At 43.6% G+C, this 144,179-nt stretch overlaps 1 protein-coding gene and 1 long non-coding RNA gene across 3 annotated transcripts; both read right to left on the reverse strand.

Annotated features, from left to right (window-relative positions):
- Nucleotides 1-3,848: 3,848 nt before the first annotated feature.
- On the reverse strand, nucleotides 3,849-66,893 carry RELL1 (RELT like 1). Its single transcript, XM_027599816.2, has 7 exons — nucleotides 66,647-66,893; nucleotides 35,093-35,317; nucleotides 32,905-32,976; nucleotides 26,269-26,326; nucleotides 23,682-23,918; nucleotides 20,830-20,968; nucleotides 3,849-5,900 (listed from the first exon to the last, which is right to left on the reverse strand). The coding sequence occupies exons 1-6, from the start codon at nucleotides 66,732-66,734 to the stop codon at nucleotides 20,833-20,835; spliced, it is 816 nt and encodes a 271-aa protein (XP_027455617.1). The 5' UTR covers nucleotides 66,735-66,893; the 3' UTR covers nucleotides 3,849-5,900; nucleotides 20,830-20,832.
- Nucleotides 66,894-70,875: 3,982 nt separating this feature from the next.
- LOC113924070 lies at nucleotides 70,876-76,032 on the reverse strand. 2 transcript variants are annotated; one of them, XR_003520524.1, is made up of 3 exons: nucleotides 75,961-76,032; nucleotides 71,712-71,806; nucleotides 70,876-71,145 (listed from the first exon to the last, which is right to left on the reverse strand). It is a non-coding gene; the product is annotated as an uncharacterized LOC113924070 (long non-coding RNA). The 2 variants fall into 2 exon arrangements; XR_003520523.1 differs by lacking the exon at nucleotides 75,961-76,032 and adding an exon at nucleotides 75,456-75,534.
- Between the last annotated feature and the right edge of the window lie 68,147 nt (nucleotides 76,033-144,179).

Consider the following 144,179-nt stretch of genomic DNA (forward strand, 5'->3'; position numbering starts at 1 on the left):
GGCGCCCTCGGTCGGGGCCGGACGTGCAGACGGCGGCAGGCACCACGACCCTGCGTGCTTTTTTACCCTTTGAATAGCCCTGTGAGAGGTCCTTTTATAGATGAGGACCTTGCGGCTCAGAAAGGTTAGGTCATTTTCCGAGTGGCGGAGCCGGGATTCAAACTCAAGAGCAAAGTCACACCACTTCCGTGACAGCACTCGGGGCATGGAACTCAGTCACTCCCACCAGCACGCAAGCTAACACGTGCGGGGACACGAGCTCCCGGGTACGACACTGGTTTCTGATGAGAAAGAAAATAAAAAATTGGCAGAGCCAGGAAATGGGGGAGGAAAAACCCAAACTTGCATTTTTATGCCCGTGAAAGAGCTAATGATAGTCTTTCGCTTCTAAAGGTAGACTTTTGTTTATTCATTCGTTCAGCAGGTAATCCTGAATGCCTTCTGCCCGCCAGGTCCTGAAAAAAGACCGACAAACGACCCTAGAAGCCACGCTCCCTGCAGTTCTCCCATTCGGCCAGCAGAGGGGGCGAGTGCCAGCTCTGTGCAAGGCAGAAAACCCAGCAGGTCCGGACACCTGCTGATCTGGGTGGCCCAGCTGGGCTGGCCCAGAATGCCGGCGACAGAGCAATCCCAGGCGTCCTTTCAGGTCTTTGGAGTGACAGGGGACCCCGGGAAGATCTAAGACCAGTCCTGAAAAACGGGTCTGGGAAGATGAGGAATGTGCAAAGGAAGCCCTGGGTAGAAACAACCTATTCCACCGACAAAAAAAAAGGGTCAGAGGATCCAGAAACTGGCAAGGACCTCAGATGCAAAACAGTCCCCTTTGACCACAGCCAAGCCCTTGCTGACCAGGACTGAATCGTGGGACCCCACGTCCTAGCCTCTAACATTCTGCTGTGCTCAGTGGGGGAGAAGGAAGCGTTCTTCACCTTTTTGTTATACCACTTTAGGGTGGAAGATGCCTAAGATACCAAGAGTGAGTTGAGAAGGAAGTGCAGGAGCATACAAGGCCATGGACAGTTGGCAAATTCACTCGGGACCTGTCGGGACCGGGAGAGTGCTGAGCTAATTATTCAAGCTGACATTGCAAGGGTGGTGCTCTGCCTCCCCGTACAACAGAATGGCTGTGGGCACAACTCGTCCACTGCTCACTGCTCCCCTAAAAGCTGAGAGAGACATGAAAGCCAAGTGACTCGGCCCCACCCACTCTGCAGGGCACTTGTGCTAGAGGATCAAAAGCCTGCTCAATTAGGGGTGCGTGGGTGGCTCAATCAGTTAAGGCTGTGACTCGATTTCCGCTTGGGTCATGGTCTCAGGCTTGTGGATTTGAGTCCTCCGTCAGACTCCGTGCTCAGCACAGAATCTGCTTCAGTTTCTCTCTCTCCTTCTGCCTCTCCCCTCACCACGCTCTCTCTCTCAAATAAATTAAAAAAAAAAAAAAAAGACTGACCAATTAAGAATAAACCCCATCACACCAAGTGACCCCTTCTGACTATAAAATGAGGAATTTGGGGGGGAATTTCTAACATTCTCCCCGGTGCATACATTCCGGATTTCCTGGTTTTCACGAACTGAAATGATAAAATCAGCTTTTCCACTTCCTTAACATAAGCCCTCATTGATCATCTTATTTTCAAGGCAACAACAAAATCCCAGGAAAATTTAAAACCCAAATCCAAGGAGGCACCAGAGTGAACTTTGCTGTGTATAAATTTTGAAAATTCTAACCGGAACATAAAGGAAAGATGGCATGCAGACAATGACAAATGACGCCGCGTTAAAACTGAAATCACATCACCACGCTGAGGGGTGGGGAACAAAGGAGCTGACCTAAGCCCCAGGCACCCAGGGTTTTTGCTGGCTACTGTAAGGTGAAACAACTAGATGAACTGTACCCGCACACACCGTAGATGAACTGTACGCGCACACACCGTGCTCTAGCTGATACATTTGTTTCTCCCAGGGCTCTGTATTCAAACGACTTTATATGTATGCTAGGATTGAACTACATAAAAATATTTTAGACGGTAAGAGCAAGGTTTTCTCCCTGTAGAAGACCAAAGTTATAAACAAGGAACGCAGGAAGTTTGGAATGAGCTCTGTGGAGCTAGACTCCAGTCAGAGTACCAGTCCCAGCTCAGGTTTGTTCTAAAGACAGAGAAAGGAACCGAAGTGTGTGTACACAGGGGCTGTGTGTGTGTGTGTATGTGTGTGTGTGTATGCATAGAAGCCTAGAAGCAGTGACTTCCCTGCTTCCATGAGCACACCTACTATCCTGAACTTGGTTTCTAAACCCAATTCTACAGTAAAAAGGAACTAAGGCTCCTTGGTTAGTGGCCAGTTCTAGGGCTGAGGCAAGAAAAATGCAAGATGACAAGATGAGCCTGGAGCATCTTGAGTTCCACGAAGTGAGAATGAGCCAAAGGGTAAAAGAAAAAGGAAGAGATGAAGAGAGGAAGGGAGGGAGGGAGGGAGGAAGGAAGGAAGGAAGGGAGAATAAAGAGCATGGAGCCCTATCAAAAGGACACAGACACTAACCTGAAAGAGGCCCCACCACCACCACCACAGTCATAACTGTTGCAGGCAAGATCCACCAGTGGATGATGTCGTGGGTTCAACTGTGTCCCCTAAAAAGAGGTATTGAAGTCCCGACTCCTGGTTCCTGTGAATGGAATCTTATTTGAAATTGGGCTCTGTGCAAATGTAATGAAGTTAAAATAAAGCAGCCTCAGGGGAAGAGCAGACAAAGGCACACACAGGAAAGACAGCCATGGAAAGACAGGCAGAGATGGGAGTGAAGCGGCCACGAAGCCAGGGACGCCAAGGACGCCAAGGACGGCCAGCAGCGGCCAGGAGCTCAGAGAGAGGCATGGAACACATTCTCCCTCAGGGGCTTCAGAAGGAATCAACCCTGAAGACACCTCAATCGCAGCCTTCTGGCCTCCTAAACCGTGGAAGAGTACACTTATGTGGTTGGGGGCCAACCAGTTGGTGATTTGTTACATAAGCCCTAAGAAACTAATACAGATGGTAAAATTAGTAAGTGAAACCTTAAGCGGAAACAGGATATTGGCCTAATCTCAAAGGATCTCCTCTCAAATGTTCACTGCAAAGGGAAAGACCAAAGTGAAAGCTGGCGGGCCACGGCCTCGACCAAACGATCAAGGCTAACATCGCTGGTGACAGGCATGGACATCACGTTCCCGTTACGGGAAGGGCACATCGCCTCGGCGGATCCTTTCCATAGCACAAATCCCCCATCGAATCAGGAGAAATAGCCGGCAGACTGAAGCTGACGGGCATTCTACAAAATTACAGAAGGCTACACTGTAAATCATGGGATCATGAACCCCAAGAAAAAGAGGAGGGACCATCACAGCTCAGAGACCAGACAACTAACTGCTATAGGCGATCCTAGGTCATGATCGGCACAACGGGTGGGATCTGAACAAAGAGGCAGCGTAACTGGTAGTATGGTACCGGGGCTTCATTTCTTAGTTTCAATCGTTGGTCGGCAGTGATGCGAGATGTTAACACAGAGGGAACTGAGGTGAAGGGCACACAAAAACTCTTCGTACGAATTCCGTAACTCTTCTGCACATTCAAAGTGATCTCCAGATTCTAAAAATAATTATCAGGGGGTGGGGAGTGGTGTTACTGGCGGGGGTGGGGGGTGGAGGGAAGCGGGGATTGACATCCGGTGGGGAGAGTCAGCCAAATCATCACTGGTCAATTCAGACCTAAGAGATGAGGCACGGTAACATGAGGCTCAATATGAATCGTGCCACCACAATCACATTTTCAGTCGACAAGGCACCAACAGGGTGAATTGTTCAAAAAACAGCACAACGTGTTTAACATTTTTATTTTTAACTCTGCTTTGGTAGTACAAAAGTCGTAAAAGTACAAACCAGACAGTTAAAAATACTATTGACACTCAAAATGGTGAAAAATTTCCTTTACAAATTTTTACATCAAGGTGGCAGCCAACTCACTCATTCTACCAGAAGACAGCCCATCATTAGTGTTTTGTATAGCAAGTTGGTTGTGGACCCCCAGTCCTTCCACAGAAGGAAGAAAAACACAAGCCTGTAAACATCAGCTGCTTTGGGAACACTTAAGAATTCTTATTAGTAAAAAGCTTATGTGTTAAAACACTGAATGCTTAACTTTTGGCATGTTTGGAAGCCAGCCAGACAAAAACTGCTCAAGTATTAGAAAATATTTAAAACGTACTCTTGGTATAAACACAATTTTAAATATTTTTGAGTATTCTCTTGCCTGTTGTATTGCTATAAAAAAGTGCTCTGACCTGAATAAAATTAAAAAATAATTAAAGCTGAAGGAATATCTTACATTTTGTCCCTCACCATTTGAGGGCATTATACTTTTCAAGCCAAAAATGATGCCTTTTTTTTTTTAAACTAAAACTATTGGTCTAGACTGCACATATAGTATTTACACTAATACACACCCCCAAAATTCTTCTATTGCTCCTTTCTGGACTTCAGCAGAATTTCTCTCCATACCGACTTCTCCCAGTCCTCTGTGTAGATGTATGGACACACGTACAGCTCTTAATCAGTTGTCAGAAAAAATCCATGTGAAATTGAACCTACCATTCATTTCAAAGGTTGGAAATTTGTAGTTTGATGTGAGGAACAGAACGGAATGAGTAAATTGACAGTAAATACTTGAAACGACATTTTTATGGAAATCCTCTTGGGGGTGAAATGAGAAAGATGCTCTTTCTCTCTGAGATAACATCAGTGCCCCCAGGCCCACACCAACACTGACACGGGGGCACCTGTAACTGGATGCTCCCAGGCCCCGGCCCCCGCCGGTCAGAAATGCGCCACTATCTCTGCCTCTGGTTTTCGTGGGGTTTTCGTACACTGCATAGCTAAACAAATAAATACATAAAAGTGGGGTTTTCCAGGCTTCCAGGGGAAATGCGACCCTCCAGAATCTTTTCAAAAACAAGCCTCGGTTATAGGATATGAAATAGGAAGTGCCCTCGGAAAACACGCCAGAGGAAGGTACAGGCCCATTTTATGTCGGAAGTTGGGCATATTTGTTTTGTTTTGGCCTTGGGTTGTCAAAACAGGCATTCTGTTGTTTTGTTGTTTTGATTTTAGTCATTTTAAACTACTGTCCCCCTTTATTCAATGGACAAAGTAAGAACTGCTTAGCGCAAGTTTAAAAAAAAACATACTCTCAATATTTTTATCAGTGACCGAGGAGTGGCATGGTGGTGGCGAGTTAATGTTGACTTCTTGGCCCAAGATTCAAAAGTCTGGCATCTGGTTCCATCTGACTCCATGACCAATTATTCAGGGCTAGACCAGACTATCTGCAAGGACCTTTCACCCCCACTGAAGCTTCATCTTTATCTTCTGTTAACAGTTAAACTGCAAGAGGATCTTCTTGCAACCAGTTGCAAAATGAGACCTACGGGTTGGGAGAAGAGAGGCACGTGCGCACAGATGTGGATGCGTGCACGTGCGCACGCGCGCGCACTCACAGTCACTCGCACAACAACACCCCCGAGCATCAGCTCAGAGTGTACACGAATAGTTCCATTGCACAGAGGGATCGTGCTGGAAAAACTGCAAGGTGTATCAAGGCCAAGGAATGGGGATTGGGAGGTACGGTGGTTGGGGAAAACTGAAAAAATGAGCTCTTTTCTTCACTGGAAATGTAATAAACTTTCCATCAGACTTTTTAACCCAAAACCTGTTTCCAAGCAAACTGAATTCTGTATCCAGCATATAAAGGCTTTTATCCCCATGTCTGCAGACTCTGCAATAGAAACTGTATAAAAATTTTTAAAAATCCCCCAGGCAACTCCTTATCTTGTAAGTCTTCAGTGTCTTAGAACTCTTCAAATCAAGTCACCCCTGCAAGAGAAAACACAAAGGTAAAGCTTTCCAGAAGGTAAACATCATATCACATATTCACCTGCGTGGATATTTAAAAACACAGGGGAATGGTAGTCCTTCCTCACCCCATCTCACCCCACCCCACTGTTTTCCTTCCCCATCCCCCATTTCTTCTAGAATTCAGTCTAAAGAAATGCAAGTACCACAATTTCAAAAGGACCTCATTGTCAAGGTTTTATAAACCAAGAAAGAAGAGAATTCGAGAGCCACAGTGGACTAAGGGTATCAGTCCGTTTCAACAGGAGTTTCTAAAGTGACCGGCTAGTTGAGCGCTCTGCCCTGAGGCATGTATCCCCTTCTTCCCAGGAATGTGTTCTTTAACTCCTCGGCCACATTCCGCCAAGTAAGGAGCAGCAGGGTGAACGTGCTGAGGCATGACGAAAGCGCTATGCGTCAGATGAGGCATCTTTCCCCAGCCACACCAGACGGAGTTAAGTCTGGGTCTCTACAGCCTCTTGGCTGGGGCCTCAGGGGCCAATAGCAGGAGCAGTGACGAGATGCCCGTTCTTAGGTGTTCCTTGTTTAACTCGAGGCCGGTGTTGTGGTTTTCAGTTCTAACAGCCAGCCCCTGTCACTGTCTATATTCTCCTTACAAATGAAGGCCCAGGGTAAACTTGGAAAACAGTTTATTTTCCAAAGCTGTTTTCTTTTTTAGATTTTTTTTATTTATTTGAGAGAGAGAGAGAGAGAGAGTGAGAGAGAGCACAAGTGGGGAGGAGAGGGAGACGCAGGCTTCCCACGGAGCAGGGAGCGCGATGCGGGGCTCCATCCCAGGACCCCGGGATCACGACCTGGGCGGAAGGCAGCCACTTAACCGACTGAGCCACCCAGGCGCCCTCCAAAGCCGTTTTCAATTGTTGTTGTTTCTACAAATGTCTCATCTAAGGGACAGACGGCTGTGTGCCCGTTTACGGTCCTGTCTGGAAGCCGGGGATCACTCAGGACAGACTGAGATTCTAGCGCTGCCTCTGTGTGTCGAAGCGGGCACACCACGCAGGCCACCCCGCACCAGTTAAGGAACTTAGTCGTTTCCCGTCTGCTGACAAACGCGAAACAAACCCGCAAGAGGCCAACTTGCAGGAACACAAGAGCAAAAGGTCAACAGAGACACCCTGATTTACATGTTACACTGTATTTATTTTACAGCTCCTTCCTCAGGATCTACAGTGTGATATTATCCTTTTCTGTCATTCTGTCATTTAGAATATTGATCATAGTTATGAGAGAGAGACAGAGAGGAAGAGAAAGAAAGAGAGAGAGAGAAAGAGTGAGAGAGAGAGAGATTACCTAAACTAGAAGGTTTGGGTAAAGGATCCTTAACCCCTTCGCTAAAAAGGAAATAAAACACTGTCCCCTAAAAGAGCGAGCATGCAGTTTTTAATATGAATGGAGACAATAATTCTCTGCCCTGCCTTGCTACAGCCTAGCGCCGCCAAAGCTCAGAGCCGAGCACAAGCCAGTCTGGGAATAGTTTCATTTGAGAGTTGATGAGTATGAAAGATGCTAGCGGGGGGAAAGGGAGGAAAGCCAGAGGTGGAGAAATAGAAAAATGGTCCTGAAAGACAAAACAGTAAAAAAAAAAAAAAAAAAAAAAGAAGAGCGAATTTTCAAAGCCAAACTTCAAACTAGGCCATTATCTGTAAAATAGGTGTTCAACTATTTTTATATCTCCTCCTTTTATCATCTGCTCCCTTAGACCTAGATTTTTTTGCATCAAGGAAAACAGGAAGGTCAAGGGCGAGGAATGTCAGGCCTAGAATGTAATGTTCCATCACAGTCAGAGTTTTTGATCCAACGGAGGAGAACCTCCCATTTAGAGTTCTTTGCACAGATTTAACCGACTTTAAAGAGCGGGCAAGACAGAGGCCTGGGCTGGGAAAGAAGCTGGAGCAAGAGCCTGGATTCTAATCCAGACCCCATGACCCGCTGCTGAACCTTGGCCCGCTCTGGAGCATTTCCTCAAAGGGTAGTTTTACAAAAGATGATCTATGTACCATGGTTAACACGGGGCTAGCAGTCAATACGCCCCCAAAGCTGAGTCATTATGATCCTTCCCCTCATCCAAACTGCCCTAAACCATCATGTTGGCTCCAACAGCTGCCTTCCGAGGCTGATTAAAACTGCACTGTGCGCAGTTTGAGAGAGGAAGCGAGAAATACAAATTTACAGAATTAAGTTAACCTTTCTAAAAACCCTATTAAAGTCACCCAGCACCAAGGTGCAGTTCTGGGCTCTCCTTCTTCAAAAACACGTGCTTATCCAAAGGCAGCACTTTACCAGCATAGCTGCTATCCATTTCCAGGTAAATACCTCTCTTATCAGACTGACGATCCAGGGGAAAGAAGACACCACATACTCTGTGGCTTGTAAATTTCCAGCTGTGACCTTAAGGCCGGGGCTGGGTTCACAGGTGCATTTCCACATTGTTAAATTTCTCCTCATTGCGTCCGACAGTTGTGAACATACCCAGACTGATAAACAAAACACAGACTTTTAAACGGTATTTAACACACCACATTAATATTAAAAGGTGCCTTTCTTAAGGCCTTAGAGCAGTCAGAAACCATGTGTGGGCTAGCATAAATGCCAGGGCAGGCCAGCAGCAGTGGCTGGACTGGGAGAAAATCCTCCATCCACCCCTCGTTCTCAGTTCCCATCACCATGGGATCCACCATATCGAACAAATCGAAACTCTCTCTGGGGAAATTTGGTGATTACAGTCTTACACGTGAATGTTCAAGCTGAAAGAAGTTAAGCAAAACTTCCTTACATTTAAAAGATGATTCAGGGGGCGCCTGGGTGGCTCAGTCAGTTAAGTGTCTGCCTTCAGCTCAGATCATGATCCCAGGGTCCTGGGATCAAGCCCCGCATCGGGATCCCCACTTGGTGGCAAGCCTGCTTCTCCCTCTCCCACTCCCCCTGCTTGTGTTCCTTCTCTCACTGTGTCTGTCAAATAAATAAAGTCTTAAAAAAAAAAAGATGATTCAGAAATCCCCAGTGTGACCATTTCCCTCCTAAAACAAGGCTGATGCAGAGCAATTAAGAGCTTCAGAAAAGGTTTATCTGGAAAGAAGGAAGAGGTCATTCTAATGATAAAGATAAAACCATAATGCCATGATTAGATTATGGTTCCACAGAAGCCAGAATTCAGTGTAACTTTGCTGAGGACACTTAATGTGCCTTGTTAGAAAGAATTCTCTAGAAAAACTATCTGGTCCCTTTAAAAAGTAGAAACATGTTTCCAAAAACTAGAAGCCTGAGCAGATTAATAGACACTGAACACTAAGACTACCCCAAGGACAGGGTGTCAATCAAGGAGGGAAAACACTCTCTGATTAATAATAACAGTAGCTGACATTTACAGCGTGTTTCTATGTGCCAGGCACTGCCACACTTAGCACCCCAGATTCATGAACTCAAGCTTTCCAATGACTCCATGAGTCAAGGACAATTCCCATTTTTGTAGGAAGAAACTGAGGCTTCCAGGTTCAATCACTTGCCCAAGGCCACACACTTAGTAACGGCAAAGCAGCAAGTCCACAGCCTGCAGTCTGACCCAGAAGCCCACCCACTCATCCCCAAACTGCACCGGCGCACCAGTCACCACAGAGACGTCCACAGCATCACTGAGATCTTCTGGTTCCTTCACTTCCCTGTCCCCCACCTGTGTGGGGGCAACAGAAGAGAAATGCAGAAATAGAGACCCTGGCAGGACCACTCTCTAGGGAAGTGGTCCTTGTGGCTACACAGGAGCAGAGAAACATGCTGAAAACCCATAACCTACAAGGGGCTCAGGCCCTGAGAAGATCCAAAGTGCACCTTGAATGACATGGCATGACACGGAATAGATACAAGGCTACAGAATCACAGAGCTGGATTAAGAATTTTCTAGAACACATTTAAAGGAAATAGATGGGGAAAGTTGTTTACAGAAACAGAATTAAGATTAGGACAGTAATATTCCTATTCAAAGGCCTAGAGCAACACATATGTGATCTTTCACCAGTAATCCGTGATCCTTTGAGACTCGAATGTTTGTTTGTTTTTAAGATTTCATTTATTTATTTGTCAGAGGGAGAGAGCACGAGCACAAGCAGGGGGAGCAGCAGGCAGAGGGAGAGGGAGAGGCAGGCTCCCCTCTGAACTGGAAGCCCGATGTGGGGCTCGATCCCAGGACCCTGGGATCATGACCTGAGCCGAAGGCAGACGCTTAACCGACTAAGCCACCCAGGCGTCCGAGACTTGAACTTCTTAGAGGATTATCTCCTACCAGGCTCTAACTGAATGCTCTGTGGTCATGTGCTCGCAGGTTCTAGCTGCTGAAAATGTGGGGACAGTACTGCCTGCGTAGGGTGGCATCTTGGCAGGTATAGATTAATGGGAAGATACCAGAATGTACTTGGTGTTTTGTAGTCCTTCAAATTTTGCTCTGGTCTAAATCGAGCATTAAGTTTTATAAACTAATATTAATGCCTTCCTATTTTAATAAAAACTCCATGTTTATTAAAAAGCTAATCTAGGCTGATTGATAGACTCATGCTAATCTAGCTAATCAGTGAGGTCTCTTTAAGTCAGTGTTTCTCAGGATGATGGGTAGCACCTTCTGGGAAGCAACTCAAATGTTATTAAAAACTGCCAATTCCCTGGACTGCACCCATAACCTACTAAATCCAAACTGATGGGATTAGAGCTCAGGACTCTGCTTTCTTACAAGATGCCTTTATGCATATATAAGGGTTTAAGCCATGAGATAAAACTCAGTACTGTTTGTCAACTGATAATAACATAAGAATTAAATTCACCTCCAAAGGGCAAAACACAACGCTACAAAGTCAGCTGAGGTCAAAAACCAAATGAAAGAAACAGAGGAGGAAAGGGACATGACAGAAACATTTAAAGTCAAATACTAATAAAAATCTCAGCAACTCAATCAGAACTGCAAAATTGTGTAGTTCAGCAATATGAGACTGCAATATTAATTTGAAAAATCTTAAGTAACCTGAACTACAAAATTTCTGGATTACAGAATCCTTTCCTAACTTCCTTCATAATAGTTTGGAACTAGAGTTCATCTCCTCTGCAGAGGTCTACTTTTAAGGACCAGATGAGTGAGCTATCATCACACCTGTTAAGGACTCACTGAGGCCAACTATGTACAAACCGACACCTGAAGGCATGACAAGGTGAGAAGACATAGTCTAAAATCTCAAAGACCGTGGAGCTTACAGAGGAAAGTTTAAGTGATCGACTTCAATCCAAAATGAAATGAGATGTGTTGTGTATCATTTCTTCAATGAAACTGGAATATGTTACAACTTGCTTTTTCATCTAATGATACAGAGTAGAAGCTCTGCGCCTGTATACCAAAGTAGTGTCCCTCCTGGGGTGTGTGACAACGCCCATCTCCCTCCACCCTCTTTGACACTGAGTACCAACCAGGGAGACCATGTGAACCAGCTGGCCTGGGGAGGTCTCGGTTTATACATGTTTATTCTATGAATAAATATGAATAATTATTTACAGTGTCCCATTTACTCTCAGGAGAGTCTCATTTTGAATATAAGTTATATCGTACTGCTAGTGTTAACATTCATCTTTGCCGACAGAAAAGCAAAAAGTGATCTCATTATTTTAGTTTATACAGAAAAGCAAAAAGTGATCCCATTATTTTAGTTTATATTTATGTGATTATTAGGAAGTTTGGGCATTTTCCATGTTTCTTGACCACCGCATCTTTCATGCACTGTAAGGGTTCTGCACCCAGTTCCAGTGTATGTGTGGGGGGGGCAAGGTTTCTCCTACACCACCAACTAATGCTCGGACAACTGATGGGTGTCCTACAATTCAACTCAACTCTAACTCTATCTACCTAATGATAGCATCAGATCCCACAAGTGGACTGCCTTCCACTTCACATGCTGATCACAAGTCCAGATTGTTACCTGTATTTCTGACCAACTGGCTATAAGTCAGAGGTTCCCATGACCCCCTCTGCGGATTCAAGATTGGCTCACAGGGTTCAGAAAACCAGTTCATTCACTAGATCATCAATTTATTGTAAAGGATATTAAAGGATATACATCAACAGCCAGATGAAGAGATACATAGGGCAAGGTCCCAAACAAAGGAGCTTCCGTGGAGTTTGGGTCCTGGACATGCACGGGAGCCCAGCAGGATGGCATGGGGAAGCGTTCTGCTTCGCAAACCTGGAAGTCCTCTCCTTTTGAGTTTTTACGGAAATTTCATTACATAAGCACAATGCATTAAATCACGGGCCACTCACTGGTGGCTGAACTCAATCTCCAATGCCTCTCCCCTCTCTGGAGGTGGGGTAAGAGTTCCAAACCTCTAAACACACGGCTGGCTCCCTGGCGAACCACCCCATCCTTCAGTTACCTAGGAGCTTTCCAAAGGTCACTTCATTAACATAAAACAAAAGACTTTTATGGTTCTCATCCCTTAAGAGATTTCAATAGTTTTATTAGCTCTGTACAAGAAATGGGGACCAACTATGTATTTCTTATTATAAATCACAGTATCACACATTACCATATTATAGCCCCTAGTTTGGGAGGGGGTTTAAATAATCAAAATTTTAGCTTTTTATTATCAATAGTGAACAACTTTCTAATGTATATAGGTCAATGCAGGAAAAATAAAAATATCTGTAGGTATTTTCCATTCAAAATGAAAAGAGCTTTCTTAAGTAGCATAAAGAGAAAATATATATTCCTACAAACTATATTATCTTCTTCATTGAATAAAGCCAATAAGAAATTCTGCACTCCTTATAGCCTTGAAACTTCTGACATTAGATCTGGAGGTTGCTCTTTACTAAGTTATTACACTCATAGCAATTTAAATGTGTTCGTATATTTAGCAACAATGGGTTTCCCAAGTGACAATAACTGAAGACTTGTGATTTACCAGCCCTTGGGATGGTGAGATGCAGAGCACTTTATTCCAAGTAAAATGTACTTGACATCAAAAGTTACTCTGTATCTGGAAAAACCAGGGGTCCCCTGGGAATTATTTAAATGCAATTTGGCAGTTCCCTATTAGTTTCAATACAGGTATGATTCTACGTCTACACTAAGCTACAGGTAAAAGATCTTAGGACTTTGACTAGTATCACCTCTTTCTAGTAAGGAAAGCCAAACGAATTAGACATTACCTCTACTGGCTTGTGAGCTAGAGGTTCAGCTACCTGGCTGTCGGTAAGCCTCTACCTGAGAATCAAATGAATAATACCACAACACCTATGTCTAACCTGGCCTCACAGCGCTGCAGGAAAATTAAGAAATTTCAAAAGCATTTCAAAAACACTTTATTTGCTAAGTAGGGTTTGCCTGATATATAACTAATATCCAGCATTTGCCTATTTAGCACTTACAAAGTGCCAAGGAATATCCCTATGAGGCAGCTGATATTAGGTGCTATTATTACCATTATCCCCACTTTACAGACGGAGAAGCTGAGGCATCAGAGGCTACGAGGTCCAAGGTGACACAGCTAACAAGTGACAGACCAGGACTTGAGCACAAGGAGCCTGATTCCAGAACCTACACTGTGGAGTTACCTCAGCATCCTGTGTCCTGTTCTTATAGAAAACAGGCACTGTGCTTACTGAGGTGTTCAATGTTAACAGATTCAAAGCCTCAAGTTATGAATTAAGAAAAATTAAAATCCTGGCTATAACTATTGATTCCCTTTTCTTTCTAGTTCTAGGCAAATGTGTCTCTAAAAGCCTTTCATTTTCTGCCTCTGCCAAGGTCCTCCAGAGCCTCCAGAGCCTCCAGTGCTACAGAAAGGACAGAGGTCACAGCCCCTGCTTCTTAAGTCCTGTCAAAGGGCTGACAGGCTCCCGAGGAAGAAGAGCTGAGTTAACAAGGGGTCAGTGGGTCAACTTCTGGTCAAAAATAAGAGGGGCCTTGGAACCAGCGCTGCCCAGGGAGATGTGTGCAGCAGAAGACGGACTGCTTCGGGGGCAACTGACACCAAACCGACACCAAAACCTCCGGGCCCCCACTCTGTCTGAGCCCCGAGAAGACTGACAAGTGTGTGTGTCTGGTCTGTACCCACGGCAGGGCTGTGGGCGAAGAACTCTGAAAGAACATCACAGCTGATGAGAGCGAAGTAGGTTTCTAGGCCCACCAACACCTCTCGGATGATCTCCATCCATGTTTTGGAGCTATTCCCAATGACAAACAGGGCACATAACTTTTTTTTAAAAATGTGTCCAGCATTTTCACCCCTCATGGCTCAACTGGCGGGGGATAGTAAAAACTCGAGAGTCCACAGAAGCTATTAGTCATTAACGTCAACAAAAAGCAAGGTGTAGACAAGCATCCATGCTCTCATTGGAGGAAGAGCAAACGAAGGAGCTGTACATACATACATGTGTTGCATAAGCATGTATACGCACAGAATAATCCAGAAAGGATACAGAGGATGCCAGTGACCATGGCTCCCTCCTGGGAGGGAGATTTTGAGATTGTGGTGAGGGAGAAGGGCTGTAGATAGGGTGAAGACTTCTCTTATTCTTCACCCTGTTGGCTTTATGCTGCTTGAGTATTTTATTGTGCGCATGTCTTTCTTTTTCAAATCTTAAAAAAAAAGTAATTCAAGTTCAAACACTTGTAATAACCAGTTCACCAGAGACAGTGAGGGGAATGAACCGTCAGGAAGTCCAAGCTCTGGAACCCACCAGCGGCATGACCTTAAACAACATACATAACTTCCAAGGGCCTCCTTACTCCGGAAGAAGGGGGTGAGGAGGCCCGGGGAGCAAAGTCTACGTAAAAATTAGAACCGAAGCTCCGAGAAAGGACAGCCCTTGTGCGTCCATCTTCCATGCTTCTGTGTCCCTCAGGCCTGGCACCGCACCTCGCGTATCGTAAATACTTTTAAAAGATTTTAACTGCATCCGAATTGACCTGAATTAGCAATCACAGCTCCTCTGAGAGCTCAAAGTCTATGATCTTAATCTACCTGTAAGAAAACAGAATTGCTTACAGAACTGAACTGAGGCAGGCACAGCTCTAAAAGCCCAATGACATCAGAGGGTCCCCGTAGGAGGCCAAAGGAGGCCATGCCTGGTGAAGGCCGATCATGCTGTCACGAGAGCTACTTTGAGTCTCTGGGCTAAGAGATCGAATGAGGACTTTTTTTTACTCAGAGAAAGCAAAGCTCCCTCAAACTCCACAGCCACTGAGCATGTTCGCTCCCAGTGTGGATTTCTGCCCACCCGACCCGCGTCAACGGCCTGGGCCTCGGAGCTGGGAAAAAGTCATCCCTCTGAGCCTCGTTCTTCATCTGTCATGGGAAGAGTGGAGAGATTATTACCCATAAGGTTGCACTGACATGTCGGCCCCTCACTCAGCTTTTCTCCTTATCTGGCCAGGTTCGGGGCAGGTGTTGGCTCCTCTCCACTTCCATACTGAAGGGGGACTCAGCGGGAGTGATCTTCCATGTAAGAACAGAGGCATCAAGACAAGGACCGCTTTTCCCCTGCAGAAATATGCTCAGCAACTGCAAATCAAGGCCGATGTTCCTCTCTCTGCCTATTCAAAGCACAGTTTCTTATCAATTTCTCTGCCATTGCTCGCTAAGGCCAGTGAATCAAATTAAGGGGCTTTCATCAACCTAAGGTAACTTGCTTTCTAAAAACTGTACATTTTGCCCTGAAAAAAATACACGCTATAGAGAAAAATATTAGCTAACGGGCAGTGCCGTAAGTTTCTCACCATCCTCTCCTCCCCTGGAGAGTTAACAAAAGAACCACAAGGCAAAGTCGTGCAAATAATGCAGCCCAACCTCAGGGGAGCCCCCACAGGGACCCTCCACTACACCCCAGTCACCGGAGTTCAAAAAGGAAGAGGAAAGGAAGGTGCCAAAGGTCAGGGAAGCTGACCTTGTGACTGGTGATGATGCTCAGGAGGGAGGGAGCAGGATCCATGAAAGAGTCTTGGCAAAAAGAAGGCTCTGATGCCAGGACAGACTCCAGCACAGCAATTTAGCGCAGAAAACCCGGGCCACACTACCTCTTAGTTTAACCGGCCCTCTGATCTGTACAGTACAAAGAACTTGAGCCGGCAAACTTTCCAACGGACTTGTTACTATTTCTAATTCCATGGGTGTACGGAAGGGGTATGGATGGCGGGGGCCTCTTGGCACAGGCAAGAGAATGGTCCAAATTCCTAAGGGACCTGCCAAATATCGATTGTCAAAATGTCCTAAGAATCCAAAGCTCTAATATTCTTAAGAAATAAAAGGGGACTCCCAGAACCTCAAGTCAATGTTTGATGAATGGGCTAATATGTAACTAAGACTACTGAGGATGGGATGAAAATTATTGATAATCGTGCGCATTTAGTAAATATTAACTCTGTACCAAGGACAGACTGAAGAACGAAGTATCTATGCTACATCCCTGAAGTCCACCAGCAACCCCATTGTAAAGATGAAGACCCTCAGTCGCGGAGGGGAGAGGCAAATTGCCTAAAATCACTGGTCATGAGTGATACAGTTACAATGAAACCTAAACAGTTTAAAACTCGGCTTTTAATCACTATAATAAATTGCTAAAATAAGAATAACAGAATCGGGACACCTGGGTGGCTCAGTTGGTTAAGCATCTGCCTTCGGTTCAGGTCACAAACCCAGGGTCCTGGAATCAAGTCCCACATCGCACTCCTTGCTCAGGAGGGAGCCTGCTTCTCCCTCTGCCTGCCGCTCTCCCTGCTTGGGCTGTCTCTCTCTCTCTCTGACAAATAAATAAATAAAATCTTAAAAAAAAAAAAAACAATAGAATCACTTCTGTAATAAAACAGTATAAAATAAAAAGCCACATCTAATATTATGAACATTTGTTTTGATGTAAAAAATACTGTTACGTACACTTCCCAAATCAATGTTTCAGTGAGATCCTATCAGAAGATGCAAAAAAGGAGCGCATACTTCAGAACCGTGTGATATCAAATGCTTACCACAGCTTCATTTTGAAAAAGTGAAAGACCAGTGATCATGAAGACAAGGCAGTGGCATTTGGAGGCTGAAAGCAATTCGATTTATTTAACTTCAAAGAACAAAAGCTTATTCTTCTAAGAAGAAATCAAAACACATTTTCTGTGAAAAAAAGAGACCATTTTAACTGCACTGCCAAAATAAATCAGGCAGAGAGCAAGTTAGATCTAACTACAAAGAAGAACACAGGCCAACAAAACAGGGGGAAAAGAATAAGGGGAAGAAGAAATGCCAAACAACAGATTTTGTTTTTTAAAAAGAGAAGGAAAGAGAGAGAAAGAGAAATCCTAAGACTAGTTTCCAGCATCAATCTCTAATTTAAAAAAAAGAAAGAAACCAAGCCAATGAGTAGCTATGATTTGCATGTGACTAGTTAAATCAATTCTACACTAAAAATCCAAATTTAAAAGCGCTTTTCACGAAAAAATAAAACTCTAAGAACTATCTTAGACTGTATGAAAGCTGCATAACACTCCTGTCTTACTTTATTAGCTATATTCTAGGGCAAATCTTCCGATTCGGTCTAGAACCAGAGATTTGGGGCCCAGATGGAAAAATATCAGGATTTCTCTAGCTGGAAAAATCAAGTCATGTTAAATACCCCAAACACACTCTTCTGGGGCGATAAAAAATGTTAAGACACCTAGCAAGAAAAATTTTGATTAATAGTTTTTTAAATGCCCATGAATATTTCTTTCCCTTCTTTTTCAGAGTCTGTTCTCTGTTGGGGTCATCAGGCATGGCCACTGAGCAGGTCTCAACCCCAGCAGGCTCTGGACCATGGGATCTGCTTTCCCCAAACCCAGATAAGTGGTCAAGCCTGTGACTCTAGAAGCCAGGCTGCCTGGGGTGGACTCTAAACTCAATCCCTCCTCTTGCCTCTTGCCACTCTGAACACCCACATTACTTACACTCTCTGTGCTTAACACCTCCGCTTGCAAAATGGGGTACTAACTAGTACCTACCCAATGCTGTTGTAAGAATTAAATCAATACATGGAATGTGCCTTTCAAAGCATGCCGGGTATAGAGTAAACACTCAATACACAGCAGGTATTATAATTCAGTTACTCTATGCCCATGAGCATTCACGATATCATTCTCTCCACTTTTGAGTTTGTTTGAAAATTTCCATAAAAAAATTTTTAACTTCAAAATTAATTACTCAGAGAGTATGAGTACTCTCATTAAGTACTCAGAGAGTATGAGTACTCTCATTAAGTACTCAGAGAGATGAGTTCTCTCATCTGTAAATCGAAGGCTCAGAAGACACTCCCCTCTCTAAGGCCATTCATGAGCTCCTTGTTGATTTTGGAGGGCACAGCACAATACGGTCACCCTCTTCTGAGAGCCAACTACATGCCACACACTCAGCTGGCACTTGCCTTAAACCAGTAAGTTTAATAACCTTATGTCACATTCAAGGAAACCAGGTGTTAAGTGGGCTGAACCGGGTAAAGTACAATTTCCAAGTGCTGAAGCCAGCACGTGAGACCACGTCTTCTGATCAAATGCGATATTCTCTTACAAAATCCTGGTGGATGATTGCGCGCTTTGCAGAGAATATCAAATTGTAAATCAGCTGTGGCCAGGATTTCAGAGATTGAATCCAATTCTTAGTGTCCGATACAGAAGAATTTGGATGAAGAAAACCAGCTGAGCAATCCTACTTCCTCTAACCTTCTCAAATCTCAAGTGCTTCTCTCTCTGAGCAGTAGAGGCTCACACCTGGTGGGCTGAGCCTAACAGAGGATCGCCCTGCACGTCCTTCCTGAGGGACAGCAGTGTCTTCTTACCCGTGGTTTGCTCCAACTCGGTGACACACGGCCAGGCTGCTGACTCAGAGGCAGACTGTCATCACAACCCATAACTTTCTCGGCAGCTGAGCGGGCTGGGCCTTTCCCTGTATACTTGGAGAGCCAGATGTTTCTCTTCTCAGGATTAAAGCCCTCATGACTTTAATCAGATTGCTCCTCTTATTTACCAAAGTCACTCAGGAGTCAAATTGGAATCCGTAACTTCTACTAATCCCGAACATCTCCTCGGTTCGATAAAACTTTCTGCAATGACGGAAATGTTCTGAATCTGCACCGTCCAATATAGCGGACCCCAGCCAACTCTGGCTGCTGAACACGCGAAATGGGACTAGTGCAACTGCAGAACTAAATTTTTAATGTTAATTAATTTAGATTTAAGGAGCCACAGGTGACTAGTGGCTACCATATTAGACCACAAGGTTCCAGATCACTGATGGAAATGCCCTCCATTCATGGGTCTAGAGCTGCCTCTTAATGAGCATCCTAGGATGGTAGAAGAGTATATACCTGGTCTTGTAGTCAGAGACCTAGGTTCAAATCAGCTCCTCTTTTCAGCTAAGTGACCCTTAGCACGTAACTTACCCTTCCCATTCATTTGTTCTCTCATCTGTAAAACTGGGATAATAGTATCCATCTCATCAGGAGATGCTGATAATGGTGACAGGCGAGATTTATAGCAGTACCATGCCCAGAAGACTAGAATACTGAATTGACGTCAGTTACTTTTACAACTGCCTTCATTCTCCTCTTCCTTTTCCTGAATCTCCCTTCATTCCCTCCCCAAGGCACCAGTAACTGGCTCAGAAGCCAAAGAAAGACTTTTCTGTTCTGTTTCTCTTTTATAAAGAAAGCCCCTAGTTGGCTCCTCATCTCAGGGGAGGGAGCCAGATCTTCCCAGATGCAAGACTGAAAGAACTAACACGGGAAGCTATCAGAACCCCTTTGTCTTACAGAATTCGGGAGCACCAACTCTGCCAGATCATCCTCAACCCCTCTGAGCCTGGGCAGATCATCCCTTGAAAGCCACTCCTCTCGGACTCCTCCGCACCGGCCACACCCTACTTGACTCCAGGGCTCAGCTTCAACCTTGCCTCTTGCAGGAACCTTCGAGGACCCAGCCAGTCCACCTCCCCAGGCCCCACCCTTCCCCCCTTTTGCAAGCGTGACCTCTTCTGCCTTCCTGTTCGGGCTCTGACAGTTCTGCTGGAGCTTTCTGAGCATAATCACTCCTGAGGCCCCACCCTTGCCCTCTCATACATAATAAGAAACATGAAAGGGGGGAATGTTCCTCAAGCCAGAACAGAAAAAAAGAGCAAGATAAAAGCTAAGCCAATATCAAATTATCACAAGCCTTTTTTCTTTTGCAAGCTCTATCTTCCAAAATGAAAACTGCCCCACCAAGAAGCATTCGCTTTTGCTTTTTAAATCACTTCAAAATATTTGGTTGGAAGAGTAATATTCCTAGCAGGGCTATTCTAGAACTGTGGCACATCAAAGAAAACTGGTTTCCAGCTCAATTAAAGGAAAAAAGCATTGGTTTGCATGCTCCAGCCTTTTTCAAATCACAGTTTTCCCAGAAATGACAAGATTGTATTTCATTTGGCCGGCACGGTTTCGTAAAGCACATTTCATAAGCTGCCAACATTTAAAAACCTGTGGCGATTTCGCATTTCCAAAGTTCAGATTTCCGCCTTTTTTTGCACAAGAACTAGCAACACTTAAGGGCCTTCTGCCTTGTGGTAACGCAAGCCCGATGGGTGGGTTGGGGGATCCTAGTTTGCCAAAATCCCCACCATTCCGCCTTGTGTCTTAAGCAACCCTCTCTCCTCCATCATCATGCAGGCCAGGCCCCTGGAGGCACCCAAGTTTGTGGCCTCTTTACCAGAAGCTCCAGACGAGTAATCACATTCAGTCCCCTACAGCCCTACCAGTTCTCGCTTCCCTGCCCCGTCATTCCTACACTCCCATCCACACCCAAGGAGGCTCTCAGCACCTTCTCCCCACCGTGTCCCACCCCACCCCCATGTCACCCAAACTGCAACTCACCTGCTACTCTGTGTCACTTCGGTCTCTCTTCACAGGTGTCACAGGCACCTCTCCATTGACACTGTCGGTCCCACTAACTGACATCAAACTTCTCCGCTCCTTCTGATTTGACTTGTGTTCCACTTTAGTCACTCTAAACCTGAGGGGTTAAAGAGCAGATGTGATGGGTTTTGCTTTTCCAGGAAACAAGAATCAAGAGTGAGTCAAAAGTCTAGAGGATCCCAAACGAACTCAGCCAAATGTTGGGACATCAATGAAAAACGCCCTATTCATAAGGGGCAGGGGGGCATTCCCACCCACAAATACCCCTGTCCCCTGCCAAACTTTCCAGCTGACTTTCCCTCAACACATTACACACTATGTTGGATACTTTATAGAGCATGAAAAATGAATTAGAAAGCAAAGGGACTCAAATTTTAAACAGCCTCAGGGTTGTGGTTTCCAACAAGGACATGGGTTGACCATTGGTTGTTTTAACCACAGAAGGCGGGCTAAAGGCACAACTAGTCTGCAGTTAGACTGATGCAACCAGAAGGTTCACTCGAGAGCTGCCTCATTCAAGTGCACCCCTCAGACAGTCTTATCTCTGTACACACATGGCCAGAGGAGCCCCAGCTGTGTCTTTTATCAGCATCAGTTGGCGGTAGGGTTTCTGTGCGTGTTCGGTTTTTGACTATTTTTTAAGCAAATGTGGGTTAATTTTCATTAAGGATTTAGGAAAACGTTAAGGGAGTTAAGGAAGAGATTTTCATTAAGAATTCAAAGAGCAGTTAAGGAAATTTATTCAGTTTGACTGAAGTCTTCCATAGTAGCTTCTCTCTAGTTCTGGTCTAAAATTCCCTTAAAACTATCTAAAAGAAAATACACTCTCCTTCTTTGCCCAAATGAGCTCACCACAAGGAGGAGGGAGCCTCTAAGGAAGTAAAAGAAGAATCAGGGAAAAGTTGTAACCACAGATCCACTAGGTCAAAATGTAAGTCAAAATGTAAGTCTCCCTTTAAGCAACGCAAGAAGCCTGTTACAATTAAACGCTCACAGTTTCTACGTCCAGGAAAGAGAACTGCATCTGGGGCATTTACAAGGGCCATGCTGAATCTCAGTTGAAAATTTCAGCAGATTTTTTTTTTTAAAGCAAACAAAATACGCTTTGTCTAAACAAGCCGCAGGTTCTCATTACATTCCACATTCACAAATTCCCATGACTCTGCTTCTTAATAAAACAGTGTGGTCATGAGTTGTAGTCTTTTGCTGTAAGTGGGAAATAGCCCTGCAGTCTTCTCGTTGCTTGTGCAACACAGGATAAAACTCAACCAGATCAAAATCACAATAATAAGTAGCCACCAGCTGAGTGCATAGTAAGTGCCAAAAACTGGCCTCAGACCTTTCTGTGAGTCAACTGATGTAATCTTCCCAAAAACCCAGTGAGGTGAATGTTTACTGTCCTCCTCATGTTAGAGAGGGGGAAACTGATGCACAGAGAAACATGAGTGAATTTGGAAGCAGTCGTGCCAGCACGCAAACAAGGGAGATGGCAATGAGTTCAGGCCACTCTCCCGAGTCTGTCCATAGAGAAAAGGATCTTGTTTGCAGTACTGTTAACTTCTGCCTTTCCAAACGTAGCCTTCGCCAGGCAGTTCCCGCCTGGGACCCAGGATGGATGCAGCGGACACGGCAGAAGCATCCCCTGCACAAATATTCTCCACGCCGTCAAACGGATTCATCCCAGGAAGGGCGAGCGCTCCACATCACTGAGGGGCCCTGAGGCAATGGTACCGGACACAGGTAACGTGATCGAAAAGAAAGCAGCCGCAGGAATCCACATGCGCATCACGTGGTAGCCACCGCGGAGCAGTGGACCAGCTCCACCTCCTCTCTTCTGTTCTCTTCTCCCTGCAAACCAGCAGTGAGGGATGGCTGGGGAACTGAGGTCTAGACAGCAGCCTGGGAGTGAAGATGAAATGTACCCCTTCCAGGCCTATCTCATCAAGCCTCGTATGAACAGTCCTCCTTGTCTCTTCTTCTACTTGTGGCAGAGCCACAAGATGGAGAGCACCTGGGCCTCTGGATGGCTACTTGAAGAGCCGCCCACTGATCTTCCGGGCCGCACGAGTGAAATACAAACTTGTGCTCTGTGCAGAGCTGAGATTTGGCCTTTATCTATTAGAAGCAGGGTGCTGGCAAATGCTGCATGTCAACGTGACTGGACGAACAGATGCCCAGAGCACAGGGACCACGTTATTTCTGGGTGCGTCTGTGAGGGTGTTTCCAGGGGAGATTCATTAGCTCCTGAGTCCGTAGATTGAGTAAAGAAGATAGCCCTCACCAAGGATGGTGGGTGTCATCAAATCCCTTAAGAGGCTGAATAGACAAAAAGGTCCAGGACGGAAGAATTTGGTTTTTTCTGTACCTGCTCTCGAACATCAGCCTCCTGGTTCTCAGGCCTTCAGAATGGGGCTGAATTAAACCATCAGTGCTCCTGGTCTCCGGCTTGCAGAGGGCAGTTTGCGGGACCTCTTGGCCTCCATAATCAGGCAAGCCAATTCCTATAATAAATCGTGTGTGTGTGCGTGTGTGTGTGTGTATCCTATAAGCTCTGTTTCTCCAGAGAACCCTAATACAGCAAGTAATTGATTTTTTTTTTTACCTTAATTAATACACCTGAACCTGATCTAGCATAGCCACCTCTTAGGAGGTGGAAAAATGTAGGACCCAGAGCAGAAGACATCTAAAAAGCCCAGAGATTAACCCGAGCCAGGCTCAGGACATCGTACTCTATATTTATCAGGGACACACAAATCCACACAGCACAGCAAACATGTCACACAAACCCAAAGCATCCACAGGGATCTTACCTGCCAACAGAGAGGACAGTGACCTCTCCTTGACGCCTCGGATGGCCCTGCTTGGACTTGTTGGTGGGTCTGATGAAGTGCCACCGTTTGTGCCGACACCGATGACACACATCCCTCTCAACAGCACCGCCCACTGTGTGGAGATGGTGGCCACAGATGTGCTTCCCCGGGGTGCCTCCTGGTGACAAGGGCCCCGGGCTCACAGGGGGGCTCCCGGGAGTGCTGGGGGTCACCGGGCTAAGGGTGGTGGGGGAAGAAACGGTAGAACTGGTTACTTACAAAAAGTACTAACTGAGGCAAGCTCTCCCCTGCAAGGCAAGCAGCAGCTTTAAATCACAGCCCAGCGTCTACCTAGGTCTCTAAACAAAGAGATCCCCTGAACATATGTGCCCTGAAGAACTCAGATGATCAAATGACTTAAAATAGAAGATTTGATCCAGACTGACCTACTGCATCAAAGGAAGAAAGCTTTTAGGTCAAGATCCCAAAATTGATGCTCAAGAGATGTTGATGGTGTTGGTAACAGTAACAAAAATAGCTAACACTTCGTATTCTAAGCATTTGATATGTGTTAATTCCGTTAATCTTTTCAAAACCCTATGAAGTTGGTATTATGAATTTCCTCATTTTAAAAATGAGAAGTTAATGTAACTTGCCCAAGGTCACACAGCTAATAAGTGATGGATCTGAGATCCAAATCTGGAAAGCCTAATTCTAGAAACCATGATCTTAACCACCGTGCTATAGTGCCTCAGAAAACAAGAGAGACTGCATTCTTTGATAGCCTGAGAAAAAATCTAGCCAAACCATCCAAAATATAAAAAGCAGACGTATATAGGTCAGATGTTGGCCACCTTCAAAAGGCATACCAAGACTCCGGTCCCCTAGAGAAGGAGGCCTTAACAACAGGACAGGGCTGGCCTGACCAGGAATCAGCCCTCTGACGTGGTACAGGTGGGTGGAGGGAGGGCGGCATGTCACCGCGGAGACTGAGCCCTGAGCCCTGAGCCCTGAGCCCGGGCCAACAGCCCCAGAGGCACATGGAAGTCTTATGACAGCATCAACCAGCCTTTCTGCTCCCAGAAACCGGCCCACTTGCACTTTTAAAAAGAACTGTGCATGGTTGAGGAGAGAGTCTCAAACATCACAGACAGCCAGAAGCTTTCCAGTGTTCTTTAGGGAGGCTCTTTAGATCGTTAAAATAAAGACACACAGCAGAGGCTTTCTGAGACCAAAAAAAAAAAGTGAAATTAACACCACATCGTAGGAAGTTGAATTCACAAGTTTAACAACATTCATTCGACAAACGTTTCTCAAGTCCATAAAACCCAATGACAGGCACTGTTCACTGCCCCACAATAACTGAGGTCAACACACCAGGAGACAACATGGTCCAAACACCAGGGAGGTGTCTGTGGTCAGGGCTGGAACGTGGGAGAAATCCCAGCTCGCGAGTCTCTCTGAACCACACCACACCTGGAGCTTCCTAGGTTGACCTGCCTGCCCTCTGAGTGACCTCGACAAAGGGCAGATCTCACACGCCAGTTTGACAAACACACTATAGATTATCTAAGATGTGCCGTGTACTCCACCCACAGAGTAAACAGGAAAAGGTCCAAACTCCTTGCCCTGTCCCTTGGAACAATTTGCCTTCTTGGCCCTTCTTGCTACTGTCCACCGCACATTCTCTAGCTGCCCCACGCCAAACTCTCTCAGGTATGCCCCACACTTATGCTCCAGTGTTTCCTAGGCCTGCTCTGCCTCCAAGCAGTCTCGGCTGTCACGTGCCCAGCTCAGACAGCACTTCTGCGAACCTTCGCTGACTTCCCTCTGGCCCCATGGAGCCCCCAGAGCATCCAGTGTTTGTTGCTCCCACAGCATGGCTGTGCTCCCCATCACAAGGCCTCATGCCCAAGGCTCCATTCCCCACTAGACTGAGCCCTCTGGGCCAAGCATCTGCGAAAGCCCACCTCCAGCACTGTGCCCAGCACTGAGCAGGCATTCAATAAATGTTCCTTGCTGAAGAAATAAAAAACTCTAGAGAAATACTATAATGTCATCAACTCAACCAGCCTAATTTTTGCTTCATCGTCATTATTCATGGAGGTCTTTCAATGCCCCAGGCCCTTTGTCTTCCTTCTAATAACCCAAGGAAGTGGGTACATGGTTATCTCCATTTATAAATGATGGAACTTGAGCTCAGAGGGGTGAGTTAACTTGCCCACAAAGAGGTGGTCAATACGTGGCAGAGGTGAGACTCCACCCAGGTGCCCAACTCCCAGGCTGTTACTTTTTTATCCTATCTCCAAAACCACAATAGTCAGCCAGGGCTGAATTCGCCCCAGGGGACACTGACAATGTGTGGGAACATTCTGGGTTGTCACACAGATTGGGGAAAGAGGACACCAGCATTAGTGAGCAGAGCCCAGGAACACTGATAAATATCCCACAATGTACAGGACAGTTGCCCACAGCAAAAAATTACCTGGCCCAAATGTCAACCATGCCAAAGCTGGGAAACCTGCTCCAGCAGATAACCGCAGGAAAAAAAAAAAAGTTCCACTAAATGGGGGGGAGTCGTGCTCACCTTTCAGGGTCCCCCAGGCTGTTATCTGCTACCATTGCCTTTAAAACATCAACGTTTGCTAAGGAAAAAAAAGAAAGTAAAGAATTAAAATGGAATGAATCACATGAGCAATCACAGAATTATCACAATAGAAAAGCTGTTGGAAGGAAAATAAAGAGAAGAAAAGCTGTTGGAAAAAGATCTGAGGTCCTTCAGTTCACAGGGCCCTGAGGTCCCAGAGAAGGGAGGGTGTTTCCCTAAGGTAACCCCTCGAAATGGCACCATCTGCAGATAACTTTCACCATGCAGGAATTCAGTATGAGTGACAGAGAATCTACACAAAGGACAGTGGATCTACCATAGAGCCCAGCTACCTACACATCATTTCAATAGGACAGAGAAAACTACTTTTCTTATCCCTCCCAAACGAAAAGGAGACTTACATGCTGCTATTCCCCTGCATTCACCTCACTTGGCTAAATAAATAGTGAGACATAGGTCTTAAGAGACCTGTATTCTAATAACTTGCACGTACCCAAACGATTAGCCTTAACCTCTGGATACCCACGTATTGTCAAGTCTATCCCACATATAATCAGGGATGTGAGAGGGTTCACTTTCCAGGTGGGCCATTTGGCTTAGCTCAGCTTCAGGACCGTACAAGACCTTAACTCTGGCCAGTTACCTTAAATTTCCAAGAGTTGGTCACACATAGAGGTTACCTAATATGGACTGAATTAAATTAGAATTCTAATGTTAATTTAAAAAAAAAATCCAAATTTTTAGGTTGGGGGTAGGCTGTCAACCAAAGCAAACTGAATCTAAGCTTCTTGCGTCCCCACTCCCCTCTCTGCCCCCAAAGACACACATGTTCTTTCTGCCTCTTACAGAGTGGCCAAACTCTCAAGGATGAAAGACTGAGTGAGTGTTCAAGTTTCTCTTGGATATTTAATCGGCAAGGCCAAATGTTATTACTGACTCCTAACCTTTTCATTGATTTTTTTAAAGTGCTGTTCTCATGAGGAACCACAAATTCTCCAGAGATGGAAGAATAAAAAATCACTATTTGCCATGTAAGCCAACAGCAACATTTCACATTTAACAGCTCAAACATCCCTAGAGGAGGAAAATTAACTCTAGTTTCAACACTACTGCTTTCAGGTTATTAACAGTTACAGGTTTATATGGTGCTTCTCAACCTTTCAAAAATTAAATTTAAGGCTTTTTTTTTTTTTAAGATTTATTTATTTATTTATTTATTTATTTGAGAGAGAGGGAGAAGCAGACTCCCTGCTCAGCAGGGAGCCCGACGCAGGGCTTGATCCTAGGACCGAGATCGTGACCTGAGCCAAAGGCAGATGCTTAACTGACTGAGCCACCCAGGTGCCCCAAAATTTAAGTTTTTTAATTTAAATAATTATTGCTCCACCCAGGAGCCTTTTGCAACATCTTTTTCCTAATCACCCTCTTGCGAAATTATAATAATGCAGATAGATATCTGTTTATGTACTATACGTATATCTGTGTTTTATATACAAAATAATAAGGGTTTTTTTGCCCCCATGATCCATTTCCCCCCTTCACAACCCTTGCAAATGCACAGGGTTTTTTTTAAAAGAAATATTAACACAGCATATCATCTTTTCTAAAAGAAATATTCTTTTTGCCCTCTTCAAGACTACCTGTGATGAAGTCCCAACGCATTCCCTAACACAAGTTTTGACCTAAATAAGACTCCTGTGATTACTGAAAAAGTACTGAAATCGATTGGCAGTATCTTCTCCCATACAACAAAGGCATGCTACCCTCTATAAGACAAACTTAAATATAATCTAGTGATGTCAGTCAATTTCTCTTTTAATTAATAATAAGGATTCAGAAAATAAATTTTTGTTTAGACAAAAGGTTTGGGGAAGACACAAAATAATTTGCCAGTTGACACTTATTCTCTGCCATCATTTACTAAACTTCAAGACCACAGACATTAAAAAGGGAAAACAACAAGAGATATGAAAATAAAGATAGCGCCAATAGCACTCACTTATAAGAATGTGCTTTTTAAAAACGAAAGCTTAAATAGTTGCCAGAGAAAATTAATCACCTATAAAATGATGACCTCCCTTAGAAACATGGGATCAGAAAATGATCAAAGAAGATGATTAAAATATATTAAAATCATCCCTAAAACCGTTTTTTTAATAGATTTATGTTGTTTCTTCTATATTCATGTATTCCTGGACCTCACCCTATCTCCTAGAAAATTTAAACATGTTTGCTATGAGTGAATTCTTTAAGAGTGGGCTCAAGTTTCTATGTAAACAACATTCACACCCTGTCTGAGGAGGTTCAGTATGTGGAGTCATGTGGATTCCTGGGTTAAGAAAACTTTCTAACGTAACCCCACCATGTGGACTTAAACACATGCTTTAATTTGGTTGTAAAATTACTACGAAAGAGCAGTCGTCTGATTAAGTTCTATTGAATACGTATCTCCTCATTACTCATAATTACAATAAGCAATAAAAGATGGTGTTCCCCTGCACTTGTCAACACTCTGTCAACTAGACTTCCCGTCCTGGGTTTCCAGAGAATGGGAGGAGTCAGTTACAGGGCAAGGAAAACCTGTCAAGAACAGGAGAAATTTTCTAGAGGGTAATAATTTCATAAAATGCTTCCGCTCTTCTGTCCTGAATTTCTGCCTGATCCTAGGTATAAAGCCGTCAAAATCACGCAAGAAGAATGCCCTGCTTTCTCTCCCACCACGCTTCTCTTCAAAGATTCCTTTGTGAGGCGCTTAGGTGGCTCAGTCCATTAAGTGTCTGACTCTTGATTTCAGCTCCGGTCATGATCTCGGGGTCCTGGGATGGAGTCCAGAGTCCCGGCTTCCCCCTCAGAAGGGAGCCTGCTTATCTCTCTCACCCTCTGCCCCTCCCCCGCTTATACGCACTCTCTCTCAAATAAATTTTAAAAATAAAATTATTAAAAAAAAAAAAAGATTCCCTTGCTATCAAGGCAAATCTCCCAGGCAGGAACTATGGCCACCCCCAAAATTAGTGCCGCTGTGTGCTAGCCACTGGCCAAAAGCTTTACAGACCTTATCATGTTTGACTCTCCTGACAACTCCAAGAGTAGACAGAGTCATCATGCCCATTTTATAAATATAGAGACTGAGGCCCTAAAGATCGTAACTGACTGGCCAGAGTCACATAGCCAGCATGAGAGACCTGGCCACAAACCCTGGCCCATCTGACTCTAGGGTGGATGCTTTTGACCCTGATGTTCTTACTTCTTCAATGTCCAAGTCTCTACCCAAATGATTAATAGTTTAAAATGTTTCAAGGACATTTGCATAATCATTATAGCAAGTTTCAGAGACATACTCAGCAATGACAATTTGTAAGGGAATCCTTGCCATAACATAAATTGAACCCCCAGGTAAGAATTTCACAAAAGGATCCCTCTGCCTCGTGTGAATAATCAGGGGCACTTGGAGAATAATCACAGCACTCTGCATTGTTACCAGATGGGACAGTTTAAGGGCCTGGCAGAGAGGCTGAGCTATGGACTTGCAGGTATTTTCCAAATGCCCACAGAACTCAAGAAAACCCTGATCACCACCCACACACTTTTCAATTCCATCTACTTAGAAAGAAAAATTAAGGGTAGCACTGTGATTAATCCAAGCCTTGAGATTAGCAAGAAAGTAATCAGTATGCGGGTCAGCTGATAAATTTATCCCTCAAGAGATTCATATAAACTAACCTGATTTGCAACATTTGAGACATGATATATTTAAGCCATAAACAATGTCACCATGAGTATAGGTGAAATATTACCCCATTAGCCAAATTAAAAATGCAAAGCAGAAGACTATTCATAAATCATGATTCCAGATGCTTTTAAATATGTAAACACAGGCAAAGAAAACCTAAATAAACATGGCAAATGGTAATGGATGGGCTGTACTTCATATTTTATTCCTTTTTCTTTTCAATTTTAAAAGAAAAGTTATGTTAGGGTGTGCATAAAATTTAAAAAATGGAAAATTAAATTAACATCGACAGATCTAAATTGATACTAAGTTCAGAGACTGATAATGACATAGACAAAAGATTAAAAACATATTTGTTCTATAGAGGACTGAAGCCTCAAGGCAAACTAAAAAGCTAGCTTATAAACTGGGAAGAGACCCAAGTAGGGATCTAATTCCCCAGCTGTGGTTTGGACACCAGCCATGTCTGGAAAAGGGTTCCGGTGAGGTCAGATGTCTCCTGGGGGCCAAGGAGAGCCAAGGGCCACACAAAAGATCAGAGCCACCCCCCATCCTCACGGGTCCCTGGACAAATCACAGGTAGACAACTGAAAGCATGGACAGGGGAAGAGAGGGGAACAGAACTGGGGATTAGAGGAGGCAGAAGGAAAACAGTGCTTTAGATGTCATCCAATGGACCTACCGGTTATCAATGCAGAGGAAACAAAGAGGCTACTTCCCAAAAGTAAAAGTTCAGCATTAAAATAGATAATAAAATAGAAAAGGACAGGGGCACCTGGCTGGCTCAGTTGGTTAAGCGGCTGCCTTCAGCTCAGGTTATGTATGATCCCCAGGTCCTGGGATTGAGCCCCGCGTCGGGCTCCCTGCTCAGCGGGGAGTCTGCTTCTCCCTCTGCCCCTCCCCAACTCCCCCACCAACTCGTGTACGCTCGCGCTCTCTCTCTCTCTCTCTCTCTCAAATAAATAAAATCCTTGGATAAAAAAACAAACAAAACAAAACAACTTCAATCCCTGCAACGCTTCCAGGGTTTACTTATTTCTGATTCAACAGTCAGTAACCCACCTCACCCCACACTCACTAATTTAGCAGCTACTCCTGCTCTTAGAAACTCAGGTCCCAAAGGCCCAAGATCCCCAAAGCCATGTGGGGCAGTGTCCGATGCACAAGGCACCCCATGCCTCACTCATGTACCTCTGCAATGGCTGGCGTTTCCATGCCGAGAACATTTTCGTGTATTGCTTGTGCAAATTAAAAACCATTTTTTATGTAGAAGAAATGCACACCATTGAGTATTGAAGAGCATCACCAAATATCGTTCCCTGAAGGAAGGTCTCTGGAAGACAGAGATCCAAAGCCAAGTGTTCTGGTCATTTTTGTTCTTATTTTAAATACCCTTCTATTAAAGTTGATGATCTGGTTTTATATCTGGCAGAAACTGAAACCCACCAATTATGAGAGGAGAGGTCATGTTGTGTAGTTGAAAGAGACCCAGAGAGCACTAGGCTGTTCACTAACCATGTGAACTCAACTACTTGGAGCCTTCATTTCTGCACCTGGAAAATGGGTATAACAATACAAACTTGAGCGGGATATTTTGAGGATTAAATGAGATGACTCATTTAATAAATGAGTTATTATCAACAAATAAATAAAGCACACTGTAAAGAACAAGGAAAATTCTGCTGAACCATCTGAAATTGATGTTTCTCTAAGTCAAAAACACTGCCCCACAGCCTGGGCCAGGCAGGTGCTCTCACTGACAGTGAGGGTACCGGGGTGGGGTCCCCCAAGGAAGGGCTGGGGGCAGAGCAGGTATTTACTGAGCACTACAGAGGTATTTCACGTTTTGGACAAATGGCTCAGCCACATCAGTGCACCCGGTAGCCCTCAGCTTTGACAAGGGCCAAGCCAGAGCGCAAGGAAAATGTTTCTTTTGATTCTCAGGAGAACTCAAAGTATGGTGATCCGCAGCTACTGGGGATGTGGGCAAGGAGTTCTGCACACTCCAAAAGTTACTGAGGGCCTCACCCTGTGCACCTCTGTTAACGGTATCCTACACGGCTAATCGCCAGTGTGCAGAACGAGGACCCTCATTTATCTAATCAAGATTCAGAGTTCATCCCCCGTTTCAGAAGACAGGAGTTTAGAGTACATTTCAAAGGGAAAAAATGCTTCTGTCCACAAAGGTTAAACTTTTTAAAAGTCTGAAAACTTCAGAATAGATCACAGAACAGGCAAATCCAGAGAGACAGAAACAGAGCAGGTCGCCAGAGGATGGCTGCAGGAGGACGGTGGAGTGGGCGACTGTGTCATGGGTACGGAGTTTCAGTTTGGCACGATGAAAACGTTCTGGAATTAGGCCGTGCTGATGGCTGTGCATCATTGCGAAGGTACTTAAATGTCGCTGAACTGTGCATTTAACGGTAACTTTTTTAGGCTTGGTGTATTTTACCATGATTTTTTTTAAAAGTACAAAAAAAGGAATACACAACATTCGAGTGCCTATTGTACTAAGCACTTTATGTGCAGGATGTCACAACAATGCAACAAGGTAAATGTTATTACCCTCCTTTTACAGAGGAGGAAACGGAGACTCCATGAGGTAAAGTGACTTTCCCCAAATCAAGGTGAGGCCAGGATTTGAAGGTGAGCCTCCAGGGCTGGCTTTCTGCCAACACTCACACCCACTGACTCTTCGAAAACACACTTAGGTGACATTCTCATGGTGGGATCATCTGGAAGCTGACGTATTCATGAGCTTAGGTAAAAGGTGCTGCCAATGACTAGAAAGATCAACAGGACAGTTCACACAAACTGACTCTTCAAGGCAGCTTTTTAATAAAACATGAATATTGAATTGTTCTGGAACACTAAAACATCCATACCTTCATTTTTCATGATGTAGTGGACAATCTGCCCAACGGTGTCACTATTTTCATTTACACTGTCATTCAACTCTGAAAGAGAAGGGGGAGGGGAGAACGGGTTAGAATCAGTCACCTCTGTCGAGGCAGTGAGACCTCACTCAACGGTCTCCAGAAAGCTCAGCTGTGGTGCCAAGGGTCAAGCGGTCAAGGCTTTCTTCCTTCAGCCCCAAACTGCCTGATGCACAGCCCAGAGTGACTTCCTTGGCATGACAGACATAACAAGTACCAGAATTAGCCATCAACCTCTTCTCAAGTCCAAACACCCACTCACTTTCCTGCGTGTGTATCAGTCCTTACTGCTGCACTTCTCTCTCATTATTTCCTTAAACCCTTTGGGGAAATGGGCAGAAAATAGTTCATCAAAAGATACAATTCTCCTTGGATTTTGTTTTAATTGCAGACATACTATATAAATTTAGAGTATGGATTTCTTTTTTCCATGGGGTAACTATTCATCCATGTTTAGAAGACTCTCCTTTCATTTAAATACACTTCCAAATAACCTAAACTTTGGCTGTGGTTATTTGCCCACACACTCCGTTTACCTTGGGCAACTGTATTATGGGACAGTCTTTGAAGAAAAATCAAACCTCCCTCCGGAAACTGTAATTTCAGGGAGGAAGGAAAAGGGAGGGATCCCAGTTCACAGAGAATGAACCGAAGCGTGCAATGTCCTACTCGTGTCCCTGGAAAAGCGTCTTCTCCAACCCCAGTCGGCTTCCTCCTCCGCGAAAACGCGCACTTGGCTGGACGGCGTAAACCCTAAGCCAGCCTACCGAGCGTCTGTGACGGACGGGAGCAGGGAGGCTCATTTTCTGTTGACAAACACTCAGCTTTGGTTTGCTCATAAGCTACCCATGACTCATCCTGCAGCCGGGTTCTCTCTGCCTCAAAGGTCAGTGGGGGTGGGAAAAACCAACAGGACAGCCGGCTGGCAAGGAAGGAAGAGACAGCCGGCTAGCAAGGAAGGAAGACGCTCTCCCCACTCTACCCGTTGGCTCTCTTGAAAGGTGACCAACTCCAAATGTCCTCTTCTGCAAAAACTGCCCTTAGGACCTGAAAGGGATATGGAAGGTTAGCTACTCCTCCCCCAAATCCAAGTCAGGAAACGTCCCTAAAGGACGGTTGGAAAGAACATCTATGGAGAAAACAGGATTTTATTTCTTGGGTTTTTCCAAATACTACCTAACAACTCGATGTTTAAGAGGAAAAGATAAGACACCCTCAAATTAATACTAAGGCACCATTTCTTACCACACTTTTACTGCGCTGTTGACATATTTACTTAATAAATATAAATTCCAATCACATAGATTGCATATAGAACTCCCCCAGCAAAAGTAATACCACAAAAGTGGTGAGAGCTATTTAAATTCCCCATTGTTCTTATGAGAAGCTCTCTCAATAATAATAGTAAGGATTAATATTTACTGAGTGGCCATATGTGCCAAACACCAAATGCATCTTCTACATTCCACAATAATCCTACAAGATGGAGATTACTGTCCTCATTTAAATTAAATTAAAATCTTAATTAAATTGGCATTAAATTAACTAAGCTTAAAATTCCAGTTAAATTACACAGAGCAGAAGTTTGGAGCACATGTAACTTGCCCAAAGCCACAAGGAATGAGCTGGTAGGTGTTTAATAAGTGAAAGCCAGGTTTCAAGCTCCAGGTGTGGTTACTACGAAATCTATACTGACACGCCACCATACCACCTACTGTTAAAATGGATCATTTTGGGGGCACCTGGGTGGCTCAGTCAGTTAAGCATCTGATTTCGGCTCAGGTCGTGAGATGGAGCCCCTCAAAAGCCTCCATGCTGGGTGTGGAGCTTGATTAAGATTCTCTCTCTCCCTCTGCCCCTTTACCCCCCCTTAAAAAAAAAAAAAAAAGATGGATCATTTTGCTTCGTAGAGATGAAAGTATCTATGACTGATTCCTCATTTAAAAATTGCCCTCACTTGGGGCACCTGGCGGGCTCTGTCAGTAGAACACGTGACTCTCCATCTCCGGGTTGTGAGTTCGAGCCCCACATTGGGTGTAGCGATTACTTAGAAATAAAATCTTTAAAAAAAAAAAGAAAAGAAAAGAAAAGAAAATCGTCCCCACCCACCTCTCCGTGAAAGGATGCAGATACTTACCTATCTTTTCAACCTTTTCCTCTTCCACCTCTTGCTCGGCTTCTGTGGTACAACGATAGCCCTTCTTCTTAAGCAGGTGGCAGATGAGGACGCCAAACAGACCCATGATGAAGAACACGGGGACCAGCGCGTATGCGATATATTCTGGGTGTCCGTTGCCCACATTGTTGGTGGGCGCCGGGGTCGTCTCTGTTCTGGACTGCAACGTGCGGCTGCCACCATTGTCTACAGAAAGACATACACGCGGCTGCATCACACGTCTGCCAGGAGGGACAAGACCAACCTGACGACCCCAGGGAATGTTCACATGGAATCTGAGTCGTCTCCCAAAACCACAGGCCATGCAGAGACTGGTGGGTCAGGCAGTACAGAACACAGGCTAAGGGCCAGGCTTGGCTTAACGTCCGACTTCCCATCCTGTCCCTGCTACTCACAAACTAGGTCCCAACCTGCGTCATTTCTTTAAAACCTCTCAAGTCAGCCTCTACTTCTTCGCCTGCAGCAGGACTTACACAGTGCGGAAAGCATGTCTAGGTGGAGTGTCAAGCACAAAGGAAACACAGAGTTGTTTGGTGGCATTATAACAGGGCGCTGAGTGGTTAAGAGGATGGACCCAGGAGCCTTGGATTCAAGTTCTGACTCTACCACTCAGTAGCTGTGCAATAACTTAGCACCTCCATGACTCAGTTTCTTGTGAAAGGCACATACTCATCAGAACCTACCCACCCTTCCTGGGTGTCATGAAGATGAAATAAATACTTGTAAAACATTTACAACCATTTTTACAACATAATAAATGCTCAACTACGCGGCAGGTACCATTCTAGGCACTTGTGATATATCACTGAGTAAGACAGACAAAGAGGCTTGTCCTCATGGAGCTTATGTTTTAGAAGGACTTAGTAAACTGACAGATCTAGAATATGGAAAAGAGAGAAAAATCCAGGACGGCATCAAGATTTTGGCCCAGGGGGACAAACATAAAAATGGAAGACTGTGCATTTTTTATTCATGCACTTATCCAAATTAAAATTCACTGTCTGCCCATCATGTGAAAAGCACAAGGCTGGGAACTGGATATAGTGATAAACAACATGACTTGGCCAAGAACATCTTAGAACGTGTAGGGGAGCATCAGAAACGGTTCCTAAACAAAACACATGGGCAGATCATCACAGATTGAGAGAAATGCTGTCGAAGGTGTACATGGGACAACAGAAGAAAAAAGAACAGTGAGGACCTATTTTATGACTTCAAAAATAGGGCAGCTAGGAAAGGGGCATCTTTTAAAGGAACGGAGAACTTTACTTGTGGACATGTCAAAGTATCCCATGGGCTATTACCAGATCCAGGCCTGCCGGGGTGTCACGCATAGGCTCCCGAGAGGTCCCTGCACACAGGGACCCGCATCTCCTCTAGGAAGGAGGGTGAGCAGCGGAAAGCCGGGCGCAGGCGTCATGAGATGTGGTCAACGAAAATAACAGAGAAAGAGCCAACTAGGTAGAAAAACAGCAAAGTACCAGTTCACAGACACAAAATGAGAAGAGAATTATCAAATAAAGGAGGGGGTCAGGTAGGATGGGGAGTAAAGAAAAATGTGAGATTTAATTGAAATGAAGTGTCCTTCTTCAAACTCTATTACAAAGCTATAACCATCAAGACAGTATGGTACTGGCACAAAAACAGACACACAGATCAATGGAACAGAATAGAGGGCCCAGAAATGGACCCTCAACTCTATGGTCAACTAATCTTCGACAAAGCAGGAAAGAATGTCCAATGGAAAAAAGACAGTCTCTTCAACAAATGGTGTTGGGAAAATTGGACAGCCACATGCAGAAGAACGAAACTGGACCATTTCCTTACACCACACACAAAAATAAACTCAAAATGGATGAAAGACCTCAATGTGAGACAGGAATCCATCAAAATCCTTGAGGAGAACACAGGCAGCAACCTCTTCGACCTCAGCCGCAGCAACTTCTTCCTAGAAACATTGCCAAAGGCAAGGGGAAGCAAGGGCAAAAATGAACTATTGGGACTTCATCAAGATAAAAAGCTTTTGCATAGCAAAGGAAACAGTCAACAAAACCAAAAGACAACCGACAGAATGGGAGAAGATATTTGCAAATGACATCAGATAAAGGGCTAGTATCCAAAATCTATTATAAAGAACTTATCAAACTCAACACCCAAAGAACAAATAATCCAATCAAGAAATGGGCAGAAGACATGAACAGACATTTTTCCAAAGAAGACATCCAAATGGCCAGCAGACACATGAAAAAAATGCTCAACATCACTCAGCATCAGGAAATACAAAACAAAACCTCAATGAGATACCACCTCACACCAGTCAGAATGGCTAAAATTAACATCAGGAAACGACAGATGTTGGCGAGAATGTGGAGAAAGGGGAACCCTCCTACACTGTTGGTGGGAATGCAAGCTGGTGCAGCCACTCTGGAAAACAGTATGGAGGTTCTTCAAAAGTTGAAAATAGAGCTACCCTACAACCCAGCAATTGCACTACTGGGTATTTACCCCAAAAATACAAATGTAGTGATCCAAAGGGGCACATGCACCCCAATGTTTATAGCAGCAATGTCCATCTAGGAAAGAGCCTAGATGTCCATCAACAGATGAATGGATAAAGAAGATGTGGTACACACACACACACACACACACACACACACACAATGGAATATTATGCAGCCATCAAAAAATGAAACTTTGCCATTTGCAATGACATGGATGGAACTAGAGGGTATTATGCTAAGCGAAATACGTCAATCAGAGAAAGACAAGTATCATATGATCTCACTGATATGAGGAATTTGAGAAACAAGACAGAGGATCATAGGGGAAGGGAGGGAAAAATGAAACAAGATGAAACCAGAGAAGGAGACAAACCATAAGAGATTCTTAATCTCAGGAAACAAACTGAGGGTTGCTGGAGTGGAGGGGGGTGGGAGGGATGGGGTGACTGGATATTGGGGAGGGTATGTGCTATGGTGAGCGCTGTGAATTGTGTAAGACTGATGAATCACAGACCTGTACCCATGAAACAAATAATACATTGTATGTTAATAAAAAAAATTTAAAAAAAAAGAAATGAAGTGTTTTTATTTGTAATACTCAGATTCTGAAGTGATGAAATAAAGTTCTTTCTCTACATCAGGGAGTTTCATAATGTTGCTGAAGAAATCCAGAAACCAGAAAACTGGGTATGTTTAATTATAAGCTCTCTCAGAGTATTTTGATAAAAAAAGGATCTGTGTGGCAATGATTGTAGGGGACAAATAGCAGGTGTGAAATAACCACATTTCATCACTGCAGCAAACGGTATCAAACAGAAGCCCAATTTGCAAACCAGAGGCCATACAGCAAAGGGCTATCGATCTTTCACATGGAAATACCCATTACCTTTGAACAGGAAAGGAAACTGCTGGTTTCTTAAGTTTGTACAAGGTTGCATTATTTTATCAGACAATCTCTAGAACTGGGGATAACCTATATTTTTTTCTGATTTATCTTCCAGGAATCAATATATTAATTAAATGAATGGACAAATAAATGGAAGTACACATACACACATGCTCGCACGCGCGCACTCACACACACACACACACTTCCCTAAGCATATGCAAATAGATCATCTAACTTAGGATTTACTGCCAGCCTGTTAGTAAAAACCAGAAACATTTCTTTAATGCCTTTTACAATTCTAAGTAAGTCTTATTTATTAATTCCTTTTTAATACCACGTATTCCATACAACAGGAATAGGTGAAGCAGACAACCTCCAAGACTGAGAGAGTTTTACGCAGAATCAGGTCTGTTTCAATCTGGAGGTGATAACCAATTCTCTTTGGGGGGCACTAGGAACAGGGAGGAAAGCAGAGGGGCTCGGAATTGGAGCCACACCGCCTCCTGAATCAGGTGGTTGAGAATGTGTCTTCATTAATTTGACATGTAGCAAACCCTTGCAAACACTACATATTTAGAGTGTGATTTACAAAGAGGTAGCAGTCACTTAATCTCGTAATTACTGTACTATGGAAAAACTGAAGAAGATATGAATCTAAATCAGGGAACATGAATTACAGAGAGATGCCATATGGCACTGGGGTTACAAGGTCAGACTGCCTGGCACAAAGAACAGCTTGGCCACTACTAGACACATCACCTTGGGCAAGTTACTTAACTGTTCTGTCCTCAGCTTCCTCATTATGAAATAAAATCAAATGATTGTACCTTTCTATGATGATTTTAAAACACGGCCCCAAATTCTTTGATCCCGCTCCAATAGAAAGTCTCTATCTCTTTCCCTTGAATATATCCTCTGTGCTCTGCCTGACCAAGAGAATAGGTTGGAGCGTTGCTTTGTCAGTTTCTAAGCCCCAGGCCCTAAGAAACTGACAGCTTTCTACCTCCTGTCTCTTGGGGCACTTGCTTTTGGAATGCAGTCACCATGCTGTGAGGAAGCCCAAGCTTCCCCAAGGAAAGAAACCAGTAACAGTCATCAACTTGCCAACTATGTAAATGAGCCATCCTAGACGTAGATTCTATAGTCCCAGCTAATGCCGCACGGAGCAAACATGAGCTGTTTCTGATGAACCCTGCCCGAGCTGGAGATTCCTAAGCAAAATGAGTTGATTTGTTATACACCAATAATAACTAGAAGAGTACCTCATGGAATCATTGTGAGGATTAAATATACTAGTATATAAAGCACTTAGAAGAATGTTTAGGAAGAGATAAGCAATGTAAAAGTGTTTAGTCACCATCTTGATAGAACTGTACTATCCAGTACAGTAGCCACTAGCCACAAGTAGCTATTCAAATTTAAGTCAACTAAAATGAGATAAAATTAAGAATTCAGTTTCTCAGTTGCATTAATCACATTTCAAGCATTCATCAGTCACATGTGGCTAACTGCTACCATACTGGACAAGTCAGAAAAAGAACATTTTCATCAGTCCCAAAAGTTCTAACAGACAGCCCTGTTATAGACTACAAAGAACCGCTGTAAGGCAGTTGACTGGAGAATCTACCGTGACCTACCACAGGAATTCAATAAAAATAACTCTGAAATCACAAAGGAACTGTTCACAAATAATGCCTTAAAACATTTGTCAACTTAGGTAAATTTAGTTTTCCTTCAATTTACACTAATAACTTGTTTAGAGACACTGGCCATCTCTCTCCTTCACCTCCAGCTGAATCATACCTGAATTATAAACAAAATATTTGAGTCCAAATTCATAGCAAAGGTTGTTGCTGCATTATTTTTAAGTCAAAAAAATGGCAAAAACCTGAATGTTTGACAGTGGAATAATAAAATATCTAAGTCAATCACTGTCTACCCATTTGATGGAATAATATTCATCATTTAAAATTATAAAGATTTTGTGAAGACATGAGAAAACACTTAAGATACAATGTTGAATTTAAAAAGCTTAATTCGGGGGTACCTGGGTGGCTCAGTCAGTTAAGCATCCAGCTCTTGATTTCAGCTCAGGTCATGATCTCAGGGTCCTGAAATCGAGTCCCACATTGGGCTCCACTCTCAGCACAGAGTCTGCTTGGGATTCTTTCCCTCTTCCTCCCCCCATTCTCTCTCTCTAAAATGAATAAATAGGGGCACCTGGGTGGCTCAGTCGGTTAAGTGTCTGCCTTCAGCTCAGGTCATGATCCCAGGGTCCTGGGATTGAGACCCTGCATCGGGCTCCCTGCTCAGTGGGGAGACTGCTTTTCCCTCTCTCTCTGTTGCTCCCCCTGCTTGTGCACTCTCTCTCTATCAAATAAACAAATCGTCTTTAAAATAAAATAAAATAAAAAATAAAATCTTTAAAAAAGAGAGAAAAGCTTGATTCAACATCTTACATACTAAGTATGGTCCAACTACTTAAAAAAAAAAATGCATGAAGGCATAAAATGTACAAAGCAATGACCAAAATATTAAGTGATTCCAGGTAAGAGGATAATTTTCAATTTTATTTTTATACTTACCTGTAATTTTCTAAAATTCATTTGTATTACTTTTATACCAAGGTGGTGGAAAAATATAAAGCAGAGATTGTCAGCCATTTGGGAATCACAGACCCCTTTGAAAATCTATGTTGCTACAAAGGTTCCTGTTCCAAAATTTTGCTTCCAAGTTCTACGAGCTCTGAAGCCCAAGTTCATATAAGGGCAAGTGACTTGATAAGGATAATGCTCAAGTTTCTGCTTGAGTAACACGGTGGACACTGACACCATTCATCGAGATGGGAAATAACTTAAAAAAAAAAGGAAATTTGCCTGGTGTTGAATTTTACCTCCCTCCCAATTCATACGTTGAAGTACCCCAAGTACCTCAGAACACACGGTCTTTACAAAGGTAATCAAATTAAAATGAGGCCATTTGAGTGGACTGCTGTCCTTATAAAAGGGGAAATGTGGAGGCAGACAAGCGCAAAGGGAAAACACCATGTGAAGATAAAGGCAGAGAAGGGATGATGCTTCTAAAGGCCAAAGATTGCCAGCAAGCCACCACCAACTAGGAGAGAGGCCTGAAATAAGATTCTTCACAGCCCCCAAAAGGAAGCAACCCTGCCGATCTTGACCTAGGAATCCTAGCCTCCAGACTGTGAAACAATAAACTTCTCTTGATTAAGCCACCCGGTTTGTGGTAGTTTCTTACAGCAGCCCTAGCAAACTAATATACTTGGCATGGAACGACAATATCATGAGTTCAGTTTTGAACACGTGGAGATAGAGGTAAGGGGTGGGGGGGAGGGAATAACCAGATGGAAATATCCATTGAGCAACTGGATCTACTCCATGAGGAGGCCAAGGAAGAGAAGCCAGGGTTCTCCTCTAGAACACAGAGGGACAGAGTTTCCAGAAGGAATGAGCAGTCAGCTAGGTCAGATGCTGCAAGAGAGCAATTAAAATAGGAAGGAAATGGAAAATGGTGCAGCCACTATGTAAAACAATATGGCGGTTCCTCACAAAGTTAAAAATAGAACTACCACCCTATGACCCAGCAGTCCCAGTTAGCCTATTTATCCAAAAGGACTGAAATCAGGATCTTAAAGAGTTATCTGCCTCCCATGTTCACTGCAGAATTTTTTACAATAGCCAAGATTTGGAAACAACCTAAATGTTCACTGGTGGCTGAATAGATAAAGTAAACACGGTCTATACATACAATCGAATCCCATTCGGCTTTAAAAAAAGGAAATCCTGCCATAGGTGACAATATAGATGAACCCGGAGGGCATTATGTTACGTGAGAAAAGCCAGTCACAGAAGGACAAATACTGCATGATTCCACTCCATGAGCCATCTAAAATAGTCAAATTTATAGAAACGGAGTCGAATGGCGGTTACCAGGAGTGAAGGGAGGGGAAAATGGGTAGCTGCCATTCAACGGGTGTAACCTTTCCATCATGCTTTATGACATGGCGCCTGCTGTCTACAATACTGTATCCTGAACTTAAAATTTTGTTTACAGGGTTGATCTCATGTTAAATGTTCTTAACACAATTTGAAAAAAGAAACAAGACACAAACAACCTAAGAGGACTCTTTAGAAAAAGAATCGAGAAGCACTCAAACAAATCAGGCAACAAAGAAGAACTCATGGGAAACCATTAGTTTCTAATTTAGGAAGCCACTGGAATTTTTTTAACTTTCTCCTTGTTGTACTTTACTCCCTGTTCTTCTGTACTTTCTTGAAGTAAACTTAAAAATCCCAAAATAAACAAATACTACATACAATGAAAAAATAAATTAAGTAGGAAGGAAAAACAATCTACGGGAGATCTTCATGGCCTTGGACAGCACAGTTTTTCAGTTAGCCCGGAAGGTAAGACTAGATTCCCTGGATTGAAGAACAGAGACTGGGCTCGGTTTACTCTTTCTGGAAGCCCAGTAGGAGCAAAAAAAAAAGGATGAGAGGAAGACATTTCTGTTTGGAGTTTTGTTTTGCTTTTAAGTGCCAGCAACCAATGTATATATAGACGGAAGGAGCAAAAGGGAGAGACTGAGAGAGAATAAGGAGTGATGGCCTTGAGGAGATTTCCATATGAAGACAGATTAAACACTGGAATAGAAAAAACAGAAACAAAAACAAAAACAAAAACACCCAGTTCTTCCTGAAGCAGCCAGGCTGTGAGTTAGAGCCCTTACTAGTGGGATGAAGGAAGTTGAGGGAGCAAGGTGCACGGCATCCTCCATTTTCTCTCACAATAAATAAGAAGAGATGACATCTGTTGAGACCAGTTGGGCGGGGGCGGGCAGCAGGGAAGAAGAGCAGCCCGTGGAGACAGGGAGGCCTGGCGGAGAGATTGAGGGGATGGGAGAGGGCAGGGAAAGGACTGTGCACAGGCATCCAGGGCACAGCCCAGAGGCGCACCCCAATTCTCCAGCTGGGGTAACCCATGCGGAGAAGTCCATACAAGATGGAAAGCCCAGCATAGTAAGGGACCAGCAAGCAGAGTCAGAACGCAAAGCGGACAGAGCCATGGTAAGGAAGGGAATGGTTTTGGGTGACATGGTGTTCCAGAAGAGATGGAAGTGTGGCTCAGAGTAGTTTGTGTCTCTATTACCACTAACAACAATAACCAGTACATTTACGGAGCACTTATGAGCCAGCACTGAGCTAAGCATTGAGTCTTCACAATAAACCTAAGACATAGTTAGAGGTCTATCCTTACATTACAGATGGGGAAAGAAGACACAGGAAGGTAGAGTGGCCTTCCCAAGGTCACACTGCTCCTCTGCGCCAGTGGCTGGATTCAAACCAGACAGCCTGGCTCCTGCCTGTGTTTATATTGTTGCCTCTTACCTTCTGGAAGCCTGGATCTCTGCACATGTAGAACTGGGCCTCCAACTGGGCACCATCCAACTACAAATGCCTGCGTAAGGTGTATTTTAATTTGTTCTCTTTCAACAATATGTCACCATTTAGAGACTTTTCTATTAAAATGCAAAATGCTGGTTTGCTCTCATATTTCACAACTTAGAGTCAAGGCTCCCCAAACTTCCAAACTTATGGTTTCCAATGAGCATGACAGGAAGGAGGATAGGTTTCAGGCTCAACACCAGACTCCAAAGCAGCTTACGGCATGAACAACTACAAAATTGCCTTTTGGCCCCCATCGCTGACCTCCCTCCCCACTGCCAACATCACAGTTCACCCGACGGAGGTCACAACCCCAGGTCCACTCAGCCTATTCCAAAAATAAGCCCATAGCCTCATCTCAAGTTTGCCCTGCACATAGCAAGAGCCAGCAGAGCAGGAAGTTCTTGGCTCTCACTGACAAATGTGATTCTCTTCTACAATATTACAAGTAAAAAATGTTCAACAAAAGCCAGCATTTATCAAACTCCTTTGGGTTTTTCCTAGACCTGGTCAGGTTTGGTTAATTCACTGCATTTTGAGGACCCACTCAACTGTATTGTGTTTTGCCCAGATCCCATTAAGAAGGTCACAAAAGAAGACGTGGTATTAAAAAAAAAAAAAAAAAAAAAAAAAAGCTTGTACACGGCAAGGAACTGAGGAAAAGGTCTGAGGAATGGCTCCAGGTCATCCCCCAAAATCAAAAGCAGTTTTTTTTAGCTTGTTTCCAAATAATACTTGTATTTCCAACTGACCTCAGTGGTCACAGGAGCTGAGAAGGAATAGCCTAGATATGGCATTCCTCAAACCCAGTGGGCACAGCTCGAGGTTGCTAGACAATGGGGAAGACCGAGCTAATAACTAGAGACAACAATTAAGAAGGTCCTTGGGACCTCTCCTAAGCAGCTTCATTCCAACCAAGGAACATTTTTATGGTTCTCATAGCTAGCCTTCCCCTTTTATCAGGAAAGGGTATGCGTTCTCAGAATCTAGGGTTTCTCAGCAGGATGACCCGACAACTCTGTGATGGAAAAGGCACTTGGCTAGTGTACAGATAACCCACACCAAGCTTGGTTGGAAAACTGCTTCTCAACAAACACATACACATACTCTATTTTGTTTTTAGCGAAGACTCAAATCACAGTGCCCAAGAGCAATCTATTTTTGGTCTGGATTACTGAGATCAATAGATGGACATTTCCCTAAAAGGGTTTTTCTTTATTCAGTTTTGCCACTGGCCACCTCTGCGATTTGAACAAGTCACTGTACCTCTGTGGACCTCACTTTGCTCGCAACATTCCCAGCCTTCCCCAGCCCCATCCGCAACGTGTGACTCGTGATCAAAACACAAGCCCGCCCACCCTCTTGGCTCCACAAGGTAAAATCCAAAAAGCTTTTATAATTCATTTCACAGCAAAACCAAATCTGACAAACTCATTGGTGGCAAAACCTGTTCTGAGCTGACATGAGGCTATTTACAAACTCTATTCCAGTGAGTTTGCTTGCTACATAAACATTAATGTATTTCATTAGACCTCTAAAGGGGGAAATCACATAGGTAGAGTTTCAGCCGTGGGCCCTGAGGGTTTGAGATGGTCACAACACTAGGAGGTGGGTACTATCCTTTTAGAGAAGAGGAACCACGGGGTCAGGGAGGGTATGTCACCTGCCCAAAGGCACAGTTAAAAACTGGTGAGAGCCTGCATGAAAACCAGGCATGAGCAGCCCACACATGGCCTCCCAGTACCACTTGAGCAGGATGGATCTCCGAGCTTCTGCAAAACAACCTCCTTTATGAAGTTAATTGTTTAAATGCATTTTAAATCAATTACATACACCAATATAAGGGGCAAATGCAAAACAAATTCTACAAAACTCAATCGTCCCCAAATGACTTCTCTTACAGAGAGAACCCAAGTCACAGAGCTTTTAAGACTATCCCCGACACAGCATTCACGCAGACAAGTTTTAAAAAGCTTAAAATGGGGCGCCTGGGTGGCTCAGTCGTTGGGCGTCTGCCTTCGGCTCAGGTTATGGTCCCAGGGTCCTGGGATCGAGCCCCGCATATATATAAATATATAAATAAAATCTTCCTGCTCCGCGGGAAGCCTGCTTCTCCCTCTCCCACTCCCCCTGCTTGTGTTCCCTCCCTCGCTGTGTCTCTCTCTGCCAGATAAATAAAAATCTTTAAATAAGTAAATAAATAAATAAAAAATAAAAAAGCTTAAAATGTATGGGGAGAACAAATGAGCTTATGTGGAACCGGGAAGACAATGGAAGTCCGTATATAAAGAAGTGCTAAACTTTGTCATGAAACTTCTGGTCCCTGCCAACTTCTGAACAACCCCCAGATAAACAGCTGCTACAGCCCTCCCCACCCGCCTCCGAAACTGTGACCAGGAGGGGAGGGGACATCCAGATAGGATCTAGTCTAGCCACCCATGACACAAAATCCTTCCCAGGGCATACAGTCACTCGGTTACCATTATTTTGTCCAAGTGCCCCATGATACTGGAGGCCAGAACTCATTCTGGACACCAAAGACCACTCGGGGAACAGACAGAGGCCTAGATGGCTTCCCCCAGCAAAACGTGCCTACATGAGCAATGCCCAGGAAGGAATCCCTGATTTACAGACACCTTCGGCTAACAGGTCCCTTGAAAAATGCAGCTGTCCCTGACATTTCTGCTAATCCCCGTGTGAAATCAGCTATACCCCGGGGATGGCAAAATGGAGGGCTCCGGGCAGCGGGAGTACCCCCAGATCTGGAGACAGGCACCAATTGTGAGAGAGGGAGACGGGGAGGGACCAGCGGCTGAAGATTTCAGAATACTGCCGGGGGCCAAGAAAGTTTCTTCCCTTGCCCAGTACTTGACTGTTAGCTTTTGTTAGAAACTAAAATAACCAAGTACTACATGTAAACCCTGACTGGAGGCTAGCTCAAGATTTTAATCAATAATAAAAATTGCAAAGCGGCCATAAAGTGTATTTTGAGGACAACTGAGGAAACTGGGTTAAGGCAGTACTAGAGATGCTACTGTCTATTTTCTTAGGTATAGTGATGGCATTGTGCTTATGCAGAAGGAAGTCCTTAATCCCACAAGAGGCACGATGGAGGTGTTTAGGGAGAAATGTAACCTTGTCGACAACTTGATTTCAAACAGGCCAGCAAGGAAGTAGGTAGACAGATGGACAGCCAGGCAGATAGGGTGAGCAAGCAGGTCTGGCAAAACGTTGAATCTAAGTGGTCAGTATACAGGGACCCACTTTATGATTCCTTCAACTTTTATATTAAAAGTTCACCAAGTCCCATTTTATCATTTTTTAAATAGCCTTTGTGGGAGCCTAATTATTTTTTTTTTTTTAAAGATTTTATTTATTTATTTGAGAGAGAGAGAGAATGAGAGATAGAGAGCACGAGAGGGAAGAGGGTCAGAGGGAGAAGCAGACTCCCCGCTGAGCAGGGAGCCCAATGTGGGACTCGATCCCGGGACTCCAGGATTATGACCTGAGCCGAAGGCAGTCGCCCAACCAACTGAGCCACCCAGGCGCCCCCTAATTATTATTTTTAATGAGAAAATGCATTTGAATTTCCAACCCAATCACTCAAAAGGAATGTTTGGAGCACAACCCGTCCTTCAGCTTCAGTTTCTTTGTATATGTACCACAGGTGTGGGAAGGGAAGTAATTAGTGTGATCCAGGAAGAAAAGGGACTTTACGTTAGATTTCGAAAGAAAAACTGAATTTGGCTGGATAAAAAGGGAATAAACATTCTTGGAGGTTGAGGGGCGAAACGGAATCACTCCTGAACCCCAGGTAGCTACCAGAACAAAGAACTGAAACTAGGGGAAAGTCAATATAAAGAAACAAAGATACTTAAAAATAATGATGGGTACTGTATATATTTAGCATCGTAGGTTTCAGCTGAAACTAGAAGGGGAAAACTAACTTTGCAGAGTCAGAGAAAGTCCCTAGCATTCTCCACAGTTGTGTTGGATTCACCATTTGTAAGTTATTTCTAAAGGCTACAGAACTCCCAGACCAAACACAATTCCCCAGGGGCGTCAGAAGATTGAACACAGACAACAGCCACAACCCCACAGCTGCTCCTTGAGAGAGGATTAATTAACTTTAGAATCCCACTGTTTAGAGAAGCCAAGGATCTCAACTTCTGGATGACTCCTGAACCTTCCAGAGTCCTTCAGACAATGGTCTGCATTCAGAAGACAACAGAAGGCTCATCTGACCTGGCCGCACCCCAGACTGGAACAAGGTCAACTTGCCAGTATCCGCCTCAGGACACAGGCCAGGAGGCCACCAACCACAGCTCCAAGGCAGGGAAGGTGGAAGAGCCCCCAGTGGACCCCGAGCTGCAGGGTACCTCTTGGGGTCCTCAGAGAGGGGTGTAAGCAAGGGCGATGCTCACAGTTCAGGGCTCTGCAGTTCAGACCCCAGCTGAACCCCCCTCTTCCTCTTTTTCTGTCTCCCCATTCCTCTGCCTCTCCTCCATCTTTCACTATTTCCAGTGTCACCAGCGTGGGGATTTTTTAAAAATTTAAGTCTTTGGCTACTGACAGCACTGTCGGTCTTCTGGGGAGGGGCTGGATGGCTGGAGAAGAGGAGTGAGAGACACTTTTATTTTCCCCTTCTGCACCTTTCAAACTGTAAAGTATATCCAAACAAGAAAGTAATGGAATTTTTTAAAAAGTCGTTTGTTTGAAGTGACCTTAAAGCAACAAAACTTCAGAAATCTAATCTTCACTTTAGATTCTTTGTGACAGGTGGTATATTTTGAAGAATGAGTTGCTACATTAAAATAATCATAATGGCAGCATTTACTGAGTGTTTGCAGCACGCCACACACTGTTCTGGACGCTTCCTGGACAAAGTCATTTCATTTTCACAACATCTGTAAGGTGGACCCCCTGGGCCCCACACTCTTAGCTGCTGTCTCACGGGGCCTGGAAGAGTGGTGGTGGCCTTCAGTTTTATCTAGAGACACAGACCTCACAGTAAACAGGTAGGTTCAACCATCAGCAGCTGATCACAGAGCTGGGCTGGAGCCCAGGTCCACATCCACCCACTATAATGCCCTTAAACCCTAAAAAGACTGCCTCTCTCCAAATGACCCTATTATGCATGATAAATATTGAAATCTGCATGCATTTTTTTAAGGTAAAAATCTTCTTCACGAAAAATGATTAAAACCAGCTAGAGCAAGATGAAATTTGTAATAAATTCATTTTTTAAAAAAGATCTCACCAGCGTAAAATTACCCAATATTAATTTTTCACTGCAAAAGCAAAAGATCACTCTCAAGTATAATGCTGTTTTGCCCTTCCATAAACTACGAAGGGGAAAGGAAATGTTGAAAACCATCTTGTTCACAGAGGTATGTTTTCACATTATTACTAAGTATTGTACTTAGAAGCAATTCCATAGTTGACACAAACCTAATATGTACTAACCGTGTCAGTTACATGGCATCTACAAGTCTTTCAGAAACAGAAGGGAGGGAGGAAGGGACAGAAAGCAAGGGACTCAGGAGGAGGAAAATCTTCGATCATATACATTAGCCAGAGACAACATACAAGATGTAAAAGTTCCTACCCAAATGACATTTGAAGCTTTTACATTCATTATTTTATGGAAACCTCTAATCCCAAGGGGATAGCCAAGAGGATGGATGAGATCCTCATTTTGCAAGTAAATCAGTGGCCTAACATGACATCACTGGGTAGAGGCAGAAAAATGAGCCAGACAGAAGAACCACGACTCACACTTGCTGACACCTTCCCTGCGCCCTTCACTCCAAGACACATCACTGGGACATACAAGGGCGATCCAAGTTAGGAAACCCAAACGTGACACAGAACTCACAAGAAGGGGCGCCTGGGGGGCTCAGTTGGGTAAGCGTCTGCCTTCGGCTCAGATCGTGATCTCAAGGTTGCTGGGATCGAGCCCCATGTCTGGCTGCCTGCTCAGTGGGGAGTCTGCTTCTCCCTCTCCCTCTGCCCCTCCGCCTGCTCATGCTCTCCCTCTCTCTCTCTCTCAAATACATAAATAAAACGGTAAAAAAAAAAAAAAAAAAAAAAAAGAGCTCACAGAAAAAGCCCGGTTTAAGTCAAACACACTTGTCTCCCCAAGTGGAGGGGAGGGTGTCCTGTTTTTGCACCTCCTCATCCCTCTCACAGTTCTGGAACACGGGGCCGAGCCCCTTAACTACTTGCTACATGGAACCTGTGAAACTGGGAAAGCAGACTCTCTCCCCTTCCAGAAGGGCTCGCGGGGAATTGAGTGTCCAGTTTGCCTGTAACTTGATCATCAGCAGTTTGGTCAAGATGCTATTTGTAGGGCAGAATGTCCAGTGTACTTACACACCCATTTGCCAAATACCGACAGTTTTTAAAAAACAGAAATAGATTATTTTCAGAGCTGGACAACTGATATAGCCTGTAGCTTTCCACAGTTGTTGGGTAAGCTTTCTGAAAGATGTTAATATACCAGCAAGCCCCTGTGCTCATCGAAATCAACAGAAGGTTGCCATTAGCAAAGATGCAAAAGAAGGCCGCAAATAGCACATTCCTAAACCCAGCTTGGGGAATTGGCCCTCAACTAGATTTTCATGGGACTCCATTACGTTCCAAATTGCTAGATCCGTAAAGGGACAATAAATTAGGAGAGGCGTTTACATACCCTTACCAAAGCCACTGCCCACTTTTCACAAGGTTGCGATTCCTAACAGATCAGTTCGTGTACATTCCTCCCAAGAGGCCAAGCAGGGAGAGGTTAGAAATTATTTAAACTATGGGGGAAAGCTAATGGCAAGTGTGTGGACGAAACCACCAAATAGGAAGAGGACAAGCCCAGCTGGCCTGTTTCCAGCAGAAACAGCAAAAGCGAGGGTGAGGGAAGGGGGTCCCTTAGGAACCACTGACTCCTCCAGCGCGTTCCAGCGAGGGAGCTGACATAGAGGACCAGGCCGCCAGGATCTAGGTCCCTGGTTTCGGGTACAACCGCCCCTGCCAGGGTCGGAGTTCAGCCAAGTAGTTTCCACCCGGCAAGCAGAAGACAACACAAACTAACCACGGGGCGGGGGGGAAACAACAAGGTGTTGCCGAGCCAGGGCGGAGCTAAGCAAGGGCTTCAAGGAGGAAAGCCGGCAGAGGGAGCAAGGCAGACAGATCGATTCTCCTGTGGTCATCCACTCTCTCGCCAACTGCTAACAGCAGCGGACATTTACTGAGAGCTTATTATGTGCCAGGCGTCTTTACCCCCATTATCTTTTTTCTTTAATTGTCATGATTCTGAGATAGGTGTTATGACCAAACCCATCTTAGAAATGGGGACATGAAAGAACGAAATATTGAAGTCAAGGTCACTCATCTGGGGAACGGCCAGGATCTGAACCGAGGTCTGTGGCAAAGCTGCTCCCTAGAAAGAAAGAAGCAAAAGCAGGAACCAGCTTGTTCTCAGCTGCACTGCGTTCAACTTGCTTCTTAGCTCTCTGTGACCCCAGGTAAGTCAATTCACGTCCCTGTGCCTCAGTTTCCTCATCCCTAAAATGCAGATAATAAGAGAATCGTTTCTAAGCATTAAATGAGATGAACTCGGGTTTACCCACCTGCCTAGCACAGAGTAAGTGCCCAATGAATGTTAGTTTTTTATCGCTGCCACGCTCAGTCAGCGGGGGACATGAAACCGACTCGTAGGAAAAGGCGCGAACCCCAGAAGCCGCACTGGAGGAGGCCGTGTTACATGTGGGGAACTGAATCACTGCATAAAGCCCGCAGGTGAGGGGCACCTGTCACCACGGGGGTTCCGACGCAGCACCGCGGGGCGCGGCCACTCCCGCACCGCCCCCCCCCCCCCGGAACCCCCACGCGGGCCCCGCGCTTCCCTTCCTTCCAGGAACAGGAAGAGGGGCATGATTCAACAGAAAGCTACAAAAAGTCCTCAACACAGGATTTTCCCATTAGTCACACTTGGGCAGCCGGGGTTCCTGAAAGACAGGCACATGGCTGGCCTCCTGGGAACACGGGAACCGGGAAGCCACGATGAGTGAATGTGGAGCACCAAGGTCGCGACCCGGTTTAAGTCCTCCCATGTGAAGCCTGCCCGAGTGCGGAGTGCCGCGAGAGAAAGACCAAAGCCAAGGGGAGGCGAGGAGACAAAATTCCATCACTTTGCAAAAAGGCAAAGGAGGGAAAGAGTAAACAGAAGTAATCAGGAAAACCCTAAGACACAGAGAAGCTGAGTTTAAGGGCAAGACACCATGTGAAGGTCACTAGCAAAGAACTCTGAAAACCAGCCCCAAGGCTTAGACCCAGGGAAAAGTACTATTAATAACAGTCACGTATTTGTGCATACTTTGTATAAATACCATTCCGAGTACGTGACAGGGATGAACTCATTTAACCCTTACAATCACCCTATGAAGGGTGCTATTTGTTTCCGCTCCATTTTGCAGATATGAAAAGTAGAGCACAGAGAGGTCAAGTAACTTGCATCAGGTCACACAGCTGGCAAGTAGTTCACCTAAGATTTTAGTTGAGGCAGCAGAGCTCCAGAACACCATACTCTTCAGCTCTACGGCCTCTGACGTGTGAGTTAACAGTTCTGATATTAAGTAAAGTTCCACAAAATGGGATTACCCATAGCTCATCTCTAGCTGAGTTAGAGTCTTAAGTAGAAAATCTATGGGTAATCATTAACTCATCTAATTCAATAATAAATCTAGAATGACAGAATGGTTTTTCCTAGTGAGCCAATCACTGGGAAGGAAAATGCATTTAAGTTATTTATATTCTCTAAGTCAATCTGACCTATTTTTTTCTTTTTTTGGTGTCAAGTACTAAATTCAAAAAAAATTCCCGCTATCATTTATAAAAAGCAAAATCAAAAAGCCATGCTGATCCACATTTAACACTGTTGTAATTGTTGATTACTCAGAAATCCTAAACTTCCCTTTGACTTTTAAAACAATAGAAACAATCGTGTGAAGGGACCAGATCTGCCATATCCCTTTGTCTAAAGTTATATCAATTGTAAATGAAAACATTAAGTGAAAAAAATAAATAAAAGCAGGATTTTGAGCTAACATGATCCCAGGTTTATTGCAAAAAAAGACAGCAAAATGTTTACACTAGTTACCTCTGTGTGGTAAGACTATAAGTTATTTTAATTTTCTTTTTAGTACTTTGTATCTTTTGTCTGTGGAACATGGGAAGTACCTTTTTCTACTCCTTGAATTTTCTAAAATGGCTTGACGGTAATCACTACAGTTGTTTTTTTAAAACTATAGATAAAAATCAGTAAGAAACCTTCATTACTATTAGTTTGAACCACATGGAACTATTGTCACTATAGGTCAAAAATAGTCACATGTTGGTGATTTCATAATCATAACAGTAATTTTAATTATTAAATTAATTAAAAGTAATTAATTAATAGTAATATTAATGCTGTAGAGGTAAACCATAATTCTGGAAATCCGTGAGTAAGGAAACTACTTGTAAGTGCAATCCCCAATATTTATATACTAGATATTTCCACTGACTGGAGGCAGAGACAATGCTATGAAATCTTTGAGTTACACCACAGGACAAAAGGGTCAAAGAAAACCACACCGTGGTATAACTTCTACTTTATTACACTATAAAACACAATGTAAGTACGTAAACAATAAGGCACTGGCCTGATAATGTCTTTTCTTCCCCCCTATATTTCTTTAAATGCCTTCTGAGTCCTTATCTAAATAGTAAACCACCATAATTTCAAAGAGAGTCCTCCAAGCATAATGTTTTAATATCATGAGTTGGTTTTTCCAAACAGGAAAGACTTGACTGTTTCATTTTCCAACAACCAATTCTCCATCACCAACTGGGTGCCCTACAATTCAGTTCAGTTCTGATTCCAACCACTGGAGCTAGTCCCAAGCCCACAGGTTGAAGGGCTCAGTCCCACAAGCCTGCCCCCACTTCAGCCACCAGCTGCAAATGGTGTCCCCAGGCTAACCAACGACAAATTCAGGGATTTCCGTGATCTTCCTCAGGTTCGCCAATTTTCTAGAATAACTCACAGAACTCAGGAAAACTCTTAACACTTAGGATTACAGTTTGATTATAAAGGATGTGACTCAGGAACAGCCAAATGAAAGAGACACAGAAGGGCAAAGTATGGGGGGCGGGGGCTGTGTGCGGCGCTTCCGTGATTTCTCTGGACATACCACCCTCCCAGCACATCCCTAAATTCCAAGTTTTTATGGAAGTTTCTCATATAGGCATGATTAAGTCACTGGCCATGGATTAATTCAATCACCAGTGCCTCTTCCTTCCCAGAAATCAAAGGATGGGACTGAAAGTTCCAACCCTGGAATCCTGTTGTTGATTCCTCTGGCAAACAGCCCTCATCCGGAAGCTATCAAGGGGCCCAAGAGTCATCCATTAGCCTAAACTCAGGTATAATAAAGGGCTCATCATGAATAACAAAAGACACTCCTAGCGCTCAAAAAATCCCAAGGGTTTTAGGAGTTCTGTGCCAGGAACCAGGGACAAGTATGTTTTATTATTCCACACTGACTCAAAGTCTAGAGTCTTTGCTCATTTCTATTATCAAGATACAGCACTGAACAGCATAGAAAATATCAACTATTTTATCATATGGTTGAAGCAAAAGAATTCTCTTTCTCTTTGTCTTCCCCCTTCCCACTCCCACCCAGGAACTAAGTCACACCACATCCATTGTCTAGAAACTACCATTTCCATAACATGTAGGTGCCTAATGTATACTAGTACTTTCAAGCAGATTATTTCCCTCTCCCTAAGTCAATTTGGTCACGTTGTTGTAAAAAAACCAAGGGACAGAAGAAAACGGACTTGCCAGAAATGACAAGATGAAGCCCTTAGCCAAGCAGCGTTTTCGAAATCACCCCAGTGCTGATCTGCAGGTTTTATTTAAAGACACTGCTCTATACACTGATGGCCAACACGCGCCCCCACCCCCCCCCCCCCCGCCCGACCTCAAGGGAAGAGAAAACAATGAGAACCTGACCAACAATAGGGGGAAAGAAACAGAAATGCACAACATTCTTCTGAGAATAAATGCTTAACGATTAAGAATTCAGGAGTCAAGCTGATTTGTACAATGTCAGAGGATTTACTGTAACAGAACACAAATACACAATTAGCTAGCTTTCACGGTTAATGAACTTTTCCCGGCCCCTTACACCATCAAGACTGCACGCTGCCCTTACTTCATGATTCCGGTTTCCCAGCACTCCTTAAACTTTGAAAAATTGTTTCTCTCTGGATGTCATAGGTATTAATTAAACCTACACACTATGTGTCGTATTTCTATCACTGACCGAGAACTACGTTATTCATTTTATATGCCGAACAATTCTGAGATGCATAAGAACAGATAGTCTCCTCAGCCCTGTCCCCCATCCCTTGGCCCTCCCCTCCCCCTATCTCTCTGTCTCTGTCTCTCTCTCTGTCTCTCCAAAGCAGCAACTTAGAAACAAGAAGGAACAGCAATATCAGCTGCTTTGCTGAGGTACTGGGGCCATGTCTCAAACTCAGGACTTACTGAGCTCAGCCTCTGGGGCTCTGCCATCACATCCCAGTGCCTGGGGGCCCCCCTTCCGGTCCCCCATCCTCCACTCCACCCAGCCTTGGCCCCCACTGCCTACACAATAAAGTGCATAGTTTCTGGAGCTCCATAGCCTCACCTCAGCCTCCCCTCTGCAATTTTCACTGAGGAACCCTCCGTTCATACCGGGTCTGCACTGACTTCTCCTGCCCTGCCTCTACACCTTCGCACAGGCTGTTCCTTGTGCTGGCCAGCAAGCCCCTCCACTCCTTTAGGGTCCTCTTACAACGCCAGGCTTTCAGGCATGTTGAAGTCCCTTCCACCTCTCCTATCGGAAGGCAAGTCCCTCTTCTGGGATCCCATACAGCATTTTGTAGTTCTTGGATTGTACCAAACTCATTCTCCATTATTCTACAATGATTTGTATTCAGAGCTTATCTTTCCCTTCTGAATCACAAGTTTGCGGAGGGCAGAAACCAAGCTTGTTTTGTTGTTTTTTTAATTTTACATACCTACACAATACGTAATAGTATCTCAAATAAGGTCCTTTGTTTTTTCATGAATCGCACGCTGCTTGTAGGGAATATCTACCTGTTTCACCTGCAAAGGCTATATTAAGGCACTAACTTGGCAATCCTGCGTATGAAATAGACTTTTCCCTCGGAACCCCGCTTGCTGGCTCTATCACCTAGCTTCCAGCGATCTTCAATGCCTCTCGTTTTTAGCCACGCTTCTTTTGTGTTTTGCCTTTAATGGAGGAGGAGGAGGAGGAGGTTGGAAAGAATTGAGGAAGCTGCAAAGGAATTAAGGCTCCACATGCATACAGCACACATATGCGAAGAAAAATGAAGGAATGCCTGTTCATGAGCCATCTGCCAGTTTACCGATGCCAGGAAATCCCAGGCTGCTGTTTTTATCACGTAGATAATTCACACGATTGTGTTGGAGACTTCCAGCTATGAAGAGCTGTTAGAACGTTTGAAAATTAGCATTGCCGAGTTATATCGTGAGACGGAAAGCCCCGTGAATTCTTCAAGCTTCCACCCCTTACAGGAATGTCACAAAAGCATGTTATGTCTGTATATAAGCACGGGGGAGGAAGGATGTTGCCGATATTGAAAAGGATTTTTTGTTTGTCTGGTTGGTTTTAACTCTATCACGTGACATTTTATGTATGGGTTCTTTATACATCTTCAACCACTCAGCTAAACTTATCTGGCCTGTTAAGAAGGGTAATGGCATAACTGTCTTATCTGTATCTTTTAGGAAACTGAAGTCCATTTTTCCTTAATATCCCCCTCATGCCAAAACTTTTAAAAATTCATTTATAAACCTAATGACATGTAAACTGAATTACTCCATTCAAAGATTTACTCTAAAAGCAAAAAGGACAATTCCTAAAGAATTCCTTGGAAAACAGCCCATTTTCCACTAAAAAGCAAAACCTGCATTCAATTTCTGATGCCTTCATTTCCTTTGAGTAGATGGGCCTACGGTGAAAAAGTTAAAAAAAAAAAAAAAGATTAAATATACAACCTTCCTTTTACCTGTGGTGCTGAGCACACAGTGCATACAATTTCACATAATAATAATAGAGAACATTTGAGAACAAGGAACATCCATTTAGCTGTGGTTTCCCCTCATCTGTGACGTGAGTGAGACATTTCACTTCTCTTCATCTTGGTGAATCCTCAGTAAATGTGTTTCCTCATCACTGAGAGACCGAGACTACAGCAGCCTGCTTCTCAGAGAGCTTGCAAGAATCTGATCAAGCCTTGAAACCGTTGAGCATGTCTTCCATGCTCTGCTGCCCCAAGGACCGCTGGTCAGACCGACGCAGTGAAAACTGCATAGAACTTAATGTTTAATACCACAGGATGGATGCCACAGGGCTTCATGGACTCTGCGCATCCATTCCCAGGAGATAAAATCAGAGGGAAGGTTTCTTGGGAGTGCCACCCTTGATCTCAGCTTGAAGGGTGGGAGGGGAACAATATGTGGACAGCGCGCAAAGCACGGAGGGATTTCCTGGTTAAGAGACACACTGCTCCCTATTTCTTCCACCTCCTACCTCCCCACTCAAGTATAATACTCCAGCAGCATCACCTGGGAGATGTATGAGCAGAGCAAAACCTCCAGTCCCTTCCCACCTCTACTGTCACACACTCTGGGGTGGGGCCCAGTGATCCATCTATGTTTTAACCAGACTTCTCTCCTTCTCTCTTCCATTGACCACTCGTTCTCTTCACCTCGCTAATGCCAACACTTCTACCAGGATCAGCTGAAACTTCATTTCCTCCCGAAAGTCTTGCTCAACCTGTACTGGACTCTCTCATCCCACCCCCAGCCCCAGGTTAGGTACTCGGGCCACGTGCCAAACATACTAAAGACACTTTATCATTATTGCCTGTTTTACCACCTTCCCAGAGAACCTGCTAGCTCCATAAAGGCACAGACTGAGTCTATTTTGTTCACATCACTTCATCCCCAGTGCCTTGCGCACGGTAAGGCACTTTACTAACATTTGCTGAATTAATAAATATATCAAAGCACTGTCCTGTGAAACAAAGGCATAAAAGAAAGATATAAAGTATTATGGAACATGACAGACACACATTAACAGATGCCTTTGGTACACTGGTTCCAGAAACACAACTGAATTTAGTTCACCTTTGAAAACAGTTTCATGAATGGATTTGGGTTTTGAGAACTTTTGCTTTGAAAATTTTCATTAACACTTCCAAACATTTCAATGTCCTACCATACTTACCTATGAAGCAGTACTTGCTGACTTTTATCGTCATTCTTTTTTTTTCTCAATGACCAGATTTTTTGCACCTCAGGCTTGGGGAACAATATGGCCCAGAGAAGCTGGCAGACAAAACAGCCTCTTATTAAATCAAGAAGGGACGGAGAGAGGAGACTATAGCTAACATTTGTGGGTGAATATTGGAAAGCCTAACCCTTCACTTTATTGTAAACCAAAAGCCAAGTCAGACACCTGGATTCCAACTCTGGCTTCCTTCCTTCCAGTATTTAAGCGTCTGCTCTATTCTAGGTCCTGTGCTTGGATCTTAGCCGTGGACAGTGCCCAAGACACGTACACAGGCCCTCTCCTCACCAAACCTAATGGTCTGCTCTTCTACTATAGGCTAATGCTGTTCCTGACTGCCACAGGCCATTGAACTCCTCGGGGCTCGGTTTCCCCATCTGCAAAGAGAGCGGGTTAATTACAAGATGACCACCAAAATCCCCTCTGACTGTAACTAAGTAGTTTTACGGCTAAAAACACCACAATCGCCCCATAAGTCAGTTAGCCAAAGTCATGCATCTCAAGTCCTGCTTACCTAGATCCGGAGAGCTGGGAAACCAGCATGAGGATCAAGTGCAAATGTAGACCAAGGAGCCTTATCAGAAGCAGCAAACCTGGGGCCACGTCAATAGAGAGCCAGCTTTAACACAATGGGAAGAGTCCTAGACCGAGTAAAGGAACCTGCTTAAGTCCTGGCTAGGCCAACTTAGTGTCCTCAATTCTAAATAAGCTTTGAGGAGATGGTCAAGGTTCCTTCCAGCCCCTAATGCTACAGAATTCTACTTCCTCATTCCAGTACGTGTTTTTCCTAGCACCACCAAGCAATAATTGTATCCTGAGGCTATTTACCTGGATGGAGCATCAGATCCCACAAGTTAAGGGCTCAGTCCTACAAGCCTGCCCATTCCCTCACCTTGGATGCCAATTCCAAGTCCAGGTTGTCACCTTGTGCTTCTGATCCACAGGCTATAAAGCAGAGGTTCCCACAACTCCATACTTGGGTGCAATTAATTTGCTGAAGCGGCTCACAACACTGAGAGAAACGTTTGACTTACTGGATCACCGGTTTATTAGAAAAGATAGAACTCTGGAACAACCAGAAAGGAAAGCCACATATGGTAAGGTATGAGGAAAGGATGTGGAATGTCCACGCTTTCTAGATGCGCTACTCTCCACACACCTCCAGGCATTCACCAACCCAGAAGTTCATCCAGTCTTGTTCAAAAGGTTGTTTAAAGCACTTAATCAGAAGCTCTCCCCCCTAACTCTTCCCCATCCCAGAGGTTGGTGGGTGCGGCTGAAAGGTCCAATCCTCTAATCACATGACCTTTCAGAGGACCAGCCCCATCCTGAGGCTACCTAGGGTACCACCCTGAGTCCAGAGCATCCCCTCTAAGGGGGCTCCTCATGAATGACAAAAGACACTCCTACCACCTGGGAACTTCTAAGGGTTTGAGGAACTTTGTGCCAGGAACTGGGGGCAAAGACTAAATATACTTCTTATTAAACTACATTTATCATAAGATTTACTTCAATGCAAAATTCACTAGTCAGCAATGATAAGAGGAACAATGATCAGTCCAACCCTGAATAATCACAAAGTATGTCAGGAGAATGATCACATCAAATCCTAGGAGAACACTGTCAAAATTCTATGACTATACTTTTGGATCGACTGGCTAGAGATAACCAGATAACTGAATCTTCCAGAACTCTTCGAAAACAAATGTCACATTCTACCCTTATAAAGGCAATGGTTTTTTTCCTTTTGTCTTTCTCTCCTTCCTTGCCTAATTTTGGTAGCTAATGGCTCAGCCCCCCATACCCCATGCATCCCAAGAGAACTCCCTGCCAAGCCCACTGGTCCCTATTCCTCCCCCCTTGAGGCCTCAGGTGCTCCCAACATTGCTTCCTCAACCCCCCACCCCTGTCGTTACACAACCAGCCTCAGCGGGAGCTGGGAAGCTAGAGGAGATAGGGGATGCCTCAGGCAATAGCAGAGGACCTGAAAGGAAAATGCTGGAGCAGTTAGGAAGTTTGTCTCACCAGATAGTGGTGGTAGGTTAGTATTTGGTTCAGGACAAAATAATAATAATATATTTTCTTGGCACTTACTATGTGCCAAACACTGTGCCATGAACTCTCATGTTTTAGCTCATGGAATTGTCATAACACCGCACATTTTCTCCCTAATACAGATGAGGAAAGTGGTTCAGATTTTTTCCCCTTCGTACAATGGCATTTTATTTAGTGGTGGGAATGCATATACACAGGAGCATGCAAACAGAATGATGGGAGGGGAAAGTCGGCAGAGCTGCTGCTGTTTAGAACCCTGGGATGGCGGGGGGGGGGGGGGGGGTGCGGGCGGAGGCTGGGTGGCTCAGCCAGTTATGCGTCTGCCTTCGGCTCAGGTCATGATCCTGGGGTCCTGGGTTCAAGCCCCACATCAGGCTCCCAGCTCAGTAGGGAGCCTGCTTCTCCCTCTCCTCCCAGCCTGTGCTCTCTCTCCCTATCTGTCTCTCTCTCTCTCAAATAAATAAATAAAATCTTAAAAAAAAAAAAAAAAAAGAATCCTGGGATGAGCAAAAACAAGAAGGTGGGGGCCTTGGGGGATGGCGAAGGCACAACAGAAAACCAGTTGCCCTGAGTTCCACAGAGTTTGACAAAAGGATTCTCAAGGTGAGATGACCACCAGAGAAACTCAGTCTGCCTGGGGTATCTGCCACTTTCTATCCAGCCCTCCCTCCCCAAAAAGTCCCTGGGCAGATTCTGGCTTTTTCCGCCTTACAAAGAGAGCCATGTCAGTAACCGGCAGAGGAGAAACGGAGCCCAGCTTCTCCATAAAGTTGCCATTATAGTGGGCATCCATCCCCAAAGCCACCGAGAAAAAAGAAAATCTCAGCTTTGCCCGGGTATCTTTATTTTAGCAGATTCCACACTAGGATACCAAAACAGTGCTTCTTTTCATGAGGTACCACTCATTTGAGGAGTTACTTTCCTCCATAGGATATTTTACTATTTTAAGCAGTTGTACATTTGGCTGCCCACAGACAAGAACAAATGAGTCATGGAGAGGAAATGCAGGACCAAAATCCTTTCCCTGAAAACCTGGAGGTCAGATGTGCCTTGAAATTCAGACTTTGTAGATTCTAGAAAGGTAATGCAATGCATTTAGCACACATTATATAACACTCTGAAATCAAATTTATTGAGATTACTGCAGCAAAATTTAGTAATATTCAAACTAGGTGAAATGAATACGTACTCCAGAATCTTACATTGGTTCTGGTTAGGTTTTACCACCAACGGGGTATGCAAAAAAGCCTCAAAAACTTGGGTGTTCAGAGCTTTTCTGACTTCAGAATTGTCCAAAAAGAATTACAGGCATATGCAAATGGCTCAAATACTAGAAAACATAGTCAACCTACCAGTAATCAAAGACGTACAAATTAAAACAATCAAGGTACCACTATTTGCCTTACAAATTAGCAAATGTGTTTTTCTTAGACAATGCCAACAGTTTGAAAACTGAGTCCTTCGACACTGCTGTGAGAAGTAAACTGGGACAACCTTCAGACCACCGATACTGGTGTCATCAATGGTCTCAAAAAGATGAATACTTTTGACCCCAACACCCCCTTTCCAAGAACTCCTTTTCCATGGACATCATCGATACCTAGACAAAGCTTTACACACAGACATTCACTGAAACAATTCATTTGAGGGGTGCCTGAGTGGCTCAGCCACTTAAGAGGCTGCCTTCAGCTCAGGTCATGATCTCAGGGTCCTGGGATCGAGCCCTGCGTGGGGCCAGGAGGCGGGCTCCCTGCTCAGTGGGAAGTCGGCTTCCCCCTCTGCCTCTGCCCCTCCCCCCCACTCATGCTCTTTCGCTCTCTCTCAAATAAATAAAATCTTTTTTAAAATTTTCAAAAATAAAACTAATTCATTTGAAAATTCAAATTCAATTAAAAATAACTAGCCACAACTGAAATCTAAAACAGAGTCACAAAATCAGTGAATCCATATAATGAAATATTATGCAGCAATTTTTTGAGAAGGTAGGGAAATGGAGAGACCTCACATATAATATTCAATGAAAAACACAGGATCGGGGCACCTGGGTGGCTCAGTCGGTTAAGCGTCTGCCTTCGGCTCAGGTCATGATCCCAGGGTCCTGGGATCCAGACCCACATCCATCCTGCTCCCTGCTCTGCGGGGAGCCTGCTTCTCCCTCTCCCTCTGCTGCTCTCCCTGCTTGTGCGCGCTTGCTCGCTCTCTCTCAAGTAAATAAATAAAATCTTTTAAAAAAAAGGAGAAAGAAAAACACAGGATACAACATTATATTTGCATTACGATCCTATCCAAGCAAAAAAAATAGAGAGAAAACAAGAAGGAAATACACTAACAGTGGCGAGTGCCTTGGAGTAACAAGACCAAGGGGTAATTGTCTCCCCTTTAAATCTTTAAATCTTTGGGAGACTTTTCCAAAAGGACCAAGAGCACTGTATTTTAGCTGAAGGGAAGTGGAAAAAGAAGGCCTGTCTACATAACTCCCAGTCAATGGCAGCAAATTCATGAATCTCTGAGGTGCCACTCTGGGCTTTTATAAACGTACAATGAACCTGTCTTTGCACAACCACCACCACCTCCAGAATGACAACCTTATAGGGTATGTGGTCTACATTTATTAGACAATTTGGCTGACATTTTAAGTCCAGCCTAATGGACACCATGGGAAAGAAATCCAGAAAGAAACAATACAAAGGATAAGAGATATGCTCACTGGCAGTGGGTAAGGCAGGCAACAATAGGAGCCAGCACATACCCATTGTACAGGTAACAAAACAGAGTCATGGATAGCCCCACTCGCCGAAGTGGCAGGGCTTCTCCCTGACTTCCACTCCGGGGCTGTCTTAGAGCTCGGTGCTCTTCCCACTCTATCTTGTCATTAGCCTATTACTTGGTGATTCTTCATAAATATCTTCGAATAAAAAGAAATTTCTCACTAGCAAGAAAACCAAAATGATTCACTAATAACAAGAACAGGCTTCAGAAGCTAACAGATCTGACTCAAGGTCAAAATCCAACTTAAATATTTGAGTGACTTTTTCAAGTTAACTTCTCAGATACCCGATTTTCTCATCTATAAACACAGGAATAAAACCACATAGCTGACAGGGTGTTGAAGAATCAGATGATCTGAATACTCAAGACTAGAGCCTGCCACAAAACAGGTATAACAAACGCTGCATCCTTCCTCCAAAAAGAGTGAAGTGTCTACAATGAACCAACTCCAAATTCCAAGTTTAGTCCTTGTTGGCACACCAGACTCCTTATTCTCCCTACTATCAGGAGCCCACCAAATCTTTACCAATTACTGAAGTGCCCTAAAATAATTAGAAACCACTCAACATAATAGTTTTAACCAATGACAACTTAAATCATTTTTTGTCAGTTTTAAATAATTTCTCTTTCGTCTTAACATGTAAGTAAGCTTCAACATCAGAGCCAAATTCTTTAAAAAGTAACAATGAAATTTTTGTTTCTATTGCCTGGGGCTTTGGCCTGTCTCATTTGAATTCAACTACTGAAACGCCCACATCATCTGTTTGATTAATTTCCTTTGAGGGGGGGCAAAAGGGGGAGAAGAGAATGAAAGGCGCTTCTCAAATTTTTCATTTCCTCTTTAAATTAGATCTGGGTATGGAAGTCTCAGCTCCCAGGATGCTGGCTCAAAACATTCTGTCCACTGACTATGTTATTATGTGGCTGCATGGCTTGAGTGCTACCTGGCCAAAGGAGAACCCAGAATTTAATAAAGCTTATCTTTAGCATCAGATGAGGAGTAGGAGCCTGGATGGAAGCCCACAAAACCCTAGGAGAGTGCCATTCTCTCTTCAGCGCCCCCAAACCTTTTCCACCCACTCCTCTCTAGAAGGCGGTACCCATTGTCTGGTAGAGAAACTAATAAGCCCAAAGGTTGAGTAACCAGAAACCTTAAGGGCATAAATAAGCCAAGATGTGGAAAATCATCCCTTCTGATGCCTGTGGTATACAGTTTCGAACGCGGCTTCTAAGAGACAGAAGTTTAACGAGATTCTTCTAGCGGGCAGGAAAAGAAAGAGACATTGTCACTACCCACTGTGAAGTTATCTGTCCTTTTCTCTGCTTCCCAACTTCTGCTAACCACATGCTTACAGTTTTAGGATGTCCTACACTTCCGATCTTAGAATTTCAACAAGACTGCTGAGGTTGATTTCTGTTCTATTTTCTCTCTGGGGAGAAGTGGGGTACAGTAGAGAGAATGAACTTTGGAATCAAGCAGGCTAGGTTATCAAAGATACATATAAAGATACACACACACATACACACACGCTCATCTCCCACTGGTTCTGCTTCTCTGACTGAAGGCTGACTGATACATCAGCTATGTGACTGGGCCAATTATTTAACTGCTCTGGGCCTCAGTTGCCTCACCATAAATAAGAACTTCATAGGGCTCTGAGAAATAAGTATAGAGAAAGCATATTAATCGCCCAATTCAAAGCCTGGCATACAGCAAGCATTCAACGCTGCTGCCTATTTCCTTCTTCCTACTTTCCTAAAACATTACCTACAAACATTAATACCGTCATAGATTCCAAGAGGACCAGATGTTAGCTGGTCAGGACATCTTTTCTTCATACAGGCCTCTAGTCACACGGGCACCTTTGTACCCTGTACTCTTTCCTTTTTAGATACTTTGTTCTTCAATGGTAAACTTTCATCAAAAAACGCGATGAGAACTTTTTTCATCACATTCCAAACCTGAGAGCTGAGTGTTGCTGAGATCCATCGGAAACACAAACTTAACCCAGGAATGGACATCCCTGGCTGATGGCTGATTATATGCATCCAATGCTGATTTTTTAACAATTTTACTCCCAGGTTAAGCTATTCAAATTCTGGGGCAACTAAGTATGTTCTACAACCCCGAGTCCAATTTGAACCTCATGATGCACCCACTTGTCTCAGCCATGAAACATGGGGTGAAAACCAAAATCTCCCATCCAGTAATACATGTCACCAGCTTCCATTTCCCCAGGAGGGATGACTGAAGGAAATACGGGTCTGCTAATAAAGGCTCAGGAGACATACTCTCCATCCTGTTGCCTTCCTAACATGTTGTTTTCTGTGAAAAAGTGAAGGCCAAAGTGATAAGCCAGTTTAAACTGTAAGAGATTCAAATCTTCTCAGGAGTAAAGAGCAGTGTATGTGTTTGTATGGAGGAGATAGTCACGGTTGGAAGGCTTCCAGATGCTTATTATTTGGACGTGAAGAAGAGCCGCTCAAGCTTGGAAGAGCTTGCTGACGTAAGATTCCAGGCTGTGGTAACCCCAACTGGCCAAGAAGGTATGCGTTTATTATTATTATTTAACTAGTGCTGTAAAGTGGCAATTAAGAGGGAAACCAGTGGCAAGAAATCCCTGGGGTCTACAGCCATAAAAACAAGAGTGTAAGACTGGACTTTCGTAAAAGTTACACGTCCTCTTAGATTTCAATTAAAAACTCCTGCTCCAAATTCGTCATTGAAGACACTTTATGGTCTCTGCTGGAGGCTTCCTGCTCTGACCACAGAAGGTTCCTTTGTGGTGACAGGAATTGACTCAAAGAAGAAAAAAAAATTAAGTTTACAAACGTGCCTTCCCTTTTCCCAAGCCTGATTTATCCAGGATATGTGGGGAAGACATCTGAAAGCCCTCAACCTGTTACAAGAATCTATCAACCACTACAATTAATGAAAACTTGGAAAGAAACGGAACTCCCCAAGGTCTTAAAATATAAAACAAAGGTGTGGGGGGGAACTACGACAGCGCACCCGGTCGCCGGTGTCGATTTCCGCTCGCGGGGCCTTTGAGGACAAGTGCGGCAAGGGGTCCGCGGGGATCCATGGTGCTCAGCCTGGCGGCAAGCGCCCCGACGGAAGCCAAGACCAGGTCCAGTCCCTACACCCCGGGCAGCTCAGAGGGGCGGGCTAGGGGTAACAGGTCCTCAGAGGAGCAGGCGAGAAAAGGGACGGCAGATCCCGGGCAAGCGGGAAGGGAGGGACGGGAGCCGTCGCGCCGCGCCGCACCCGGCCCGGCCACCCTCCAACAGCCTGATGTTCAGCGTCGGGATCCCGCGGCTCTGCCAGGGCAAGGGCAGCTCAGGGCGCAGTGGGGCTGCCGTCCGGACCCCTCGCCTCCTCCCGAGCGCCCAGGCCCCGATGGGACACTCACCCGGGGCCACTAGCGGCGAACTCACGGTGCCTCCCACGAAGACAGCGGCGGCCAAGACCGCGGACCCCGAGAGTTCTCCTGGGGCCATCGCCGCGTTCCTTCACCCTCCACCCACCGGGCGCCGCGTCCCGGGATCCTGCAGGCAGTGCCGCTCGAGGACCGGCCGCGGACGCAGTAGCAGGGCTCGGCCCCCGCGCGCTGTGAACCCCGCCCCGTACAGCACCCTTCTCTCCGGCCCCCCCCACCCGGCTCGGCCCGGCCTCTCCCCGCCAAACCCCCGGCTCCGCCTGCCCGGGAGCGAGCCCCACCTGTGACCCCGCCCTCGTCCCCGCCCATCGCGGCCTGGCCCCGCCTCGCCCCGCGGCGCCCGCTTCCTTTCTAAATTCCACCGCCTCTGCCACCGCCCTGATTAGGCCATGACCCCGCCCCTCCTGTCCCGCCCACCGAGGTCCGACCTCGCCTCCCTCCGGCAGCTCCGGTCACGCCCACTTCTGCCTGGTCCCCCCTTCTTCTCGCCGCGCCTGCTGCGTTTCCGAGTTCCGCTTCAGCGCAGACGCGGGGATTGCGCGGGAGCCAGGCGAGCGGGCAGGGTCTCAGCAGTTCATCCTGCTCTTCGCCGAGAGCAGGCGGGCGGAGGAAGAGGAAGAGAGAGAGCGGGACAGGAAGCTCTAGATGGCCTGACTTGACCATCATCGGAGTGGGCATTAATTCTTTGCTGTCATTTCTATTCAGCTGGCATTCCCCTCCGTGACTGGTCCAGAGAGGGGCGCTGCGCCGTACGTGAAGTTTCACTGTTTGAAAATTGAGGAGAAAAGGCAAATCCTTCAAATTTCTTCCTATGTCCGCTTTCCTTTAAGCTGCTCCTTTTGGAGAACAAACCTATACATACCTGCAGGAACAAATTGTTTTGTTTTTTTTTTAAATCGTGCGCCCACATTGCACTTTGCAAATACTTTCACGAAATAGTTCTTTAGGTACCTCGTCACTTACGATCTCCTTATATCCTCATGTCAGCTCTGTGAGGTGAGTAGTATCCCCATTCAACCGGCCGTTGAGTAAACCCACGGGACACTGTGTTAAACTGGAATTAACTTGTCTTCATGGTGTTTGCTCACTGCTGTGCTCAATGACAACACACATTAAGAGTCAGAAGTGACTTTGAAGTTGAATCATCATGTGCATTGATTAGACAAGAGCCTTTCTGAGTAGTTCCCTCTTTACTGCACTTGAGAGACCCCTGAAGCCAGGTGGTCAGGCCTTCAGCAATGCTCAAGATCACAGGCATGGTGAGGGGGGGTGAGGTCTGAGGGTTTTCACAGAATGGGGCTCTTCCTTGGTTTGACTGTCATCTTCCAGTTTTCAAAAGAAGACTATTTATCTTCTTGTTGAGTCCTGGAAAAACATAGACTCTTAAAAACACTGGCACGGATGTGGGAATCCCCAGAAGCTTGGGCCACTACAGATAGCTGGGGCTGAAGGATGGGAGCCCCTGCCCTTGGAAGCCAAGGGCGGGCACTGTGGGTCCTGTTCAGCTGTGGGCACATCCTGCAGTCTGGCAGGTGAAGCCGTTTTATACCACCCTCAAAACTGAAAATGGCTGCAGAGGGAAAACGTCCATGTAGGTTTCTAACTTAAAAAAGGAGAGAGTCCTGGGTCTAGAAATTAAACTGTAAACTGTAGCCAGAACCAGCTATATAATTTGCAGAGCCTAGTGTCAAATGAAAATGCAGGGCCTTTTGTTCAAAACTTACTAAGAATTTCGGGATGGCAATAGCAGGTGTTAAAGCCGTTATGGAGCCCTGTGTACAGGCCATATACCCATAAAGCCAGCTCAGGTTTTGGCACTTAGAATGCAGCAAAATGCTTGAACCAAGATATCTATGCAAAATGTAAAATATCACTTGAAAAATGAATCATGTTTCACTCTTTTTTTCAGATTGAACTTACTAGTAAAAAGACAGGACCTTTTTTTTTTAGGTAATCTCTACACCCAACCTGGGGCTCAAACCCACAGCCCCAAGATCAAGAGCCGCACACTCCACCAGCACCCCAAGACAGGGCCATTTTAAACAATATATTTGAATTGGATGTCTACTCATGGCTCTCCAGAAATAAAAATACAACCCTGTAATTAAAGCTGGATGAAACCTTAGTAACCGTCTATCAAGCCCCTTACTTTAGAGATGAGAGATAGTTAAGTGACTTGCCAGATACCTCATACCTAGTATGAACCAGGGTTGAAACCCAAGGCTCTGAAATTTCCCTTCTCAGACTTTTTTGTAACACTTGGCTCTTTGACCCAGTCTCTGTAGATACCTTCCTGTCACATAACCCCATATATGTGCATTTGCACATTCCACTATAGGGAGGGAGGGCAGGGGGGAGAAAGGGATGAAGGGAGAGATGAAGGAAGGAAAGAAAATCAAGCTTCAGTTATTCTCCAGGTACTTACCACTACAGATTTGCTTGCACAATTTAAAAAGCCATTGTTTGTTTTAGTTTAAATGTGAAGACCTCAATGTGATGGAAGTTTTTTACATTAGGAAGGGGATGTCACATTTCTTCTGAGGAAATAAAAATTGACACCATGAGGCTAAGGGATCTTCCCATTTGTTTCAGAAATAAAATTAAAATATTAAAAGGTAGAAATAGCTGTTAACAATGGCTCTCATTTATTCATCCCTTAGATTTAGCCCCATCCCACAGTTAGCACTTTTCCTGTGTTCCTTCATCAAATCCTCACAACTTGATATTTGGGGAGGTGTTGTTACTGCCCTTCACTTCAAAGCTGAGAAGACCAGGATGTGAGGAATTAAGGAATTTACCCAAGTCACACAGCTGCTCCATGGTGTTGCTGGGACTCAAATCCAAGATCAGCTCACTGCAGGCCTGCACTTGAACTTCTGCTTATACGGTTCTTCTCCAAAATGCAAAATACAACAAAATACTAGCCAATCAGCTCTCTTTTTCCAATACAAAGTCTTAGTCTGTCTTTACATGCTTAACCTAGCCTTTTTGAACTCTGCGTCAACAATTACGTGTTTTTTTCTTCAAGGAGAATGTTTATCGGATAGGTTATAAATAAGAGTTTGGAGGAATCAAGTTTACAAACTTAGGCAATGGACTGTCCTTTCTGTTTTTTGTTGGCTTTTGTTTTGTTTTGTTTTGTTTCCAGTGTCTCTGTAAGAATTCAGTTAATCATTCCCCTTAGTAGAAAACTTTCCTGTTTTCCTCTGTGCCGCTAAGGTGGTGATTTTCATCACCATCATTTAAATGCGTAAGACTCAGTTGGCTGGTATTTACTTTACTTAATGTTGAACAAACTTCCGCAGAAAGTCTCTAGAATTTCTTCCCTCTGTGATTTAGATGTAGTCATGTCTCCTTTTGAGAGGTTATATCCAGGAGAAAAGCTGATAATTAAAAAATATATATATGTATATATATATAAATGTTTGCAGGGAATAAATGATATTTCATAAAACCTAGGGTTATTTTGATCTGACAGCAAGCATGTACCATGTTTCTAGTACTGGGCTGAGGGTAGGAGGCCAGAGGGGAGAGTCACTGAACATTTAGTAAATGATCAAAGGCTCGGGGGAGGGGGGGGTGCCATCCAGCCCTAAGATTCTACGCCATAAGAAGAAATCAACAGAGAGGATGAAGGGTGCCAGAGTCAGGCTAGAAGGAAGGGTTTCTCAAAATTATCAAAACACTATGGGCCAGATAATTCTGTGTTGGGTGACTGTTTTGTGCACTGTAGGACGTTTAGCAACATTCTCTGCCTCTACAAACTAAATGCCCGTAGTGCTCTTTCCACTACCGCCCCCCCCAAGTTGTGATAACCAAAAATATCTCCAGATATTACCAAATGTTCCCCGGGAGGGGGGGGACAAAATCGCCCCCCCGTGGAGAACCCCTGGACTGGAGGAATTTCAAGAAGACCAAAAGGATTGCAGTGGAGGCTCAGAGCAAGGCTTCATGGGGAAGGTACAATTTGGGCTGAGTCTTGGGATTCATGGAGACGTGAGGAAAGTGTATGAGCAAATGTACAGTGAGAGAATTTGCATGGTGTCCGCTCCACAGTGATGAGCATGCATGAGGGAAAGAAGCAGAGAATGGGTTGGCAATAACCGTGGGTCATAGCTGAGCCATAGTCAAGAAAAGGAGAACAGAGAACTTCAAATGCCCAGGAATTGTCATAAATTATAATAAATTATTCTGTCACCAAAATAAGTTTTTTTTTAGGGGCAGTGAGAAGAATTTCCATTGTTCAATGAGATTGTTTTCATCCTAAGTCAGGAGCTGCAAATACAGAAGTCCTAATTTTGTCCATGTGCCCGGTAGATGTCAGAGGAATCTGATTGCTAGGTGTGCAAGGGTGTTCATAATCTCTGCTTCCTTTCTGGACCACCACATTCTGAAAATTGGGTGTAAGTGACTCGGGCCCTTTGCTGGTAGAGCTTCAACACCAGGTGGATAGACATCGACATGGTTGTTCTCTGTAAACAGCAAGAGAGAATTATAGTGAGGAACTGCATGGTTTGGAAAAACCCACAACGCACATTTCAGAGGACAGGGTACAAGGTACTTAGGCAAGCTTCCTTTTGATTGCAATCAACAGAAACTTGAACACTAGCTCCATAAATAGTAAATGTATTAAGAAGGTAAACTCTTTCATGGATATAAAAAGAGTCAGGCCCCAAGTCCTCCAGCGCATTAGAACCAGGAGCAGTAAGTAGTAAATGTAGGAGGTAAGGCTCCCTCTCCAGCTCCCTGGGCTGCCACATTCTCCTCACTTCTACCTCAGAGCAAGTATAAGCTTCCTCTCTGTCTCTCTTTTTGTCTCTGTCTCTCTTCTATCTCTCTCTGGTTTTTATTTCTGTCTCTGTCTGTCTGTCTGTCTGCCTGTCTCTCTCTGACTCTCTCTGCCATCTGCTGCTTATTACTCATTTATCTTGGCCAGGGCCTCCCATAGCTGCCTCACCCCAGGCCTCGCTCAGCATGACCTCCACAGCTTGGCTGCGGATCGGTTTCCTGTGTCTCAGGAGAACACGGGGCTGCCCACCTGAGTGCAGCTCTTCCTCCTAGATAGGGATGTTGGGCATGGTCCTCTCACTCGCTGATAGGTTCTGTGCAGAAGCGAACAGAGGCAAGATTTTCCTGAAGAAAGAAGTGATCATCAGTGTCAAACGTACAGAGTAGTCCAGTAAAATAAGGACTAGAAAGTTATCCAGTTAATCAGGCACCATGGAGGTTGCTGAGGGACCCATGAAAGGACACTAAGAAGCATGGTGAAGGGGAGGCCAGAGTGCAGTGGGCGAAGAAGTAAAAATAGTCCTAGAGAGTTTTCTTCCCAGAAGCTTGGCTGGGAGAGAAAAGAAAAGGAGGGGGAGTGGGGCCTTGGAAGTCAGGAGAAGGCTTTTATGAAATGGAGTGGATATTATGGGATGACTGGAAAAAAGACAGAAAGGAAGATGTGAATAGGGTGGGGGGATAGTTAACGCAACAAGGTCTGGAGAAGACCCCTGATGGGATCAGTAGCATAGGAGTTGTTGGCCTTGAACAAAAGGCACACACCCTGTGCTCTGAAATTGAAGGGAAATGGAAAAGAAAGAGAGAGAGAGAGAGAGAGAGAAAGAAAGAAAGAGAGAGAGAGAGAAAGAAAGGAAAGAAGGAAAAAGAAAGAAAGAAAGAGAGAAAGAAAGGAAAGAAGGAAAAAGAAAGAGAGAAAGAAAAAGAAAAGAAAGAAAGAAAGAAAGAAAGAAAGAAAGAAAGAAAGAAAGAAAGAAAGAAAGAAAGAAAGAAAGAAAGAAAAGAAAGAAAGAAAGAAAGAAAGAAAGAAAGAAAGAAAGAAAGAAAGAAAGAAAGAAAGAAAGAAGAGAAAGAAAGAAAAAGAAAGGAAGAAAGAAAGAAAAGGTACAGATGTGCATATACTTACAGGTGGGAAATAGAAAATCAAGGAGGTTCACATGAATTGAGGCAAAGCCATGCTCTGACAATGGAAGGGAAGGGAATGATGCAAGGTTTGAGGAGACCATGGTCAGAGCCATCAGTACAGGCGTCTGGGTTGTGTACTGCACAAGGGCACTGTTTATTAATCTATCCCAGAATATGAAGGCGAGAGATTCTGGCTTCCTGGTCAAGTCTTGGAAAAGCAGAGGAGAGCTTCCTCCTGTAAACTCACACTGCCCACAAGGCTGCGCACACACGCAGAAGAGTGCACGTGTATACTCTCCCCGGCGCTCACACATGCTTACACACTCATGCGTGACTGGGTCCTATGTCAATCATGCTCTGAGCATTCCTTGAGGTTTTTTCCTTTTGCCCAGAGAAGCCTGACTCATGCCAACCAGGAACCAACCCTGCTTTTCTCTCCCTGGGGATGAGGGGTAGTTGCTGCCACTGTGAAGACCCAAAGTCAGGGGCAAGCGGGGTGGGGCGGTGTGTGGACAGGTTTTAAGTACTTGGGCCCAGGTATGCTGCCCCCTGGGGCCCTGGAAATGCCACTTCCTCCTATCCTGAGGACAGAGCTCTCCAGATTGTACAATATCAAAACAAACTAACTGGAGGGAGGGCACTTTTTGCTAATTCGTAGAGATTCTGAGAGCGATGAAAGTTTGCATGGTCGCCGGAGGGAACATGCAATGGTGGTGCACGCAATGCTGCGTATCACTGAGGGTACAGCTGGAGCTGGAGCCCATGAATTTTTCATGGGCCAATCTGCTCAACTGAATGATGCTCTGTAGCTGTGCCTGGCAGCCCAGGGGAAGGAAAAAGAAGGCAGCTTAGGAGATGGATCCAGGTTTAGGGTTTTTCCAGGAAAGAGCCTGCCACCTGAGAGGTTTTTCAAGTCATTCAGCAGTTCTGAAGGCTAATGGATTCAGGCAACAAGCCTCAGCGTAGGCTGGCTAAGCAGGAAAGGGCTGGGGTACAGGGACAACTTGAGGGGTCTGGTGGAGTGTGAGGGGCATGAATCAGGGAGGTAGGATGGAGAGGACGGGAGAGCCACAGGACGGGAGGGCCCTTTCATGACATAGAGATGCTGCCAATTTCTTTGGAACTCCGAGAATCCCATATGGGCCAGTCTGTTGCCAAGACCCAGGTCAGTAACACAGACGCTCCTTTTCACTTCCTTTCTGCACGGCCAGAAAGTTGATCTGCTTGGCTAGGATGCTAAGAACGCTGTCCCTCTGTGGGTGATTGTCTTCTCAGTCCGTCCTGGGCTCAGTGTGGGCCAACCACCAGGCCCCATACAGCCCCCCACCCCTCCATCATGCCCAGGAAATTTTTCATGTTTATTTTTATTTTAAAGGTTGTCCTGAAACGGCTACAGAGAATCAGAAGGAAAATAGGAAAAAAGAGGAACAGGAGAACAGTACAAAGATTACAGAACATCACGTAGCGGTTGCATAGCTTAAGCCAGACTCTACTTATACGGGTTATATGAGTTAACTCTGTGATGGTTTCCAACCATGTGAAATAACTACAAGTTATTTCTCCTGGTAAAAATATAACGCAAGTCACACATGTATTTTTAAATTTTCTAGTAGCCATATTAGAAAAAGAGTAAGAACTGGGGCATGTGGGTGGCTCAGTCAGTTGGGCGGCCGACTCTTGGTTTCTGCTCAGGTCCTGGAATCAAGCTCCGAGTCAGACTCGGCGCTCAGTAGGGAGTCGGCTTCGGGATGCGCTCTCTCCTTCCGCCCCTCCCTGTGCTCGCATATGCACGCGCGCGCGCACGCTCTCTCTCTCTCAAATAAATAAATAAATCTTAAAAAAAAAAAACAACAGGTGAAATTAATTCTAATCGTGTATTTCATAGTAACCTAACGTATCCAGAATGTTATCATTTCAACATGTAATCAAAATTTTGAAATTGCTAATGAGATGTTTAATGTTGTTTTTATTGTGCTCTATCTTCAAAATTTGGTAGCTATCTTCCATTCATGGCACGTCTCAGTTTAGACTAACCACATTTCAAGTGCTCCATAGCTGCATAAGACTGTTGTACCATATAGACTCGGGCTTGAGTCCCTAAGTGACTGAAAAGCCATTTAGACTCCTACCCTCTGCTCTTACTCCTAAGGGTCATGTTTATCAAGATTCTCTATCCTTCTGAGCCTACAGGAGGCCCTGGGGACTCTTGCCTCCTAAAGTATTTCTGTGTCCACTCTGTCTGCCGATACCGTGAAGGAACAACAGTACAAACTACTTGACGTGTGGTAGGGACGGAATAAAGCTTTAGGGTTCTGCCCTGGATCTCAGCATTCATGCATAACTCTTTCACCAGAGACATGCTTGGCCGGAAGGGAGCTGAGTGCAATGAGCATCCCTCCCCCACCCAGCCGCCCACCCCCACCCCACTCCCCACCGTGAGACTTAATGAAGAACTTTGAATGCTGAAATTCTAAGCCACCTTTTCTTCTGTAACCACACACCAAGATGGAAGCACTGGGTAGGCCAGTTTCTTTTACTTCAGAGCAATCACACAAGTTTTTTTCCTGCTGAAAGGACTTTGTGTTTGACTTTGGAAAGGCAAGCTATGTCAACAATCGCTTCTCCCTAAAAGGCATGATTCTAAGGGTTCTCATACTCCTTTTGTGCTCCTTGTGGTTCTACGTCATGCAGTTGCCTCTGAAACAGAGTCTGTGTCTAGCCTGGGCCGCCCTCCCACCCACTGTCCCACTGTCAGAGTGCTCCTTCCAGAAGCCTGATTATAGCAGACACTCCTCGGCTCAACACCCTTCCAGGAGCCAGCCCTTTGCTGACTACGGGGTCACATTACAACCATCAGCCTGATGTAACCTACCTGTCTACCTCTGGGTAGTTCCATTCCATGCAGGCAGGACCCAGCTCCCCGTCTCTGCGTCCAGGCTTACTCACTTTTCACATATTCGGGTTGAAGAAGGTCAGTCTCTTGGCCTCTCTGACTCAGTGCCCACTGCCAGGTGCTTATTCATGGTCAGCTGGCCCCTAACTGCTCTCTGGGTACAATTCTAGGATGACCACTCTGACCTCTAGGAATGGCTGCAATTCTCTTCATTGCCCCCTCCCCAAACATGTATACTGCCTACTCTCCCCCCCTTCCCCACCCCCACAACATACTAATACAAAGGTGCTGCATGTAACAGACTTTTCCTGAAAGTTTGGCCGATACCCTCTGTGGATCCAGCACAGACAGAACAGGAAAGGAGACTGTTCTCATAATTCCCTGGGCCATCATGGCCCTGGAAAATTCCTTATTGGAAGCACACCACACTCCTTGGGTCTCCACTCACCTCTTTGCTTTTAGGATTAGAGCAAAGAATCCTTACCTCTCCTCTCCTAGAATTCCAAAGCCTTCCACACACTCCAGGCCCAATTTGCTTCCCCTCAACAAGATCCTGAAATTCTCATTACTTTGTGATGCAGAGGATTAGCTGATCTTATTCCAGATTCCAGATTCCATGGAATCCATGGGCCCCTGAGGGGTCTGTAAATAGAAATAAGGGAGTTTGTGGATTTGGGCGGGGAAAAATATTACATCTTTATTAATCTTGCAATTATTCATTCAATTAATCTTAAATTATTCATCCAGTGAGTACTCATTTTTTTTTCAATAATCTTGAAGTGAAATTTAGCACTGCCTTCCATTACAAATGTAGGCAACACCCCACAGCGTCTGCCACACTGGCCTCAGGAGAAATCACAGATATTTTCATATTTATTACAGTTGTACAGATGTCTCAAAATGTGGCTTAGACCCCTGATTATTTCGAAATCACCTTGAGGTTTAAAATTTCAAAGGTTTAAAATAGGATCTTAATATTTAAAATGTGAAGTGGCACATATCACTCGACCACAGTTTTTTTTAAAACTTTTTGATAATATTTCAACGTAACTGGTTTCTTTGTAGTACTACATATTTTATTTCCTATATTTGAAAATACAATTTGGAGAAGAGATTCCACAGGCCACGTCATCCTGCCAAAGGGATCATACACAAGAGCACACACCAAAAAAGTATGGAACCCCTGCTCTAGGAGCTGCCTTTGCATAATCTGCCCCCACCCCCCCACACACACTGTGGAATTTTCTTATGTAAAAGGTATCTTCCCGCTGCTGCTTCTCTAGAAACTGCTGTGGTTATAACCAAGGTTTGGGGGATGTAAGTTCATTTAGCTGGTTAGCTAAATACACATTTCTATAAATTTGTTTTGTGGGAATATTTCTGTCCTCACCCGTGGATGAAATTTAGAGCAAGCCCCGTGATCTTTCTGATACCTTTAAGGTAATAAAAGCTGCTCTGGACACTAATTAGAAGTCCGGTCCTCTGTAATGATTAAAAACTCTTCTCTCTCCTATGCTCGTGCCCCTGTAGACAGGATGCCTGCCCTGGGAAGGTTGTGTCGTCCATTTACTGAAGCAGTGATGTGCCATCCACGGGCATGCCTTAATTGTCCCTCGGCTGCTGGAGGATTGGTCCCGAAGGTTCTCAGCTGAGAGGATCTCTGGAAGTTGGCCTCCGCAAAAGAGAACTACCTCCTTCCCAGGGACATCCCTTCTCCGGGGACTGGTTAATGGGAATAGGGGAGCACCGTCTTCCCAAGAGGAGAAAGGACAAAGAAGTTCTATTTGCGTATTCTCATCAGAGCTAAATAGGAATGGAAGGTGGTTAAAGCAGACTTTTCTTTCGTGTGAATTTTCATTGGTTCTTTGGAGACATCTCCTCCGGCTCTGCCTCCCACCCCTGGGAATCTATCTTCCTCAATTCTCATCAAAGAGGGAGAACATCTACTCTGGCTGTCTCTTCACTTATTCCTCAGGCTCCAGTCTTCTTTTCCCTGAGGGCTGCCGGCCCCTCCAGACCATCCTTGTAGACAGGACCTAAGACCCCCTCCCAGGCCTGCCCCACAGGAACACATTCTTTGCTTCAGAAAACTATGGGAATCACAGCCACTCCTTCCCCAAGTGAAGCCATTTCTCTGCTCCACTGTCAAAGTAGCTGACCGAAGTCATCCCTCACCACTTAGACTTTGCAGGTAGAAGACAAGCACCAAAAAGAGGACACATAGTAAGCTGAGTGGCATTGCCCAAGAGTCCCCCTTGCCTTGAGGTAAAGAAAGAAGAACCCCTTCCCTCTCCTCCTATGTGATGGTGGTAAGAGCTTAATGCCCCAGCACAGCAGCCACGCTTTCTAAAACTCTTCTCTTCTCCTCTTCAATTATTCCCAACCTTTTTACACCTCCTATATGGGTGAGGAACTCAGTCATGTCACCGGTGTTTGACCTCCTCATTGATAAATCAGCAGCCCACACCTTACTTTGGAATGTGGTGTCTATTATATCTTGAAGCCTTAGTTGAAACAGCAACTGGTACCTGTTGTTGTCGATCTTCCTTTTACCTCTCTTTTTCTTTCTTTATCTCCCTCCACAATGTTGACCTCTATTGCCTTAATCTCTCATTATCCCTTTACCTGAAGTCCGTGCTCCGGCCAAATGGGTCTACCTCCAAGTTCACCAAGGGCCCCATAAATATTCCTGCCTGCTCTTTCTTCAACATCTGTCACCCTCCAATGCCCTACATGTTCTCCACATTTCGGAGAACACGTATTTTCCTCTGGAAATGGTATTCTTAACCAACCTCTGTCATTGCTTTGTCATTCAATCCCCACACTGAGCAACTTACTGGACTCTGCTACTTTCTGATCGATGGGAAGCCCCCTCCTTCCAACAGACTGCAAACATTGAGGATACCAATGATGTTTTCTGTGAGTAGAGAAGTAGAGTTTTTAAAATGTACCAGCACATTCTCTACCTGGATGTTAAGGGAATAAGTTCTTTGAAATACATATTCTCTATTATAGGGAGTGGAAGGGGTAACTTGAGTATGTTCCACTGACCCAGGAGAAAGGTGTTCTGAACAAAGGTGCCCTCTAACCCCTGTGGTATGCAGGACTCATAATTACAAAGGTGGTAGAAGAAGGGAGCCCTTTTAATATGAATATATAAAACACCCAGGGATCTTGTTAAAATGCTGATTCTGATTTAATAGCTCTGGGATGGTACCTGGGCTTTTGCGTTTCTAAAAATCTCAGAGATTGAAATGTGGCCATAAGCAACATTTTGAGTAACAAGTATCTACACTTCAAGCCACACTTTTGAGGTTTAACATAGTAAGAAACTATTTTATGGATTAGGATAGTCCCCACTGAGGTTCTTTGGCAAGTGTATTAGATACCTACTGCTCTATAGCAAAAGTATCACAAACCTAGTGCCTTAAAACAACACACATGCATTATCTCATAGTTTCTGTGGGTCTGCAATCCAGGTATGGCTTAACTGGATCCTGTTTCAGGATCTTTCATGAGGCTGTAATCGAAGTGTTGGCCAAGGATGCGGACTCATCTGAAGGTTTGACTGGAGAAAGGCCCACTTTCAAGACATTTTAACAATATTTATTCTTCCAATCCATGAGCCTGGAATGTTTTTCCATTTCTTTGTGTCTTCTTCAATGTCTTTCATGAGTGTTCTATAGTTTTTAAGGTACAGATCCTTTACCTCCTTGGTTAGGTTTATTCCTAGATATCTTATGGTTTTTGGTGCAATTGTAAATGGGATCGATTCCTTAATTTCTCTTTCTAAAGAAGATATTTGAAACACAATATATCTGGCAAAGGATTAACATTTAGGTTAATCATCATCATAATCTCTTCTGGATGAATAAAAAAAGATAAAATCTTGGTATGAAAATGGACAAAAGACATGAAGAAGCATTTCAGAAGAGGAAACATGTGACCAACAAACTTTTGAAAGATATTTAACCTCAATTCTAATCAAGGAAATATAAATTCAAATCATTGAGGAGAATTGAGTGTACCCACTGCCCCAAGTTTTCATGCCTCCCTGTATCCACACTCTTTCGTAGTGCTCTCCCTCATTGATTCTGGACTTGACCATGTCCAATCTGACAATACCAAACTTACTGCAAGCACAGCTTGTACAAGCACTTATGTATTTCTGCTCTTTCTCTTACTCTTCTGTATGAGCTCTGAGAACCAGCCTGGACTGTCCTACCCAGTGACGAGAGAGACCTGTGGAACAGAGCTAAATCACGAGGCCATCCTAGAGCAGCCAACCCACTGGTCATCTGCCAGCTATCTGCAGGCTGTGAGCAAGCCCGGGTAAGATCAGCAGAGCCATCTTGCCCACCCTTGACTAGTGAAAAATAGTAAATGGGTGTTGTTTTAAGACACTGGGTTTGGTGGTAGTCAGTATGCACCAATGACTAGCTGATCGTGGTACTATTTTACACCCATGATAATGGCAAAATTCAGAAGTCTGACAATGCCAAGAGTTAATGAGAATGTAAAGTAAAGGAAACTCCTAACACACTAATGGTACAAACTGATAAAACCCCTTTGGAAAATAATGGACCATTATCTTATAAATATGAAAACACCTCATGGCCCAGCTGTTCCATTCTTGAGTGCAGGCATGTGCATCTTATAAAAATGCGTATTCCAGAGATCTGTGTAAGAATGTTCACAGCAATTTTGTTTGTAATAGCAAAAAATGCAAACAATCCAAGAATCTGACATCATAAAGGAAAAATAATTTGTAGTATTTAGATAAAATGGAGCAGTGAAGGAGAAGAAACGAAAACAAAATGTATCAATATGGATTAATCGTACAGACAATATTCAGTGAAAAAAACACATGGCAGAAGAATGCAAGCAATGGAATACTATTTTATAAAATTCAAATAGATACAAAACTAAATATATTGTTTAGAGATATATACAAATGTAGTAAAACTATAACACAAATTATTATCACAAAATTCAGTTAGGTGGGTTCATTGGGAGAAGATAGACTCCAACAAGTTTGATAATACTTTATTTATTAAGCTGGGTTAATAGATACACATGTATTTGTTTTAATGTTTGTTTTTGTTTTTTTTAGAGAGAGACAGTGTGTGCACACACATGTGAGTAGGGGTGGGGTGAGGGGCAGAGGGAGAAGGAGAGAGAATCTTAAGCGGGCTTCACACCCAGCATGGAGCCCAATGCAGGACTTGATCTCACGACCCTGAGATCACAACCTGAGCTGAAATCAAGAGTCAGACACTTAACTGACTAAGCCACCCAGGAGCCCCTGTTTTATTATTCTTTATATCTCATCTGCTATACATCCATTTATATCTATCTATCTATCTATCTATCTATCTATCTATCTATCTATCTATCTATCTCTCTATCTAGGGATCCACTCTATTGAAACATTATAAAAAGAGGTAGAGAGCATTGGAAGCATGTCCGTATCACTGTTGTTAGAGGTACAAAGCAGAGCCCAGGGGATCTCACTAACACTGTACTTCTTTGATGTCCTCATCAGGGAAAGATAATAGGTATATGCTTTGTTTCCTGCGGGGTTCCCCCCCCAAATTAACAATTTCCAAAATACTTCATTTTGTTATTTTGAGCATATGCCCTTTCATGGTGACTTCAGATGACATTTTCTGAGCACATGAGCCGTGTGCTGTTTCCTGCACTAACAGTGATGTGGAAAAGCAGATGATTATTTACTACCTGGAAAAATGAATATGAAGAGACAATATGCATCAAACAATTCTCTCAAGTGTCCAAGTTACTCCCTAATGTAGGAGAGGCTAGCCTTTTCAGAGGCTAGGATTGCCTTTAACTTGCAATCAATCAACTGATATCCACCCTAAGCCTTGAATTGTGCTGGATGATGAGCTTACAAAAATATGTAAGTACATACCCAAGAGAATTGAAAACATATGTCCGCACAAAAACATATACGAGAATGTTCATAGAACCATTACTCTAATAGCTAAAAAAATGGAAAGGACCCAGATCCTACCAACTGAAGAACGGATAAACAAAATGTGGTGTACACGTACAACAGAATCTTTTTCAATCCTAAAAAGAAATAAAGTGCCCATACATGCTATGACAGGGATGAAAGAAGCCAGACATATTGTATGATTCCATTTATATGAAATTAATGTCCAAAGGGGCACATCAATAGGGACAGAAAGTAGGTGAGTGGCTCCTCAGGGCCTGGGGTAACCAGAGGGGTGATGGGAATGACCGCTAATGGGCATGGGGTTTCTTTCATAGGTGATGAAAATGTTCCGGAATTAGATAATGTGATGGTTGCAGAACTTTGTAAGTATACTAAAAATTACTGAGATTTTCACTTTAACAGATACGTTTCCTGGTAGATGAATTATGACTAAAAGAAAAATCTAATCCATTCTGTTAGGCAGGATAGTGGTTACTGGTGATGAAGGGGGCAAGTGCCTGGAAGCAAGCATGACAGGACTTTGGGGTGCTGATCATATTCTGTTTCTCCATCTGAGGATTGGTTACATGGCTCAGTTCACTTTGACTTAGACTTGTGCCCGTAAGTGTACATTTTTAGGGTATATGTTGCTAAGGGTTGAATTGTGTTCCTCAAAAAGATATGTTCAACTCCTGCTACCTCAGAATGTGACCTTATTTGGAATTCGAGTTGTAGCAGGTGTAATTAGTTAAGATGAGGTCACACCAGAGCAGAGCAACACCTTCATGCCTATGACTGGTGTCCCAGGGGAAGAGGAGAAGCGAGACAGACCGAGGGAGCACAGCCAGGTGAAGACAGAAACAGAGAGCGGACTCAGGTTGCTACAAACCAAGGCAAGTCTGGGATTAGCAGAAGCTGGAAGATGCAAGAAAGGCTCCTCCCCTAGAGCCTTCAGAGAGGAACATCACCCAGCAGGTACATTGATTTCAGACTTCCCGCTTCCAGAACAACAAGAGAATAAATTTCTGTTGTGTTAAGCCACCAAGTCTGTGGTACTTGCTACGGCAGCCTTAGCAAATGAAAACATACATGATGAATAAAGCCTTCAGAATTAAAAAGAAAAATCAGGTAAGGTTCATTCATTCATCAAATAGAATTTCCTACAGAAGGAGCAAAGAAGGCAGTCCTTGCTCTGGCCGGTGAGATGAGTGCAGGCTTCCCTGACCGGGAGATGTTTGAGCCAAATTTTGAAGGACTGGTAGGAGTCTGCCGGGTGCAAAAGAAGAACTATCACCAGACCGCCATGCCCCCTCACCTGTGGAGCTAATAAAGATTATTAATATAATAATGGGGGAGACAGGTACAAAACAGACCAATGAGCAAGTAACGATGATACATTGTGGTCACTGTGATACAGAGCTCGCTGGACTGACAGCATTTGCACGAGCTGGACTTCTAGGAGCTGTGTCCTAGGTGGGCCCTCTGCAGCCCGGTGTCTGGAGGTCACTGGTAAAGTGGACAGCATCAGACAGAGGAGCAGGATTGCCCTGTTCTCACCCCGGTACTGTGTGGCTTGGGCAAGGTGTTCACTTCTCTGAACCTCACTTCCTACATGTGAAAAAGGAAATGGCAGGAAAGGGGTCTATCTACAATCCATTCTCATTCTAATTTGGTGAAATATTTGGTATACAGAGAACGGCATGATTTGGTGAACTAAAGCAGCATCCCCAGGACGGTGAGAATTGCAAACGTCCACGGGAGTCCACGCAGATTTTTCTGAAGGTGGTTCAAAGAAGCCGTGGTATCTATTACAAAGAAAGGGAGCTGCAGTCTGTGGTGTTATTTTCTCAGATTGGAGAGAACGCCATAATTCACTCGGGATGAGGAGAGCATTTGGCTCTAGAGGCAGCCCCGAGCTTGCATTTCCGTCCTCTGTGGCGGTAGCTGTTTTCATCACAGCCTTGCTCTTACTGGAACTGCTTCCACTGCTCGTGTGTCTCAGGCTGGGGAGATAGAGATGGACATTAGCGCCAGTGTAGAGTAGGACATGAGAGGGCAGCTCTTCTGTAATGAAAAGAACATGGGACTTGAAGTCAGAGATCTGGGTTCAAACCCCACTTCCCCCAGCTTTTTGCTGCACAACCCCAAGTAAGTGTGTTTTATTGTCTCTGGGCCTCACTTCCCTCATCCTTAATGGGGATGGACACCCAATGGTCCCATGGTGGTTGTGGAGATTTAATTCACTTATGCACTCATCAGATATTTCGGAAGCACCTACTATATTTATCTACAGGGATTATACACCAGATGCTGCAGTTACAACAACGAAGAAGACAACATGATCCATGGGACCAACCTCAAGAAGTTTCCAGTATAGAGGAGAAGACAGGTGTTGATGAACAAGTAAGGAATGCAATGAATGGTGCCAATTTCCAACTCTATAGGGAGTTGAAAGATAAGGAGAAGTCATCTTGATGAAGAAAAAAGTGGCAGGAGGGAAAATGGGAGCTGGGGATTCTCCGATTGGAGAGAGCGCCATAATTTACTCCGGATGAGGAGAGCATTTGGCTCTAGAGGCAGCCCTGAGCTTGCATTTCTGTCCTCTGTGGTGGTAGCTGTTTTCATCACAGCCTTGCAGAAATTAATGTAGATGTCCATATGAAGAGAATAGTTAATGGTTTACAGTCATTAAAATCATGTTTTTGGAGACCATTTAATGACATCAGAAAATGCTAATGATATTAGTTGAGAAATCCCCCCAACGATACAATATGATACCAAAAGGTACTCAACATGGTAATTTCTCAGTGATTAGCTTGTGATAACTTTCATTTTTCCATATTTTTTCAATAAGCATAAACTATTTCATTGCTAGACAAAAAGTTATTTTTGAAAAAGTACAAATATTTGAAGTTTGGGTAAATAAGTGAATAACATCCAAGGCACAAAGCAAATCACTGTTGGACTCCTTTTCAGTTTCAACAGGTAATTGAAAGGTTGGTGGCATTAAAAGCATTTTGATAGCCATCTCCAGGTTTAGAAACTTGTCTTCAGTCTGCCTTCACTCTTGTTACGCATCAGGGACCTTATAAGTGTGACTTAGAAGATAAGTTTGTGGGCTGCCAACGTGGAGGGAGGTGATGCTGAAGCGGAGAACAGCACCCCAGGCTATCTGCAGAGGGCAATAAGGAAACCGGTTCAAACACAGAGACGTCGAAAGGCCACAGCATAAAAAACAAGTTAATTCAAAATTTTACCTTTCTTCAGGTAAAAATAATCAAGTCATTTAAAAAATCATTTTCTTCACTTAATTTTGATGATTTTAAAATTGACTGTCTTAAGTTTTCACAAGTAATTTTGATATAATCAGCTTTTTCAGGCCCTGCTCAATACTCAGGCAGATCCTTACCTATCATTTTGCAGAGGGAATCAGCCTGGTTGAATTTTAGCAACTTCATAAATGAATCCTAATCTCACGTACTTTACATTTGAGATATATTTGTAAAATACATATATATATATAAAATGATTTATATGAAGACAAATGAAATATGTACATGTGTATTTTAATGCAAGCTATTATAATAACAAACCAATTTTGCCCAATCTTTCGTTTTCAATGACTATCACATACTTGGACATTCCGTAGTTATCTAGTAAATGTGAAAAAGGAGTCAACTGAGAACATTATTAAGGGACTGGTTTAAAAGATGAATTCCTAGTGAAAATAAGAATACTTGTTGGCAGGTCTGAGCACAAATCAATGAATCACATTTCATCTGGCTGAGACCGTTGGCTTTTAGCTGGGGAATGGGAAAAGACCGAATTTTAGGCTGGGGGACACTTTTTGAGGGTAAGCAGGGGAAAGATGAGAAGAGAGTGAATTAAACAATGCTTCTCCTCCTTTGTCCCTGGGATCCATGGTTATCAACAGACTCTGCTAAACTCCCCACCACCACCTGGTAACTTGCTCCTGTCTCTCCATTCCTATAGCCTCCGGAGGCCTAGCCCAATGGGCCCCTTGAACATCTGCCATCCCCCAGAAGACATTCCTAAATGTCCTCCGTTCCTAAAAGCAATTCCCATCCAACATTTTGCAATGTTGCCCCAAATCATGATGGATGCAATCCTCTACCATAGTCCTAAGAATCGTCTTGCCTTGGAGCAGCTGCTTGGAGTGTGCTGCAGACCAAAGGACCCTTGCTATCAGTTGAGAGCTTGCCAAGTCACCTTGGTTCATGAGATGATCAAATAATTTAAAGTTTTTATTTTAATCCCCCCAAGGAGATGTTTGTTGAATTTCACAGTATTTTTGCATCTAAAACAACATTTAAGTATTTCTATTTTAGCTGCCAAGTGCTTAAGAAGTGTTGAGGAATTGATTTCTCCAAGCAACATTTCAATATACTATTTGCTTCTTCATGCCCATGACCAGAATGCTTATCACTTCTGACACTCCTCAACTCCAAGAGAGGGAATAAAAAAAAAAAAAAAAGAACTGGAAAAAAACAAAACAAAACAAAAATTGCTCTAAGTTTACAAATCAATTTTTAATATAAAGCTTTAATCAACAAAATGCAGGTGTTAAAAATATTGCAACCAACTTTTTCATTATGCTTCCAACTTGGAAATTCTGATAAGGTTCATTAGAGGAAAGAGCATCATTCATCTGCTCTTCACTTCCTTGGACCTTGGCATAATGATCGTGGCTTAGATTGTCATTTAAAGTCACGTGTCTTATCGCAGAACTGCCAAAATGGTCCAATCACAAAGGAAGTTTGAGATACTACTCAACACATGTACTGAGTGCATAATGAGTACATGGCACTATGTTCAATACCAGGACTACAATGATGGATATAACCAGCTTCAGCATTTGTAACCTTCTCTTGTTTTTCTAATAAATTGGATGATTAGGGGGACACTCGGGGAACATTCTACTTCTAATGCCCTGAGGACGAGAGAATGGGAGAGGGGGAGTCTGGTCAGTGCATCTGCCCTTTCATTTTTGTTGCTGTGCCCTATTGATAATGACTGGACTTTTCAAAAGTTGTAGATGTTTTTCCCAGATTTTGTGACCCCTTCCTGGTCTAGACCCTCAGCACCACACTGGTGTTGTTCAAAGGTTACAACTTTTAATTCATGCTTACACACCCAGAAGGTATTTCCAAAGTAGGACCCATGGGGCTGGATTCAATAGGCTTACAGTCTTGCCTCTCTCCATGAACCCTGCAAGAGCCATCGTATTGGGGCCGAATGACCCAGTTGTATTAGTTTCTTGATGCTGCTGTAACAGGTCACCAAAAATTCAGCCATCTATACAACATAAATTTATTATCTTACAGTTTTTGTAGGATAAAAGTCAGGAACGGCCTCACTGTGATACAAAGTGTAAACAGGGTTCCATTTCTTTCTGGAGGCTATAGGAGAGAATCTGTTTCCTTGCCCTTTCTAGCTTGTAGAGACCTCCCACATTCTTAGGCTCCTTCCTCTATCTTCAGAGCCAGCAACATTGTGCCTCTCTATGTCTGTCTTCCATGCTTCTCTGAGTGATGTTATTGTTTGGCCTCCCTTTTCTACTTTTAAGTCCCTTCTGACTACATGGAGCCTACCCAGATAACCCAGGATAATTTCCTTATTTTTTAAGTCAGTTGATTAGCAACCTTAATTCTACCTTCAACTTGAACTCCTTTTTGCCATGCTACTTACCACATTATTCATAGGTTCTAGGGTTTAGGACATGGACAACACTGGGAATCCATCATTCTGCCCATTACACTAGCCCAGACTCTCTTCCCTCAGGGTCATCTTCTCTTTGAAGCCTATCCCATTCTTTCTTACCATGGCTGGGAGCCTCTTCAAGGGCCACCAGTGATTTCTGTCTCCTGGTATCCATGCCCTTGTGTAATTCCCTCACCTGGAGTGTGGGTGAAACCTGGGACTGACTTCTCACCAACAGGATGACAATGGCAATGGGATGTCGTGTCCATGATTATGTTCCACAAGATTGTAATTTGCATCTTGATATACACTCTCTCTATTGCCTTCTCAGCTTGGATACTTTGAGAAATCAAGCAGCCATGTTAGGGAGGCCCATGTGGCAGAGAACGAGAGGCCAACATGCCACAAGGAACTGAATCCTGAATCCTACCTACATTTGACAAATGACATTTTTTCACAGAGCCGGAACAAATAATCCTAAAATTTGTATGGAACCAGAAAAGACCCCAAATAGCCAGAGGAATGTTGACAAGGAAAGCCAAAGCTGGTGGCATCACAATGCTGGACCTCAAGCTCAAGCTGTCATCATCAAGACAGTATGGTACTGGCACAAAAACAGACACATAGATCAGTGGAGCAGAACAGAGGACCCAGAAATGGGCCCACAACTCTACGGTCGACTAATCTTCAACAAAGCAGGAAAGAATATCCAATGGAAAAAGGACAGTCTCTTCAACAAATGGTGTTGGGAAAATTGGACAGCCACATGCAGAAGAATGAAACTGGACCATTTCCTTACACCAGACACAAAGATAAACTCAAAATGGATGAAAGACCTAAATGTGAGACAGGAATCCATCAAAATCCTAGAGGAGAACACAGGCAACAACTTCTTCAACCTCGGCCACAGCAACGTGCTAGACATGTCTCCAAAGGCAAGGGAAACAAAAGCAAAAATGAACTATTGGGACTTCATCAAGATAAAAAGCTTCTACACAGCAAAGGAAACAGTCAACAAAACTAAAAGGCAACTGACAGAATGGGAGAAGATATTTGCAAATGACATATCCGATAAAGGGCTAGTACCCAGGATCTAAAAGAACTTATCAAACGCAACACCCAAAAAACAAATAACCCGGTCAAGAAATGGGCAGAAGACATGAACAGACATTTTTCCAAAGAAGACATCCAAATGGCCAACAGACACATGAAAAAATGCTCCACATCACTTGACATCAGGGAAACACAAATCAAAACCACAATGAGATACCCCACCTCACACTAGTCAGAATAGCTAAAATTAACAAATCAGACAAGGACAGATGTTGGCGAGGATGCGGAGAAAGGGGAACCCTCATACGCTGTTGGTGGGAACGCAAGCTGGTACAGTCACTCTGGGAAACAGTATGGAGGTTCCTCAGGATGTCAAAAATAGAGCTACCCTATGACCCAGCAATTGCACTACTAGGTATTTACCCCCAAAGTACCAATGTAGTGATCCAAAGGAGCACTTGCACCCCAATGTTTATAGCAGCAATATCCACAATAGCCAAACTGTGGAAAGAGCCTAGATGTCCATCAACAGATGAATGGATAAAGAAGATGTGAGATATATATATGCATACACACACACACACACACACACACACACACACACACACAATGGAATATTACTCAGCCATCAGAAAGGATGAATGCTTACCATCTGCAACGATGTGGATGGAACTGGAGGGTATTATGCTGAGTGAAATAAATCAATCAGAGAAAGACAATTATCATTTCACTCATATGTGGAATATAAGAAACAGCCCAGAGGATCATAGGGGAAGGAAGGGTAAACTGAATGGGTAGTCATAAGAGAGGGGGAAAAAAACCATGAAAGATTCTTAACTATAGGAAATAAACTGAGAGCTGCTGGAGGGGAGTGGGTGGGGGTTGGGGTAACTGGGCGATGGGCATTAAGGAGGGCACACGATGTGATGAGTACTGGGTGTTATATGCAACTGATGAATGACTGAACTCTTCATCTGAAACTAATGATGTACTATATGTTGGCTAATTGAATTTAAATTAAAAAAACAAATATTTCCTAGTTTCAATCTTTTTTTTTACTTATTTTCTTTACTATAATCAATTCATGATTCTTTTCTTATTTTTGGTATATGTGTATGCTTTTTTATATCTTATTTATGACATCTTTCCATATTCTAAATCATTAGGATAATTTCTTATATTCTCTTCTAATATTATAAAAGTTTTGCTTTTCACATTTAATATATCAGGAATTGATTTTTGCGTCTGATATGAAATAGGGATCCAACTTCCACTTTCTCCCATATGAAAAACACCATATCCTGGCACCATATATGGACTATACTCCCCTTTGCCCACTGATCTGACTTTCTACCATGGTCATATATCAAGTTTCCATCTTGTTTTATCTTTATTTCTATTCTGTTCCATTGATCTCTTTGTCAACCCCTGTGCCCGCACCATACTCTGTTTTTGGTTTTTTTTTTAAAGATTTTATTTATTTATTTGACAGAGAGACACACAGCGAGAGAGCGAACACAAGCAGGGGGAGTGGGAGAGGGAGAGGGAGAAGCAGGCTTCCCACCAAGCATACTCTCTTATAATCATAGTTTTATAGTAAGTTTTAATATCTATTATAGCAAGTTTCCTCACTTTGCTGTTCTCCAAAAGCATCTTGACTACTCTTGGTGATTTGGTTTTTCATTTAAGTTTTTGGATCAGATTGCCAAGGTCCATGAAAAGCCTACTGGTATTTGGATTGAAACTGGAGTTTCCTATAGATCAAATTGGGAGAAAACTGAAATCTTTACCATATTCTGTCTTCCTTGCCATTAACATGATATATCTCTACATTTACTTAGGCATTACTTTCTGTTTTTCAATAAATGTTAATTTTCTTTCTAAAGGTTTTGCCCAACTTTAAGTCTATTTATAGTCACCTTAATCCCTTTTTTTAAGTATTTTTTTTCACTGTTGCTAGTATACAGAGCTAGAACTGATTTTTATATTGTTCCTTGTGAGTTTTTTGTGCTTTTTGTGCCTATATGTGCAGATAGTTATATTATCTGCAAATGACTATAGCTTTATTTGTTTTCTTTCCAGTCCTTAGAGCTATTCAATTTTAGCCTTATTGCTCTGGCTACCACCTTCCGAACAATACTGACTAAACTAAAAGTGCTGATAGTGACATCTCTATTTTGCTCCCGATTTTAAAGGAAATGCTTCTCACATTTCACTCCTACATCTTTCTTCTCTTCTTCATTATATCACTGCTCCAATGGGTGGCTCAGAACTCTGAGAAATTTATTTGCAGCTGCTCAACCATAAAATACGTCTTCCTATTTAACAGTTTGCCGATTTTCTAGTGTCTTCACAATGGCAAAGCACATTATTTTCTAATTAATCCTCATTAATTGTTTTCTAGGTTTATTACATCTGACTGTCAACTCATTGAGACTTAGATGCTCTTTTTTCCTGTTCTGACTGATCAATTATCTAACATATCAAGATCCAATTGTTTGCACGGCTCTTGTTTTTTCAGGCAATAAACTTGCTCTATGTTCTTACACTCCCATTCCTCTATCTGGTTGAACACAATAGTATGAAATCAGTGTTTTTCCGACATCTAAATCTTTAACTAAGGAGTTCATCAAAGAGAAGAGGTCATGAATACTTATTAATTGCCTTCTGTATGTGCTTTACATATTTTAAATGTAATCTATTTCCTATGTGTTATTATGTACATTATTGCCATGTGGCAACCAGAGAGTAAATCCAATAATTTGATTATGCTGTGACTTTAGGTAAAGTGGGAAGTTAAAAGAAAACTTACTTGCTTTGTCACCCGCTGTAACTAATTCAAGACTGAATTGTTTAGTAAAGGACGATTATCCTGTAAAGCACCATTGTACGTCCTACCTCTTACCTGTTATTAACAGGAAACCTGGGGCACCTGGGTGGCTCAGTCATTAAGTGTCTGCCTTCGGCTCAGGTCATGGTCCCAGGGTCCTGGGATCGAGCCTCACATCGGGCTCCCTGCTCCGCAGGAAGCCTGCTTCTCCCTCTCCCACTCCCCCTGCTTGTGTTCCCTCCCTCGCTGTGTCTCTCTCTGTCAGATAAATAAATAAAATCTTTTTAAAAATAAAAAAAAACAAACCAGGAAACCTGCAGAAGGCTCTAGCACAAGCCTGAGTCCCCTCCTCTCTTCTTTGAGTCACTTAAGTTAGATTACCTAATGGTTCATGTGAGGAAAGCAGCAACTGTCAAAGTTGGCAGGCTTCCAAATGCCTGGTAACAGTTGAGATAAAAATATAAGTGTTTATGTATGATGACATTATTGGGATCACAAAATTTTCCTAAGATATGTTCCGGTTAGGGAGTGGCTCTGCTCTCCACTCTGCCTGGTGGCTTGCCTCATGGCAGGGATTTGCTGCTTTTTGTACAAGTAGAAAGTATTATAGTCCCTGCCCTTAGAGTTAACGTCTACCCATTAGCTCATTTCATCCTCACAACAATCTGGTAAAGCACATGGAAATGGTAGTTTATATACTCATCTTACATCTTACAGACCTGTTCATCGTGAGGCTCAAGATTGTGCAGTTATTGATATTCAGCCCTAAAAATTGAACACACTTTTAGGGTCATTTGGACTAGAATCATGCAGTTCCTTTTTCCTTACTTCATTTTTCTGCCTGGACACCAAACAAAACAAAACAACAACAGTGGCAGGAAAAAATATAAAACAAAACCCTTTGAGTTTGTGCCAAATTTCAGTCAGATATACCTAAGAAGCTGCCTTCTCCTTTATGACTTCTTACAAGATCATCTAGGAACTTGATAGAATTGGTTTTCCATGGACTATTTGTTCTGGAGGAGGGGAAGGAAAAGGTAGGTTGGCCAACAGGCTTCCAGAGGAAGAATCAGCTCTGAGCTGGTCCCACGGATGTTGGGCCTGATCGGAACAGGTGCATCGGGAATAGGGGCTCACTCTAAGTGTCAGGGTACCAAGAGGGTCAGAGTGAAAGACAAAAACATGAACTTGGGAGTCAGATCTTGAGCAAGTGGTTAACTTCTCTATGCTTCAATTTCCTCTTCTATAAGAATTGAGGCCCATAATATCATGAGCACCTACCTCAGAAGGTAGTGATGAGGATAAAGTACAAGAATGTAACTTTAAAGTAGGCAAAGCTTTCTTGAATAGCACACACAAGGAATTGGCCACGAAAGAAAAGATTGATAAATTGAACTTCTTTAGAATCAAGAACTTTTTTTTAAAGTTTTTATTTTAATTCCAGATAGTTAGCAAATAGTGTTATATTAGTTTTGGGGGTACAATACAGTGGTTCAACAATTCTATGCATTACTCAGTGCACATCATGATAAGTGTACTCCTTAATCCCCATCACCTATTTCACCCATCCCCCTACCCACCTCCCTCTGGTAACCACCAATTTCTTCTCTTAGTTGAGTCTGTTTCTTGGTTTGTCTCTCTCTCTTTTTTTCTTTGCTCCTTTGTTTTGCTTCTTAAATTCCACCTGTAAGTAAAATCATATGGTATCTGTCTTTCTCTGACTGACTTATTTTGCTTAGCATCATACTCTCTGCCTCTATCCATGTTGTTGCAAATGGCAAGAATTCATTCTTTTTTACGACTGAATAATATTCCATTGTGTATCTATACCACAGCTTCTTTATCCATTCATCAGTCAATGGACACGGGCTGCTTCCATATCTGGCTATTGCAAATAATACTGCTATAAGCATAGGGGTGCTGGTATCCTTTTGGATTTGTGTTTTTGTATTTTGGGGGTAAATACCCAGTAGTGCAATGCTGGATCATAGGGTGGTTCTATTTTTAACTTTCTGAGAAAATTCCATTCTGTTTTCCACAGTGGCTGCACCAGTTTGCATTGCCAGCAACAGTGCAAAAGAGTTCCTTTTTCTCCACATCCTCGCCAACACTTGTTTCTTGTGTTTTCGATTTTAACCTTTCTGACAAGTATAAGGTAGTTTTGGTATCTTATTGTAGTTCTGATTTGTATTTCCCTGATGATGAGTGGTGTTGAGCATCTTTTCATATGCCTGTTGACCATCTTCTTTGGAGAAAGATCTGTTCATGTCTTCCCATTTTTTAACTGGATTATTTGGTTTTGGGGTGTTGAGTTGTATCAATTCTTTATATATTTTGGGTACTAACCCTTTATTGGATAAGCCATTTGCAAATATCTTCTCCCATTCAGTAGATTTAGATTGTCTTTTAGTTCTGTTGATCATTTCCTTCCCTGTGCAGAAGCTTTTTATTTTGATGGAGTCCCAAGAGTTTACATTTGCTTTTATTCCCCTGCCTCAGGAGACATAGCTAGAAAAATGTTGCTACAGCCAATGTCAGAGAAATTACAGTTTGTGCTCTCTTCTAAAATTTTTATGATTTCAGGTCTCACATTTAGATCTTTAATGTAGTTTGAGTTTATTTTTGTGTATGGTGTAAGAAAATCAAGAACTTTTATTAACTATAAGATGCCATCAGCAAAGTGAAAGGGAAAGTGTGGCAGATTATATTTTCCAGAAATGTCTGTGATAATATTTCCCAGCTAATATGCTCCTTCAGAACCTTGCCATGATCCCATCAAGGTCTGTGTCCCAGGTTTATGTCCGTCCCCTGAACCTGGGTGGACCACTGTGGCTCTTTTGACTAATACAATATGGCAGAAGCAATGCCACAGGACATCCAAGACTAGGTCATAAAAACACATACAGTATCCACCTCCCTTGGGACATTCACCCTTGGAACTCAACTCCCATACTCTGAGGAAAGTCCTCACATATGGAGAAGCCCATCTGGATAAAAACCAAGGCATCCATCCCTCAACCCAGCTGATAGTCCATATCAACTTACCAGCCATGTGAGTGAGCCATCTTGGGAGCAAATGTTTCACTTATATCAAGTTCAAGAACAGGCAAAACGAAACTATAGTGTTAGAGGTCAGAATAATGCCTGTCATGGAGGAGGTAAAAGTATTGTCTGGAAAATAGGAATGAAGGAGTCCGAGTGTTGGAAACATGTTATATCATGATCTGGGTGGTGGTTATGCAAGTGTATACATATATATAAAAATTCATTGGGACTTACACTGTACAATAAAAATTTATGCATGTTATACCTCAAAAAACATTGTTCAATGCATATAAACCACACAGCACAGTATCTGGCATACAGTAAATATTCAGTAAGTGATAATGTGAACACAGCTGCTTCTTACAGTGGTCAATTAATATTAAAGAGTAACAAAGGACCCATAGCCCTAGTGCTTTCCAGTGGGGCACAGCGTATTCCCTGAGAGTTTTGAGTTCTCTGACTTACTGAATGTGACTGAAAGAAGGGGGAATATGGAAGAAGTAAAATGATCATTTTGTCTTCTCGGGTCCGGGTGTGATAAAACTCCCAGGAAAGTCTGTCTTATTCCCAAGTGAACTATTAGCAGTACAGGTCCCAGGAAGAGTAAACACAAAATAGAGTTCTGTTTTAACAACCCTAGGACCAGGACTGACGTGATAAAATGGTCACAATAAATGTAATATCTGTTAATAAAATGCTTTCTCCAGGGTTACCTTTCCTCAGAAAACAAGCAAAACTACATGAGCTGGTGCCCTTCCCAAGGAATGTGACCCATGAACTGCCCAGATAGATAATCTGCAAATGAAAATGACTGGAGAAAGTCTCAAACACCGATGAACTGGTTTGATAAGAGTCCTTTGTCATAGTTCAGAAGAAAGCTATAATTACCAAAGCAACCATCAACAACAGAGAGGAACTCATGGCTGCGTGGACCAGAGGAAATTTATCAGTTTCTCAAGTGAGGGTAGATAATGGTGGTCAACATGTTGCCAACCACCAATTTCTGTAGGAAATGCTTATCATTTAACTTGTGTTTGGTCTTCCCAGTGAACCAAAAGGAACCTCTGATATCCTCAACATGATGATCAGCAACCACACTCGACCATAGACTAAATTCTCCCTAGCAAATCCTAGTTCCCTAATTTTTCAAGACAAGAGCAGTCTATTTAAAAATTATAATACTGAAGTAAACCTTAAAGATGAATACAAAATATTCATGGAAATAACTTTGATCCCTCCAAGTAGTCTTTGTTCATTCTTAAAACCTCTATTTGCTCATTTCTCACATTCAAACTATCACTGAGTCCTGAAAATACCTGGCATCCACCCTCTTCTTTCCATTTCCATTCCCATAGATTGGCTTCCTTCATTTCTCACCTGGATTACTCCAGTAGTCTGATCTGACTGGTTACATCCTTACATCTTAGCCCTCACCTATTTCTACTCTACACTAACACCAGAGTGATCTTTTTAAAACACAAATCTAATCACTTTACCACTTTTTCTCTCTGCCATACCACTCCAACAGCTTTCTGTGGCCTGGAAGATAAATATCAAATCCTTAGCATGTCTGTAAGGCCCTGCATGAGTTTGGCCCCTGATCATCTCTTCAGCCATGACCTTCCAGCCATCAAATTCATTCGGGTCACACCTTGATTGCTCTTATTGCAGGGACTTTGAACATGCAATTGCCAGTGGTTGGGAAATTCTTTACCTCTCTCTTCTAGTCAAACTTCATTATTTCTTCGGGTTTCATCTCAATCGTCATTTCTCAACAAAGTCTTCCCCGACCTCTTAACGCTTAACCACGATTTAAAATTTTCCACTCATTTGTATGATTATTTGATTAATAACCAACCAAATAGAATAGAAAGCAAGCTCCTTGAGGACAGAGATGATGTAGTTTTTTGCTCATCATTTTATCACTGATGCCTGGCTTAGTGACTGGCACATGAAAATGTTCAATAAATACTTGTGGAATGAATAAATGCATGAATTACTGAATGACATTTCAAGGTAGTACAGTCAAGAGTTGTCCTGTGCCAAAATTTGGCCTTCTCAGATGCTACGTTGGAGGTAAATCTGCCTCCAGGAATTGAGGAAGATATATGACTCATGACCCAGAAAGCAGTGACTACATCCATATTCTGAAAAGCCTTACCTGAAACTCATGATGAAGCCATCCCTCCAGTAAAGGAGAGCCGTATGAGAAAGGGGACTACAATAGGATTCAAATGTGTCACGGTAAAAATATCCTTAGTGATACTTGGTGCTGCTCTTCATCCTGGTGAGAGAGGCTCCTCAGCTGTCATTTTCTCATGAAAAAGCTGTCATTTTCTTAACCTGGCATCTGACTCTGTTTATTGTAATGGTCACAGAATCAGAATGCTCAATATACATACTCAATGAGCAATTCCTAGTGTTTAAAAGAGAAGAAAACAAACTAAGGGAAAATGGAAACCAACACTGCACTTCAGAAGGGATAGCATCTGGGAAGAGAATGGCGAAAGGTCAAGATGTGAAGCTGGAGAAGACCAAACTAACTACATACAGGAAGGATATTGTTCCACAACTCTAGCATAGCAAGGTCCAAGGGAGTAGGGGGTGTTGGTTATAATGGTCAGGATTACTTGAATAGATTAAGATTAAAATTAGAGCACATTGGGTACTCTGCAATCAAAGAGTTAACATTTGCCGCAAGTTTCTGCTTAATCCTGAGGTAGGACGTATTCAACGTCCACAGGTGACCCTGTGTTGAACGTATATCTGAAACCATGGTGATGCATTGGCAATAAGATTACTTGAATGACCTCTTACAGTCATGGTGTCTTTCGCTTCCAAGACAAACTGTCCTTGCCATGTTTCCCTGTCAACACTAGAAACTTGGGAGCCATTTTATTTCACCAGGAAACAAGCTTTATATATCTTGGGGAGTGCCTCCTATTAAAGGTTCTAGTCCAGGTCAGAGATATTTTTTATAGGTCGCATTCATACTTGAGACTCAAAACTCTTTTGAGTCACCAGTTTTCAGTTACCATCTAAGAAACTGTAGTCATGAGAGACCCTCAGTGTGTGGAATGTGTACGCAAAGAACGGATGGTTCCAGTATGATATGGAATTCATTCAATCACCCATCCAATGCTGGAATGCAAAAGAGGACATCTGGGTCAGTGGATAAAAAGGGAATATGCAAAATGCTGTGTTTGGCCCACCTTGTAACCATGCATAATTAGGATCATTATTCAGCACCGAGATGCTTACAGCCGGCCTGATTAATAGTTGCGCCCATGGGGGTTAGTGGTTTTGTCCATGGGTTTGTGAATGTTGCTCCGGGGTAGGTAGGCTCAGTATGTCACAATGCCTGCCTGGTGCCAACACTCTTTTCTCCAATTTTTCATTCTAAGAATGCCCATTCTTAAAATGTAGTATTCAGAATATTACCTAGGGGACCTTTGATACCTCTGGTTGTGTAGTAGGTCTTGGTTCCAATGTCTGTGACTACATAAAAATGGTAGGATAAGATTATCCCCTTCCCCACATCAATCCCACCCCTTTCTAGTATCAATTATTGGTGAGAGGCCCTAGGGAACAAGGTCACACTGATAGAATGCAATCAATAATGAAGGGGAAATGCTGAGCTGCTGAATGTACTCTACTTGAATCAGAAAAACACACATGCTTCAAAATTGTACTTGGTTTGGCAAATCTCCATAATGACCAATTGTGGGCACTTTTCCGTGCTACTGATAAGAATATTTTTAGGTGCTCCAAAAACACGCAAAATTAAACTCCTACCAAAATCTATATACGGTATAATCATATTACACGTTTCATCATCTAGAAATTCAGTGACCCACTTGAAGGTTTACAAAATAAGAAAAATAACTTTAAATAATGTTAGTATTACTGGAGATCTGTTCAGAATCAGATGGATCTGTGTTTGAATGTTATCTTCTCATATTAAACACAATGTGGAAATTATTCTTAGTTTTTTACTCTAGTTTTACATGATAAATTCTTTTTTTTTAAGATTTTATTTATTTGACAGACACAGCGAGAGACGGAACACAAGCAGGGGGAGTGGGAGAGGGAGAAGCAGGCTTCCCACTGAGCAGGGAGCCTGATGCAGGGCTCGATCCCAGGACCCTGGGATCATGACCTGAGCCGAAGGCAGATGCCTAACGACTGAGCCACCCAGGTGCCCCTTACATGATAAATTCTAATATAAGCTATTTCAACTCAGTAAAAGAAAGGTTTCCTAGGGACTTGCCGAGTAACAATAAATATAATTACCATCGAGTGAAATATACTACAGTCAAAAATTCAAGTGAATTATTCTTAGTTTCCTAGCTATGTCATAAATGGAAATCAAGCTTGTATCTATCTTTTAAATGCAAAATCATAAGAAACTGCTAAAATTTTAATGCAGTGTATCTCTGTTAGAGATACTGACTTATTAATATATTTCAACCTAGATACAAGGGAGATCTTTGATTGCACTGTTCTAACCACAAATAAATTGATGGGTTTTCCAAAAGATGAATGTCATCGTTTGTTAGAAGCCATAAAAACACTTTTTGAGCTATTCTTTCCACTTGTATTTGAGTTTCAACTATTTCCCTGTGAAAGGCCCCACGTTATCATGCAAATGTGTCAGTATTGGTGGACTGGTTGTCTCTGAGTCATCACGCTACAGGGATGCGGACATTCTGGACACCATGTCTAGACATCTGCTTACTCAGGGAAAACATGGGGCTTCTTGGGACTCTTGCCAGCTCTTGTATTCTCTGCTTAGCCGTGGATGAATCACTGCTGATCCCTAGAGACACATTTCTCAGTCTTCCAAATAGGATGACAATCTGCCAACCTTTCCATCTTCTGTTCGAAGTAGCTCTTGGAAAAATACCATCTCCAAGGATTCTTATGGGGTCTAAATAGATGAGGTTGACACGCCCCAGAAGAAAGATGTTGTGTCAATAGACATGAGGCACTTACTATGATGTAATTGAAGATCCTTATTAAAGTACTGCAAATTAGACAGAATGTTTAAGTGCCTAAATAAAGGTTGAATGTTCTGCATAGCATTGCTCCTCTGATCGCAAAACTAATACATGTTGGGTTTGGAAAAGACAAAAAAATATAAAGAAGATAAGAAAAAACCTTGTCGATAATATCGCCACACAAAAATGATTGGAAATATAACAGAAATTTAGGATTGATTGCCCCTTTTCCCACAAGAGTAATACTCAAAATAATATACTGATTGTCAAACAAGTATCTTTGTTGAATTAAATGCATTAGTATAAATTTTCAAAGTGTTTTTCTTCCCTGGCTCTCTGAGGAATGTACCAAGTTTCTGGGAAGAATTTGCTACAATTAGAGGGATTTATATATATATATATATATACACACACACACATATGTTATATACGTATAGGCATGTAATACACACATATATAATATTTATAATACACATATGATATATAGCATATAGAATATATATCGCACAGAAAGCATATATGAGTACATATATAATACATACAAACACATGCATGTACATACACATATGCTGACACCTATCTATACCAATACACGCCAACACATACATGTACCTATACATGCACATATCTATAAACTAAAGTCTACACTCTTTACCTTTCTCTTAGATCCACCTAGATTCTTTACCTTGACATCTGCATCCCCATCCTTCTACCATTTTCTCCTGTTACCCCTTTGGTCAAGCTGAAACTTTTTTTTTCTAGCTCTTCATGCACTTTCTGGCCCCCAAGCCTTGGTTGACCTCATTCTTTCCACCTGCACCACTCTGTACCTCTCCTGCTTGAGTCTCTCAGACCATATGGTTATGGGGGTTAAGAGCATGAGTTTTGGAATCAGATAGTTTGGGATCAAATTCTGAACCTGCTTCTGGTTATGGGATCTAAACAAATTATTTAACTTCTATTTGCCTTTCTTTCCTCAATTAGAAAATAAATATAATAGTTCTCTCATAAGTTTGTTTGATGATTAAATACATTAAAATATGGAAAGGATGTCCATGCTTGACTCACAGCATGTACTCAGAAAAAGTTTTATAATATTACCCTATTTTACTAATTTTATCAACTATAAATACACACTCATTTTTCACATTGGAACCGGTCGATCCAGAATGCTTCATAAAACCAGTGGTGTCTTAAAATTGTTCGGGGTTGAGATGACAGCTGTGTGAGAACATTCTTTATTTTAAGATTTTATTTACTTGAGAGAGAGAGAGAGAGCACTACCAGGGGGAGGGGCAGAGGGACAAGCAGACCCTGGCTGAGCAGGGAGCCCAACGCACAGGGAGCTCCATGGAGGGGGGTGGGGTGCTTCTAGGACCCTGAAATCATGACCTGAATGGAAGTCAGACAGTTAACTGACTGAGCCACCCAGGTGCTCCCCCCACTCTGCCCGCAATCTTCTACTGACACTTTCGGATAGCAATGCTAGCAGGGAAGAGTTTCGTTTCCACGAAACACGGATCTCTGCAACATGAGAGCATGGATTCTAGACTCACACCCACTGGCTCTGCCACTTCCTGTGTCTTTGGGCAAGCTCTCTAACCTCTCCGGGTCTCTCTCTGCCCATCTGTAAATTGAAAGTTTGTGTCATCATGAATTATGTAATAACTGTAAAGCACTTGATCTGGTACATAAAAAAAGACCATAATAATAACTGCAAACAGTTTTTGAGGACTTACTATGTACCAGACATGTAGGAAGTGTGTTCTAAAGGCTTCACATGGCTAAATTTGTTTAATCCTTCCCCCAAACCCCCTGACAGGATGCTCCTATTATCCCTACTTTCCAGGCAAGGAAACTGAGACGTGGAGAGCTGAAGTCACTCTTCCAGGGTCCCGCAGCTGAGAGCTGGGCTTCTTAACCCATGTTCCTCGTCTCTATGTCTCCACACCCCGGCTCGGCCTGAGGGAACAGCTCCAAGTAAAACTGACCTCGTAGATGCTCTGTGAAGCCTTCGGAGAGACCGTGTGGGGGGGGCGGGGAACGTCTGTCTGATTTGCGGTGGTATCGGCCGGCCTCATCTCTTACGCTAAGTAAATGCTCAACAAAGCTGTAGGCGAAGTACTCATTAGCCAGGCCCCTTTAGGAGGATCTTTGGGGAGTTCCCCCAAATCCCAGCAAGGACCAATGACTGCAGAGTTCATTAACTGTGGAGTGGGCAGCACCCTGAGGTCTTTATCCATTAAAAAAACAAAACATTGTCACAACCCGGGTGCAGCAACTCTTTCCTGTCCCCGTGCTTTAATAAACCACCATTCTGCACCAAAAAATAAAAATAAATAAAAAACCAAAACAAAAAACGCTAAAAAAAGAAAGAGCCCTCTTGCTCCAGGCAATGGAAATGTCTTCATTCCTTAAGAAATGTTAAACATATCCTTTTGTGGTAAAGCCCCAGCGGGAGACACAACTGCAGCTTGTTTGCCCTCCCGCCCACGGGCCCATTAGGCGTCCAGGAGGCAGGACCAGCTGTGGGGGGGTCTACAGAGCCTCAACTGGAAAACCAGCCTCAGTGAGTAGCCGCCAGCTGAATCCTGGCACAGGGCTGTTTCCCTGGAAGCAGGCTGGGGGTTCTTTCCGTTATTCGACTTCCCAGGTTTTCCTTCAAGCCCTGTTGGAGGAAACAGCACAGAAGGAACCCCAGCAGGTAAGGAGCGGGATGATGTTGGGAGGAGTATTTTCCCTTTCCATGTGCGGATCCATAGGTGACATAGAAAGCCCCGGCCCAGCCCCGGATTGTGCCCAATAACAGACTGACTTCAGGACTTCAGGACCAGTGAGTCTGGGTTAGCTGGCAGGGTGGGGGCCGTCTGGCCAGGGAGGCGGGCCTGACAGTAGAGACTGCAGGCTTTGCTGGCAGGCCTGGACCTCGCAATGGTAGATGCATCCAGCTCAGTGCTTTTTTTTTTTTTTAAAGATTTTATTTATTTATTTGAGAGAGAGAGAGAGAATGAGAGAAAGAGAGCACATGAGAAGGGGGAGGGTCAGAGGGAGAAGCAGACTCCCTGCCAAGCAGGGAGCCCGATGCGGGACTTGATCCAGGGACTCCAAGATCATGACCTGAGCCAAAGGCAGTCGCTTAACCAACTGAGCCACCCAGGCGCCCCAGCTCAGTGCTTTTTAAATCCGGGGTCCCCAGTCTTGAGTTCATCTATAATTATCTCTATAAAACATTTCTTAGCTTCTGTCATGATCCTCAGCAGAAAAGAAGTCATCAAGCTTCAGTGGGAGATGTTGAATGCATTTTAGTTAGGTGAAAAAACTCTTTACCCTCCCTCCAACTTACTTATTAAAGCATATGTTCTATAAGGCCAGGAACCCTGTCTTACCTCATTGTCTTCTTAGCACTTAGCACATAGTAGACATTCAATAAAATGTTCTTAAATCAATGTGGAATAAAATGACTATAAGAAGGGGGTTCAACTCTGGTTTGGGGCATGAACATGATTCCCATAGCAGTGGTCCACATGTCTCTGGGTCCCAAGGGTACCCACTGTCCCTCTCCCCTTCCATCTTGAGGCCACATTCAGCATTGTGATGCATTTCCCTTTTGTACCTTCTGGCCAAAAACCTAACTTTAAAAGGCAAAAAAAGTGGTGGTTTTCATGAGCTGGGGAAGGGCTGAAATAGGTGAAGCATGGATTTTTTTTTTTTTTTACATCAGTGAAACTATTCTGTATGATACTCTCATGATGGATACATGACACTAGGCCCTTGCCAAAAACCCATAGAACTCTACAGCATAAAGAAGGAAACTTCATGCCTGCAAATTTTTAAAACACCTTGTAGGACAGGGACTCCTGGGATGGAATGCAGAAGGTGATGAATCAGTCTAATGTCCTGCAGGTGTTGGAAACAATTTCATCCCAGGGATGCTGACATAAGTAACTTTGGATGTGAGCAGAGTCTATAAGACCAAAGGTAGAACAAACTGCACTCTAGTTGAAAAAGTTGTTTCCCACAGAGATATAGGTTAACAATTCTGTACTGAATTGGAGTACAGAATTGTACAAACTACCCATCTGTACCGAAATGGAGCAATTCAGTAAATGGGTGGTTTCTCAGTGTTAGAGTGGGAGTTTATAGGTAAGCAAGGGGAGGAGACTAGACTCACCCATGTGATAATGGATCAGGGCTCGAGACCTCAGTATAAATGGATGTTTAGCCTAATATATAGATGGTTACATATAGAAATATTTATGGATATGTATATAGACAGGATAAGGTACACATCTATCTTCTTGTTCTGTCAGCTGAGAGGGCCTAGAAACAATGACCCCCAGGAGTAACAAGCACATCTAGCAGCCAGAACTTGGCTTCTGATACCATTTTCCAATAAATAAACCATGGCTCCTTAGAAAAATTGCTGATTCTAGGATTGGGCAGAAAATAGATAAGATCCAGAAAGTAAGAAAGTGCTAACACACACACACACACACATACACACACACACACACACACAAATTAAGGGATATGTCAAATGGACACAGGAGCCAACTGAAAGAGCTCCCAAAGGTCAAATCTGGAACAATTTGAGAAACAAAACCAATAAAGTAATATTGCGTTATAATCCAAAGAATAAAATGAATATCCACGAGTTCATACTGATGTAAATAAATGATCAAATAAATAGATAAATGAGGAGAAGAAACAAGTCTCCTGTGCAGAATTCAAAATAATTTATATAGATAGTTTGCCCTCTAGGATGAGGAACCTAACTCCCCATTCCTTAAGTGTGGGCTGTGCACAGTGACTTCCTCTCAGAAAATAACTTTACAGTGGGGAAACCTGACAAACAGGTAATCAAGGTCAACTTCAACAGCAGCAAGCCATGTCAGTCGTATGTTCTTTTGTCGTGCCATGGTGAGAGTATCATGTTACCTTCATAGCCTTCCTTTCAAAAACTCATAATCCCAATCTAATCATGGAAAACATTAGACAAATCCCAATTGGTGTACATTTTACAAAACGCTTGACCAGTACACCTCAACAATCTCAAGGGCATCAGAAACAAGGCAAGTCTGAGAAACCGTCACAGCCAAGAGGAGCCTAAGGAGACGTAACAACTAAATGTAATGTGGCATCCTGGATGGGATGGGATCCTGGAAGTGAAAAAACAAATTTAAGGACATCAGGTAAAAAACCAAGGAAGTCTAAATAAAGCATGGACTTTATTTAGTTAGTAATAAAATACCGATGTTGGTTCATTAATTGTAAAAAAGGCACTATACTAATGTAAGATATTAGTAACAGGGAAACTGGGTGTGGGATAGGTATATGCCAACTCTCCGTACTGTTTTCACATCTTATCTGTAAATCTAAAACTGATCTAAAATAAAAAAGATAAATAAAAAAAAGATCTAACTATAATATCAATTTTCTAGATTTTATGGGGAGTCTAGGAAGGTTACATCACACTTTGCAGCTAAGCTTAACCATGCTTCTCCATTCACTATTTCCTCTCCAGATTCTTCCTTCTGTGTCCTCCCAGCTGGGTGTCTTCTCTATTTTCACTGCCCCCAAGCCTCTACTTCCGCTCCAATATAACAGCATCTAAAAATCCCCAAGCACGTCAGGTTTTGTCCTCAGCCTACACAGTCCACTCAGCAGGACAAATCCCCATATTTAGCTAGACGGCATTCGGACCTTTTTCCTCAAGCACGCTCCTTGGATGGATCCACTCTGCTAAGGTATTCAGTTTAGAGAGATGTTCTAAAAAGGTTTCGTTCTGACTTAGTGTGTGGTTTCCAGAGAAATTCCAAAACAACTCCTAAAGTGAAAAATGTATGTGGAAGAAGCTCCTGGACCTAAGCTCAAACAGAGAGACTATGTCCAAAAGCCTACGGGACTAGAGGAGATTTCGTGAAGCTCAATTATAATTGTCATAAAAATCACAAATAAAAAAGGAAGGCTCAAAGTACAAGCGCTTCACAAGCCGAGAGGCAAAATTGATGAATGCCAAGAGAACACACACACAAAAAAAACAAAGCTAAGGGGAGAAGTTCCCATTGATTTCTAGGTTCCCTACCACCAAATTATCTCCTGATGATAGGTGCTGCTTACAGAGGGCTGAGTTCGTCCTCTGGTGTGGTGATGATTCGTCCAGACTCACCCACTCAGTCTTCTGATTCTTCTGGGTGAACATCAATAAGTCACCTGAAAACGAGCCAAGCAGAGCCAGGAGTGCTGAGGGGACAGTGACCTTGTCCACAGTCCCATTATTCTCTACCCACACTGAGTACAGTAGGCAGAGAGGGAAAGACCTAAGTCTTTGAAGGTATTGAATCTTCTAATAAACCACAAGAGGAATGCTCTTTAAGAGTTGACTAGCTATTGGTATAAACCAGGGATGCCTGCCAGAAAGAAGAAAAATAATAGGGTAAATGATATTCTTCTTAAAAGAACCATTATGTGTAAATGTGTGTGAGTATGTATATGCAAAACCATAGCACTCTGCTTTTATTTATTTTTTATTTTTTTTAAAGATTTTATTTATTGATTTGAGACCGAGAGAATGAGAGAGAGAGAGAGCACACGAGAGGGGGGAGGGTCAGAGGGAGAAGCAGACTCCCCGCTGAGCAGGGAGCCCGATGTGGGACTCAATCCAGGGACTCCAGGATCATGACCTGAGCCGAAGGCAGTCGCTTAACCAACTGAGCCACCCAGGCGCCCAGCACTCTGCTTTTAAAGTCTTCAGTGTCTTCAAGATATTTTTGTTTTGGGGCACATGGGTGGCTTCCTCAGTTAAGGGTCTGCCTTCGGCTCAGGTCATGATCTTGGGGTCCTGGGATTGAGACCCGCATCAGGCTCCCTGCTCAGCTGGGAGCCTGCTTCTCCTTCCCCTTCTCCCACTGCCCCTCCCCCTGCTCGTGCTCTCTCTCTCTCTCGCAAAAAAATAAATAAAATCTTTTTATAAAAAGATATTTTTGTTGTAAGAAACAAATATGTAATTTTACTGGATGCTAACCTTGTAATAAAGGCTGAGCCATCTGTATTCACAACATCATTCTCCACATTTGCACACAAAACTCTCTGGCTTCCTTTGAGTTTCCTGACCTCCCATTATCATGGCCTCAGAAGAAAACAGCATGAACTGAAGGCAGAGAAGGGGTCAGAGCAGGAGCTAAGAAGGCTTGCAGATCAGGAAGTCAGAGAGCAAGAGTAGAGCTTGCCAGTGGCCAAGGTGGCCACAGAAAGGGCAGAAATTATCCCAGGAGGCAGAAGCTCTATGATAGGAGGAGGCAGGAGAGGGTTGAAACAGCCCTATTCAAAAATCACTATGAGCCAAGGAAAATTAGGGACCCAGTCCCAACATCTTCAAATCTTAAATTCAGACATTGCCCATCCCCAGAAATCCTGATAATTTATTCTACTACTTCTCCTACTACTGCATTACTCATGGAGTAAATGGCAGACTTGGGGAGGTTTTTTAGTATTCATGTATCTTTTTTCTTCAAAGACTTCATCGGAGATGTCTTAATGGAAGAACTATCAAGAATTTGGGGCCATGATTTAAAACTGGCACAGTGTGATACCAGGAGCTCCAAGCTGCCACTAAGTAGTTTGACTATCCTGAGGTTGCCATGCTCTAAGGAAGCCCAGGCCACATGGGGAGGCTGTAGGTGAGCACTCCAGTCAACAATCCTAGCTGGGCCCATTCTTCAGCCATCCCAACCCAGGCACCAGATGCATGAGTCAAGAAGCCATCTTGGAAGTCGATCCTTCCCAACCCCAGCTCCATCCATTCAGTTTACCTCCAGCTGTTCCAGTCACTCCAGCTAAGATCCTAGACATAATCGTGGCACACATCCTCTGTTGTGCCCTTTTTGAATTCCTGGTCTAGAGATTCCATAAGCATGACAAAAAGGTTGTTGTTTTCCATGACAAAATGTCATGTGGTTACTCAGCAATGGACAGCTGGAGGAGCTGCTCTTTATCAAGCACTTATTCTGTTCCAACATTCCCCATGTATTCTCTACTTCTTACAGGGCTATCAGTTGGGTACTATTCCATAGATGATAAAAATGAGCCTTAGAGGAGCAAAGAACTTATCACAGATCACATCTCTGGAAGTGAAGAGGGCACAGTGAAATCCCATGCTCGTTCAAATCAGAAGCTGAAGCTCTGACCCACTCCAGGGGCCATGGGGAATCCCTCTGACCAGAAGGGAGAGGGAGGTGGAGAAAGGTGGTGGTCCCACCTTCCTCCCAAATCGGCATGGATCCCTCCACCTGTAAATATTAACAGTATGTGCTTCATTCTCTTGAACATTTCTCTTCCTAATTCTAAATCCACCCAAGGATGAGAGATACCCACTAAGAAATGTCTGCATTCTTGAGGGGGAGAGTACTTACCTTTTCATATGACCTTTGAAGTTGCTTTCTTTGCTTGCTTGATTATAAAATGACCCAATGGTCTATCTCCTGTTAAACACTTCTATGCAAATAAACAAACGCTTTGAACAAACACCTATATGCATGTCAATACTTTAAGTTTTTAATGGGAAAAATGCGCTGCTTCTTTCTTGTTGATTTAGCTAATTAGGTTAGATTTGTCACCCCACCACTTACTGGGTATAAATCTAAGCATCTATATTTTGTCTTATTAACAAAGCAGAGAAACTCGTGTCATAGAAGTATGTGGACAGAAATGGGATAGAGATGTTGAAGCAATTTTAGCAAGCTCAGGATATTTATTGACTCATCCACAATAATTCCTCTTCAATCTTTCATTGGTAGCCAGTTTTAACAATTTATTCTATAAAATTTTAGCTAAATTTCTATCATCTTTGGGTGAAAAAATAGATTCTAGCTCCAAGAATTTCTTTTGTATGTAAAATAAAAGTCAAAATGTTCTATCAAATTCATAAATTGGTGATAAGAAAAGTTGTGAACTAGCTAGCTTATCACCTACTTCACTGATAATTAGTACCTAGTTAAATGTTATAACACTTTTTTATAAAAGTTCTGTTATTCCAGCCTTCTAACTTCTATTTTTGCCTTTTCATTTGTTTCTGTCATTAAAAAACAGTGTTACTGGGGCACCTGGCTGGCTCAGTTGGAGGAGCGTGCGACTCTTGACAGCTCCCACTCCCCCTGCTTGTGTTCCCTCTCTCGCTGTGTCTCTCTCTGTCGGATAAATACATAAAAATCTTTATTTTTTTTTAAAGATTTTATTTATTTGAGAGAGAGAGAAAATGAGAGACAGAGAGCATGAGAGGGAGGAGGGTCAGAGGGAGAAGCAGACTCCCCGCTGAGCAGGGAGCCCCATGCGGGACTGAATCCTGGGACTCCAGGATCATGACTTAAGCCGAAGGCAGTCGCTTAACCAACTGAGCCAACCAGGCGCCCAAATAAAATCTTTAAAACACACACACACACACACACACACACACACGTACACAAAACTCAAACCTCAAACTGCATTTGCTAACACTGATCACGTGCTTGGATTTCATGGTATAAAATAGCTCTGAAAGTGTCGAGGTGCTTACTCTCGATTTCTGGACTGATCTCACAGCAGACAGGTAACCCAGAGCTCATGGCCCAGCACCGTTGCCGACAGCATTGTGAGCTACACACCTTGAGGGAGTTAATCGTGTTCGCCATTGTTCTATTGCTCTCCTGTACCTAGGACGGGGCCTGGCCCATGGTCAGCACTTGATAGTTATTCAGTGAATGAATGAAAGGTGAATACAAGCCACAACATGAGTCCAGGGTTCATTCCTTAGTGACATTGGAGACACAGAATGTGTGGCATGGTCCCTGCTCATTGCTTTACAGTCTATTGGAGAGATGATACGTATACAAGCCACTATAAATCAAACCAGTGTAAGGTGGGGGCCTCACAGGAGAGCTATAAATTAGTCTCCAGGTTCAGAGGAGAAAAAAAAAATCACTTTTGGCTTAGAGGGTGATATTTGTGCTGCGCCTTGATAGATGAGCACAACTTGGATGAGAGAGACATTCACAGGCAAGGCAAGAATGCCGATGCCTCCTTAACCTTAGTCTGCAAATTGGGTTCTTATTTAGAGCCAAGCCCAGAACCTTGCTAACACGGGAGTAGATTTGTCCATAGGAATAAAGCAGCAGCACCCTGAACCTGTTTCGATTTGTCTGACACCTTTTTAGAACTATGTACATGTTCATCAGAATATTATAGATAAATAACAAGACGATGGTTGCTCAACTAGTTTCTGAGCAGTCTTGTAAAGTTTCACTCATGCAAGATGCATAAATTCCAGAGAGCAAGGTCCCGCTAATGAGTCCAGAGCAAAGGGCGATTGGAGGTCTGAGGAGAGCAGAGAAGGCGTGAGCGATCATGTAAAGTAATGAAGGGCAGAGGTGCATTCAAGGGCTGACTTTGGTCAATCACCATCCACGTAAAATGAAACCAGTGTGGTTATGTATGTTTTCCCCATTCCTATCCAGCTACACCTAAAATGTACACATAAAAAGAAGGGGTCACATTGAAGAAAAACAAGATATCGAGGTTGATACAAAGAAGTTATGATAAGGCTTTCAAGAAAAAATGATCAGTTCTGGGGGAGAGAGAATTTGTTATGCTAATGAGCTACATTAATCAGGAAGAACTGGAGGCAATAGCTGAGATATTCATAGTTTGGAGATTTTATTAAAAATCCAGTGAGAGGAATTTCGTTTGGATTAAATGAGATGTTTTAGTTATTCATGTCACCTGCTAATAGGAAATTTTAAATTAAAGTTTTAGGTATATGAACCCAATTTAAACAATTCAAACTACTTTCATTAATCCTTAGCCTATCTTTGATGGATTTTTTTTTCAAAATAATATATTTGTGAATCTAACCCTAAAGTGTAAAAGCACTTCACATATAGCATTCAATGAGCAAAATAACCCTATGAGGAAGGTAGCTAAATCAGAATGTATCTCAATTTTAGAGAAATAAAAATAAAAGCCTTTGGCAGCTAAGTTACCAAAAGTCATTGGGTTATTTAGTCTTAAATCTGGGATGTCGATCCTGTTTAAAACAGTAGCCTATCTCTTAACCATACAGGTACCATCAGGGAAATAAACTTTAGAAGACAGAGGGCAGAGGGCACTTTCATGCCACCAACTCAGAAAATCTGTGTCTGCCAAATCTCTGTCTGCCCACCAGCACCACTGGATTTTCTCTACTCTGCCACTTTTTCATGAGGTTCAACATCAGGCAATAGCTGGAGTCGCTGTGGCCAGAGGCCCAGGCCTGGTGAAACAAGCTTCAAACTCCAGGATCCCATCTGAGCCTGAGATTTCTGGTTGCCTACCTCATTATGTATTCATTCTTCCCTCTTCCTTACTAATAGAAACACTGATTTATATCATGGTGTGTGGCTGCCTAGGGAATAACCAATATATTTCTGCAGCTTTAGCCAGTGAGATATACATAGAAAGGGATGATGAGTTTTAGGAAGTCTCCTTAAAAGACAGTTGATTCTCCTTTTGCCCTTTCTCATCTCTATCTCACTGCCTGGAAAAATGCTGTGAGTGACGGTGCTATAGTTGCCATCTTGGACCCTGAGGTTGAGGGTCCCACACCCTATGGATAATAGAATGAGGAACTAAAAAGTTACCTAGCAGATCCCTTGTGACTTTGTGGAGCCACCATCCCAGCCCTGGATCACTTATCTCTGGACCTTACTTTCCAGTAAGAAAAATAAACTCCTACCTTGTGTAAGCCATTGCTTTTTTTTTTTTTTTTTTTTTTTTTGGTAAACACATAGAACTCAACTGAATCCTAGCAAATATGCCAACTCCTAAAAGAAATCTAGGGTTACAGTCACAGGTGGAAAGGACAGAAAATGTGGGAAGTAAGGGGAGAAGACTCCCATTGTACCATTGTTGTACCCTTGATCTCATCATCTCACTTGTTTCTCACTTCTTCACAGCCCGTGAACACCATTTTAACAAAATATTGCAGGCCTATTTTAGGGTTCTAAAATTAATAAGAAAGTTGTTAGTGATTTTCTTTTTTTTCTATCTTCCCTGCTAAGTCCTAAGTTGGTATTCTCAAAGCCTGGTCCATGGACCATCCACATCAGAATCTCCTGGGGAGTTTGTTAAATCCATAGAATACTGTACCCAAGCCCAGATCTTTCACACCAGAATCTCTTTCATGGGGCACAGGAATTGTTTAACATGCCTTCCACCTGATTCTTATGCCCATTCAAGTTGAGGACCACTCCTGCTGCCTCCCTGTGTGCCAACTCATTTGTCTGCCTTTAAAAATTATTTGTTTTGGGCGCCTGGGTGGCTCAGTTGGTTAAGCGACTGCCTTCGGCTCAGGTCATGATCCTGGAGTCCCGGGATCGAGTCCCACTTCGGGCTCCCTGCTCAGTGGGGAGTCTGTTTCACCCTCTGACCCTCCCCCCTCTCATCCTCTCTCTCTCTTTCTCTCTCTCTCAAATAAATAAATAAATAAAATCTTCAAAAAAAATAAAAAAATAAAAATTATTTGTTTTCACATCTGTATTCCCCAGTGCTTTGTCCTTAGGGGCCATAAATGTGCATATGAATGAATAAATCCAATATTTGCATTGTGAATTTTCATTTGTAAATTTTAGTCATTTACACTATCTTGTTCAATTCTTATATCACTTCTAGGTTGCAAGGTAGAAGAGAGGGCAGGGATTATTCTTTGTTTCAGAGACCAAAATAGATCCAAGATTGTAAGTGGTCTTTTTTTTTTTTTTTTAATATTTTAGAGCTTGTAAAGAGCTGGTCTTTAAGTCAAGGTCTTCTTATTCAGAGGTCAAGATACTTTCATCCATCCACGTCTTGCCATCCTGGGTGATCTATTCTATGCATTTATCTGAAGATCTGAAAACGCTTTATTCTGAGTATCTCATTCATCTTCACAAAATAAATATGAACTTTACATACATTCATAATCAGCCACCAAGACAACATAACAAACAATTCTTTTTTTTTTTTAAGGAGATAAGAGTTTATCGACTATACAGCAAGGGAGGAGTGGGCAAGACAGCAGAGAAGAAAGAGACTCTGCCACAAGGGGTGGTGAGGGGCTATGGGGGGGGAGTGAAGAGGTATGGGGATGTACGGAATTTTCCGTTTTTGGTACCTGTGCCTGGTTGTAAGCAGCCCATTGGTCAGGTAGGGCCTATGGCTATCTCCAGGTGGGTTGCTTAATGAGCCTGTTTGCTTTCAGCCCTGTGGTCACTGTGGGCCCTTTTCCCTTACTCGGGTTTCCATTGCTCAAGCCTATTGCCTTAAAGCAGCCTCTACATTCCCCGCTGACAGCTCGACAATGACAAATCTTTGGCATTTGGGCAGTGGTCATGTTCATGCTCAGACCTTCAGACCACACCAGGCAGCCGCCCTGGCCCCAGATCTTCAGTTGTCTGGGAAGTATAGGGTCAGACCACCCCAGGGCTAAAAAGAGAAAGGAAAGGGAGGGGAGAATCCCTCCAAAGAGTAATCCTCATCCTTTTGGGGCAGGACAGTCTGGCTGGTTCCCCCCCGGGACTTTGGATCCTCACCGAGCAGTAACCTCGGCGGGAGGTCATCAGTTCCCCAAGGAGTACTATGGTCGGTCCACTGAAGGCAAGTGCTGAGAAATTTCTGGAGAATCTGGAGGAGAGTCCTAGCTTGGCATGGCACCAAATATGGGGCAACCGGATCAGGTGGAGGTCAGCAGTGTGGGCAGTGAAAAACTTCACCCAGGGCAGAACAAAGGAGATGGAAGAAAAACAGTTCCTTTACCACTGATCACCAGTGTCACGTTGAGTCAAAGTCCTGTCATTGATACTGCAGAGAGAGATGATCTAGAAGCTCATGGGGGATAATTCGACATCTCAGTTCAGGTTAACAAAAATTCACTGAACTCCTACTAAGTGTTAGGTGTCGTATTCGATACTGGGGACACAAAAACAAAATACACAATACAATGACAAATATAATTCCTACCATTAGGATGGAAAATTCTGGGTGTGTTTGAGAGCAGAGGCCTAGTTCAGGCAGAATGCCAAGGTTCTGACTAACAAGTCAGAGTCCTCAAAATGGGAGATTTTAGAGCTTTACTTGGGGAGGATTTTGCAACGTTGGCCCTGTTTGTGTCTGAGTGTTACCCTGGTGATGGACTACAATACACTCTTCTGATTTTCAACGGTGCCTTCACAAAAGAGATCATTATAAATATACTTCCAATGTCTAAGCCTTGAAAATATACATTTTACTCCAGAGGCAGATGTTTAGAATTGAGTTTTGAAAACTTACTTTACAGGAGCATTTCTGATAAATGAGTCCCGGTCTGCCAAAGAAACCACACAGGAAGTCACAGACAGATGGCAATAACAGAAGCTCTAGGGAGCTCATAATGATATTCCATATGGCATATGGTGTGGAGCTCATAAAAGCGCCTCTAATGTCCAGAAATGAATTAACCGGCAGTCACAGGGGAATTAAATCTTCTTTTGTGACCTTCTTGGCAGCGCAGGACTCCATTTCAAATCAGCACATGATGCAGCAAGAATAAGCATGCCGAAGCAAGGGGAACAAACCCAAAGTTAAACCAAAATGAAATGCAAATCAAGCAACCAGCCACAGAACCACAACGATTTCGTGGTCCAGCAGCACCTGCACTGCTGTTTGGAGGCGTATCGATATTTTACGTGGACGGAGTTAGAATTTTAACTTAGGGGTGAGCCTACCACAGCCTGCAGGCAAAATAGGACCCTCTGTCCATTTTGGTACAGCCTACAAGCTGATAAGAGGTTTTGCACTTCTAAAGGCTTCGGGGAAAAATCAAAGGAAGAATAATATTTCACGACACCTAAAAATTGTATGATATTCAAAGTCCTCTTGGAACCTCCAATAGACTTGCAAGGCTTCCAGTAGTTTAATTGGACCACAGCCTTGCTCGTTTGTGTAGGTATTGGTAAGGCTGCTGTGTGCTACCTCAACAGAGTTGAGGAGTTGGGACAGAGACAGTACAGCTTGCAAAACCTAAAATATTTATTATTTCCTGCTTATAGAAAAAGTTTGTGTACTTCTTTCCTGGCTCAACATCAACAATTTAAAAATGAGAAACTAATTTATATATTATATATATATTATATGTAACCATGATTATATAATTCTCTTACACACACACACACACACACACACACACACACACACACACACACGGCCATGAAAGAGAATAAGATCTTGCCATTTGCAACAACATGGATAGACCTAGAGAGTATGATGCTAAGTGAAATAAGTCGTCTGGAGTAAGACAAATACCATATGATTCCACTCATATGTGGAACCTAAAAAAAAAAACAAAACGAAGGAACAAATACACAACAGCAACAAAAGCAGAAACAGACTCAACAAGACAGAGAACAATCTGGTGGTTGCCAGAGAGGAAGAGTTGGGGGATGGACAAAATAGGTGAAGGGCAGTAAGAGGTACAAACTTCCAGTTGTCACATAAATAAGTCACGGGGATGAAAAGTACAGCACAGGACTATAGGAGGAAACATGAGAGACTGAGCGCTGCCGTGTAGGGGTTTTACCACAAAATCACTTCTTCCGCCCTGGGATTGTGTACTCAGAGCGAGGATCTGTTGTCCTCACTTGCTGAGGGTTCCAGAGCCCACAGCGCTGCCTTTACACTTGTCTACCTGTCCTCTCTCTCAGTTACAAGCTCTGTCAGGCAGGGCCAGGTCTGCCGTGTTTCCTTCCGTTTCCGCCCTGGTATCCTGATGCTCTTACATATTTGCTGAGTTAAATGATCTCCTTCAAAAATCCTCTTTACTACTGTCAGTGGGATCTTCTGAACTGAAAGGGGGAAGGAAAAAAGGTCCCCTCCCCAGGCAAGCTTACAGACTAAACCCACAGATGTCTGTGCTGGGCCCTAACTCTTAGCTTTTCCAGGTCACGGTGCCCCTCATTCTCAGAAAATAGACCACAACGACAAAACGTATTCTCTAGCGGGACCACAACCCACCTCCCGGGCAGAGCCCCTGGAGAAACTGTCACCTCCTGCTCTACCTGGCCAAGAGTTGGCCCCCTCGCCACAGCTGCAACCCTCTCACACCCTAAAAACCCCTTAGAAGGCCCAGCCGAACAGAAACGTGGGGGCAACGTCTCTCTCGATGTTGGGTCCCTCTCCAGCCTCAGAGAGTAAATAAACTCTGTCCTCTCTGCCGCCCGTTTCACCAGCCACCCTGACACTAACATTAAAAATGGGTTTCTCAGTATAATGTAAGTTTTCAGATTAATAAATTATAGTCTGACAGGGTACAAACTTAGAAAAGCACAAAAAGAGACATGGTGAAAAGTGAATTTCCTCTTACTCAACCCCCCCCCCCACCCAATTCCTCCTCCCAAAGACAAATACTGTTGGTGGCTTCTTGGGTCTCCTTCCAGAAGAATTCTATGCAGAAATAAGCATACATACTTTTTTTTTAATTTTTAACTTGAAGCATAGCTGCATACAATATTCTGTGAGTTTCAGGTGTACAAGCTGGTGATCCAACATTTGTATACATTGTGAACTGCTCACCAAGACAAGTGTAGTCACCATCTGTCACCATACAACACTATTACAATATTACCGACTGTATTCCCTATGCTGTACATTATATACCCATGACTTATTTATTTTATACCTGAAAGTCTCTACCTTTTAAACTCCTTCAGCTATTTTGCCAACTTCCCCCCCCAACATATTTTCTTTATTCTACCCAGTGTTGGCAGACAGTGTAAATGCTGTGCTGTACCTTGTTTATTCAATTAAAGGACATTCTGAAGCTTGTTTTATACCAAAACATAAGGTGCCTACATACGAAAACATAAGGAATTTTTTTTTGGTAAAAAAGATAGCTTATCAACATATAACATATGATAAAATAATGTCTATGTTTCCAGACTTTATATCCCGGCTGTATATGTATCGGGATAAAACTCTTCACGTGCCTTTTAGAATTCCCTCAACAGGCTCCCTCTTTCTCTCTTGGTCAGTGCTCCTCCTGCACCTCGTAGCCCCTCTACTTTGGGACCCAGATGAAACACCATAGAACAAGGCATAGGTCCCAGTGACCCGGGTGCCACCAAGGGTCAGGACCTAACTGGGAAGTGAAAAGCTCCACCAATTGGAAATGAGAGACAGGAGGAGCCAAGCAGGTGACTTCTCCTACCTCTCCTGCATAGTCCGCTCTGAGATGGCTCCTGCTTGTAACCCACCTGCTGAGCGAAACGCTGTGTCTCTTCCGGTCATTGATGTGGTTGGCATGCCAGCACGTTGCATGGCAATGAAACTTCTCTGGACTTACTTCACACTGGCCTCCCCCTCGCCATTCAAGGCTTGTACCTCCCTACGTTGTTAGCTTGGCTTTCTAGAGAACCTGATCTAGGACACTGTAGGTTTGTCTCATTCTTTTTTAATAGTTGCATAGTTTTTCATGTATGTATATACAAGATGTATTTAACAAGTCCTCTATCGGTGGACATTTAGGTCCTCTCCAATCTTGGGCAGGCATGAAAGTTAAAATATTAATTACTTTGGACCTCTATGCTTTCACATCATTTCTTACTTGGTGACATCACAGTGCTGCATAATTATTATTTTCCCTCTAAAAACAATGAAACTTAAATACTTTTAGGAAGGTCTGGCACTTGTTTCCCCTAGAGACTCATTTTCTGCCGCTCTTATCTTTAAACTTCATGAGCCATCAATGCTGAACTACTTACAATTCCCAGAGCTCTCTTCAACCTCTCTCCTTTCCACAGACTGTCCTCTCTGCCTGGCAAACTCCTGTTTGTCCTTAGCCAGCATCCTGTGTCAAAATTATATCCTCCGTGAATCTTTCTCCAATCCCCTTCCAGGTAGGGATTTCTTTTACCATAATCCATCTCCGTTCTGAATGTGTGACCACTGTAGCAGTTAACGTGTTGAATTTGTTTATATTTCTGTTTCTCCACTGGCCTGTAAGTTCTCTGAGGACAGGAGTCACATTTTTCACCTTTGTAACTCCAAGGCTATAAATAATCACGAAGAGTTAGGCAAAAGCTACATTATACTTGCCTCCAGGGACACCATCAGCCACCCAGCGTAAGTGGATTTGGTGCCCTTTTTTATGAACACCTAAAGCTTTTATCCATTTCCAAATATTTTGTCCTATGAGTCTGTCAAATTAAAAAAGAAAGTAGCATGTATTCTTAAGAAAAGCATGGGTCAGCTGGGACGGACCTGAGATAGCTTTGCTGCCTACTGATTTATCTTGCCCAAGTTACCCCAACTATCTTAGCTTCAATTTCCTCTCTGGTCAAGTGGCCGTGATAATACTTACCTTGTGGGGTTGCTGCCATGGTTAACATGTCATAACACAGGGATGTACCTTGTCTTTCCTGTACCTGGAATAAGGGAGGATCGGTAGAGAGTGTTCGTTCCCTTCCCCTTCCCATCCCCCCACTGCCCTCTCATTAACATACCATCCTTGTATACATCATGTGGTCTCTTTTCATTCTGAAAGAATTTTGAGATCTATAACAACACTTTATGTGGAGCTCACTCTATGCCAAGCAGTATTTTCTGTGCTGTACATATGTTGACCTAGTTACTGAAGTCGCTTAGAGCTATGCCTTCGGGATGTTACCCTTTGATGGTCTCAATTAACTCTCAAACCATTGAGGTGATGAACAGTTTTTTATATATTATCTGGGGTTCCAGTGATGACGTGCAGAACTAGAGAATTCCCATGAGCAACGGTGCTTTACCCAAAATAGAGAATAAGCACATATTTACGGGCATCTGAAAAGTTGCAACTACCAAAAAGTGATTTTGGAAAAAGTTGATATTGTTATTTTTTTTAAAGATTTATTTACTTATTTGAGAGAGAGAGAGAGAGAGAACATGCATGGATTGGAGGAGGGCAGAGGCCAGAGGGAGAGAGAGAATCTCAAGCAGACTCCCTGCGGAGTGTGGAGCCCGACGCAGGGTTCATTCTCACCATCCTGAGATCATGATCTGAGTCAAAATCAAGAGTTGAACGCCCAACCGACTGAGCCACCAGGGGCCCCTTGATATTGTTATTTTTAAAAACACTGAAATGGGTACTAGTCATGGCAGTTATGGGTGGGTAGTTATGGGTTGGACTTTGTATTTATTTTTAACTACTTGGGGCAAGGTGGGAGAGAGAAAGAGGAGTCCCAAAATCTGTCTGATGCTTAGAACTTGTGGTGTTATGTGGCCCTTCCCATTGCCAATGACAGCAGTTTCTCAAGTAGCATCTGACGGTCAATAGCAGAGAGCGAATCCCAGGCAAGGCCTTTAACCTAGAACATGGAAGTTTCCTCTAGCATATAGGAAAAATGCATTTCTGACGTGGTTTCAGCAGCCTTAGCCGGAGTTGCTGTAATAGGCATAGCTACAGCTCTTATCTTGCAAAACCAAGAGGTCTGTGGTTTCCTAATTCCTATTTCTCCTCTTCCTCCTCCAGCCATTTCATTGCTTGCTTGTTGCCAACAGTTTATTGGCTACTCAATAGCCATCGCCCCACTTCTTCTCTGCTAACAGAACTTCAACCGGTGGAAATCCACTCATCACAGGGAGGGAGGGAGGCATCTATTCCGGTCACAGGCAATTCATTGTGTGTTGTCTAAGTCATCATCTTGTCCCATTCCCCTTTGATAGTGTTGGGTTAGAGGTGGGCAAGTGAGCCTGTTCTGGCCAAAGAGATGGAGGGAGATGTTGGCTGGGGGGTGGGGGGCGGTGGTCCCTATCTCAGATAAAATGACAGAACCTCAGAAGAATATAGCCTTTATGCACTACCCCCACCTCCTACCTTCTGCCTTGGAAAGCTGATGTGAAGCCAAAATACCTAAAGTTGTGGCAGCCATCTTGCGACCTTGGGGTCACCAGAACAAGAATGAGAAGCCAATAGCTGGGACTGTCCTTTGGAGAGAGTGGGGGGGAGGGAGGGGTGTCCTTGATGACATCACGGAGCTTCAGAACAAACCCTGGAATCACCTCTGGCCTTCTTGTTAAATAAAATTAAATGTCCTTGGAGTTCAGCTGCCATTAACCAGTTTGCTGCTCGTTTTAGCCTAAAACACTTCCAAATAATACATTGCCTCCCCCATTGCACTTTCTATGTTATTATTTATAAAAGATGGAAAATCAGGAACATGTAGGATGATGAGATTTTCTGATTTTTCACTTTCTTTTCTCCATTTTCCCTGTTACATGAGTAAGAGAACACTGCTATGACTTTATAAACAATCTTCAGAACTCATAATCAGCCTCTTTAATTCTCTCCCCTGGCACAAGTTCTAGTTCTTAATAATTGTTCAAAACACTATTTTCTAAAATAGAGCCAAAGCTGTGGGGAAAGTCTTGCATCCCAGCTTCCCTCAGTAAACGCACTCAGCTGTCATCTCCGTAGACCCACTTCCTCTCTGCGCGAGCTCGGCTGGCTCTTGCCTCTTTCAAACCCTGACTAGCATTGCATTAGCCTATTGGCAACTTCAGTTCCATTCCTATAACCCCTTTGATTCCAGAGTGTGGCAACCACTAATGACAGTTATCCACGTCTCTCCCCTCAAGTTCTTAAGGCAAATTCCAATGAGATGTTGGCAAGCTCTTTCATTGGCCCCCCCATGGTCCACTCTGCACTGGTTATGCTGCAGGATCACGTTATACAAACACGGGTGCCTAAGCCTGGCCCCCAGACAGAGCAACAGGGAAGGGGTCTGTTAGTAGGACAAATAACAAAACAAGACCTCCAATAGGTCTCATTTAGTTGGTCATGTTCATCGAACATTAGCAAGACTCTCGTGTATTTATAGGACATCAGTTGACATGAACCTACAGTTATGCTTTATATCCTGATTAAAGGGAAAGGTATTGAAGGTGTGGTATACGAAATAATGACCTCTCCAAAATGCCCAGCACCTGTGAATATGTTACATGACTTGGCAAAGGGAAATTAAGGTTATTAATCAGCTATTTTACAACAATGAGATTATGTTGGATCATCTGGATGGTCTTTTTTTTTAAGATTTTTATTTATTTATTTGAGAGATAGCGAGCCTGCAAGTGAGCATGAGCGGGGGGGGGGGGGGGGCAGAGAGAGAAGCAGACTTCCCCACTGAGCAGGGAGCCCAATGTGGGACTCCATCCCAGGACCCTGGGATCATGACCTGAGCCGAAGGCAGAAGCTTAACCAACTGAGCCACCCTGGTGCCCCTGGATGGTCCTTATATGTGGAAGAGAGAGGTGGAAGAGTCCGAGTGACGTAATGTGAGAAAGATTACTGGCCATCCCTGGCTCTGAAGATGAAAGGGAGACATGAATGCAGAATGCAGGTGACTTCTAGAAGCTGGAAACAGCAAGCAAACAGATCCTTCCCTAGAGCCTCCAGAAGGGAATGTGGCCCTGCCAGTATCTCAGCTTTAGCCCACTGAGACCCATGTTGGATTTCTGGCCTACAGAATGGTAAGAGAATAAACTTGTGTTGCTTTAAGCCACTATGTTTGTGGTAATTTGGTACAGCAGCGATAAGAAACTAATCCAAGGGGCAGAATGGGTACTAACTTTCATGTGCTAGCACAGCTATTCTCTCCGGATCCAGACAACAAAACTGTGAGATAGCATTGTTTTCCCTCTTCTCAAAAACAATTTCGGCTAAGAAATTAACACAGGTAGCGAGCAGCAGAGCTGTTTGACTCTCGAGTTCATGTTCTTTCAAGCAAACCACAGCTGCTTCTTCAGTGCAGTCATTTCCAAACTTAGCTGTGCTCTGGACTTGCCTGGAATCTTTCAAACATGCTGATGCCTGCCTCCCGTGTCCAGACATTCCCATTTAACTGATGTAGTGTGTGACCTGGCCATCAGGAGTTTTAAAATCTCCCCCAGGTGATTCTAATGTGGAACCCAAGTTTGGCAACCATGATTCTGGAGAAAGGTATATAGCATCTTGATGTTAAACGGTGACAATCACTTTTCCTTTTAGAAGGAACTTCTTTTTCAGTGGTTCCCACCTGGCTTGCCCAGTAAAATCACCTGGAAAAACTTTATGGTATATTTATGCTTGATCTCACCCTCAGAGATGCAGATCCAAATAGTCTGGAGTAGGATCAGGATAGTTTAAAGCTCCCACGATGACTCAGATGTACAATCAGGATTGAAACCCCCCGTACCGGGAGAACACAATGGAGTCCTTGGCAGCGGGAAGCCTATCTATCTCGTGAGTCACTCTGAAAACCCCGGATGCTGGTGGAAAGTGAAGAAGGTTTTCATAGCAAAACTGATTCCTCCACTACCCACTGGGGATGTTTCAGGGTAAGTGTTTCCAGCTGTCCCCGACAGGAAATGTTTACACATATTTGCAGAACTTCTTTATCAGCATTGAGCAAGATGCTATTTTTGAAGAACAGCAAAATGAACACTTGTAACCTAGGATTCATAAGAAATACAAAAGAGCTCGTTGAAGGTGCTTAAAATTAGTGCTATGAAGCCATCAGGAGTTGCTCTCAAGATTGCTGCAGACAAGGATATGTGCAGGGGGCTAAGTTATCCCCCCACTGCTTTCTAATGGCAACAGGGAGAAAACAGCATTTCGGTGGAAAGTTCTAGCAGCTGGTATCTTAACAGATTGAGTGTCAGTCACAGTAGGACACCCTGACATTTTGTGATACCTGGTAAAACACAACATGACGTACTCAGGGTCACCTGTGCAGTATTCTTGCCAGAAATGTGTAAGCTGAATCTTGTCAAACTTCTGGACCTACCTTTCAGCTGTCAGGAAATAACCTGGACGAAAGGAACAAGGTGAATGACGCCATGAGGAAAATCCAGAGCATGGAACATTCTATAAGACAGCTGGCCTGAGCAACCTCTTTGACCTCAGCCACAGCAACTTCTTCCTAGAAACATTGCCAAAGGCAAGGAAAGCAAGGGCAAAAATGAACTATTGGGATTTCATCAGGATAAAAAGCTTTTGCACAGCAAAAGAAACAGTCCACAAAACCAAAAGACAACTGACAGAATGGGAGAAGATATTTGCAAATGACATATCAGATAAAGGGCTAGTATCCAAAATCTATAAAGAACTTATCAAACTCAACACCCAAAGAATAAATGATCCAATCAAGAAATAGGCAGAAGACATGAACAGACATTTTTCCAAAGAAGACATCTAAATGGCCAACAGACATATGAAAATGTGCTCAACATCGCTTGGCATCAGGAAAATCCAAATCAAAACCTCCATGAGATACCACCTCACACCCGTCAGAAGGGCTAAAATTAACAAGTCAGGAAACGACAGATGTTGGCGGGGATGCGGAGAAAGGGGAACCCTCCTACACTGTTGGTGGGAATGCAAGCTGGTGCAGCCACTCTGGAAAACAGTATGGAGGTTCCTCAAACAGTTGAAAATAGAGCTACCATACGACCCAGCAATTGCACTACTGGGTATTTACCCCAAAGATACAAATGTAGTGACCTGAAGGGGCACATGCACCCCGATGTTTATAGCAGCAATGTCCACAATAGCCAAACTGTGGAAAGCGCCAAGATGTCCATCGACAGATGAATGGATAAAGAAGATGTGGTGTATATATACAATGGAATATTATGCAGCCATCAAAAAAATCTTGCCATTTGCAATGATGTGGATAAAACTAGAGGGTATTATGTTAAGCGAAATACGTCAAGCAGAGAAAGACGAGTATCATATGATCTCACTGATATGAGGAATTCTTAATCTCAGCAAACAAACTGAAGGTTGCTGGAGCGACGGGGGGTGGGAGAGATGGGGTGGCTGGGTGATAGACATTGGGGAGGGTATGTGCTATGGTGAGTGTTATGAATTGTGTTAAGACTGATGAATCACAGACCTGTACCTCTGAAACAAATAATACATTATATGTTAATAAAAAGAAGATAGTAGGAAGGGAAAAATGAAGGGGGGGAAATCGGAGGGGGAGACGAACCATGAGAGACTATGGACTCAGAGAAACAAACTGAGGGTTTTAGAGGGGAGGGGGTGGGGGGATGGGTTAGCCTGGTGATGGGTATTAAGGAGGGCACGTATTGAATGGAGCACTGGGTGTTATACGCAAACAATGAATCGTGGAACGCTACATCAAAAACTAATGATGTATGGTGACTAACATAACATAATAAAATAAAATTAAAAAAAAAAAGACAGCTGGCCTGGTCTCTTCAAAAGGGCAATGTTTACAAATAAATAAATAAAATACGCAATTCTTTCAGCATAAAAAAGAATAAAGAAATGTAACCACCAGATGCAATGCCTTCATTAGACCCTAGTGGCGTGGAGGAAAAAGTTACCTTTACAGACAGGAAAACTGACGTACAGAAGGGTTTCTTGGCCAGTGATTTCAGGGTCAGGATTCAAACCTACACTTTAAAGGGAGCAATGGACCATAGAAAAAGCTTCGCTTGATATGCTTTTCAAATGATCCTAGCGTTACCCAAAACATTTTTGAACCGCATTTAAAAGAATTATTATCAGAGCCAGTTTTTTTCAGAAAACAAACATCACCTTATATCATCACACTTCGTGTTGGGCCGGAAGGGCATTCCTGCACTTGCTTAACTGCTTTATTTGCCTCTTGGGACCCTTGAGGATAGTTAGCAGTCCTTAGAAATCAAATCCACCCTTAAGGGCCAAAGGTATGTGACCACTGAAGAGACTGAAAAATGGGCTCTGAAGGTGTTGCTAAAAGGCAAACTTCCAAGCTTGTATGGGCAAGATATGCTTATGAAGAGGAATTTAAATGCATGCATCGCAGCACACTGTGTTCAAAAAAAAAAAAAAAAATCAATTACACTGATGTGGGAAACAAAGGCAAAAGAAAAATTATTAAGTTTCCTATTACTTACAGTCCATTGAAAAGTCCTTGAAACAAGAAGAGTGACCCTCCTCCAGGGACTCAGCTGCCTCCATGTTAATACTTTGCTCAGGGCAAAAGGCAATCTTGGCCCAAGCCTCCAGGATCCTGTAAGTCTACTTTAACATATAAAAATTCCTTTGGAAACCCCCTTTATCTCTACCCTCCCCCCACCCCGGCCCCGAAGCGAGATACATGTTGGCGATCATCCCCCAAGCATATGGCCCACTGACATACATCTGAAGGGTCTCATGACTCAGGTTGTATTAGACGGTAATAAATGGCCTTTTCCTAACAATAGTTAGCCCCCTCAAGGTCCTGGAAACCTTGTTTCCAAAATTCCTTAGAGACTTACGCTATCCCTAACGCCCTCCCAACTTGAAAATATAAAGTGGGCCACTCCTCAGGACCCCAGTGCTGCTTTTTCTGCCCATGGGTCCTGCCCTGGGGCTTTATAATAAAACCACCTGTTTGCACCAAAGACCTCTCCAGAATTCTCTCTTGGCAGTCAGCTTCGAACCCTAACATCTTTCCTATATCAATATCACATTATGTTCACACATTACTTTTTTTTCTTTTAAGGATGTGTCTAACAGAGGTAAGGAATTTACATTTGGGGATGTAGTGAGTCTAGCTAGTGTCCAGAAGGTGAGCCAGTTCCTCAGACAAGCCTGATAAAAGGCTATTTAACTCCAGAATCAGAAGGGTATGATTGAAAAAGAAGTGATCCCTTGACGTGGCCTGTACTTGGATGACCACTTCCACGAGTCTAGCAAAACAAACAAATAAACAAACAAAAAAACTCTGAGAAAAAGCTGCAGGAATGACTTCCATCTCTCACACTCCCAGAGATCAAATCTTGAAGAGGCATTTTCTAGCGTGGAGAGATTAGGAACAGAGATATTCATCGAAATGTAGTGGAAATCAGTCTTGGCCTGACACAGGCATCAACTTTTTTCCTAGACAACTGTAAAATGTGGAAAAGCTGTATTCGAGAATCTGAGAAGAGCTAGCTACTCGTTAACCTGGTTATAGAAAGATAGACTTGGCTGAAGCCATCTCGAGCAACTGCTAGTTGCCTACTCAGTAATTATTCCCTTTATTCCTGGGGCAATATTGTGATTCATAATTAATATATGTATTTGGCCTTCATCCACAGTTCCTGGCTCACACCTCCCAAAGCCCTTTGAGTCTTCTGAGCATAAGAACATTGGGAAGATCTTTTGTCATATTTGCTTTCTTGTCCTCAAGTCCTAAAAAGCTTCAGATCCATTAAGGTGAAATGGGTGTCTTGTTATTCATGACAAGCCTCTTTCCATCACAACTGAGTTTACCGTCAATGAGGGAACTTTTGAAATGGACCTAAGGATGGGGGCTGGTTGCCAGCAAAAGCAACCAAGAATAAGGGGTTGGAAATTTCAGTCCCACCTCCTGATTTCCAGGGAGGGGAGAGAGACCCAAAATTGAATTAGTTGCCAATGGCCAATGATTGAATCAATCATGCCTACTATGTAATGAAGCTGCCATAAACCCCCAAAGGACAGTGTTTGAAGAGCTTCCAGGTTGGTGACCGCATAGATACTCGGCGGGGAGGGGGGGGGGGAGTAGCGAGCCTGGAGAGGACATGGAAGCTTCATGCCCTTTCCCACACACCTCGCCCTATGCATCTATCTCTTTCATCTGGCTATTCCTGAGTTACATCCTTTCCTAATAAACCGGTCATCTAGTAAGTAAAGGTTTCTCTGAGCTATGTGACCCACTCTGGCAAATTAATAGAATGCAAGGAGGGGTTGTTGGAACCTCTAATCTACAGCCGGTTGCTGAGAAGCACAGGTGACACCCTGGGCTTGGGCTTGTGACTGACTTCTGAAGCAGGCAGGGGTGGGAGGGTGGTGACAGTCTGGTAGGACTGAGCCCTTCACCTGTGGAGTTTGATGCTGTCTCCCACTAGACAGTGTCAGGATTGAGTTGAATTGTAGGACATCCAGTGGGTATCTGAGAATTACTTGATGGTGTGAGGGGTAAAAGCCCTCCTCCACATGTTGAAATTGGGTCCCAGAACATTTTTACTTCACTAGCAGAGCCCTAATTTTCTGTAATGTTGGGCATTCCCGTGTTACACAGGGCACTCCCCAGCCCCAGGGGCATCAGTAATGATTAATCTAAGATGACTATTATAATTTGGATTCCTTCAAGAATAAGGAACAAGGACTTGGGGAAGTGAGCCCAGAAACTGCCTAGAAACATAGTTTAAGAGATTAAAGAAAATGTGTGTAGAGCACCAAAGCCAAAGCTCTGATCATAGTAGGCGTTGACCTTGGTAGAACTCTGTCCCGGCTGACCACAGCGGTATCCAAAGCCCTGTAGGATCTGAGTGATATGTGTGTATTTCCTGATGGTGGGCTCATTTTCAACATACGCTAGAATCAGCTGTGCTTTCGGCCAATTAGCACATTTGGAATGCATAGCAACAGTGTTGATTCATGGCAACAAAGAACAGCATGCCAAGGAAGAAAGAAATAATAGCAGGACTGGACTTGCTCTGTAAGATGGAGCAATCGCTTCCTGGGAGGGCAGGGGGAAGCATGGGTATTCTGCTCTGCATGAGTAGTCCCCCTGTGCTTAATGGAAATTTAATTTAATTTTATTTTATTTTATTTTTTGCTTCATGGAAATTTTAAGACATAACTATAACTCTGGTAAAGGGTGGGAGAATATGAGAAAGGATTTTGGTTTAGCACTAAAAATCCACGCTACACTGAGGAATTGCTCCACCAAACCTTTTCTCACTTTCTCACATGTAATGAAGCTTGAGCTCTGGCACAGGACTGGAGACTACATTTCCCAGCATCCCTTGCAGCTTGGTATGGCTGTGAGATCAGGTTGTCACCAATGAGGGGTGAGTGGGCTACGTGCACCTCTTTTGTTTAGAGGGAATTGCTGTCTCGGACTATTTCTTTTCCCCTTCCTGGAAGTTGGATCTTCTCTTGACTCAGCCTTGACCATACAAAAGAACGCTGCTTTTATCCTGAATATTAACTTAGAAAACTGTGCCCCTTCCTAAAATAAAACCCAGAAGTTCAGCATGTCAAAGGGTAGTCAATATCCAAAAAAGCTACCGATCACACACACACACGCACACACACACACACACACACACACACACACGGTTAATGCAACACTTATTTACATTTATTTATTTCCTTTCTCTAGGCAGGCTGATAGAGAGTTGGTGGGGGTGGTTGTGATAGGCACACACAACCTCAACAGTCTGGTCAGTCTTCCTCTTCCTCCTTCCCTGCTCACTCCCAGGTAGTATGTCACTGACCTTTGCTACCAAGATTTCTTTCTGCTGTGTACAGGAGGAGATCGGAATCTCCTCCAAACTGCATGACACCTTCCGCAAAATCCAGTTCAGTGTTCTCCCAGGAGAGGCGAGAGATAGATACCCAATATTCAGTGACAGCAGGGAAGGCAGGGCTCTTATGCAAAATGGGATCACTAAGGAATTAGGAATTACAGGAGTATCACCTTAGATACCAGTGACTTCATTGGCGCTCTCTCTGATGCAGACACCTTGTTTATTCTGCTTGCTTTCAGGGATAAACATGCTTTCCTTTGTGTTTTAAACTTCTCTCAAAAACAACATATGTAATAACAAATTCATATAAACATTTTTATGACATCTCTTAAGTTCAACATGTTTACAGTTTATCACAGTGAGGTGTAAACACTCCATCAGAACAGGTTCGCTTTTGTGGAAAGGGAGAGTGAGACATCCTCTAAGTACAGAGAAAAACCACGCACATCACAGGGGCAGAGAGTGGCTTAGAGAGACAACAAGATCCTGAATGATCCTATGGCGTTGGGCTGTCCTGCCAACCTGGACTGACTGGAGAGAGCGAAGGCTTCTTTCCTTCTTAAGCCACCGAATTTATTTCTTTATTATAGCTGCTTAACATTTATCCTGGCAAATACACTGACGAAGACTGAGTAGACAACATTTCCTGTGGGGCGCCTGGGTGGTTCAGTCGGTTAAGCCTCTGCCTTTTGCTCAGGTCACGATCCAAGGGTCCTGGGATCGAGTCCAGCATCGGGCTCCCTGCTCGGCGAGGAGTCTGCTTCTCCCTCTGCCCCTCCCCCTGCTCCTATGCTCACTCTCTCTCTCCCTCTCTCTCTCAAATAAATAAATAAAACCTTAACAAAAAATTTAGTGAATAAATGAATGAATGTATGAGTAAAGTGCAAGTGAGTATAGATCTCCTCATACTTCTAGAATACCGAAGCATCTAGCACTGTTTTGCTTTATCTGTTTCTGGAAGAGCATGTCCCCAAAGACAGCTCCAAACTGACAAGGGACACATGGAGTCACACTGGGCCTGGAGGGGAGTGCCAGCTTCGGAGTGGGGACCCGGGCCCACCCCTGCCTCATACGGCTGCTGGTGAACACTTGAAAAGCTAGGGCAAGAACCCTGGCCTCCAGGTGCTCTGGGGGATGAACACAGCAGCATTGCCAACCCTCCCAGCACAAATGCACGTGTGTCAGAGATTTCTGAGAGAAAAATTGAAGAACAGATGGCAAAATAAAGACGCTTTACAAATGCGAAGTCTCTGCTTTGTATGCGTATTATACTTTTTGTGCGTGCCATTGGCATTTAGACCACTTCTTCTGGATAATGAGATCGTTTTGCTGGCTCCATTTACAGCTAATAACCATCAACAATCATGGTCATTGACGTTCTCTTCACTGCCACCTTCTACCACAGGAATATTTATTGCCAACTCTAACACGCAGAAAAGAACATCGTTTCGAGAGCTACCAAATCAGGTCTCAGGGTAAAACTCGTCTTTTCTTAACTGTAGCAACTGTAGCATCAAACCACTGCAAGATAAATGTTGGACTGGTGGATTTCTTGGAAGAGTACATGGATTGTTAAGAGGAAGGGGGAAAGAAAGTGAGCCAGAAGCCAGTAGGCTACGTTGGCTGTATGATAAACCAACGAGAACAGTTCACAGGCTCTACAGGCATAGAGCCCGACGAGGTCATGCGGTCCAGAGACCATGTGAATGAGCCCCATTCCTACGCATGACAGAGTGGCTGGGTAATGGTGCCCTTGACTAGAGAGGACACAGGGTACATTACTGGAAAAATAGTCTGAGGGCAGATGGTCCACTTACCTGTTCCAAAAGTGACTGGTGGCAATTCTAAATTGTAAACTTCTGTCTTTTTTAAACCACTCCAAAGTTAGGTTTCTTTGTTTCAACAGCTCAGCTCTTAACAAATACACTAACCGGACAGATTCAGTCCCTAATCAAACAGGTGTTGAAGCATCCGTGCATGCAAGCTTAGTTCTTGGATGAATTCACTGGTGTTATCAGGGGGTCAGGGAGGGTGAGGTATCAGAGAGCATAGTTCTAGAATGGCAGAGGAAAAGGAGGGTAAAAAGATACCTGGGGTCTGGGATTGGAAGGAGAGAGAGAATAGGGGACTCCGTTTCTCCCAGTACCTGGCTTTGCAACCCTGGTAATAACGCTAACTCAGAGTCATAGGGTGCTTACTTTGATTAGGAACTTTTTTTTAAAAGATTTTATTTATTTGAGAGTGTATGAGCCGGGGGAGGGGCAGGGGGAGAGGGAGAAGCAGACTCCCCACTGAGCTGGGAGCCTGACGCAGGATCCCAGGACCCCAAGATCATGACCCGAGCTGAAGTCAGACGCCCCACCGACTGAGCCACTGACTAGGAACTATTTTAACTCTTATGTGTGTTAGATCATCCCATCCTCATGAGAACCTTTGAAATAGGTATAGTTATTCTCCTCGATTTATAGATAACGAACCCGAGTCACAGAGAAGTGAAGCCAGTTGCCTAAAGTCACACAGCAGTTAAGTGGTGAAGTGATAGTCCAATCCCAGAAACTAGGCTTGACCCATTCTGCCATACTGCCTAGGCCCAGGGGACAGGTGGGGATTAAAATGCTACCAGTTTTTCTGCCTTGGCTTGGGACTATGCCCTTGCAAAGGAAAAGGCACTTTTCCTAATTGGCTCAGAGACCTCCACTGGCCAAGGTCACCTCTGTCCAGAGAGGGCACTCGTTTCTTTGTGTTTTTTTTTTAAGATTTTATTTATTTATTTGACAGAAAGAGAGATAGGGAGAGCAGGAACAAAGCAGGGGGAGAGGGAGAGGGAGAAGCAGGCTTCCCACTGAGCAGGGAGCCCGACTCAGGGCTCGATCCCAGGACCCTGGGATCATGACCTGAGCCAAAGGCAGACACGTAACGACTGAGCTACCCAGGCACCCCGAAGGCACTCATTTCTGTTCTCACATCGGAGAGGCGAAGCCCGGCAGCCACCTGTGCACTACCTCTCCTTAGTCCGGGCTCGCACGTAGGGTGACCCACTGGTGCGTGTGGCCTCTGCTGGGATGCGTGCTAGTATCAGCTACAGTCTCCTCCCACTCCTACTAATTATCGCTTTCCTGCTCTCCGGTCATCCACTTCCCCTCATATGACCAGCCCAGCAGAAATGATCTACAATGAGCAGGACCGCAGGCTGTGGCCTGGCCACCTGCCAGCACCTCCGAATGGAAAGAGCAGAACTTTGTGCTGCCCGCCGTACTGCGTGTAGCCGGAGCAGGGCAGCTCTTTGGGGATGGCTGTGGACCCTCAGAACAAAATCAAGGCCACGCACGAAGTTAAAAGCTCCACCGCAGATGGCTTTTGGTGTTGTTTTATAAGAAATAGAAATTAAAGAAAGGTTCTGAGTGTTCTACTTTTGAAAATAAGTAGCAAGAAATTAAAACTTTAATCTAGCAACGGTGAGATGTATACCGTGGTTCCATTGCCGGAGACAGACGTGGAGTCAGAAGACTCCAGCCAGGGTCACAGCTTGGCCACCTCCCACGACACAGAGTTGGCAAATTACCTCAACTCTCTGGATCCCACTGTGTCAATCTCTGACAATGTAAGAAATATATATTTGGTCTCTGCCACTGGTTCCTGACACAGAGCTCTTAAACGCCTTGAAATGTCCTGGGTGATAAGAGCATATTTTGTTGTAATGAGGTGACCCTTGGGGGGCTCCTGAATAGCTTCAGGACAGTCACCAGAAAGACCAGACTATGATTAGAAGCCTGGAATTTACAGTCCCCCTTCTCTCCTGCAGGCTGGGGAGAGAGGTCAGAGGTTGAATGAATAATCGGTATACCTATGGGATGAAGCCTCCATAAAAACCCCAAAACTATGGAATGGGGAGGGCTTTTGAGTTGGTGAACACATTCACATGCCAGGAGGGTGACGCACACCAATCCCACAGGGACCAGTTCCTGCACTCGAGGCCCTATGTACCTCTTCATCCGGCTGTTCATCTGTATCCTTTGTCATATCTATTACACTAAAACAATAAACAGTAAGTGTTTCCCCGAGTTCTGCGGGCTGTTATAGCAAACTATCAAACCTGAGGAGGGTCTCATGGGAATCCCCATTTTGTAGCCAATCAGGACAGAAGCGTGGGTAGCCTGGAGACTCTCCTTCTGGTTGGCATCTAAGGAAGGGGCAGTCTTGTGCAACTGAGTTCTTGACTTGCAAGGTTTGCCCCAGCTCTGAGCAGTTAGTGTTAGAATTTGTAAGACACCCTGTTGATATCAGAGAGTTGGAGAGTGGCTGGGCATGGGGGAAATCCCCACATCCTGGCTGTCAGGAGCGTAAGTGGACTAAGAAACAGACTTGCCTTCACCATCAAAAGGAAGTAAGTCTGTCTCGCAAGGTTGTGTTGAGAAAGACATGAGACAGTAGATGTAAAAAGGACTACGGAGGCACTAAGAAGGTTGGCTGAACCCTAAAAGTTGGGAGGAAGAGGAAGAGAGGAACACTAGCATTGATTTGAGTCCGATACCCAAAAAGTGATCTCATGTTATGTTCTGCAACCCACCCCCTCCACTGACATTACACCTGTTCCGATAAATAAGGCATCTCAGGTTCAGAGAGGTTAAGTGATTGGACCAGGTTTGTGAACTTGGAGCGTGATTGAACCAAAATTCAAAACTCAGATCCGCCTGACAGCAGGTCTCATGCTGCTTCTGGACAGTGAGAGAAGAGAGGCAGAGGGGAGAGAGGGGCAAGGGTAGACACTGCATTGAGAATGGGGACTGAGAGCCATGCAGGCAGGAAAACGAGGCAGGAGGCGGTTAGCCTGCCTCAGCTGTTGGGGGTCACGGGACTGGGGCCCTGCCGGGATCTGTCCTCTCGCCACTCGCCTTCATTGAGTTTCGAACTCTTCCGTAGTTAACTCACTATCTGAAGTGAGCTTTCTCAATTTTCAAGTTTTTCCTTCTTGGAAATTCCTTTCTCCTTCCCTGGGTACCTGTGGCAGCCTGAAAACCAGCTGTCCAAACATGTCCATGTCTTCCTCATCCCTAGAACCTGTGAACACCGCACCTTCTTCGACAAGAACAATTTTTATGCGTAATTATGTTAAGGATCTTGAGATGAGTGTCCTGAATTATCCAGGCGGGCCCAATGTCATCAGGAGTGTCCTTATAGGAGGGAGGCAGCAGCGTCAGGGTCAGACGAGTTGCAAGCATGGAAGCCAAGGCCAGAGGGGAGAGAAGACCCTTGGCTGCCATCTTTGAAGATGGCTGAAGGAGGCTATGACCCTAGGAATGGAGTCAGACTCTAGCAGCATCAAAAGGCAAGGAAGCATTCTCCCCTAGAATTTCCAGAAGGAGCCAGCCCAGTGAAATGGATTCCAGACTTCTAACATCCAGAACTGTAAGCGCAGAAATTTGTGTTGTCCCTCGTGATTTGTTACAGCCACAACAGGAAACTGATATGATACCTCACCTCCTCCCCTTGTACATTTTTGCCTCTACAGTTTGGTGCCGTTAGGCCTTCGTGGGAGTTACAAAATTATAACAGCTATCTGCACAGTGCTCCAAGATTTGCAAAGACGATGTAGCAAAGCCTGAGCGTGTATCCTGTGATGGGCATTCAATTGTGAGCACTCTCCATGCACTGACCACTGGGTCCCACAGATATCCTACGGCTTGTCCAAGGCACGGGGAGTCCAAATTCAAATCACGTGCATCTAGCCTCATAACCCATGCTCTCAATTAGAACCCTCAACTGCCTCTTCACTTTATATTACACATTCAATGATCTCGCCTTTGATCCTTGTGCAAAGCCTTTAAAGAGGGTATTTTTTAAATCATCCTTCATTTATAGATGAGGAAGTCAAGGCTCAGACAGTTTAAGTGATTTTACCAAGACCATTCATGCAGGAAAAATCAAAGCCAGCCCTCAAACAGGTCAAATGCTTCCTTGTCTCTGACCCATTCATGAGAAAGAATTGCTCCTGCCTTGAACCCCATAGCACTTTGTAAATATCTCTGTCACCACAATGCATTCCGATTATGTATGTGTGTAATGTGAGCCTTTACCATGCCAAACCCTTGTGGTTCAGTCTTTCTATGACATCACAGTTAAAGAGGCCGAGGCAGCCAAAAACATGCAAAAAGGAAATCCTCATTCTTCATCTCTCAAAAATGAAGGGGGAAGGGTCTAATTCAAAGTCTCCAGTTGCACATTTCCCCCCGATTCCCTCAGCCCATCGCTCCAGAGGCTCTCATTCCCTTCTACCCTCCCGACCCTGTGTTCTCCCGGCCCCAGGAGGCATTTTCCTCTCACCTCATCTCCTCCCTCCCTCAATGCCCCGTTGGGTCTACTTGGCCTCTCCTCTACACCTGTCATTTCCTATCACCTAGTTTTTTTTGTTTGTTTGTTTTATTGAAGTATAGTGGACATGCAGTGTGCTATTAATTTCCAGTGTACCGTGCTGTGATGTGACAACTGTCTGCATTACTCAGTGCTCACCATGATCAGGGCAGTCATCTGTCACCCTACAGCGTTATTACAGGATTATGGGCTCTCTTCCTGATGTTGTACTGTCATCCCCGGGACTTCTTATAGAACTGGAAGTTTTATACACTCCTTACTCCCCTTCACCCATTTTCAATTCTGTATCCTCACCTTTCGCCTCCCCCTCAAGAGTGTTTCACACACGTAGAAGCCCCCCAGCGAGCAGCCCGAGAAGGCAGTCTCCTCATCTAGAGGAGGGCTGGGGGGTGGGCAAGGGACAGCCTGGAAACACTTGCACTCAATAATCTCATAACCTGTCACACTGGTTATGACAGCAGGCCATGTTGAGAAGACCACTTTTGTCCCAGATGCTGTTCTGGTCGGCTTATCGATGCTATTTCTCATCTTCTCAACACCCGGGAGAAGTATTTCATTTGAAGAAACCAACTCTGAGATTATGTGGTGTACCCAACGTTCCACAGGATGCCCCACGAAGCCTTCTTCCTCTCCTCATCCAACACTACCTCCCGCCGGGTCTTCTCACTAGACTAGGGGCTCCTCAAGGAGCCTTACTCATCATTTTGTTCCCAGAGCCTACCACAGAGTCAGGCACAGAAAACGTATTTAACCAATGTGATGTTCTCACCACACCTTCAGCACAATCTGAAGAAGTCATCCCGACACCATTCTGCCCCCGCCCCCCTCCGTAAGAGCAACCATTTTCCTTGCCCTCCATGACTGAAGCCACAATGTTCACACCTATCTGGGTTCTTAGAATCCTCCCTCAGGCTTCGGGTTGGGTGGACTTGTGCATACAGCTCGTCCACAAGTAAATGAGCCCAGGAATGTTGCTCATCTGGTCAGTGACCTTGCCCAGTGTTTTTTCCATTATGTGACACGGTTTCTCCTTGCTGAAGGGTAGCTGCAAAAACAAAGCAGGAATCTGGCACTGGCATTCATCAAGTGGTTTTCGAGGTGCCAACCTGGACCAATTCCCAGCAAGCCAATACGGCAAACAGGTTATCTTTTTTGCATAATTTTCCAGGAAGTTTTATGCTCTATCACTAAACTCGGAACAGGTTGAACCAAAATTCTCCTTCAATTCTGGGAAAGCCATTTGACCTCCTACGAGTTTTATTTATTCATCAAAAAAGGGAAACTCACTGAGCTGAGAACAAAGGAGATCTGAGTTCTAGTTCTGACTTTGATATTTGATCTTGGGCAATTTCTTAAACATCTGACCGTCAACTTTCACTCAAGGGCTCCTTGATGGCCTTTCAAAAACTACACAGCAATCCAGGATGCCTCTACCCCAACCTTCCTTTTCTCTCTCCTTTAATCATGGTCTGATGGCTCACCTAGCCTGATCCCTCTTCATTTTGTCTTACGTGCTTCCCTTAATAGAATCCTTGCACATTTTATTGCACGTTGGTGCTGTTTCTTGGAGGACCCAAAATAACACAGGGTTCCACCCCACCTTTTCAAACACATTGCTTCATTATTCAGATCAGCCTCATTCAAGTCCTTCTTCCAGACCCAGAACTTACTTTCATGCAACCGGGATTTACACACTGTGCATCTTGTACCAGGTACTGGGCTGGGTGCTGGTGGCAACAGTGACGAGTAAGCCGGACATGGTTTCTTGGAGCCTACATTCTGGGGCAATGTTCTTCCACCTTTCTCTCTTCTTATCAGAATCTTACTTTTTCAAGAGGTCCATCTGAGCTCTTCCCCACACTACTCAAGCTATCCTACCCCAGAGTCACCTGGTGTCTGCAGAACCTCCCTTGCCCTCATTATATTATATTCTATTGCTTATATTACTCTTTTGGTACTTACACTGCCTCATGTTACATTTTGCATTTATACATTATCTATGCAGCTTGATTATTAAATGTTTCAGGACAGGCGCAGTCTTGCATATTTTTGCATGCTAAAGCACAATTGGCATGTAATAAAAATGATATTTAGCATTTATTGAATGCCTACTATTTTCCAGTCAAAGAGATTTTCAAAGCTGTAAGTGTATTAAGCACATCTTTGATTTTCTGTGTCCTGATGCTTTGACATCTGGGGGTCTCTGACCTAGAGTGACTGCTCTTCCCAGGGTTAGTCAATTCCTAGAGAAAATAAACAACTCACCCGCTAGTGTGCTCTTCAAATACAAACCAACCAATCCAGAATCCACACCCCAACCATCCCCAAACCACTTTCCTTCCACCCCAGTGATCACAATGTCAGCTACCAACTATGCCCTATGCATTGCCCCCTGAAATCATTCAAACTAGCCAATTCCTAAGCCTGTTTGCTCCTCCTCACCCATTCATTCCTCCAGGAACAACAATGAAGATTCTTGCCCACATTTCCCCCTCTCCTTCTGCCTCCTGACCAAGACCCCAGTGCTTTCCTGGGTGGCCCCAGCCCCCATGGCGTGGTGTGTCCCCTCCTCTGGGGAACTGTAACAAATTATCTTTTCAATGGCCATCAACTCCTGATCTGTTGACCGTACTGTACCTCAAGTTTCTATTAATAGACTCTATTTTAAAGCAGTAAGGGAGGTATCAGATTTTTGTGTGGAGAGTGGGGGTGAGGTTGTACAGGAAAAATTAAATAAGGTCATTTTATATCTGGTAAAAAATATCCAGTTTTTCTAGAACTTTCAATAAAGTCATCTGACTCCATTCTCTTGGTGGGTGGAAATATCCAGAATCTGCAGTGATTTTCCACCAGAGTCAGCAGTGTTGTAAATACATGAAGGGGAGAGGAGAGACTTTTATGTTTGTCTAAATGGAGCTGTATTTGCTAGGATCGGACTAGGATCTTGTAACAAAGGAGAGCAACAGGAGCTTAAAGAGGGTGGAAATTTATTGCTTTCCCATGGAACCACTAGTGTGAGGTGGATATGAGGTTGTTAGATGCTCTGCTCCAGTCATTCAGGGCCTCAAGGACTCGGCCTCATCCACATGGTCAAGGCTGGGCAGACACATGGAAGAGGCACATCCAGCGTCTTAGCCAGTAGACCCCGAAGTGGCCCATCTGGTGTTCACTCACATTCCACTGGCAAGAACTTAGTCACGTGACCACATCTACCTGCAGGCAGCCTGGAAATAGAGGGTGGTTGAGTCGTCCCTGCCCAGCTGCCACGTTAATGACCATGGGAGCAGAGAGAAGTGGCCTGGCAAGAGAGAGGCTGACTTGGCTACAGCACTGGAGACTGGAAACGCTTCAGAAATCCAGCTTCACAGGCATCTTAGGAAGTATTATTATTATTTTCACTGGACAGTTGGGGACACGTGAACTCCAAGTGGTAAGTAATTAATTAGTCCGAATAATGATGAAACTAGAACAGGAATGTGAAGCCAGGGCTATGGGATTTTAAAGCTTCTTTTCATTTTTCTTTGTTTTCCCCCCAGCTTTATTGAGGTATAATTAAATAAAACTGTAAGATCTTTAAACCACAAAGCATGCGGAAGGACTCCCTCCCTCAAGGTAATTAACACACCACCCCACATAGCTACCTTTTTTTTTTCTTTTGGTGAGAACATTTAACTTCTCAGCAAATTTCAATTATACACTAGTCTTACCAACTATAGTCACCATGTTTTACATTCGATCCTCACGCCTTGCTCATCTCACAACTGAAAGTTTGAACCCTTCGACCAACCTTTCCCTGTTTCCCCCAGCCCCCAGCAACCACCTTTCTGTTTCTGAGGTAATTTTAATCTTTCTTTCTCTCTCTCTCTCTTTCTTTCTTTCTTTCTTCTTTCTTTCTTTCTTGTTTCTTCTTTCTCTTTCTTCCTTTCTTTTCTTTTCTTTTCTTTTCTTTTCTTTCTTTCTTTCTTTTTCTTTCTTCTTTCTTTCTTTCTTTCTTTCTTTCTTTCTTTCTTTCTTTCTTTCTTTCTTTCTTCTTTCTTCTTTCTTTTTTCTTTCTTTCTTTTCTTTCTTTCTTTTTTCTTTCTTTCTTTTCTTTCTTTTTTCTTCTTTCTTTCCTTCCTTCCTTCCTTCCTTCCTTCCTTCCTTCCTTCCTTCCTTCCTTCCTTCTTTCCTCCTTTCCTCCATTCTCTCTCTTTCTCTTTCTTCTTTCTTCTTCTCTCTCCTTTCTCTTTCTTTCTTGGGACCCCACATGTAAGTGATACCATGAGGTATATTTCTCTCTGTGTCTGGCTTATTTCACTTAGCCCTCCAGGTTCATCCATATTGTCCCAAGTTTTAGGATTTCCTTCTTTTTCTTAAATATTTAGTATACTTGGCATCTCTTTCTCTTCTTACTAACATTCTTCAGTTAATATTTCTTGACTCCATTAGTCTGGAGTGAAGTTTTTATTTTACTCTCCCTTTTTTTCTTAAACCTATAATTTGCAAAATGTGTCTATATTGATTTTTTTTTCCAGCTCACATATGTCTTATTTGGTTTCCCTCATGTTTATTATTCTTGCATTTGGTCATCCTTCTTTCATTATCTAAATTATAATTCAAATATTGTTCAATTCACTATATCATTTTTTTGTTGCTTTTTCTTACCTTATCTTTTTTCTAACAATCTATTCCTGAGGAAATAGGCTAACTCAGACCAAAGATAGTCCTATCTTGATTGCAATCAATCAGTAAAACCCATGAAATGTTACCTTAAGTTTCCAAAATGTTTGTATATTAAATATCAAGCCATTTTATTAAATAAACTGGAATTAGCATCAATTCTTTTAGTTCAATGTACAAAACAAAATGTCCTTTACTGGGGTCATTGAAATCACATAGTGGGTTCCTGGAAACAGGTAAATTCTAAGCAATGACATCATTGTTCTTAAGAAAGAAAGGTAAACGTAAAAGTGTAGGGGACCAACTTGACAAACAGCAAGAACTTGATTTCCTGGTTTTCATTAGGTAGCCTCTCAATATACTTGGGCTTTAGTCTGGGGCAATGCTTATATAAGTTAATCAGATTAATAAAGGGAAAATCAATTGGATTTCTAACTTACTAAATTTCAAGAGAATACTTCACCTGGCAAGAAAAAATTTATCTTCCTTTTACAAGTAGATCTATGCAGACATTGTCCTAAAACTTCAGTAGCTTATGTAGTCGAAAAGAAAGTTGAATACTATTTCATTTCCCCAATATAATAAATACTCTCTTGTGTGTTCTAGTAGTCATAGGATATGGATTATGCTTTTATGTGTAAAAAATAAAGAGAAGTAGTAGGGCATCTGGGTGGCTCAGTGGGTTAAGCGTCTACCTTCTGCTCAGGTCATGATCCCAGGGTTCTGGGATCGAATTTTGCATCAGGCGCTCTGCTCAGCGGGGAGCCTGCTTCTCCCTCTGCCCCTCCCCACCCCACCACACCACTCATGCTGGCGCCTTCTGTCTCTCTCTCTCTGAAATAAATTAATAAAATCTTTTTAAAAATAAAATAAAGAAAAAATAAAGAAAATAACAAGAGTAACAATACCAGATTAATGATACTCCTCTAAGTATCAATTAGGAAGTACGTATGGAGGAGCCCTGGGGCCACAGGCAGGATGAAATCCAGATGTACCCATCAGGGGATGTTAACTACTGTGACAGTCAGTGCTTGGCACAAAAAAGTTTGTTTCCACTCATGAAAATGCCATGTTCCTGGCCAGGCAGCCCTATTATGTGACTCTCTTCCAAGCAATTACTCAAGACCCAGGCTCCTTCAACCTTGTGTCTTCGCCATCCCCTGGGGCAGTAGAGTCCTCTGATTCCTAACTTCATAGATGGCAAGACACCAAGAGAGTGGAGGATTGTGCGGGAGGGTAGTTACTGGACCATACCCAAGGGTGCACCTGGGTAGCATAGCCTGGCTCTGTACCCAAAGGAAAAGGAAGTAGTCTGTGAACACACGGCCGTCACTACCACTAGAGCCTAAATAAATAGCAATTCACTTTCCAAGTGTTCCTATCTACACCTACTTTCACAGGGGAGCAACCCTGGAAAAGCAATTGTTGACAAAATACACTAGGGTTTCGTTATGGTCAGTGTTATTTGCACATCAGGAGTTTTAAAAAGCGCCAAATTAAAACCAGCTCTATCAACAAGTCCCAAATTTTCATGCATGAATGCTGGTGTCTGGGAAGAGAAAAACATTTAGCAGAGGTAAACAGAGGCATCCAAGGATAGCTCCTGAGAGGTTAGCTTCCCTTTTTGAGGATACCTATGATGGGCAAAATTTTAAGATCGTCTCCAAGATTGCCACTCCATAAGATATCATTCTTGTGATTAGATCATTTTATATGGCACAGGAAAAGGGACTTTACAGCTGTAACTAAGGTCCCTAATCAGTTGATTCTGAGTTATTCAAACGGGAGATGTCCTGAGTGGGCCTGACCTAACCAGGTGAAGCCATGGAAAAATAAGTCGAGGTCAGAAACCAAAATCAGAGGGATTCAAAGCAGCAAACTCTCCTGTTTGCCTTGAAGAACTAAACTGCCAGTTGTTTTGACAAACTCCAAGCCCATTATAAATGTAGATAATGCCTATACCATTTACAAACAAAAATGTGGTTTTTCAGTTTAACTATTTTATGCAGAGAGATGGATCAACAAGTAATTTTATACTGTACAGGTCACTGCATATATTATCTATATCTGGACATGTGTCCATGTGGGGGCTCCATTGTCCCCTATGGCTTTCTCTAAGAGTTTTCAGACCAACATTGCTACCTAGCAAAAAAATTCCACAATTAGACTTCTGCAGTCTGCCAGTATGGATACCATTCCTTCCACAAAGTATTCCCAAGCATGCAGAAGCCACTTAAGGTCAAACCTTTGGAAATACTGAAACCACAGCAATCTTCTAAATTCGCAAATCTGATCATGTCACTTGCGTGCTTAAAATTACCAGTGACGTACCGTTGTCTACAACATGAAATCCAATCAGTGCTCTGACAGCCTCGCTCACTGTCTCCCTATTTAGCTCCATCTCTGGCCCCTCTCCATGTACAGGCTTTCCAGTCTTCCTGTTCTGAATGCAAGTGCTTATTCCTTGCCTGTGTGCCTCAGCCGTTTGGGCCTTTCTCCTTCATCTTTGGGCTAACATCTATTTATCCTTAAGGTTATTTCAACTGCCATCTCCTGTTGCATTTGTTATATGCTTCAGGCTCTTACACAAGGATCACGTCTTCTCCAAAGACTCAGTTTCTGATGTCGAATGGTGAGAGCTTACGCAGCTCCGTTAGGTAACAATGAATATCATATCATCTAACTATATTTCATTCCTGAGTTTCAACTAGCCCGCAGTAAGAGTATGGTCAGTGAAGGCTCTGAGCGGTATGTACAGATAGATTAATACACACACGCGCTCCCCTAACCAGTTTCTGATGTTGGGTAGCAAGAATTTCGAAAGTGAAGGCAACTTGACTACAGTTCTGTTTCATAACTTACTTCTTATGTGCATATGTGGAACATGCGATGCAGTCTATAGGGTTAATGGCATGGGGTCTACAGCGAAACTGCTTGGGTTGAAATCCCAGCTTATCAACTAACTCTCTTCCTCACCTCCATAGCTGTATGACACGGATAATAATAGTGCCAGTATCGTTACATTATGGGGATTCAGTGACTTTTGTTTGCTCCAAAAAGGATATAAGGCGCTTGGTGTGTGTGTGCGCGTGTGTGTGCGCACGCTCGCGAGCATGAACGCACTTTTCTCTTCAATTTGCCTGTGTGCTCCCTGGGGACACAGCCGTGCTCTGTATCTGTTTGTGTATTTCTCTAATGTCTAGCAGAGTGCCAACTATATGGTGAGCACTTATTAAATATTAATCACTCCCCCTTTGTCCCAAGAATACACACCATGCCAGTACCTCCATCTATACCCATGATGCTGAGCACTGTGCTTGGCCCAGTGGCAAACATGTGTGGGTCGGTTGGTTGAACTATAATTGATTGCTGCCGGCCGTCTCATCCTACAGAAGTGCCTCCGCCTAGGATGGATAGTCACTGACGCCTAGACAGGGCTTCAACCCTCCTGGTCGCCATCTTGTTTGCTGTTCAGATGAGTAGTGATAATGGGCTCTGACAAGACAGGAAAGACCAGTCTCATAAGAACAACATAAAATCACCCACGCTTCTCAAAGGCAAAAGGCTGGAATTACAGTGAAATACAATGCTTATGAAGAAAACTGTGACTGACCTCCATTTGAAAATGTGTCTTACGTTTAAAAATATGTGAAGAGCAATGAGCCTGAATGAATGCAGTGATTTCAGAATGATCTAAGCAGTCCCTGCTGCCAGAAAAGAGAGAGCTGCTCCGAAAAGACCCTCTGTTCTACCCTTTCTTGAAGTATCTCCCATGGAAGCTTCATGATGAATGAAAGCCTTTTAGCAAGCTGATTAAGGGATTCAGGTATGGGAGGAGGGTTGTTTCAAGCCAGGCAGGATGTGTGGTTGTTCTCCGTGACCTTCACTTGTAACCTCCAAAAGCATGTTATCTACACCATCTCCTGGGTACACAAGAACTTCTTTGTCCCTCACGGACCGCCCCCCACCCCCCCACCCCCCACAGCCCCAGGAAGCCAGGTCCTGCTGGGAGAAGGATTTTTGCACAAGGGCAAATGTGGTGAGATCACGTAGGTAGGGAAAACTATTTGTCAGGTTGAACTAAAACAAAACAAAACAAAAATCTGCACGAATGCTCATGCATTTAAACGCTAATATAAACTCTACAGCTTTACGGGGCTCTTTGATGTGTCCACCATGCCTTACATACCCAAATTACCTGTTTGCATTTATTTTCCTTTGAAAGAGAAAAACAGTAACTTCAATCCCTCTGCCGCTTCACATCTAGATGGATCTTAAGGTGATGAGATTTTGCTCCTCCCCACAAGTTTGTGGTGGCTCAGGAGGAGAATAAGCATGAAAGGGGAGACAAAGGCAAATAAGGGTATAAAAATAAGTGACCTGCTTTGTACTGTGTCCCCTTTCTTAGTGGAATCTGAAAACTCCTTTGTAGGTCCTTTTATGGCTGCTTCAAAGCTGTCGAAGCTGAGACACAGGTAAAGAGCAGAAAGGGGCTGGGCTGGAAACCACAGCAATTTCCTGGGGAGAGAGTGCCCCTGGGTGGTCCATTGATCTTCATTGTTTCCTACTAGACACATAAGACTTCTCAACCTCAAATAAAACTTAGCGCCACAAAGGTCTGTTTGGGAGGATGCTTTGTATGTATTTCTTTATTCTTTTTCAATATTATCTGCAGTTTTTGAGCATATGGGCCAAGATTTTGCAAACACAGAGAAAGAGCATTCTGGCTCTCCACCCTCAAGGTCCTGGAAGAAAAATCTGAGAAACACAAAACATGTTTGCATATAGCTGAACAGCACAGAGTAGCTAAACTGGTTGAGTTTCTACATACTTTGTAAAGGGCAGCGTTACTAATTTGACTTAAATACTCAGCATGATAAATTTAAACCAAATTCTTTTGCACAGAGTACACTCTCAACAATCAATTAAGCATGGGAAAATTCAGAATTCTTACCTCTGTGACTGCAGCAATACTGCATGGCTAGCAAAAACTAGGACTGTACACAAAGAAATCACAAAGTTGATCATCTAAAAGTCACGGAACAAAAGTGGTCTGGGAGTTCATAGTCTAGCATTGTAGCCCATTCTGTTAGTGAGTTGATTGGTTTGTCCCTACATACCGCTGGACTGATTTATCTCTGGTTCTGTTCTCTGTTGGAAATAACCCCATGGGAAGACACTGCTAGTACCTGTCTTGAAGTGAGAAATAGCCGATCTGTGGGGCTTGGAGCTAAGCGAGGGTGGGGTTAGCTTCTAGAATCATCCTCGCAGCTTTTGTGACAGGTTCTACCTTCAAGCTGACAAAAAAGTCCTTGGGGGGAAAAATTGTTGGTGAATTTTGACCATTTGATCATTTTAAAATAACATTTTTTTATTAGAAAAGTACTACAGCTTCATTATAGAAAAATTGGAAAATACAAATGAAAATAAAGTAAGAGCTTTTTTTACTTTATTTATTTATGTATTTTTTTATTTGATTAACATATACTGTATTATTTGTTTCAGAGGTACAGGTCTGCGATTCATCAGTCTTATGAGTAAGAGCTTTTTTAATAATCCTATTATCAAAAATCATGCTTCGGGCTCCTGGGTGGTTCAGTCGTTAAGCGTCTGCCTTCGGCTCAGGTCATGATCCCAGGGTCCTGGGATGGAGCCCCGCATCGGGCTCCCTGCTCACCAGGTAACCTGCTTCTCCCTCTCCCACTCCCCCTGCTTGTGTTCCCTCTCTCGCTGTCTCTCTGTCTCTCTCTGTCAAAATAAAT

Source organism: Zalophus californianus, chromosome 2 (assembly GCF_009762305.2).
Source record: "Zalophus californianus isolate mZalCal1 chromosome 2, mZalCal1.pri.v2, whole genome shotgun sequence".
NCBI classification, from domain to species: Eukaryota; Metazoa; Chordata; class Mammalia; order Carnivora; family Otariidae; genus Zalophus; species Zalophus californianus.

Excerpts from the sequence above, each read along its gene's own strand:
- RELL1 (XM_027599816.2), bottom strand. The coding sequence starts at position 66,734 with ATGGCCCCAGGAGAACTCTCGGGGTCCGCGGTCTTGGCCGCCGCTGTC. Across the intron at positions 35,318-66,646 it reads TTCGCCGCTAGTGGCCCCGG|ACAATGGTGGCAGCCGCACG; the intron begins GTGAGTGTCCCA and ends GTCTTTCTGTAG. Across the intron at positions 20,969-23,681 it reads ACTGTCCTCTCTGTTGGCAG|GTTTAGAGTGACTAAAGTGG; the intron begins GTAAGATCCCTG and ends TTAACCCCTCAG.